We start from the raw sequence: 144,179 nt of genomic DNA, 5'->3' as shown, positions 1-144,179 counted from the left end.
AAAATGCGAACTAATTCACACCAGCCTGCATATATCTGCGGTATTGCTTACTGGACACTACAGGGACTTCTCTGCAGCACAGAAACCGCAAGAGGACAGCGGCTCACTCTTCCAGAGCGGACCTACTTCCTCCGCTACGTCCCACTCACTTCAGATCACTCCGCCTCAGGCGCCGTTGTTAACCCTGAAAAGCCTTTAGTGGCGTATATACATGGAAAAATAAATATATACTCGGCGTTCAGTGTTCCAGTTATATGTGGTAAAGCCTTTAGTGGCGTATATCAGTAAAAAAAGAAAAAAAATATTAGGCGTTCAACGTGGCAGTTATATGCGGTAAAGTATTTTTTAAAATTATTTGGGTGGACAAAAAATCTTGTATTCTGCATTTAGCGCTGCACTTATATGCGTTAAAATATTTTTTTAATTATTTCGGTGGAAATACAAATTTCCACCTCCTCCATTAACTTCCTCATCTCTTCATTAGCATCGGACACACTAAAGCCTCATGCAGACGTCCGTGGAACACGCTCAGTGAGATACCGGACTGGCATTGCAGGAGCACACGGCGTCATTGGTTGGTATGACGCCGTGTGCTCCAGCAATGCCAGTTCGGTATCTCATGGATCATGTTCCACGGACATCTGCATGAGGCTTAACTTGACCACCCCACCAGCTATATATATATATATATATATATATATGTGGTGCAAGCAAAACCTAGGGGCGAATAAAGGTAAATGACACTGCCAGCCTGTAAAAGGGAATTATAGCATGATACCACAATACATTTGATATAACATTTAGCAATAGTTTAAAGTTCCCACATATAGCACATAATGGGACACTGCATCAAGATGAATCAGGCGTGGATCAGCCAGGATTTCCACACACCAATGCCTGATGCATCAGACTAGATCATCCATTGTGCCACACCAACAATTTGACAAAAGAGACCGGTTTCTTCTGGCTACCTGCCTCAGCTACTATTCTGATGCTGTTACCTGCCTGATGCCACACATCTGATGCCAAGGGCTCCTTCTTTCACCCACCATCTTCAGCAGGTACTGGTATTGCCACCCACCTCCACAGTATGTCACTCTGTGGCCTCCTGATGCTGCCGCCACCTCCAGACTTTGCCACTTTGCAGCTCTGTGGTCTCTTCATGCTGCTGCCACCTCCAGACTCTGTCATTGTGCCGCTCTGTGGTCTCTTTCATGCAGGGCCGGCGCTTTAATAAGGCAGACCAAGCGGCTGCCTTAGGGCGCAGAGATGGGGGGGCGGAAAAATGTAACTTTTTTTTTTAAATACCCTGTATTTTTTGCCCCTGGGTCTTATGGGGCGATTGCTGAGCTGACCTGAGGTGCAATGGAAAATATTTTTTTCTTATTATCCTCCTCTAAATCCTAGGTGCGTCTTATGGGTGAAAAATATGGTCCTCAAACCAGCGATTGTCTGAAGCAGAGAGAAGATACCTAGACCACACAGAGGAGAAGCCAGCTGCTGCAGCCAGGAACAGGGCCAGGTGAGATGCGAGGGGAGCGGGCAAAATGTAGCTTCGCTTGTGTTGACAAAAATCCTTGCACCAGCCCTGCTTTCATGCTGCTGCCAATTCCATACCCTGTCATTGGGCCACTGTGTGGTCTCCTCATGCTGCTTTCACCTCACCACTATATCATAGATCCACTCTGTGGACTTCTCATGCTGTTCCCACCCTCCCCACTTCATGACTGGTCTACTATTTTGGCTTTCGGTTTGGCTGACATCATCATTTATTTGACACTTCTTCTGATCTGTCAGAAGGAAGGAAGTGTAGCAGCTTTAAGGACTGTATGGTCTCAACAGTATTGGTTTATGATTTGGTAGCCAAAAGCAGGAGTGGAATATTTGGTCAGTTTTGGCCCTGTGACGGCCCAAATAAGTGAAGTATGCTATGATTCTAAGAGCAACACCTGTCATCTGCATGTCATATGAACTCACAGTATTATTTCACTACCAAAGCAGACTCCCTATACGTGTTACTGCAAGGCACAGTGTTCTACACCACTATAAAGGCTCTCAGCAGCCAGGAAATAGCCGTTTTTTAACCAAAATTTGCTGTAAATTTTTTCGGACCAAATCAAATTTTTCCTGAAAAATGCGGTGAACGGGCAAATCAATTTTTTGAAAAATTTGCTCATCTCTACTAATAAGCAGAAGATTTTAGGGTTGTTGTCCTTGTGAAAGTGGTGGCTTCTATGCAGTAAACGGAGGAGTCACCACCGCCATTGCTCCTGTGGGAAAAGGAAAGCTGGAAAGCTTCAGATACGCACTCACAAGGACCATTTTTGGAGCTGCTTAAAATATATAAAAAGCTTAAAAGATATTTTATCCATACAAAAGTCTTTTTATTGTGACTTTCATCTAAAAACTTGAAAATCACTATGTTAAGGGCAGAGAAAGTGAAAACCAGCCTGACACCTGTCAAGCCATGATAGCAATAGAGCATGGTTCACTGGTAGACCTCTTAGTGGAGTATTTGATCTTGATACTAGCTTGCCAGACTGTTCATTTGCTGGTTTATAAGCAGAAGTTTGAAAACTCAGTATGTAGGTAAGTGTAAGTCTCCACCAGTGCATTTTGCTGCTGTGGGCCTCACACACTCTGATGGTTAATATGTATATAAAATAGCTCAGAGCATGGCAAAAAGAAGGTGCCACACGGTTATGTCTAAAGAAAGAATGGCTGTGGAGCAAGTTCAGTGGGTAACTAACAGTGACTGCAAAAATTGTATGAGCATGACTAGAGCATCTGAAAAAGAGGAATAAAAAATTGCCATAGTGGTCACTGTAGGCCTCGTATACCTGTCCCTGGTCTACAAGTAGATCACCTACTTCCCATACCCAAAAAAGTAGACTGCTTCAATAATAAAAAAATAATAAAAAGATTGTTCAAAGTAGATAATCTGAAAATTAGAAAACTAAAAACTGTCCAGGCAGGTAATGAAATGTGAGTGAGACGTCATCCTGGTGTGAAATCAGTGATTTGACAGCCAATGAGAAGAAGCAACTCTAAGTCTGAGGTTGTGCAAGTGAAATCAGCTCTCAAAACATAATTCTGGAAACTGCAAAGAAGATGAATCTTCCACTTAAACTAGCAACAAAATCAGATGTTATTGCTGATTTCCATCAGCTGCTCACGGCCTGACATCAACACTGCATGAGCAAGTAGATGTTTTATCGGCAAAGGATAAAGTGGTGGATATTTTACAAGGGGAGCTGGGAAATAAACATGATCAGTTAGTTGAGGTGAAAGATAAGTGTAATCTTCTCCTACTACACAAAGGCAGATTGCCATCCCAGGAAGGAAAATTAGATATCAGCAACAGATAAAGACTGTCTTCAGCCATCACATAATGACACTAGGCCCCTTCTGAAAATTGTAGAACTTATTCTAATATTTAATTCAGGAATTTCTTATTAAAAAAAAAATATATATATATATATATATATATATATATATATATATATATTTATATTTTATGCACCTAAACATATCCAAATAATAATCCCTCTCCATTGACTAAAAGGAGCATATACATACCACAAGCTGACATTTCTGTTTTCTGCAGGTCATTTCTCAGCTTTGCTGTGCAGACTGAGACAGGGTGAGCAGAGTCATCTCATTATGATTATTGATGGCCTTGTGGTTCGCCCGGCGGTCGGTTTGCGGCAAACTTTGCTCGTTCGCAATTCGCTGAACATGGTGATATTCGCGCCCACCATATTCTTTTACATTGTTAAGAACTTTGACCCATGACACATCCATCAGGTGGTACAGGACAGCCAATTGAAAAGTTTCAGCACATGGACATACCCCCTACCTTATAAATAGACCTGATCTGGCTGCCATTTTACATTCAGTCTTTTGTCAGTGTAGGGAGAGGTTGCTGTGTGGAGCAGGGAGAGACTGTTAGGGACAAAAACACTATCAAATAGGTCCACAAAAGTCCTTTTAACCTCTTAAGGACATAGGGCGTACAGGTACGCCCTTGTGCCCTGGTACTTAAGGACACAGGGCGTACATGTACGCCCTGTGTATTTCTGATCACTGCCGTGCGGCTGGCAGTGATCGGAACCCGGTGCCTGCTCAAATCATTGAGCAGGCACCTAGGCTAAATGCGCGGGGGGGGGTCCCGTGACCCCCCCATGTCGGCGATCGCGGCAAACCGCAGGTCAATTCAGACCTGCGGTTTGCTGCGATTTCTGCAGTTTCTGATCCCCGCGGTCCCTGACCGCGGGGATCAGAAACTTTAGTATTCCTGAAATGCATCTGTATCCCCCCCCCTGCACCCCTTAGTGATTTTTGCCCGGTGGGAGGTGCAGGGGGAGGGTTGCGGGCGGTGCGGGAGGCGGGCGGTGCGGCAGGCGGGATCGCGATCCCCCGCCCGCCTCCCATTGCGTAATCGTTGGCGTCTAGTGGGTATACCAGGGTGCCAGCACATTGCTGGCACCCTGGTATAAACGGCTGACATCTGTGCTGCGATGTCAGCCGTTTAACCCTTTCCATACCGCGGTCCGTACGGACCGCTGTATGGAAAAGGTTAACAGCGCAGGGAGCTCCCTCCCTCTCCCATCGGGGGGCTGCTGTACCTTTGCAGCCCCCCCGAATGGAGAGGGAGAGAGCTCCCAGGCAGCCCCCCAAGCCCCGTCCTTACCCTTCCCCGTCTGCGCAGTTCTGACCATAACTGAGCAGACGGGGAAGGTTCCCATGGCAACAGGACGCCTCTCAGGCGTCCTGCTGTCCATGGTGCTGAACAGATCTGTGCTGAAAGCATAGATCTGTTCAGTGTAAGTAAAATATAGTACAGTGCAATATATATTGTACTGTACTGTATTATACAGACATCAGACCCACTGGATCTTCAAGAACCAAGTGGGTCTGGGTCAAAAAGAAAGTGAAAAAAAGTGAAAATAAAGTAAAAATCAAAAAACACATTTATCACTGATTAAAAATAAAAAAAATGAAATTCCCTACACATGTTTGGTATCGCCGCGTCCGTAACGACCTGATCTATAAAACGGTCATGTTACTTTACCCAAACGGTGAACGCCATAAAAATAAAAAATTAAAAACTATGATGAAATAGAAATTTTGCCCACCTTACTTCCCAAAAAAGTTAATAAAAGTGATCAAAAAAGTTGTATGTACTCCAAAATTGTAACAATCAAACCGTCATCTCATCCCGCAAAAATCATACCCTACCCAAGATAATTGCCCCAAAACTGAAAAAACTATGGCTCTTAGACTATGGAAACACTAAAACATGATTTTTTTTGTTTCAAAAATGAAATCATTGTGTAAAACTTACATAAATAAAAAAAAGTATACATATTAGGTATCGCCGCGTCCGTATCGACCGGCTCTATAAAAATATCACATGACCTAACCCCTCAGGTGACTACCGTAAAAAAAAAAAAAAAGAAACGGTGTAAAAAAAGCAATTTTTTGTCATCTTACTTCACAAAAAGTGTAATAGCAAGCGATCAAAAAGTCATATGCACCCCAAAATAGTGCCAATAAAACCGTAATCTCATCCCGCAAAAAATTAGACCCTACTTGAGATAATCGCCCAAAAACTGAAAAAACTATGGCTCTTAGACTATGGAGACACAAACTTTTTTTTGTTTTAAAAATTAATTCATTGTGTAAAACTTACATAAATAAAAAAAATTGTATACATATTAGGTATCGCCGCGTCCGTGACAACCTGCTCTATAAAATTACCACATGATCTAACCTGTCAGATGAATGTTGTAAATAACAAAAAAAAAAACGGTGCCAAAAAAGCTATTTCTTGTTACCTTGCCGCACAAAAAGTGTAATATAGAGCAACCAAAAATCATATGTACCCTAAACTAGTACCAAGAAAACTGCCACCTTATCCCGTAGTTTCTAAAATGGGGTCACTTTTTTGGAGTTTCTACTCTAGGGGTGCATCAGGGGGGCTTCAAATGGGACATGGTGTCAATAAAAACAGTCCAGCAAAATCTGCCTTCCAAAAACCGTATGGCATTCCTTTCCTTCTGCGCCCTGTCGTGTGCCCGTACAGCAGTTTACGACCACATATGGGGTGTTTCTGTAAACTACAGAATCAGGGCCATAAATAATGAGTTTTGTTTGGCTGTTAACCCTTGCTTTGTAACTGGAAAAAAAATATTAAAATGGAAAATCTGCCAAAAAAGTGAAATTTTGAAATTGTATCTCTATTTTCCATTAAATCTTGTGCAACACCTAAAGGGTTAACAAACTTTGTAAAATCAGTTTTGAATACCTTGAGGGGTGTAGTTTCTTAGATGGGGTCACTTTTATGGAGTTTCTACTCTAGGGGTGCATCAGGGGGGCTTCAAATGGGACATGGTGTCAAAAAAACTGTCCAGCAAAACCTGCCTTCCAAAAACCATATGGCGCACCTTTCACTCTACGCCCCGCTGTGTGGCCGTACAGTAGTTTACGGCCACATATGGGGTGTTTCTGTAAACGGCAGAGTCAGGGCAATAAAGATACAGTCTTGTTTGGCTGTTAACCCTTGCTTTGTTAGTGGAAAAAATGGGTTAAAATGGAAAATTAGGCAAAAAAATGAAATTCTCAAATTTCATCCCCATTTGCCAATAACTCTTGTGCAACACCTAAAGGGTTAATGAAGTTAGTAAAATCAGTTTTGAATACCTTGAGGGGTGTAGTTTCTTAGATAGGGTCACTTTTATGGAGTTTCTACTCTAGGGGTGCATCAGGGGGCTTCAAATGGGACATGGTGTCAAAAAAACTGTCCAGCAAAACCTGCCTTCCAAAAACCATATGGCGCACCTTTCACTCTACGCCCCGCTGTGTGGCCGTACAGTAGTTTACGGCCACATATGGGGTGTTTCTGTAAACGGCAGAGTCAGGGCAATAAAGATACCAGTCTTGTTTGGCTGTTAACCCTTGCTTTGTTAGTGGAAAAAATGGGTTAAAATGGAAAATTAGCCAAAAAAATGAAATTCTCAAATTTCATCCCCATTTGCCAATAACTCTTGTGCAACACCTAAAGGGTTAACGAAGTTTGTAAAATCAGTTTTGAATACCTTGAGGGGTGTAGTTTATAGAATGGGGTCATTTTTGGGTGGTTTCTTTTATGTAAGCCTCGCAAAGTGACTTCAGAGCTGTAGTGGTCCCTAAAAATTTGGTTTTTGTAAATTTCTGAAAAATTTCAAGATTTGCTTCTAAACTTCTAAGCCTTGTAACATCCCCAAAAAATAAAATATCATTCCCAAAATAATTCAAACATGAAGTAGACATATGGGGAATGTAAAGGCATCACAATTTTTAGGGGTATTACTATGTATTACAGAAGTAGAGAAACTGAAACTTTGAAATTTGCAAATTTTTCAAAATCTTTGTTAAATTAGGTATTTTTTGGTGCAAAAAAAATATTTTTTTTAACTTTATTTTACCAGTGTCATGAAGTACAATATGTGACGAAAAAAAAAATCTCAGAACGGCCTGGATAAGTCAAAGCGTTTTAAAGTTATCAGCACTTAAAGTGACTCTGGTCAGATTTGCAAAAAATGGCCTGGTCCTAAGGTGTAAAAAGGCTGTGTCCTTAAGGGGTTAAGGACTCGTATAGGTGTACTATTGATAGGTGTGCAGTACAGAGGGGTGTAATACACTTATAATATACTTTCAAACATAGAAAGCATATTATAGTGGATTTGTATTGTGCAGCAGTGGTGAGTGGTTCTGCAGCTACACAGAGTGCCAAACGCAATTAGAAAAAATAATTATAACTGGTGGGATATACCAGTCTCCCCCCAAAAAACGGATAGAAGCGGGGTGTTATACACCAATAATATACTTTCTATATAGTGCATTTGGGTAGAGCAGCATTTGTTTGCGGTTTTTCTGCGTTCCCTCTGCTACACACAGTGACAAACGGTATTGGGAAAAATAATAATAACAGGTGTGTGCATGCGCATACGCGAAAATTACATTGCCGATATTTCTCATTGAAAAAAATAATGAATGGAGATCGCAAATTCGAATAATACATCTGGTATGTCACTGTCCATATTGTGGGACTATTTGTGCACTTCTAGTAATTATTTCTTGTCTGCAAATGTGAGCTGAAGGTTTTTCAGGTTCGCCTGCCATTAAAATGAATGGGACCCGCCACGAACTTGCGGTTCGCTAACACTTGATCGCATTCGCAAACCATCCCGGCAGATGTTCGTCCAGCACTAATTATGATTAGAGGGCAGAAGATTTAAAGGGAGTCTGTCACCAACCAGTGCTGTTTGTAACAGTTGGGATGTCTGTATAGCTCTCCAAATGTCATTTAAAGATATGAAATAGTAAATATTACAGTGGCTCAACCTACTGTGACCTCTGGGGTAGGTGCACTCTTCACGACACACCCTTTGTCGTTTGATGAGATAATGGTAATAATAAACTAATAAAGAGCAGAGGGCACTCGATTATCTGTTGTTGCACAGATTACCAGTACATGTTTTATTTATTATAAACACAAAAAGAAAATATTTTTTTTTGTATTTTATAATTATGCAAATGAGTTGAAAAGACCCCCAAGGGGCTGGAGTTATCTATGCTGGAGCCCAGCTGCAGCCATTCTAACCGAGCCCGGCTCCTCTTTCTACCTCCCTGTCTCTGGTATAGCACCACTGTATTTACGGGTCTGTTCTTCTCATTATGTGTCCCTGTAAGCTCACATTGGTCTGCAGCTATGAATGGGCTGTAGTTCTAGTTGACTCGTTGCCACCTTAATATACTGTACTCTCTAGCCTGACTCACTAACACATGAATCTAAATATTGATATGTCAATAATACTATATAAATATTTCATGTGGAAATTCATGTAATAATGATCCATGGTGCCCTGAGATTTCCCAAAAGTCTTTGGGATAAAGATAAGGACATAAATATCTACCCTGATTGCTAACGGTTTCCATGTACCAACAATTAGCCAAAAGTAGGAGCAAAATGATAAATCACAAAAATGCTACATTTTATACTTGTTGACTGCAGTGTTAATTAAAGGTTGAGCTTCACGTTAACACTTGAAGCTTAAGCTGCAGCTTCAGCTCGCAGCAATGTAACACCAAACAGGATATAACAAGAAAAAATTATTTGAGAAGCTAAATCTGATAATCTCTCTATGTACAGATCCTGCCAATAATTTTCATTGTTGCCAAGTAGTCTTGATTCTTAAGATGAAGAATTCTATAGCATAGAATTCTGCATATTTAAAGTGAAGGTGCACCCCTGAGAAGGTTCAAAGCTCAGTCATTGCTAATTAAAGGGGTTGTCTCTCGAGAAATATTCAACATTTTTTAAACCAGCACCTGAATCTGAATACTTTTTTAATTACATGTAATTAAAAATTTAGTATAGCCACTGAGTTATTCTCTGAAATCAATCTGTATAGCATCACCTGCTGTTTGTTATTTTTCTAATTTCTGTGTCCTCGTTTCTGAGGTGGACACACAGGCTCAGTTGCATCCTTCAACTGCCACTACCTGCAGCAGAACAAACACAATTCCTAAGAAAGGACATGCTCTCTGAGCTGCCATCAGAGCAATTAATTGAGATCTCAGGATTCTTGTGAATCAGGGATGGTTCTAGCTTTGTTACAAATAGGTTTCACAAAGAAATTTGCTTTGTGACAAAATATTTCATCACAAAGATAATTTCTTTGTAATTAGCGGGTGCAATCATGGGAAACGGTGATTGCCCCACCCCCTGTCATTGAACCTCTCAGATGCTGCATTCATTGCTGATCACGGCATCTGAGATGAACATTGAGGGATTTCAGGGGTTAATCCAGTGGTAGTGGGGAAATACTCACCTTATCCACTTGATCAGGTAAAGGCTGCCGCGGCCAACTTGATTGAAATCGCTGCACAAAATCTTGTGTGGTGACGTGTTGCCGTCATGATGCCAGCCGGCATGGTGATGTTATACGTCACAGGCGTGAGATTTTCGCACAGGATCTTCAATCAAGATGACCGTGGTAAACTCTTCGTGCTCCAATGGATGAGGTGAGTATGATTCCGACCCTCTACCCATTTCAGGGAAAATGGATTTGTTACCATGAAGCATGAAGAAATGCGGCTTTGCAGCAAATCAAATTTTCCCTGAAATTCGGATCGAAGTCCACTTCGGATACTTTGATTCGCTCAACCCTACTTGTGGTGTACTATATGATGTTTGACTTACATTTTTTTTTTTTTTACATTACTAAATGGCTAGCCCCTTTCATTTCTTCATATATCTTTACAGCAATCAGAACTTTGATATTCTGCAAATTCTCTACAATCACATAAGAGTTAAAGGCCATGGACATCTTTGGGAATGTTTTATTTATTTATTTTTTTAAATCATTTCATCATTGTACTCATTTTGGGTTAAAAATCCTTCTTAAGTTGGTCTTCAGTTGGGCACAGAGGTTGTCAAGGGAAACCAGGTGCAAGAACATTGTACCTTTTGTGGTGAATAACAATATGGTGGTTTTAGATTACATTATCACTACTTATACTGTTCTTTTAATTTTCTTACACTTGGTAGTGGCGCCCCATCTTAATTTACTATGGGGCCCTACGAATTATAGTTACACTCCTAATTACATTCATTTAACCTAAATTCTTATAAAACTGATAAGAATGTAGCTTTAATGAGAGTATAATGAGGGTTTATTAGGAAGGTACACAAAAGAAACACAGACCAAGCTGCTAGATCATCTCTGACTGATTCACTGTGAAGAAATATGCAACTGGAAGTGAAAGTTACACTTTCACAAGATACACTGGAAGTGAAAGTTGAAGAGGAAAAACTGTTTTTAAATAAAAAATATTAAGAAGAAATTATGCTGCATATTATTTATACATTGAAATCAATGATAACCTAGTATGCAGGAAGCTCTCATGCTCCCTCTAGTGGTAGCTGTAGGTAGCCAGAATATAATTTTTCTGAATGTCCCAACAAGTGCAAATACAGCTCTAGGTGATTAATAAGCTGCAATTCTGTTGATATGTTCTCTTATTCTTCTACAGATTAGGCTCAGTTTAAATCTGCATTAGCAGCCTCCATCGCAGATACTCTCATATTTGCTGAAAGAAAGGGAGCAGCAATGACGGACACCAAAACAGAAGCCCAATTGAACCCCAGTCAGTGGGGTCAGTTGGGCTCCATTGTGTAATATGTGACAACCTTGGCATTGCCATCATATACATTCTTTAAATAAAAATGTAAATGAAGATGCAACATGAACCTACCCTTACAGGCATATTGTATTCAGGCCTATAGGTTAGTACTTAGTTGTTATACATAATTTTTATTTTTTTTAGCCTATTACCATATAATTCAGTTAAGACACTATGGTTCTCTGACCCTCAAAAATACAGTGTCATTAAAACTGTCCAATATACAGCTCCACGTGTTTAAATTCCACGTCACTGGACAAAGTAGCGTGCACCTCTAGTTATAAATAAGTTTTCATAAATTAATAATACAGGTGAGTACAAGAAACTTTCCTGGTAAAAACCTTTCCTTTTTACCAGGAAAGGTTAAAAGACCTTAATATGTATAGCTTGGAAGAAAGAAGAGACCGAGGGGATATGATAGAAACTTTTAAATACATAAAGGGAATCAACTCGGTAAAGGAGGAGAGCATATTTAAAAGAAGAAAAACTACCACAAGAGGACACAGTTTTAAATTAGAGGGGCAAAGGTTTAAAAGTAATATAAGGAAGTATTACTTTACTGAGAGGGTAGTGGATGCATGGAATAGCCTTCCTGCAGAAGTGGTAGCTGCAAATACAGTGAAGGAGTTTAAGCATGCATGGGATAGGCATAAGGCCATCCTTCATATAAGATAGGGCCGGGGCTATTCATAGGATTCAGATATATTGGGCAGACTAGATGGGCCAAATGGTTCTTATCTGCCGACACATTCTATGTTTCTATGTTTCTATGTTTCTATGTAATATGTCTTATTAAAGAATTATGCTTCCTCATAGACTTTCCAGGCTGCTTTCTTCTTCTTTCCCTTCACTTAGCCTCTTATCTCATTCAGCACCCATCTCCATCTCCAGCCTCACACATAAAAGTCTACAGAGAGAGGAGGATGGATGAGGACGCTGCTGAATTATTTATTCTCTCTCTTTGAAAAGTGGTAGACCCTTATCCTACTAAACATAGTAGAGTCAAAAGTGGTAGGTGTAGCAGAGCTAAGAAACTGCTCTCATTTCATAGAGGTCAAAGTTAAAAGCAAAGAAGCCTCATGAAAGCAGATAGAATCATTTTTATTTTAATAAGATATATTACAAAGTTTCTTATATTCACATGCATTTATGAAAAGTAGTCTTATAACGGGAGGTATGCTTTAAGCACCATCCACAAAGACCCTAAAACACACAGAAACAATACTCTCCACACTTCCTGCAGTTCAGTTGGCAAGACAGTCCTGTGTAGCACAACCGGGCTGTCATGAATAGCGTGTACCAATTTCAGAAAACAAATGTTATCCTAAAAAAAATATACAATTTTCAAGCACACTTTCTGCAGCAATTGTTCATGCCTTTTAAGATCTCTGCTGACTTTTATTCAACAGGGACCTTCGATGTTCACTTCCATGGATACAAATCTGTGCTGGTCATGTGATTGATGCGCAAATGCACAGTTTGTCACAGCTGCATTACAGATCTGTCTTCTAATGAGCCATGCACCTGTGTGCTCCTCACATGGACGGGACAGATTTGCAGACAGATTTTCCATGTTTCTAAACAACACAAATTTTGTGTGATTTGATTCACGAGAATGAGAGAGAGAGAGAGAGAGAGAAAGAGAGAGTGAGAAAGAAAAGGAGAGAAAGGAAAGAAAAGGAGAGAGAAAGAAAAGTAGAGAGATAGAGAGAAAGAAAAGGAGAGAGAGAGAGAGAGAAAAAGGAGAAAGATAGAATGAGAGAAAGAAAGAGTGAGAGAGATAAAATGTGAAAAAGTAAGAGAGAGAGAGAGAGAAAAATTGAAAGAGAGAGTGAGAGAGAGAGAAAGAAAAGGAGAGACACAGAGAGAGAGTGAGAGCGGGAGTAAGAGAGAGAGAGAAAAAGAGTGAGAGAAAGAGAGAGTGAGAGAGAGAAAGAGAGAGAGAGTGAGAGAGAGTAAGAGAGAGAGAGAGAGAGAGAGAGAGGGTGAGAGAAGAAATAGAGAGGGACAGAGAGAGAGAGTAAGAGAGAGAGAGAGAGAGAGAGAGGGTGAGAGAAGAAATAGAGAGGGACAGAGAGAGAGAGAGAAAAGGAGAGAAAAAGATTTTGGAGTGACTGTCATGGGTGGTTAAATGTTGCACGTCAATTGTCTATTTTGTCACACAAAGGGCACATTGATTAAGACAAGTGTTTTAGACGCTGGTCTTAATAAGCCTCTGTGCTGGCGGTGGATCGTAGATGTTGTGAAGAGGCGCTGGCCTCTACATAACTTCGGTGTGTCCACCGCTGAATATAAATGTAAGACAGCTTCCTAGGAGTCTTACATTTATATCATTTTCTACAACTAAACCAGGCATAGAAAATTATGAATGAGATGGGCCTGCCTACCCGTCCCCTTCTGCGCCCACAACAAGCCCCCTTTTTTTAGACCTAGCGTGAGTGGGGAAGAAGTCACAGATTCTACCACAACATGGAGTGCGACATAATCTGCCCAGGCTATATGACACAAAAGTGGTGTATATTCGTTTGTAAAATGAACCCCAAAATTCCTATGGATTTTTCAGTCTAAAGTTAAATTCTATTTATTACAAGGGTCCCATCAGTTTGTATTTTACTAGGGGACAGTAATACACTTGTAGCTTTTTGCATCTTTTTGAAAAAAAAAAATATAATAAATTATAAATCTGGCTAAAAATTTACACAACATGTGTGCCCAACCTTATTAATTGCAGACTGCCAGGCATGGTGCAAACCTCCCTAAAAATGTTACAAATACGAACTAAATCTGGCTCGAATACCTACTCGACTGACAAAACAGGCAAAATCGCTCCTCTTTTCTAGTGCATCGGATTTGATACATGATCCCCTTCTGACAAACAAACCTCAAAAATTCCCCTTATGATAAATGATAACATGTGGCTTTCTGCAGCCATCACTAGAGGAAATAGGATTGGTGAGTTTATGGTGAGCCAATTCCTGTACTACTTATGCCACTATAATTTGGATCAGATTTGTACCTATGATCCCTGCTGACCTGTTACATGTGCGCTTGGCAGTTAAAGGCATCTGTGTTGGTCCCATGTTTATATGTGCCCGCATTACTGAGAAAAATTAGATTAATTAGATATTCAAATTAGCTTCTAGGAGCAATGGGGGCGTTGTCATTACACCTAGAGGCTCTGCTCTCTCTGCAACTGCTGCAACCTCTGCACTTTGATTGACATGGTATCACGACCGGTGTGCCTATCACATACGTGACACAAAGGGAGGGAAAAGGGAAGGCTCTGTCCAAGGGAGAGGGAAAGGTGGTGACCCCTATCTCACCTTGAGGCTGGCACCTGACTGCCCTGACATCCCCAGACGGGTTCCTCACCCGTACGCCGATCACGTGCCTAAAACCCTGGCTTTACCTAAGATGAGCCCTAGATAGTGAATAGGGCGGTGGGAACACTAGTCCGCACCACTAACACTAAAGGAAAACACCAAGGGGAGGACAGACAATACAGACAACATATAATCCCAGGTGGGCGACAACAGAAGACAACAAAAAGCCCAACAGGGATCCGGAGGGTAACACTCTGGAACAACAACCAGGATTCACAGCTCCAGTGGGTCAGTATAGAAGTCCAGGCAGGAAGCTCTATATCTGGCAACCAGAGAAGTGAGAGAGGAGAATATAAGGAGATTGGGAGTGACAGACAAGAAACAGCTGAGGAGGAGAAGCTACGGATCCCTGAGTGAGACAAAAAGGATAGTAAGGCAAACACAGAAAACTATCATTAAGAAACAGCGTGATCTTTAGACATAGAGCGCGCAGCCACCTGCTGCGACTTCCTGACCCCGGGTATAACGGAGTCAGACGTGGCTCTTGACACCCTCGTGACACATGGACTGGCAGAGTAAACATTATCATGTCTTGCCCTGTCAATCAAAGTGCAGAGAGTGCAGCAGTTGTACAGAAATCAGAGCCTCTAGGTGAAATTGCATCGCCCCCGTTGCTCCTAGAGGGTGATCTTCATATATTAACACATATAAACGTGGGACCAACACAGATGCCTTCAGCTGCCAAGGGCACATGTAACAGGTCAGCCAGTGTCATAGGTACAAATCTGCTAACAGATACCCTTTGAGTCCCGACCCAGGACCAAATCTGAAACTCACACAAACCACCTACTTTGGGGTAAATTTGCAGAAACCCCACTTTCCCTTTAGCCTTGCTCCCAACTACGTTATACACAACAGCCAATAAGAAGATGCTGTGAAAACTCTCTAAAGGATAACCGCCTACAGGAAGCCAGGAATAATTTCTAAGGTATTCAGATGACAGAGAGGTAAAGTAAGTAGTAATTTGCTTATATTTCCCCAAAACAGCGCCACACCTGTCTACAGGCTGGTATTGCATCTCTGCTTCATTCAGTACCTATCCTTCTATCAGAGCCATATGATGATTGGAAATTAAATCCCTCTCCTTCTCGGCGGGACAAAGCCTTTTTTGTATTTTTATTTTTTTTAGAGGTTTTTTTAATATAATAACTGGACTTTTTTTTTTAAGTGTTTTGTCTTTTTCCAACAAAGGCTCCGTCACTAAGGTACGAAAAGTTAAATGTCCCTTCAGGAAAGATCCTTTGGTTTTTGCCATTTAATTTTTTTAATACTAGGAACATTTCAGGTAACAGGTAGGGATGAGCGAACTCGAACTGTATAGTTCGGGTTCGTACCGAATTTTGGGGTGTCCGTGACACGGACCCGAACCCGGACATTTTCGTAAAAGTCCGGGTTCGGGTTCGGTGTTCGTCGCTTTCTTCGCGCTTTTGTGACGCTTTCTTGGCGCTTTTTGAAAGGCTGCAAAGCAGCCAATCAACAAGCGTCATACTACTTGCCCCAAGAGGCCATCACAGCCATGCCTACTATTGGCATGGCTGTGATTGGCCAGAGCACCATGTGACCCAGCCTCTATTTAAGCTGGAGTCACATAGCGCCGCCCGTCACTCTGCTCTGATTAGCGTAGGGAGAGGTTGCGGCTGCGACAGTAGGGCGAGATTAGGCAGATTAACTCCTCCAAAGGACTTGATTAACTGATCGATCTGCAGCTGTGGACCATTGAGCTGCTGATCCTCAATTGCTCACTGTTTTTAGGCTGCACAGACCGTTTGTCAGTCTCATTTTTCTGGGGTGATCGGCGGCCATTTTGTGTCTTGTGGTGCGCCAGCACAAGCTGCGACCAAGTGCATTTAACCCTCAATGGTGTGGTTGTTTTTTGGCTAAAGCCTACATCAGGGTGAAGCTGTCACACCAAGTGCATTTAACCAGCAATAGTCTGTTCATTTTTTGGCCATATACAAAATCAGGGGCAAGCTGCGCCTGTCACCAAGTGCATTTAACCCTCAATGGTGTGGTTGTTTTTTGGCTAAAGCCTACATCAGGGTGAAGCTGTCACACCAAGTGCATTTAACCAGCAATAGTCTGTTCATTTTTTGGCCATATACAAAATCAGGGGCAAGCTGCGCCTGTCACCAAGTGCATTTAACCCTCAATGGTGTGGTTGTTTTTTGGCTAAAGCCTACATCAGGGTGAAGCTGTCACACCAAGTGCATTTAACCAGCAATAGTCTGTTCATTTTTTGGCCATATACAAAATCAGGGGCAAGCTGCGCCTGTCACCAAGTGCATTTAACCCTCAATGGTGTGGTTGTTTTTTGGCTAAAGCCTACATCAGGGTGAAGCTGTCACACCAAGTGCATTTAACCAGCAATAGTCTGTTCATTTTTTGGCCATATCCCAGTCTAATTCTGTCACTAAATCCATACCGGTCACCCAGCGCCTAAATACTAGGCCTCAAATTTATATCCAGCTAAATCTGTCCCTAGTGCTGTAGCTGGGCGAGTTATTTAGTGTCCGTTCAAGCACATTTCTTGTTCTGGGTTGAAATACAATTCCCAATTTAGCAATTTCATAATTTAGTGGTTCCTGCTATATCAGAGCTATTTGAAATCTAACCCAAAAAGGGTATATAATATTGAAGGTGCACATAGGGTCATTCAGAATAACTTCACACACACCCGCTACTGTGTATTTCCAAGTCTAATTCTGTCACTAAACCCATACCTGTCACCCAGCGCCTAAATACTAGGCCTCAAATTTAAATCCCTCTAAATCTCTCGTTACCGTTGTCCTGTTGTAGCTGGGAAAGTTATTTAGTGCCCGTCAAAGCACATTTTTTGTTCTGGGTTGAAGTACAATTCCCAATTTAGCAATTTCATAATTTAGTGGTTCCTGCTATATCAGAGCTATTTGAAATCTATCCCAAAAAGGGTATATAATATTGAAGGTGCACATAGGGTCATTCAGAATAACTTCACACACACCCGCTACTGTGTATTTCCAAGTCTAATTCTGTCACTAAACCCATACCTGTCACCCAGCGCCTAAATACTAGGCCTCAAATTTAAATCCCTCTAAATCTCTCGTTACCGTTGTCCTGTTGTAGCTGGGAAAGTTATTTAGTGCCCGTCAAAGCACATTTTTTGTTCTGGGTTGAAGTACAATTCCCAATTTAGCAATTTCATAATTTAGTGGTTCCTGCTATATCAGAGCTATTTGAAATCTATCCCAAAAAGGGTATATAATATTGAAGGTGCACATAGGGTCATTCAGAATAACTTCACACACACCCGCTACTGTGTATTTCCAAGTCTAATTCTGTCACTAAATCCATACCGGTGACCCAGCGCCTAAATACTAGGCCTCAAATTTAATTCCCTCTAAATCTCTCGTTACCCACCGCTGTACTGTTGTTGCTGGGCAAGATATTTAGTGTCCGTCAAAGCACATTTTTTGTTCTGGGTTGAAGTACAATTCCCAATTTAGCAATTTCATAATTTAGTGGTTTCTGCTATATCAGAGCTATTTGAAATCTATCCCTAAAAGGGTATATAATATTGAAGGTGCACATAGGGTCATTCAGAATAACTTCACACACACCCGCTACTGTGTATTTCCAAGTCTAATTCTGTCACTAAACCCATACCTGTCACCCAGCGCCTAAATACTAGGCCTCAAATTTAAATCCCTCTAAATCTCTCGTTACCGTTGTCCTGTTGTAGCTGGGAAAGTTATTTAGTGCCCGTCAAAGCACATTTTTTGTTCTGGGTTGAAGTACAATTCCCAATTTAGCAATTTCATAATTTAGTGGTTTCTGCTATATCAGAGCTATTTGAAATCTATCCCTAAAAGGGTATATAATATTGAAGGTGCACATAGGGTCATTCAGAATAACTTCACACACACCCGCTACTGTGTATTTCCAAGTCTAATTCTGTCACTAAACCCATACCTGTCACCCAGCGCCTAAATACTAGGCCTCAAATTTAAATCCCTCTAAATCTCTCGTTACCGTTGTCCTGTTGTAGCTGGGAAAGTTATTTAGTGCCCGTCAAAGCACATTTTTGTTCTGGGTTGAAGTACAATTCCCAATTTAGCAATTTCATAATTTAGTGGTTTCTGCTATATCAGAGCTATTTGAAATCTATCCCTAAAAGGGTATATAATATTGAAGGTGCACATAGGGTCATTCAGAATAACTTCACACACACCCGCTACTGTGTATTTCCAAGTCTAATTCTGTCACTAAACCCATACCTGTCACCCAGCGCCTAAATACTAGGCCTCAAATTTAAATCCCTCTAAATCTCTCGTTACCGTTGTCCTGTTGTAGCTGGGAAAGTTATTTAGTGCCCGTCAAAGCACATTTTTTGTTCTGGGTTGAAGTACAATTCCCAATTTAGCAATTTCATAATTTAGTGGTTTCTGCTATATCAGAGCTATTTGAAATCTATCCCTAAAAGGGTATATAATATTGAAGGTGCACATAGGGTCATTCAGAATAACTTCACACACACCCGCTACTGTGTATTTCCAAGTCTAATTCTGTCACTAAACCCATACCTGTCACCCAGCGCCTAAATACTAGGCCTCAAATTTAAATCCCTCTAAATCTCTCGTTACCGTTGTCCTGTTGTAGCTGGGAAAGTTATTTAGTGCCCGTCAAAGCACATTTTTTGTTCTGGGTTGAAGTACAATTCCCAATTTAGCAATTTCATAATTTAGTGGTTTCTGCTATATCAGAGCTATTTGAAATCTATCCCTAAAAGGGTATATAATATTGAAGGTGCACATAGGGTCATTCAGAATAACTTCACACACACCCGCTACTGTGTATTTCCAAGTCTAATTCTGTCACTAAACCCATACCTGTCACCCAGCGCCTAAATACTAGGCCTCAAATTTAAATCCCTCTAAATCTCTCGTTACCGTTGTCCTGTTGTAGCTGGGAAAGTTATTTAGTGCCCGTCAAAGCACATTTTTTGTTCTGGGTTGAAGTACAATTCCCAATTTAGCAATTTCATAATTTAGTGGTTTCTGCTATATCAGAGCTATTTGAAATCTATCCCTAAAAGGGTATATAATATTGAAGGTGCACATAGGGTCATTCAGAATAACTTCACACACACCCGCTACTGTGTATTTCCAAGTCTAATTCTGTCACTAAACCCATACCTGTCACCCAGCGCCTAAATACTAGGCCTCAAATTTAAATCCCTCTAAATCTCTCGTTACCGTTGTCCTGTTGTAGCTGGGAAAGTTATTTAGTGCCCGTCAAAGCACATTTTTTGTTCTGGGTTGAAGTACAATTCCCAATTTAGCAATTTCATAATTTAGTGGTTTCTGCTATATCAGAGCTATTTGAAATCTATCCCTAAAAGGGTATATAATATTGAAGGTGCACATAGGGTCATTCAGAATAACTTCACACACACCCGCTACTGTGTATTTCCAAGTCTAATTCTGTCACTAAACCCATACCTGTCACCCAGCGCCTAAATACTAGGCCTCAAATTTAAATCCCTCTAAATCTCTCGTTACCGTTGTCCTGTTGTAGCTGGGAAAGTTATTTAGTGCCCGTCAAAGCACATTTTTTGTTCTGGGTTGAAGTACAATTCCCAATTTAGCAATTTCATAATTTAGTGGTTTCTGCTATATCAGAGCTATTTGAAATCTATCCCTAAAAGGGTATATAATATTGAAGGTGCACATAGGGTCATTCAGAATAACTTCACACACACCCGCTACTGTGTATTTCCAAGTCTAATTCTGTCACTAAACCCATACCTGTCACCCAGCGCCTAAATACTAGGCCTCAAATTTAAATCCCTCTAAATCTCTCGTTACCGTTGTCCTGTTGTAGCTGGGAAAGTTATTTAGTGCCCGTCAAAGCACATTTTTTGTTCTGGGTTGAAGTACAATTCCCAATTTAGCAATTTCATAATTTAGTGGTTTCTGCTATATCAGAGCTATTTGAAATCTATCCCTAAAAGGGTATATAATATTGAAGGTGCACATAGGGTCATTCAGAATAACTTCACACACACCCGCTACTGTGTATTTCCAAGTCTAATTCTGTCACTAAACCCATACCTGTCACCCAGCGCCTAAATACTAGGCCTCAAATTTAAATCCCTCTAAATCTCTCGTTACCGTTGTCCTGTTGTAGCTGGGAAAGTTATTTAGTGCCCGTCAAAGCACATTTTTTGTTCTGGGTTGAAGTACAATTCCCAATTTAGCAATTTCATAATTTAGTGGTTTCTGCTATATCAGAGCTATTTGAAATCTATCCCTAAAAGGGTATATAATATTGAAGGTGCACATAGGGTCATTCAGAATAACTTCACACACACCCGCTACTGTGTATTTCCAAGTCTAATTCTGTCACTAAACCCATACCTGTCACCCAGCGCCTAAATACTAGGCCTCAAATTTAAATCCCTCTAAATCTCTCGTTACCGTTGTCCTGTTGTAGCTGGGAAAGTTATTTAGTGCCCGTCAAAGCACATTTTTTGTTCTGGGTTGAAGTACAATTCCCAATTTAGCAATTTCATAATTTAGTGGTTTCTGCTATATCAGAGCTATTTGAAATCTATCCCTAAAAGGGTATATAATATTGAAGGTGCACATAGGGTCATTCAGAATAACTTCACACACACCCGCTACTGTGTATTTCCAAGTCTAATTCTGTCACTAAACCCATACCTGTCACCCAGCGCCTAAATACTAGGCCTCAAATTTAAATCCCTCTAAATCTCTCGTTACCGTTGTCCTGTTGTAGCTGGGAAAGTTATTTAGTGCCCGTCAAAGCACATTTTTTGTTCTGGGTTGAAGTACAATTCCCAATTTAGCAATTTCATAATTTAGTGGTTTCTGCTATATCAGAGCTATTTGAAATCTATCCCTAAAAGGGTATATAATATTGAAGGTGCACATAGGGTCATTCAGAATAACTTCACACACACCCGCTACTGTGTATTTCCAAGTCTAATTCTGTCACTAAACCCATACCTGTCACCCAGCGCCTAAATACTAGGCCTCAAATTTAAATCCCTCTAAATCTCTCGTTACCGTTGTCCTGTTGTAGCTGGGAAAGTTATTTAGTGCCCGTCAAAGCACATTTTTTGTTCTGGGTTGAAGTACAATTCCCAATTTAGCAATTTCATAATTTAGTGGTTCCTGCTATATCAGAGCTATTTGAAATCTATCCCAAAAAGGGTATATAATATTGAAGGTGCACATAGGGTCATTCAGAATAACTTCACACACACCCGCTACTGTGTATTTCCAAGTCTAATTCTGTCACTAAATCCATACCGGTGACCCAGCGCCTAAATACTAGGCCTCAAATTTAAATCCCTCTAAATCTCTCGTTACCGTTGTCCTGTTGTAGCTGGGAAAGTTATTTAGTGCCCGTCAAAGCACATTTTTTGTTCTGGGTTGAAGTACAATTCCCAATTTAGCAATTTCATAATTTAGTGGTTTCTGCTATATCAGAGCTATTTGAAATCTATCCCTAAAAGGGTATATAATATTGAAGGTGCACATAGGGTCATTCAGAATAACTTCACACACACCCGCTACTGTGTATTTCCAAGTCTAATTCTGTCACTAAACCCATACCTGTCACCCAGCGCCTAAATACTAGGCCTCAAATTTAAATCCCTCTAAATCTCTCGTTACCGTTGTCCTGTTGTAGCTGGGAAAGTTATTTAGTGCCCGTCAAAGCACATTTTTTGTTCTGGGTTGAAGTACAATTCCCAATTTAGCAATTTCATAATTTAGTGGTTTCTGCTATATCAGAGCTATTTGAAATCTATCCCTAAAAGGGTATATAATATTGAAGGTGCACATAGGGTCATTCAGAATAACTTCACACACACCCGCTACTGTGTATTTCCAAGTCTAATTCTGTCACTAAACCCATACCTGTCACCCAGCGCCTAAATACTAGGCCTCAAATTTAAATCCCTCTAAATCTCTCGTTACCGTTGTCCTGTTGTAGCTGGGAAAGTTATTTAGTGCCCGTCAAAGCACATTTTTTGTTCTGGGTTGAAGTACAATTCCCAATTTAGCAATTTCATAATTTAGTGGTTCCTGCTATATCAGAGCTATTTGAAATCTATCCCAAAAAGGGTATATAATATTGAAGGTGCACATAGGGTCATTCAGAATAACTTCACACACACCCGCTACTGTGTATTTCCAAGTCTAATTCTGTCACTAAATCCATACCGGTGACCCAGCGCCTAAATACTAGGCCTCAAATTTAAATCCCTCTAAATCTCTCGTTACCGTTGTCCTGTTGTAGCTGGGAAAGTTATTTAGTGCCCGTCAAAGCACATTTTTTGTTCTGGGTTGAAGTACAATTCCCAATTTAGCAATTTCATAATTTAGTGGTTTCTGCTATATCAGAGCTATTTGAAATCTATCCCTAAAAGGGTATATAATATTGAAGGTGCACATAGGGTCATTCAGAATAACTTCACACACACCCGCTACTGTGTATTTCCAAGTCTAATTCTGTCACTAAACCCATACCTGTCACCCAGCGCCTAAATACTAGGCCTCAAATTTAAATCCCTCTAAATCTCTCGTTACCGTTGTCCTGTTGTAGCTGGGAAAGTTATTTAGTGCCCGTCAAAGCACATTTTTTGTTCTGGGTTGAAGTACAATTCCCAATTTAGCAATTTCATAATTTAGTGGTTTCTGCTATATCAGAGCTATTTGAAATCTATCCCAAAAAGGGTATATAATATTCAAGGTGCACATTGGGTCATTCAGAATAACTTCACACACACGCTTCTGTGCATTTCCAAGTCTAATTCTGTCACTAAATCCATACCGGTCACCCAGCGCCTAAATACTAGGCCTCAAATTTATATCCCGCTGAATTTGAATACAATACATTGGGCCAAATAATATATTTGTTGTTGTGGTGAACCATAACAATGAGAAAAACATCTAGTAAGGGACGCGGACGTGGACATGGTCGTGGTGGTGTTAGTGGACCCTCTGGTGCTGGGAGAGGACGTGGCCGTTCTGCCACATCCACACGTCCTAGTGTACCAACTACCTCAGGTCCCAGTAGCCGCCAGAATTTACAGCGATATATGGTGGGGCCCAATGCCGTTCTAAGGATGGTAAGGCCTGAGCAGGTACAGGCATTAGTCAATTGGGTGGCCGACAGTGGATCCAGCACGTTCACATTATCTCCCACCCAGTCTTCTGCAGAAAGCGCACAGATGGCGCCTAAAAACCAACCCCATCAGTCTGTCACATCACCCCCATGCATACCAGGGAAACTGTCTCAGCCTCAAGTTATGCAGCAGTCTCTTATGCTGTTTGAAGACTCCGCTGGCAGGGTTTCCCAAGGGCATCCACCTAGCCCTTCCCCAGCGGTGAAAGACATAGAATGCACTGACGCACAACCACTTATGTTTCCTGATGATGAGGACATGGGAATACCACCTCAGCATGTCTCTGATGATGACGAAACACAGGTGCCAACTGCTGCGTCTTTCTGCAGTGTGCAGACTGAACAGGAGGTCAGGGATCAAGACTGGGTGGAAGACGATGCAGGGGACGATGAGGTCCTAGACCCCACATGGAATGAAGGTCGTGCCACTGACTTTCACAGTTCGGAGGAAGAGGCAGTGGTGAGACCGAGCCAACAGCGTAGCAAAAGAGGGAGCAGTGGGCAAAAGCAGAACACCCGCCGCCAAGAGACTCCGCCTGCTACTGACCGCCGCCATCTGGGACCGAGCACCCCAAAGGCAGCTTCAAGGAGTTCCCTGGCATGGCACTTCTTCAAACAATGTGCTGACGACAAGACCCGAGTGGTTTGCACGCTGTGCCATCAGAGCCTGAAGCGAGGCATTAACGTTCTGAACCTGAGCACAACCTGCATGACCAGGCACCTGCATGCAAAGCATGAACTGCAGTGGAGGAAACACCTTAAAACCAAGGAAGTCACTCAGGCTCCCCCTGCTACCTCTTCTGCTGCTGCCGCCTCGGCCTATTCTGCTGCTGCCGCCTCGGCCTCTTCCTCCGCCTCCGGAGGAACGTTGGCACCTGCCGCCCAGCAAACAGGGGATGTACCACCAACACCACCACCACCACCTCCGTCACCAAGCGTCTCAACCATGTCACACGCCAGCGTTCAGCTCTCCATCTCACAAACATTTGATAGAAAGCGTAAATTCCCACCTAGCCACCCTCGATCCCTGGCCCTGAATGCCAGCATTTCTAAACTACTGGCCTATGAAATGCTGTCATTTAGGCTGGTGGACACAGACAGCTTCAAACAGCTCATGTCGCTTGCTGTCCCACAGTATGTTGTTCCCAGCCGCCACTACTTCTCCAAGAGAGCCGTGCCTTCCCTGCACAACCAAGTATCCGATAAAATCAAGTGTGCACTGCGCAACGCCATCTGTAGCAAGGTCCACCTAACCACAGATACGTGGACCAGTAAGCACGGCCAGGGACGCTATATCTCCCTAACTGCACACTGGGTAAATGTAGTGGCAGCTGGGCCCCAGGCGGAGAGCTGTTTGGCGCACGTCCTGCCGCCGCCAAGGATCGCAGGGCAACATTCTTTGCCTCCTGTTGCCACCTCCTCCTTCTCGGCTTCCTCCTCCTCTTCTTCCACCTGCTCATCCAGTCAGCCACACACCTTCACCACCAACTTCAGCACAGCCCGGGGTAAACGTCAGCAGGCCATTCTGAAACTCATATGTTTGGGGGACAGGCCCCACACCGCACAGGAGTTGTGGCGGGGTATTGAACAACAGACCGACGAGTGGTTGCTGCCGGTGAGCCTCAAGCCCGGCCTGGTGGTGTGTGATAATGGGCGAAATCTCGTTGCAGCTCTGGGACTAGCCGGTTTGACGCACATCCCTTGCTTGGCGCATGTGCTGAATTTGGTGGTGCAGAAGTTCATTCACAACTACCCCGACATGTCAGAGCTGCTGCATAAAGTGCGGGCCGTCTGTTCGCGCTTCCGGCGTTCACATCCTGCCGCTGCTCGCCTGTCTGCGCTACAGCGTAACTTCGGCCTTCCCGCTCACCGCCTCATATGCGACGTGCCCACCAGGTGGAACTCCACCTTGCACATGCTGGACAGACTGTGCGAGCAGCAGCAGGCCATAGTGGAGTTTCAGCTGCAGCACGCACGGGTCAGTCGCACTACAGAACAGCACCACTTCACCACCAATGACTGGGCCTCCATGCGAGACCTGTGTGCCCTGTTGCGCTGTTTCGAGTACTCCACCAACATGGCCAGTGGCGATGACACCGTTATCAGCGTTACAATACCACTTCTATGTCTCCTTGAGAAAACACTTAGGGCGATGATGGAACAGGAGGTGGCCCAGGAGGAGGAGGAGGAGGATGAGGAAGAGGGGTCATTTTTAGCACTTTCAGGCCAGTCTCTTCGAAGTGACTCAGAGGGAGGTTTTTTGCAACAGCAGAGGCCAGGTACAAATGTGGCCAGCCAGGGCCCACTACTGGAGGACGAGGAGGACGAGGATGAGGAGGAGGTGGAGGAGGATGAGGATGAAGCATGGTCACAGCGGGGTGGCACCCAACGCAGCTCGGGTCCATCACTGGTGCGTGGCTGGGGGGAAAGGCAGGACGATGACGATACGCCTCCCACAGAGGACAGCTTGTCCTTATCCCTGGGCAGCCTGGCACACATGAGCGACTACATGCTGCAGTGCCTGCGCAACGACAGCAGAGTTGCCCACATTTTAACCTGTGCGGACTACTGGGTTGCCACCCTGCTGGATCCACGCTACAAAGACAATGTGCCCACCTTACTTCCTGCACTGGAGCGTGATAGGAAGATGCGCGAGTACAAGCGCACGTTGGTAGACGCGCTACTGAGAGCATTCCCAAATGTCACAGGGGAACAAGTGGAAGCCCAAGGCCAAGGCAGAGGAGGAGCAAGAGGTCGCCAAGGCAGCTGTGTCACGGCCAGCTCCTCTGAGGGCAGGGTTAGCATGGCAGAGATGTGGAAAACTTTTGTCAACACGCCACAGCTAACTGCACCACCACCTGATACGCAACGTGTTAGCAGGAGGCAACATTTCACTAACATGGTGGAACAGTACGTGTGCACACCCCTCCACGTACTGACTGATGGTTCGGCCCCATTCAACTTCTGGGTCTCTAAATTGTCCACGTGGCCAGAGCTAGCCTTTTATGCCTTGGAGGTGCTGGCCTGCCCGGCAGCCAGCGTTTTGTCTGAACGTGTATTCAGCACGGCAGGGGGCGTCATTACAGACAAACGCAGCCGCCTGTCTACAGCCAATGTGGACAAGCTGACGTTCATAAAAATGAACCAGGCATGGATCCCACAGGACCTGTCCGTCCCTTGTCCAGATTAGACATTAACTACCTCCCCATAACCATATATTATTGGACTCCAGGGCACTTCCTCATTCAATCCTATTTTTATTTTCATTTTACCATTATATTGCGATGCTACCCAAAGTTGAATGAACCTCTCCTCTGCCTGTGTGCTAGGCCTAAATATATGCCAATGGACTGTTGCAGTGGTGGCTGACATGAAGCCTGATTCTCTGCTATGACATGCAGACTAATTCTCTGCTGACATGAAGCCAGATTGTCTGTTACGGGACCTTTCTCCTCTGCCTGGGTTCTGGGCCTAAATTTATGAAAATTGACTCTTACAGTGGTGGGTGACGTGAAGCCTGATTCTCTGCTATGATATGAAGACTGATTCTCTGCTGTCATGAAGCCAGATTGTCTGTTACGGGACCTCTCTGCTCTGCCTGTGTGCTAGGCCTAAATATATGCCAATGGACTGTTGCAGTGGTGGGTGACGTGAAGCCTGATTCTCTGCTATGATATGAAGACTGATTCTCTGCTGACATGAAGCCAGATTGTCTGTTACGGGACCTCCCTCCTCTGCCTGGGTGCTGGGCCTAAATATATGCCAATGGACTGTTGCAGTGGTGGCTGACGTGAAGCCTCATTCTCTGCTATGACATGCAGACTAATTCTCTGCTGACATGAAGACAGATTCTCTGTTACGGGACCTCCCTCCTCTGCCTGGGTGCTGGGCCTAAATATATGCCAATGGACTGTTGCAGTGGTGGCTGACGTGAAGCCTCATTCTCTGCTATGACATGCAGACTAATTCTCTGCTGACATGAAGACAGATTCTCTGTTACGGGACCTCCCTCCTCTGCCTGGGTGCTGGGCCTAAATATATGCCAATGGACTGTTGCAGTGGTGGCTGACGTGAAGCCTCATTCTCTGCTATGACATGCAGACTGATTCTCTGCTGTCATGAAGCCAGATTGTCTGTTACGGGACCTCTCTGCTCTGCCTGTGTGCTAGGCCTAAATATATGCCAATGGACTGTTGCAGTGGTGGGTGACGTGAAGCCTGATTCTCTGCTATGATATGAAGACTGATTCTCTGCTGACATGAAGCCAGATTGTCTGTTACGGGACCTTTCTCCTCTGCCTGGGTTCTGGGCCTAAATTTATGAAAATTGACTCTTACAGTGGTGGGTGACGTGAAGCCTGATTCTCTGCTATGATATGAAGACTGATTCTCTGCTGACATGAAGCCAGATTGTCTGTTACGGGACCTTTCTCCTCTGCCTGGGTTCTGGGCCTAAATTTTTGAAAATTGACTCTTACAGTGGTGGGTGACGTGAAGCCTGATTCTCTGCTATGATATGAAGACTGATTCTCTGCTGACATGAAGCCAGATTCTCTGTTACGGGACCTCCCTCCTCTGCCTGGGTGCTGGGCCTAAATATATGCCAATGGACTGTTGCAGTGGTGGCTGACGTGAAGCCTCATTCTCTGCTATGATATGCAGACTAATTCTCTGCTGACATGAAGACAGATTCTCTGTTACGGGACCTCCCTCCTCTGCCTGGGTGCTGGGCCTAAATATATGCCAATGGACTGTTGCAGTGGTGGCTGACGTGAAGCCTCATTCTCTGCTATGACATGCAGACTGATTCTCTGCTGTCATGAAGCCAGATTGTCTGTTACGGGACCTCTCTGCTCTGCCTGTGTGCTAGGCCTAAATATATGCCAATGGACTGTTGCAGTGGTGGGTGACGTGAAGCCTGATTCTCTGCTATGATATGAAGACTGATTCTCTGCTGACATGAAGCCAGATTGTCTGTTACGGGACCTTTCTCCTCTGCCTGGGTTCTGGGCCTAAATTTATGAAAATTGACTCTTACAGTGGTGGGTGACGTGAAGCCTGATTCTCTGCTATGATATGAAGACTGATTCTCTGCTGACATGAAGCCAGATTGTCTGTTACGGGACCTTTCTCCTCTGCCTGGGTTCTGGGCCTAAATTTAAGAAAATTGACTCTTACAGTGGTGGGTGACGTGAAGCCTGATTCTCTGCTATGATATGAAGACTGATTCTCTGCTGACATGAAGCCAGATTCTCTGTTACGGGACCTCCCTCCTCTGCCTGGGTGCTGGGCCTAAATATATGCCAATGGACTGTTGCAGTGGTGGCTGACGTGAAGCCTCATTCTCTGCTATGACATGCAGACTGATTCTCTGCTGACATGAAGCCAGATTCTCTGTTACGGGACCTCTCTCCTCTGCCTGTGTGTGTGCTGGGCCTAAATATATGCCAATGGACTGTTGCAGTGGTGGCTGACGTGAAGCCTCATTCTCTGCTATGACATGCAGACTAATTCTCTGCTGACATGAAGACAGATTCTCTGTTACGGGACCTCCCTCCTCTGCCTGGGTGCTGGGCCTAAATATATGCCAATGGACTGTTGCAGTGGTGGCTGACGTGAAGCCTCATTCTCTGCTATGACATGCAGACTAATTCTCTGCTGACATGAAGACAGATTCTCTGTTACGGGACCTCCCTCCTCTGCCTGGGTGCTGGGCCTAAATATATGCCAATGGACTGTTGCAGTGGTGGCTGACGTGAAGCCTCATTCTCTGCTATGACATGCAGACTGATTCTCTGCTGTCATGAAGCCAGATTGTCTGTTACGGGACCTCTCTGCTCTGCCTGTGTGCTAGGCCTAAATATATGCCAATGGACTGTTGCAGTGGTGGGTGACGTGAAGCCTGATTCTCTGCTATGATATGAAGACTGATTCTCTGCTGACATGAAGCCAGATTGTCTGTTACGGGACCTTTCTCCTCTGCCTGGGTTCTGGGCCTAAATTTATGAAAATTGACTCTTGCAGTGGTGGGTGACGTGAAGCCTGATTCTCTGCTATGATATGAAGACTGATTCTCTGCTGACATGAAGCCAGATTGTCTGTTACGGGACCTTTCTCCTCTGCCTGGGTTCTGGGCCTAAATTTATGAAAATTGACTCTTACAGTGGTGGGTGACGTGAAGCCTGATTCTCTGCTATGATATGAAGACTGATTCTCTGCTGACATGAAGCCAGATTCTCTGTTACGGGACCTCTCTCCTCTGCCTGTGTGTGTGCTGGGCCTAAATATATGCCAATGGACTGTTGCAGTGGTGGCTGACGTGAAGCCTCATTCTCTGCTATGACATGCAGACTGATTCTCTGCTGTCATGAAGCCAGATTGTCTGTTACGGGACCTCTCTGCTCTGCCTGTGTGCTAGGCCTAAATATATGCCAATGGACTGTTGCAGTGGTGGGTGACGTGAAGCCTCATTCTCTGCTATGGAACCTCTCTCCAATTGATTTTGGTTAATTTTTATTTATTTAATTTTTATTTTAATTCATTTCCCTATCCACATTTGTTTGCAGGGGATTTACCTACATGTTGCTGCCTTTTGCAGCCCTCTAGCTCTTTCCTGGGCTGTTTTACAGCCTTTTTAGTGCCGAAAAGTTCGGGTCCCCATTGACTTCAATGGGGTTCGGGTTCGGGACGAAGTTCGGATCGGGTTCGGATCCCGAACCCGAACATTTCCGGGATGTTCGGCCGAACTTCTCGAACCCGAACATCCAGGTGTTCGCTCAACTCTAGTAACAGGAAATCCCAGGTGTTGCGGTGAAACGCTTAAGCTGTTATTTTCTGGAGCACAAGCGGTGAACTTGGCTCCTTGTGAATATATGAATTTACCGAGTGATAGAACGCCGAACAAAGCCCTTGTCTAGAGCAAAGTAAACAGACAAATTGTACTCGCCTCAAGCCAACGCTGCCGTCAAAGCTTAAGCAGAATCCCGAGACACAAGGCGCATTCCCATGCAGTCAGCTCGGAAGGCAAAAGGTATATGCTGTGCACTATTATCTCTGCTAAACTACTGAATCATTAATGCACCACAGATGCAGCAGTGCCGAGATTGGTATTTGACACAGCTTGTCATGAGGCTATGGCCTCTTTCACAAGGCAGGATTTTCTATCTCTATTTGGAAGGCAAGATTAGAAATGCAAATTATTCCATTAGACTTGTTTTTTTCTATGTACAGATTTAGCTGCCGCCAAAAGAACGTTTAGCAGCCTACGTTAAGAGTGTAGTGTGATTAATGTTTGCATGTTATTTACATAATGCTGCCATTCTAATACAAAGGAATTGGACTGTTGCACTACGCAAACAGTGTAGACCTGAGCGCGAGTTTAATGATCCAAACTCACAGCATTGTAGGGATCTATAATGCAACGCGGTCTGGTGATTGACAAACGTCTGGAATACGGACTCCGGAATATGGACACGTGTTGCCGGCCCAAAAAGAGTTGGGCCAAGTTTGAAAGTTTTACAATATCCATAAGATAGGGGGTAACTAGCTGATCAGTGGGGGTCTGACCGCTGGGACCCCCCACTGATCCAGAGAATGGGGGTCCCATTCTTCCATCTGAATGCTGCTCTGCTGATCTATTCATTTTCTATGGATAGCCAAGAGTAGATCCCATAGAGAATTACTTGAGTGGCGCAACGGGCTTGACCAGCTGCATCATATAGACAAGAGAATGGAACAACCCCTCTTCTCAATATAGTGGACGGGGTCCAACCACAGGGACCACTACCACCCATTCACCAGTCATCCCTTATCCTGTGAATAGATGCACAACCCCTTTAACCTACTTGATTATCTTAAAGGGGTTATAACCAACTTTAAAGCTCTTATTAGGAAACTAGAGTCAGCAGAGCCTTACCAACCCTTGTCCGGGATCCTCATGTATAAGCCAGCAAAATGTATGAAGATTAGTTAGAGAAGTGGACAGAAGAGGGCTAGGAGTGACCCATGATCTCAGGATCAGACCACATTGAAGGTTTGTTTGTAGTGCGTTACTATGGAGATGCACAGGCCTGCAAAGGAGCTGCATGCACACAATGGTAAGAGGAGACTTTCTGGCAAGATACTTGATGCCTTTTTTTTTTTTTTTAGATTCTTTTGAGCAATAAAAACTTGGCTGCTCATACCCATTAATAAACCGTGTTCCTCCATATTATGCGATTCTACCCTAATTATTTTAATTGACATAACACAGTGGTTTTATTCAGTACAAGTATACAATCTATACTATCACAGCTCAGTAATAATAAGCTGAAAGCAATTTCATGATTTACAAGGCAGCAGTGGTTAATTACTGTTTTACTGTACTATAAATTTGCTGCATGGACGATTTTCTATTTCAGTCTTTTGCTGCCCTGCGTTTATTATATCCAAGGGTTCGTATCATAGTTCAAAATATTACAGTACAAGTGTAAATTAAAAGCAACCATTGTCAAGGACTCCAGACTGAGAATTATGGAATAATTAAAGGACTTGTTTGTACACATATTACTGAAGTTTTCAATTAAAGGAGATGTGTACCCAGGGAGATACAATATGTTGAAGGCGTTGTCCAGGATGATAAAAAAAATGGGGTCAACTTTGTGTCTAGAAGGAGCACCATACTTGTCTGGTATTGCAACCCTTACCTCTTACTCAGGAAGAAATTGACAGATGTGGTCCTGTTTAAAAAAAAAAAAAACAGACAGTTTTTCGTAATCCTTTGTTTTTGTCAAGGGTGAACTTAGAATAATCTAGACACTTGGGTGCATTTTATTTGTTAAATTTGCATATATTTACACCTAACATTGTTGTCTAGAAATGCTGCTCAAGCCTTTTTATGCAACCTTCCTACTGGAATGAGTTTTTTGTGTCCACAAGCACTTTCCCACCCACTTTTCCATACTGGAGTGAACGGTGCAAAAGGGCAAAAAGTTACAAGTTTTTTTAAAACAGCAAATCATAAAACCCTTTTTGAGGCCATAATTCAGGAGTGCGGATTGTGATAAATTCCACCTGTGTTTCTATTTTTCAAAAAGATCTGGAAAAGTGAAGATGAAATGTGATTGGCTGATTTGAGAACCAAGTCTACTTCTTCCATTGTTTTCAGAATCTGGCCAAAGTGGCTTGCATTAATGTAACACCGTATGTGATATGTTAATCAGCACATAAGCAGCTAAAATGCTGGCAACTTCTCTAAATATACAAATACAACAAATCTCTGTAGAGTAAAACGATTCAGCTCCTTTCCTCTGAGGAGCAGACATTCAGCTTTAGGCTCGGTTCACACCACGTTTTTGTCTTACCTTTAAGGTATACAAAAAACATATATGTTAAATGTATGCCAAAGACAGATCTCATACATTGGAATCCGTCACCATTGAGTTCCATTGTAAAAAAAAAAAAAGTTATACAATGCCTTGCAAAAGTATTACCGCCCCCCTGACTTTTTCGTATTTTGGTGCCCCACAACCTGGAATTAACATAGATTGTTTGAGGATTGGCATCATTTAATTTAGAGAAAATGCCCACAACTTTGAAGATTTATTATTTTTTTTACTGTAAAGCAAACAACAAATAGGAAAAAATAACAGAAAAAGTCAATGTGCATAACTATTCACCCCCTAAAGTCAATACTTTGTAGAGCCACCTTTTGTGGCAATCACAGCCCCAAGTCGCTTTGGATACGTCTCTATGAGCTTGCCACATCTTACCACTGGGATTTTTGCCCATTACTCCTTGCAAAACTGCTCCAGCTCCTTCCAATTGGATGGCTTGCGTTTGTGAACAGCAATCTTTAAGTCTGACCACAGATTTTTTATTGGATTGAGTACTGGGCTTTGACTAGGCCCTCTTAAACCACTCAAGTGTTGCTGTAGCAGTGTGTTTGGGGTCATTGTCCTGCTGGAAGGTAAATCTCCATCCTAGCCTCAAATCACACACAGAAGTGGTGCAGGTTTTGCTCAAGAATATCCCTGTATTTAGCACCATCCATATTTCCCTCAACTCTGACCAATTTCTCAGTCCCGGCTGCTGAAAAACATCCCCACAGCATGATGCTGCCACCACCATGTTTCACTATGGGGATGGTGTTCTTTGGGTGACGTGATGTGTTGGGTTTGCGTCAGACATAGCGTTTTCTTTGATGGCCGAAAAGTTCAATTTTAGTCTCATCAGACCAGAGCACCTTCCTCCATACATTCTGGGAGTCTCCCACATGCCTTTTTGCAAACTCACAACGTGCCTTTTTGTTTTTAGCTGAAAGTAATGTCTTTCTTCAGGCAACTCGGCCAGAAAGCCCAACTCTATGGAGTGTACGGCTTATTGTCGTCCTATGTACAGATATTCAAGTCTCTGCTGTGGAACTCTGCAGCTCCTCCAGGGTTACTTTAGGTCTCTGTGCTGCCTCTCTGATTAATGCCCTCCTTGCATGGTCCGTGAGTTTTGGTGGGCGGCCGTCTCTTGACAGGTTTGCTTTTGTGCCATGTTCTTTCCATTTGGTTATGATAGATTTGATGGTGCTCCTGGGGACTTGTACTTCTCAACAACATTGTCCCTTACTTGTCTGGAGAGTTCCTTGGTCTTCATGGCAGTGTTTGGTTAGTGATGCCTCTTGTTTAGGTGTTGTAGCCTCTGGGGCCTTTCAAAAAAAGGTGTGTATATGTAATGACAGATCATGTGAGACTTAGATTGCACACAGGTGGACATCATTTCACTAATTTATGACTTCTGAAGGCAATTGGTTGCACCAGAGCTTTTTATGGGCTTCCTAACAAATGCCAATTTTATGTTTTCTATTTGTAAACAATAGTTTTTTTTTATATATATTTTTCTCATTTCACTTCACCAACTTAGACTATTGTGTTCTGATCCATCACATAAAACAGATTAACAGAACATTGAACTTAAGGCTGTAATGTGATAAAATATGAAAAAGGTCAAGGTGGTGAATACTTTTGCAAGGCTCTGTATGGACAGCAGAGAAACAGTAATTCCTATCACACTACCTAACACCCTGCACTAGAACCTATCAGCTACATTATATCACTATCTAACCTACACTGACTATCTCCCACTAACTATCTGTATTATATATAAAGATAACTATCTAATGTAATTGGATAAGGAATAGGATCCAGATGAAAGCACAGAGCACAGCAATGTCGCTGCTCTCTCTCAGAACTGCAAAAAAAAACTTCAGAAAATGGCTGCTGTGGAGGTTCTTATATAGTAAGGGGTAGGCAACTTTCCTATTGGTTGCTATGGATGTTGCATCCTTCTCATTGGCCCACAAGCAAGAAGGGAGGTTACTGCTGAAGAAAAATCTAGAATATACGCGATTAATAATATATAGCACTATATTCTACATCTTCGTGAAATCTTGAAGTGCCGATATTTTCAATAAAAATTGGAGATCAACACTACTCAGCCCAGTTCACTTGAATGAGACTAAGCTGCATCTATATACGATGTACGATAACTGATGAACATAATGTCACTGGCCTAGGGAAGGCTGCGAGAAGGCTGTGACACTCATAGATACACTGCAGCCTTCTCAAACAGCTGATCCATGGAGTACCCGGGTGACGGTCTCCTACTGATCAGATACTGATGACCTATCTAGAGAATGTAGACCTATGCCTCTTCAAGGTTACAGACCTGGAATCTTCTTTCAATGCAGATTTCTACGTGCCAGAGAAACATTTTATTTATTATAAGGTAGTTCAATACTATTGTAGTTTTCTTCCTTTTTTAGCTACTTATATGAATAAACATCAGGATGATTTCTATATACGGCTTATATCTGAATAGACAAATTTGTATTAAAATTCAATGAGTTTAGAAAAATTTGCATCTCTGCATCATAACATAATTACGGTATATCACCGCAAGCTAAAAAAAGGCTGATATTGTGTATATGCCACATGACTGAGCAGAATCAATAATTAATTAGTATAAATACATATGATTAACCTGATTCATCCATTGTGATCCAGAGGGGCTTTATGGCTTTATGTAGGCTTGCAATGTGCTCATCCTATTGAGTTTTGAACACGTTAATATAGAAACTATTACGAAAATAAAAATTTCGGAGAAAATTAAATGACAAATAAAAAATAATTTTAAATCATTTTGTGCACTTTCTAAATAAGTAATAATAAAATAAAATTCATATCTTTTTTTAAATTCCTATTTACTGTGAATGCCAAGGCCAGTTTCATTTTGCCATAATACAGCCACATTTGCATGTTCTACTAAACAAAACTTAGACCACCATAGACATTCATTCCATTAGATATGATAGGATCTGGGGGTTACAGATGGCAAAATGTGGCATCATAATGGCCATATGAACCTTGCCTAAAACTGCAGTGGTAATATTAATTACCTAACGTAGTGATAAGTAAGTCAAAAGACTCTCTAAACCCAATGTATACCTCTGAAAGAAGGCTCCAAAGCATCCTGTTGGATAGGCATACAATTCAGTATATTGCACATAGGATCCTACTACAACAAAAAAGCCCCATATACTACACAAAGTGCGATAACAGGATGCTGATGCTGTTTATTTCAATGTTCACCAAAACCAAAGTTAACAGTAGCTCACCAAATCTATTAATCCTATGCAAGACTCCAAAGTTAGTAACCTTGACCCCTCCAGCTCAATAAACCACCGAGGAAGGTTAATATGTAATATTTTTATTTTCAGCTGTATAAACCTTTGGTGTGTCTTATAGTCAGATGTATCTTATGGTCCATAAAATTTGGTAAAAAAAAATATCTATAAATTATATGTAATGGTGCTAACAGAAAGTGCAATTGGTCCTTCAAAAAAAAAAAAAAACTCTCAAACGGCTTGTTAAATGAATAATAAAAAGCTATAGCATTTGGAATACAATGATAGAAAAAAAATTCTCAGCCCTGTAGGCCTAAAGTTGGCCAGTCCTTAAGGAGTTAAATAATGTGTGGTGATTTATCAAAGGACTGCCTACTTAGAATTGCCACTTTTTGATTCAGCGATCTACATCAGAGGGTAAATTCATTATAAAACGCAACCTTTTATGCCTTCATTTAGCAGGAATATTGCACTGAATTTGCATGAATATTTATCAAAATATGCAACAGATTAAAAGTAAGATCAAGAAAAATCATGAAAGTCACCAGAAGTTACTGAATCTTTAAAATACAATTTGCTGGCTCTGTGAACCACAGTTCACTTTTAATATTTTTACATAATATATCAATGACATGATATTTTCACACAAAAAAGGGCATTAATAAGCCTGTAAATCGGTTTAAACCTGAAGCTGATCTGAACGAGCTGCATATATAAAAATAATTCTAAAATAATTTTTGTTGTAACCTCTAAAATTAACAGCCTGAAGCTAAAACTACAATAATAAATGTTGGTTGATCATCAAGATTAAAATTAAACACCAGTAAAAAAAAAAGAAGAATATAATTAATAGCAATGCAAGAAATAAGCGTTCCAACCACCGAGGATGTGGAGATACCTGGGGTATTGCAAAAGTTGATCCACATAAGTAAAGAGGTCCACATGGTCGGTGACTAAGCCTGAACTCTGCCATAGTCTAAAAATCTGGCACATTTTTGGAGCAATTAGTTGCATTTAATTCTAAACATCACTATGATGCAAGTAAGGCTGGGTTAACATCACTACTATGTTTTCTTTTGATCCGTCAGAAGACAAGAAAAATGTAAAAATAATAATTTATGTTGAGTATCTGTTGTGCTCATTTTGTATCTGTTTGAATCGGTCTTTTTCAGTTCCATTAGAGATTCATTATTTTATTATAATAACAGTGTAGAGTGAGCATGTTCGGTCAAATACCAGTTCGGCTTGAGCATCGGCATGCTCGACACATGGCGGTACTCGGCCGAGTACCACATGTGCTCGAGCACAGTGCTCGAGTCAGCTTCCCGCACTTTTTGCGGCTGCTAAGCAGCCAATAACGTGCATGTAAGTACTGCCCTCACTGTAACGTCAGTAGCCATGTTGGCTACTGGCATTACAGTGATTGGCTTGCCGGAACGCGTCATTGGGTGCTATATAGCACCCGATGAACCGTGTTCGGCTCATTCTAAGTCAGGGAGAGCTGAGCATAGAAAGGGACAGAGAGTGTAGGGAGTGCAAATCAATTTCATTTTTCTACAAAAACGTTTCATAGACCCAAAAGTCTTTATAAGGACTATTGTGTGTGACAGCAGCAATATATGTTTGCAGCGCAACCTGCACTAAATTGCTCAGTGTTAGGGAGATGTAATGACCGGCGTCACGCAAAGGGAGGGAAAAGGGAAGGCCCTGCCCAAGGGACAGGGAAAGGTGGTGACCCCTGACTCACCTTGCGGCTGGCACCTGACTGCCCTGACGTCCCTAGACGGGTTCCTCACCCGTACGCTGATCACGTGCCTAAACCCTGGCTTTCCCTAAGATGAGCCCTAGGTAGTGAACGGGGCGGTGGGATCACTAGTCCGCACCACTGACACTAAGAGGAAAACACCAAGGAGAGGACAGACAATACAGACAAACATATAATCCCAGGTGGGCGACAACAGCAGACCACAAAGGCCCAACAGGGATCCGGAGGGTAACGTTCTGGAACAACAACCAGGGAACGCAGCAACACAGCTCCAGTGGGTCAGTATAGAAGTCCAGGCAGGAAGCTCTATATCTGGCAACCAGAGAAGTGGGAGAGGGGAATATAAGGAGGTTGGGAGTGCTGGACAAGGAACAGCTGAGGAGAAGGAGCTACGGATCCCTGAGTGAGCCAAAAGGGTTGCAAAGCAAACCCAGAAAGCTACCATAAAGAAACAGCCCTATCTTACTACATAGAGCGCGCAGCCAACTGCTGCGACATCCTGACCCCGGGTATAACGGAGTCAGGCGTGGTTCTTGATACCCTCGTGACAGGAGAGCTGTGCATAGGAAGGGACAGACAGTGTAGGGAGTGTAATAGGAAGATTTTTATACAAAAAACTTTTCAGAGACCTAAAAGACCTTTTAAGAAATATTGTGTGTGACAGCAGCAATATATATTTTGAGCGCATCCTGCGCAAAATACCGTGTAATAGGCTGCTCCAGACAGCTAAATTATTTGCGCTACATCTCCTGTGTAAATTGTGCGCATCCCTAAAATATCAGTGACATCTAGTGCACTTTTTCTGTAGACGGTGTCCGCTGCGGACAGTTAAACTATCCACGCCACATCTCCTGTTTAAAGTGTGCACATCCCTAAAATATCAGTGACATCCATCCAGTGCACTTTTTCCGTAGATGTTGTCCCCTGCGGACAGTTCAATTATCCACATCACATCTCCTGTTTAAAGTGTGTGCATCCCTAAAATATCAGTGACATCGAGTGTACTTTTTCCATAGACAGTGTCCCCTGCAGACAGTTATATTATCTGCGCCATATCTCCTGTTTAAAGTATGTGCATCCCTAAAATATTAGTGACATCCAGTGCACTTTTTCCGTAGAAGTATCCCTGCAGACAGTTAAATTATCCGCGTCACATCTCCTGTTTAAAGTGTGCGCATCCCTAAAATATCAGTGACATCTAGTACACTTTTTCCATAGACACTGCGAACTGTGACATTACCTGTGTTACCTGTCCTCTACAATGTTTCCTTATCGCAAATACCTTTGTACATTTTTTTGCACATACACTTCCAAATCCTACGCTACTGTACATGTGACATACTTTCAAGCATATATCACATTTAAAATGAAGAAGGCGAGCAGTAAGGGACGGGGCAGAGGCTGTGGCCCTGGGAGCGGAGAAACAGTACCTTCTGCCAGAGCACAAGAAAAATAATCATCCAAGGTACCTAGCTTCGTGTCCCAGTTTGCCGGGGCGGCCAAGACACTACCAAGTCAGACCAGTACGACCAGGTGGTCGGTTAACTTGCAGCAGATAATGCTTCCAGTCAGTTAAGCACCACCCTGTCTGAGTCCAGTCTCAGTAGCCAGGAATCTGGTCAACACAATCCTCACCCTGATCCTCCTCCCTCCCACCATTTACAGTCTGGCCAAACAAGTTATCCCACACATAGATATTCCGAGGACCTTTTTTCATCGCCATTACTTGATTTGGCCCTCTCGCCAAGCTTGCTTGTAGAGGGACATGACATCTTGTGCCCTGATTGCCAACCTCTTGAACATCCACAGTCACAAGAACATGACAGTGGGGAACGGCAATTAGTGTTTAATGAGGTGGATGATGATGAGACACAGTTGCCAATGAGTCAACTGCAATTACTATCTCGAGAGGTTGATGAAAAGGATGAGACACAGTTATCTGTCACTGAGGTTGTGGTTAGGTCAACAAATCAGGAGTATGATCAGAGTGAGGAAGTGGAAGAGGAGGTGGTGGACGATGAGGTCACAGCAATACAGAGGGGGTTGGATATGCAGAACCGCAACAGGCTGGAAGAGGCAGTGGGGTGGCAAAAGGGAGAAGGCGGGCCACACCACGGAGGCCCGCAATTGTTCCATGGAGCACCCCCTGGCGGAAATCACCCTTGCCAAGGGGTAGAGGTTCTGCAGTATGGCGCTTTTTTGAGGAAAGTGCAGACGACAAAACAATAGTAGTTTGCAACCTGTGCCATAGGAAAATGAACCGGGGTGTCAATTCTAGCAACCTCACCTTAACCAGCATGATCCACCACATGGCATCCAAGCACCGTAATAAGTGGGACGAACACCTGGGTCCACAATCTGTGTCTGCGGGTCACACCACTGCCTCCTCTTCCCCGTGTTACGTGCTGGCCAATCCCCTGTCAAAGGCATCCTGCCCTGCACCTGGACCTTCGCAAGCGCCATCAGTGACCACATCCACTTCTGTGTCCCACGCAGTGTACAAATGTCCTTACCCCAGGCATTTGAACGCAAACGCAAATACTCAGATACCCACCCACAGGCCATAGGTTTCCAGATTACTGGTCTTGGAAATGTTGTTGCCATTTAGGCTTGTGGACACTGAGGCCTTCCACAGCCTTATGTCGGCGGCCACTATTTTTCACGGTATGCCATGCCCGCCTTACACCAACATGTGTCCCGTAACATAACATGTGCCCTGACCAACGCAGTTACTGGGAAGGTCGACCTAACCACGGACACATGACGGCACACTGGGTAAATGTTGTGGAGGCTGGTAGAAAGTTGTTCCCTGGGATGGCACAGGTGTTACAAACGCAAAGGATTGCGGGCCCTATGTCGATCAGGGTTTCCGCCAGCACCTACGTTAGTGGCGCAAACCCCCACTTATCCTCCTCCGCCTCCTCCTCCACTTCCACCTCTGAGATATCCGCGTGCAGCACCAGTCAGTCATTAGTTGGTCGCTGGAAGCAGTGTAGCACTGCAGTGGGGAAGCAGCAACAGGCCGTACTGAAGCTGATATGCTTAGAGGACAAACAGCACAGTGCCGCAGAGCTGTGGCAGGGGATAAGAGACCATATTGAGCTGTGGCTCTCGCCACTCAACCTAGAACTAGGCATGGTTGTGTCTGATAATGGCCGTAACTTGGTGGTGGCTTTGAAGCTCAACAAGCTCAGACACACCCTATGCTTAGCCCACGTGTTCAACCTTGTGGTTCAGCGTTTTCTCAAAACCTACCCCAATTTGCTTGAGCTACATGTGAAGGTGTGCCGTGTGTTTGCACATTTCCGCAAGTCACTGACAGCTTCCGCCAGTCTGTCAACGCTACAGCAGCGGTTGAAATTGCCACGTCACTGACTGTTGTGCAATGTGAGCATGCGCTGGAACTCCACATTCCACATGTTGGCCAGGCTTTGCAAGCAGCAGAGAGCAGTAGTGGAATACCAGCTGCAACATGGTCGTCGCCTTTCCAGTCAGCTACCGCTATTCACAAGTGAGGAGTGGGCATGGATGTCTAACCTCTGTAAGGTTTTAAGAAACTTTGAAGAATTAACACAGATGGTGAGCAGTGATAACGTTATTATCAGCATAACCATCCCACTTCTGTGTCTACTCAAAAGCTTGCTGCTCACAATTAAGGACAACGATTTGCATGTGGAAGAGGTGGAAATGGGGGAAGACATTACACAGGGTGATAGCCAGACCACTCTTAGTTTGTCTTCTCAGCGCAAATTGGACGATGAAGAGGAGAAGGAGGAGGAGCAGGAGACGGTTGCCTCCGCTACAGAGGGTAGTACCCATGAAAGTTTAATTCCATCTGTTCAGCGTGGGTGGGCAGAAGAGGAGGAAGAGGATGAGGAGATTGAGAGTGATCCTCTTGATGATGACAGCAAAGTCTTAGCCGTTGGTCTCTGTCACACATGGATGACTTCATGTAGGCTGCCTTTCCGCACCCCTTGCTTATACTCATTTTAGACAACACCGATTATGGTTATTCTCCCTTATCGACCCCCTCTACACAGAGAATTCTCATATCTCAATCCCTCTGGTGGAGAAGACAAGCAAAATGGTGCAATCCCAGAAGATCCTTGTTGAAAAATTACTCAAAAATTTCCATCGACACACTGGCGGCAGAGTCAGTAGTTCCCTGGCCAACGGAGGAGGGGAGACAAGGGAACAACAGCAAGTTCAACAGAGACAGGGCAACACTCTCCAAAGCCTGGGACAGTTTCATGACACCTGCAGCACCCTCCCCAGATGCGTGGCCTAGTGTCACAAGAGGGAAACATTTTGGAAGCTGGTGAAGGAGACATCGCCCAGGTACCGGTCAGCATCCTCAATGATCCGTCAATGCCTTAAACTACTGGGGTCCAAGTGGCACGAATTGGCGCTCTACGCCTTGGAGGTGCTGGCCTGCCCTGCCGCCAGCGTTTTGTCTGAGCGGGTATTTAGTGCTGCTTGTGGCCTTATAACAGATAAGTGAATCCGCCTGTCAACTTAAAATGCTGACAGGTTGACTTATAAAAATGAACAAGGCCTGGATTTACCATGACTTCTCGACTCCACCACAGGAAAGCGGCTGAACATAAAGGCACTTTAAATGTGTTGTTTATAATATACTGAATACACTGTATTCCCATGCATCCCTTCCACCACAAACAAGGGTATATGGTTGAATCTTCCTTTTCTCATACTCTTCCTCCTCTTCCATCATATAAACATGCTTATTTGTCACATATAATGCCCTCACATATATGCCCTTCACATATAATGTTTTACAGGGTCAGCTCACATGCAGGCCCTCGTATATAATTTTTTTGAGGGTTAGCTCAGCTGCAGGCCCTCACATATAATTATTTAGAGGGTCAGCTCAGCTTCAGGCCATCACAAATAATTTTTTATAGGGTCAGCTCACCAGCAGGCCCTCACCTACAATCTTTTACAGGGTCAGCTCAAATGCAGGCCCTCACATATAATTTTTTAGAGGGTCAGCTCACCAGCAGGCCTTAACCTACAATCTTTTACTGGGTCAGTTCACCAGCAGGCCCGCACATAAAATTTTTTACAGGGTCATCTCACCAGCAGGCCCGCACATAAAATCTTTTACAGGGTCAGATCACCTGAAGGCCATCACATTTAATTTTTTAGAGGGTCATCTCACCTGCATCCCCCCGCATATAATGTTTTACAGGGTCAGATCACCTGAAGGCCCTCAGATATAATGTTTTAGACGGTCAGCTCACCAGCAGGCCCGCACCTAAAATGTTTTACAGGGTCAGCTCACCAGTAGGCCCTCGCATATAATTTTTTACAGGGTCAGCTTACCAGCAGGCCTTCAGTTACAATCTTTTACAGGGTCAGCTCACCAGCAGGCCCGAAACTAAAATCTTTTACATGGTCAGCTCACCTGCAGGCCTGCACCTAAAATCTTCTACAGGGTCAGCTCACCTGCAGGCCCGCACCTAAAATCTTTTACAGGGTCAGCTCACCTGTAGATCCTCACCTAATTGTACATAATAGGTAATTTGCGCACATGATGCCTTTCTTGGGTGTGGTAGCCATAGCTTTTTCTCAGGCTTTCTCTCAGTAATCGAACCCTGATTCCCCCGTTACCCATGGTCTACATGGTTTGGGCTGAAAATAACATTGAAAGTTGATAGGACAGACATCTGAAATGATTGTCGCCGTCACAGGGACGTGCGATCGTCCTCAGGTTATCTAGAGTCACCAAAGCGGCAGCAGGCCCTCACCCCTAATGTTTTAGAGGGTCAGATTAACAGCAGGCCCTTGCTCCTAGTGTTTTTTGAGGGTCACCAGCAGGCCATCAATCATTTATCAAGGCTGTGTATGATGCCCTCCTTTATGTGTAACAAATGGTGTATTGGAGTGCAGGTTCCTTGTAATTTTTGCAGCCCTTTCACTTAGTGCATAGACTTTATGAGTGTAGGAGTCCTACTACCTGAACTATTGTACCACAAAGTGAATAAGGCCCTCCTTTATGTGATATACAGGTTGTATTGGAGTGCCTCTTCCTTGTAAATTTTGGAAGCAATTGCACTTTATATAAAAGTAAATATACAGGAAAGAATGTTTCCTATCAATTTTTCCTCTAAAATTGTTTTTTTTTCCCTTCGGTTTTGTGCGTATTATTTTCAGTCTGTAAAAGCGGCGTACTATTTGGACAACATCGTTCCCAGCAGCGACCTGCAAATACAAGATGCAGCCACACATCCACCCCATGCTGTTCCCGAATCATTTCAGTGGTGTTTTCATCAATTTCTGACATTTTCCTATGAACCAGGCACCCTCCCCTCTTCAGAGCAGGGGGTACCTGGTTTAATGCTTGGGTTCTTCTATTGTCTTCCATTATACTAGGTTGCTCCCGATGTGTTCGGCCCGAGCCCCCGAGCACTACAGTGCTCGATCGACACTAATGGATAATAATGGAACTCACAATAATGGCTGCAAACAGATGAAGAATGAGCACAGCATATGCTCAAAATAAGGTCCTTTATTTATTTTTTTCTGTTTTTCTGATAAACCAGAAGAACGGAAAACAAAATGGTGATGTGAACCAGGCCTAAACCAAAAAGAATAGCTCACGGAGTCTTACGTTATCTGCTTAGGGGTTTGACTTCACGGGAAAGGGGTATGAGCGGAAAAGGGTGCGTAGCTTCACATGCAGCCATTTTATGCCAAAATTGTGAAACAAAATTCTGCCAGAAAGCTAACTAAAAGATGGTATAAGATTAATCAAAAGTGTCTAGGCAGGCATCATCTAGAGTAAGCCACTATGATTTTTAGGCTTTATCCATTATTAAACCTCTTGTTGTACAAGTTTTGTTTTGTGCAAAAAATTGTAACGTCTTGCTCTTTTTTTATACACTGGCCTCTTCTGTAAAAAGTGGGTGTGAGGTAGTCCAGAGTGCATTGGGGACTATGTTGCTGAACACAATTATTATTATTTACACTAGTTTGCTGGAGCAAGAGAAGAAGAAATAGAACATCTAATGTCTACATCAGAGAAGACGTCACATGTGAGGCACTGAATGTAGTAGCATCTAGTGCTGCATACCTCTGCATGTCAGGTGGTCTCTCCAGCAAGTAAAATATGTATTTTGTGCTATGGTATGGGTTTTGGAGATTGGAGGGTCTACATCAAGAATTTGGCACATGTGCATTTTTTTGAGACCCTAACAACTCTCCTGCTCATAATACATTACCCCTTTAGACAGGCTGTCTAGACATGAACCAAATTTATCACAGATGCTCAGGCTGGATGACAAATTTTAATGCAAGAGCAGAAACATTTGTCTAATTTCATACCAACTATTGGTTGGGAACCAGTTGGAAACAGTGACTTCGCTTGGCTATATCTTTGTAAGCTCTTGGTAATGCCCAAGATGGTGGGTAGCAGAAAGACATGGTAGCATGTTCCTTCTGTCATAAACAGTGATTATTTATATTGTTTTATATTTATAGCCCCAATCTAAATGAAACTTTTAGAAGTGTTTGAAACACAAATATCAAAAATGAACCCTTCCATACACATTCTGAATGTGTACTACAAATTTCTCAAATGATGTCAGAATTCACTTGCAGCTACAACTGTAAATGTGGGCCACTGTCTACATCAGGGCTCAGCAACCTCTGCCAGACTACAGCTCCCAGCATGCACACTTGCTCCTCTGTTCTCAGAACCCCTATAGAAGTGACTGGAGACTGGTGGGAGTTGTAGTTTCTCTATGCCTGGAATGCCTCAGGTTACTGACCACTGGTCTACATTTTATACTGGATTAGCAAATTTGTTGCAGTGTTTTGATGGATCCTGTTATCAGCAAAGCAATTTATAATTAATGAGCCTAACTAACTCACTTGAATATGACTTAGCTGCAATCCAGACTATAGACAAAGCTGCCACTGTTTCTGTAAGAAATCAACCATACTCCATTTATCAAATCTCTCTCCTGTACGTCTTAGACAGGGTAGGAGATCCTCTGTAATCACAGCATCAGTGGGTGGAATTCAAATGGAGACTCATTTCTTTCATCGGGTGAAGTATTTGACAAATGAACATCGGTAATAGTTACCTGCGCAGCCCATGGGCAGAGGTCCTACTGTGCCCCAAAAAAGGCAAACCTACAGCGAAACAAAAGAGTCCTTAAACAGCAGTATATATGAAAATAGAAATAAATGTTATAAGATACATAAATATAAAAACATAGAGATAACAAAACACACACAAAATGTGAGGTGTCTCCTGTCCGCTGGGAGGCACCACACATTTTGTGCATTTTGTTATCTCTATGTTTCTATATTTATGTATTTAATAAAATGTATTTCTATTTTCATACATACTGCCATTTAAGGACTCTTGTTTCGCTGTACGTTTGCCTGTTTCCAGTGAGTCAGCATTTTTTGAGGGGTTACTATAGGTTGCTTTGCACTTAGTTTGGGAATTTTCACAGCAATGTTGTAACCTATATAATCTAATTGTGCCCCAAAAAATATCTGAAGGAGGCATTGCACTATACCAGTGATGGCGTCACTTCATTTTAATTGTTGGCTTACAGTAATGACAGTTGGACTTCAGGTTCTGCTGATGTCATTATTTTGAGGGATTGGAACACCTTTTTAAGCAGTCATCACTGAAGACATACAATAGATGCATTCCAAAGTTGAGGGAACATGGAAATGGAAAGGTAGGTGAATGTTACAGGGGTTCTTTGGGATTTTAATACTGATAATATATCTTTAGGATAGATAATCAATATGAGATCTTTGGGGCTCTGATGCACACTGTGGCCTCCTCACAGCTTACCAAGTGCAGCACTGTCCATTGGATGGCGGCTGTGCTTGGTATTGCAGCCCAGCCTCATTCACTTGAATGGGACTTTTCTGTGTCTAGGTCATGTGACTGATGAACATGATGTCAAATGGCCTAGAGAGAGCTTGCATAGCGCCAAGATCTCTTCACACAACTGATCGGTGGAGGTGTCGGGAGCCAGACCCCCACCGATCTGAAACTGACTTATCCTGAAGATAGGTCATTAGTGTTAAACTTCCAGAAAACCCTTTTCCCTCATAAAAAAAGTTTCTAATTGTTGGGCATATAGAAAAGACATGACTCAGTTCAGAAAAGCTTCAAGGGGTTCAGCCAGAACAACAGGCAGGGACAATAGCTGAACATAATCCGAGGTAATATGCATACCGTGTCCTTTATCACATGTTGAGTTGGATTATATGCAGCAAAATATATCCAAGCAAGGAATATCCAAACCTTTAAGGACCCGCTTCATTTGGCAGAGAGTCAACAAAGGTTAATGTTTCATATGGAATCACATTAAGAAGAACATAGTGTATCTGCATGCAGAAACATAATAGAATATTGCAAAGCACTGTCCAATCTGGTCACCATTCGTGTGTGTGTGTGTGGGGGTTATTGATGAATACTTGAGAATTGAATTATCCCTAATTTCCGTAATATGGTTCTATTAATGACAGCACTCCCTGGAGTAATAGTAGTATTATATATAATATTATCTGAGTGCACAAGGTATTAGTTTTGCCTAGTGTGGTGCTAATCTATTGTAATTTACACCATGACATTGTGTAAGCTATAATGTCTACAGATTGAGCAAATTTTTTACCGCACAACTCACATTATAGCTTCTTATAGCTAAAGGGGTGCAGTAGCAGCCCCCCCGGGCATTTGTGCTTGATGGGACGTAAAGACTTTTCAGTTACATAAGAAGACACCAAAATTATAGCACAGTCAGTGTGAGCCCTGTTACAATGATAATTGCTTTAATATTGCCTCCTATGTACAATAATATAACTACTATAATACTATTACACTAGCTCATCCATAGTCACAGGTGCACATCCATAAAGCTGGCATGCAGACAGCAAACAAAAATATGTATGGCAGCACAACATTGCACATACAAACAATGCAACTGGGGAGTAGGGATTATTCTGAATTAAAATGGCAATATACCTACGATACATGAAAAAATAGAAGCTCTTTGCGCACATTTTTGATTAAAGGTGGCTTCTGCAGATGTGGATACCTAACACTAACAGAACTGCCTCTCCTGGGCTTGACCTAAGCCTACGATGTTCAGGGCGGTGGAGAAACCATCTATATTTATACTCTGCTCAGAAGCCTTGGGCAGATGGGTGGGGAGTGCTCAATCTAAAAGAGGGAGCTACCCTCAATTGATCTGAAGCCATCTCCTGATTGGGCTGCCATCAAGTATCTACCATTCTACAGGGTGGGCCATTTATATGGATACACCTTAATAAAATGGGAATGGTTGGTGATATTATTCCTGTTTGTGGCACATTAGTATATGTGAGGGTGGAAACTTTTTAAGATTGAAGTCAGTCATTTTGAATCCAACTTTTGTTTTTTCAATAGGAAGAGGGTCATGTGACACATCAAACTTATTGGGAATTTCACAAGAAAAACAATGGTGTGCTTGGTTGTAACTTTATTCTTTCATGAGTTATTTACAAGTTTCTGACCACTTATAAAATGTGTTCAATGTGCTGCCCATTGTGTTGGATTGTCAATGCAACCCTCTTCTCCCACTCTTCACACACTGATAGCAACAGCGCAGGAGAAATGCTAGCACAGGCTTCCAGTATCCGTAGTTTCAGGTCCTGGTGATTCTGGCCAGGGGGGTTTTAGGATCTGTAAGTGTCTTGAGTAGGGATGAGCGAACTCGAACTGTATAGTTCGGGTTCGTACCGAATTTTGGGGTGTCCGTGACACGGACCCGAACCCGGACATTTTCGTAAAAGTCCGGGTTCGGGTTCGGTGTTCGTCGCTTTCTTCGCGCTTTTGTGACGCTTTCTTGGCGCTTTTTGAAAGGCTGCAAAGCAGCCAATCAACAAGCGTCATACTACTTGCCCCAAGAGGCCATCACAGCCATGCCTACTATTGGCATGGCTGTGATTGGCCAGAGCACCATGTGACCCAGCCTCTATTTAAGCTGGAGTCACATAGCGCCGCCCGTCACTCTGCTCTGATTAGCGTAGGGAGAGGTTGCGGCTGCGACAGTAGGGCGAGATTAGGCAGATTAACTCCTCCAAAGGACTTGATTAACTGATCGATCTGCAGCTGTGGATCATTGAGCTGCTGATCCTCAATTGCTCACTGTTTTTAGGCTGCCCAGACCGTTTGTCAGTCACATTTTTCTGGGGTGATCGGCGGCCATTTTGTGTCTTGTGGTGCGCCAGCACAAGCTGCGACCAAGTGCATTTAACCCTCAATGGTGTGGTTGTTTTTTGGCTAAAGCCTACATCAGGGTGAAGCTGTCACACCAAGTGCATTTAACCAGCAATAGTCTGTTCATTTTTTGGCCATATACAAAATCAGGGGCAAGCTGCGCCTGTCACCAAGTGCATTTAACCCTCAATGGTGTGGTTGTTTTTTGGCTAAAGCCTACATCAGGGTGAAGCTGTCACACCAAGTGCATTTAACCAGCAATAGTCTGTTCATTTTTTGGCCATATACTAAATCAGGGGCAAGCTGCGCCTGTCACCAAGTGCATTTAACCCTCAATGGTGTGGTTGTTTTTTGGCTAAAGCCTACATCAGGGTGAAGCTGTCACACCAAGTGCATTTAACCAGCAATAGTCTGTTTATTTTTTGGCCATATCCCAGTCTAATTCTGTCACTAAATCCATACCGGTCACCCAGCGCCTAAATACTAGGCCTCAAATTTATATCCCGCTAAATCTGTCCTTAGTGCTGTAGCTGGGCGAGTTATTTAGTGTCCGTTCAAGCACATTTCTTGTTCTGGGTTGAAATACAATTCCCAATTTAGCAATTTCATAATTTAGTGGTTTCTGCTATATCAGAGCTATTTGAAATCTATCCCTAAAAGGGTATATAATATTCAAGGTGCACATTGGGTCATTCAGAATAACTTCACACACACCCGCTACTGTGTATTTCCAAGTCTAATTCTGGCACTAAACCCATACCTGTCACCCAGCGCCTAAATACTAGGCCTCAAATTTATATCCAGCTAAATCTGTCCCTAGTGCTGTAGCTGGGCGAGTTATTTAGTGTCCGTTCAAGCACATTTCTTGTTCTGGGTTGAAATACAATTCCCAATTTAGCAATTTCATAATTTAGTGGTTTCTGCTATATCAGAGCTATTTGAAATCTATCCCTAAAAGGGTATATAATATTCAAGGTGCACATTGGGTCATTCAGAATAACTTCACACACACCCGCTACTGTGTATTTCCAAGTCTAATTCTGGCACTAAACCCATACCTGTCACCCAGCGCCTAAATACTAGGCCTCAAATTTATATCCCGCTAAATCTGTCCTTAGTGCTGTAGCTGGGCGAGTTATTTAGTGTCCGTTCAAGCACATTTCTTGTTCTGGGTTGAAATACAATTCCCAATTTAGCAATTTCATAATTTAGTGGTTTCTGCTATATCAGAGCTATTTGAAATCTATCCCTAAAAGGGTATATAATATTCAAGGTGCACATTGGGTCATTCAGAATAACTTCACACACACCCGCTACTGTGTATTTCCAAGTCTAATTCTGGCACTAAACCCATACCTGTCACCCAGCGCCTAAATACTAGGCCTCAAATTTATATCCCGCTAAATCTGTCCTTAGTGCTGTAGCTGGGCGAGTTATTTAGTGTCCGTTCAAGCACATTTCTTGTTCTGGGTTGAAATACAATTCCCAATTTAGCAATTTCATAATTTAGTGGTTTCTGCTATATCAGAGCTATTTGAAATCTATCCCTAAAAGGGTATATAATATTCAAGGTGCACATTGGGTCATTCAGAATAACTTCACACACACCCGCTACTGTGTATTTCCAAGTCTAATTCTGGCACTAAACCCATACCTGTCACCCAGCGCCTAAATACTAGGCCTCAAATTTATATCCCGCTAAATCTGTCCTTAGTGCTGTAGCTGGGCGAGTTATTTAGTGTCCGTTCAAGCACATTTCTTGTTCTGGGTTGAAATACAATTCCCAATTTAGCAATTTCATAATTTAGTGGTTTCTGCTATATCAGAGCTATTTGAAATCTATCCCTAAAAGGGTATATAATATTCAAGGTGCACATTGGGTCATTCAGAATAACTTCACACACACCCGCTACTGTGTATTTCCAAGTCTAATTCTGGCACTAAACCCATACCTGTCACCCAGCGCCTAAATACTAGGCCTCAAATTTATATCCCGCTAAATCTGTCCCTAGTGCTGTAGCTGGGCGAGTTATTTAGTGTCCGTTCAAGCACATTTCTTGTTCTGGGTTGAAATACAATTCCCAATTTAGCAATTTCATAATTTAGTGGTTTCTGCTATATCAGAGCTATTTGAAATCTATCCCTAAAAGGGTATATAATATTCAAGGTGCACATTGGGTCATTCAGAATAACTTCACACACACCCGCTACTGTGTATTTCCAAGTCTAATTCTGGCACTAAACCCATACCTGTCACCCAGCGCCTAAATACTAGGCCTCAAATTTATATCCCGCTAAATCTGTCCTTAGTGCTGTAGCTGGGCGAGTTATTTAGTGTCCGTTCAAGCACATTTCTTGTTCTGGGTTGAAATACAATTCCCAATTTAGCAATTTCATAATTTAGTGGTTTCTGCTATATCAGAGCTATTTGAAATCTATCCCTAAAAGGGTATATAATATTCAAGGTGCACATTGGGTCATTCAGAATAACTTCACACACACCCGCTACTGTGTATTTCCAAGTCTAATTCTGGCACTAAACCCATACCTGTCACCCAGCGCCTAAATACTAGGCCTCAAATTTATATCCCGCTAAATCTGTCCCTAGTGCTGTAGCTGGGCGAGTTATTTAGTGTCCGTTCAAGCACATTTCTTGTTCTGGGTTGAAATACAATTCCCAATTTAGCAATTTCATAATTTAGTGGTTTCTGCTATATCAGAGCTATTTGAAATCTATCCCTAAAAGGGTATATAATATTCAAGGTGCACATTGGGTCATTCAGAATAACTTCACACACACCCGCTACTGTGTATTTCCAAGTCTAATTCTGGCACTAAACCCATACCTGTCATCCAGCGCCTAAATACTAGGCCTCAAATTTATATCCCGCTAAATCTGTCCCTAGTGCTGTAGCTGGGCGAGTTATTTAGTGTCCGTTCAAGCACATTTCTTGTTCTGGGTTGAAATACAATTCCCAATTTAGCAATTTCATAATTTAGTGGTTTCTGCTATATCAGAGCTATTTGAAATCTATCCCTAAAAGGGTATATAATATCCAAGGTGCACATTGGGTCATTCAGAATAACTTCACACACACCCGCTACTGTGTATTTCCAAGTCTAATTCTGGCACTAAACCCATACCTGTCACCCAGCGCCTAAATACTAGGCCTCAAATTTATATCCCGCTAAATCTGTCCTTAGTGCTGTAGCTGGGCGAGTTATTTAGTGTCCGTTCAAGCACATTTCTTGTTCTGGGTTGAAATACAATTCCCAATTTAGCAATTTCATAATTTAGTGGTTTCTGCTATATCAGAGCTATTTGAAATCTATCCCTAAAAGGGTATATAATATTCAAGGTGCACATTGGGTCATTCAGAATAACTTCACACACACCCGCTACTGTGTATTTCCAAGTCTAATTCTGGCACTAAACCCATACCTGTCACCCAGCGCCTAAATACTAGGCCTCAAATTTATATCCCGCTAAATCTGTCCTTAGTGCTGTAGCTGGGCGAGTTATTTAGTGTCCGTTCAAGCACATTTCTTGTTCTGGGTTGAAATACAATTCCCAATTTAGCAATTTCATAATTTAGTGGTTTCTGCTATATCAGAGCTATTTGAAATCTATCCCTAAAAGGGTATATAATATTCAAGGTGCACATTGGGTCATTCAGAATAACTTCACACACACCCGCTACTGTGTATTTCCAAGTCTAATTCTGGCACTAAACCCATACCTGTCACCCAGCGCCTAAATACTAGGCCTCAAATTTATATCCCGCTAAATCTGTCCCTAGTGCTGTAGCTGGGCGAGTTATTTAGTGTCCGTTCAAGCACATTTCTTGTTCTGGGTTGAAATACAATTCCCAATTTAGCAATTTCATAATTTAGTGGTTTCTGCTATATCAGAGCTATTTGAAATCTATCCCTAAAAGGGTATATAATATTCAAGGTGCACATAGGGTCATTCAGAATAACTTCACACACCCGCTACTGTGCATTTCCAAATCTAATTCTGTCACTAAACCCATACCTGTCACCCAGCGCCTAAATACTAGGCCTCAAATTTATATCTTGCTAAATCTCTCGTTACCGCTGTCCTGTTGTGGCTGGGAAAGTTATTTAGTGTCCGTCAAAGCACATTTTTTGTTCTGGGTTGAAATACAATTCCCAATTTAGCAATTTCATAATTTAGTCGTTTCTGCTATATCAGAGCTATTTGAAATCTATCCCTAAAAGGGTAGATCATATTGAAGGTGCACATAGGGTCATTCAGAATAACTTCACACACACGCTTCTGTGCATTTCCAAGTCTAATTCTGTCACTAAATCCATACCGGTCACCCAGCGCCTAAATACTAGGCCTCAAATTTATATCCCGCTGAATTTGAATACAATACATTGGGCCAAATAATATATTTGTTGTTGTGGTGAACCATAACAATGAGAAAAACATCTAGTAAGGGACGCGGACGTGGACATGGTCGTGGTGGTGTTAGTGGACCCTCTGGTGCTGGGAGAGGACGTGGCCGTTCTGCCACATCCACACGTCCTAGTGTACCAACTACCTCAGGTCCCAGTAGCCGCCAGAATTTACAGCGATATATGGTGGGGCCCAATGCCGTTCTAAGGATGGTAAGGCCTGAGCAGGTACAGGCATTAGTCAATTGGGTGGCCGACAGTGGATCCAGCACGTTCACATTATCTCCCACCCAGTCTTCTGCAGAAAGCGCACAGATGGCGCCTGAAAACCAACCCCATCAGTCTGTCACATCACCCCCATGCATACCAGGGAAACTGTCTCAGCCTCAAGTTATGCAGCAGTCTCTTATGCTGTTTGAAGACTCCGCTGGCAGGGTTTCCCAAGGGCATCCACCTAGCCCTTCCCCAGCGGTGAAAGACATAGAATGCACTGACGCACAACCACTTATGTTTCCTGATGATGAGGACATGGGAATACCACCTCAGCATGTCTCTGATGATGACGAAACACAGGTGCCAACTGCTGCGTCTTTCTGCAGTGTGCAGACTGAACAGGAGGTCAGGGATCAAGACTGGGTGGAAGACGATGCAGGGGACGATGAGGTCCTAGACCCCACATGGAATGAAGGTCGTGCCACTGACTTTCACAGTTCGGAGGAAGAGGCAGTGGTGAGACCGAGCCAACAGCGTAGCAAAAGAGGGAGCAGTGGGCAAAAGCAGAACACCCGCCGCCAAGAGACTCCGCCTGCTACTGACCGCCGCCATCTGGGACCGAGCACCCCAAAGGCAGCTTCAAGGAGTTCCCTGGCATGGCACTTCTTCAAACAATGTGCTGACGACAAGACCCGAGTGGTTTGCACGCTGTGCCATCAGAGCCTGAAGCGAGGCATTAACGTTCTGAACCTGAGCACAACCTGCATGACCAGGCACCTGCATGCAAAGCATGAACTGCAGTGGAGTAAACACCTTAAAACCAAGGAAGTCACTCAGGCTCCCCCTGCTACCTCTTCTGCTGCTGCCGCCTCGGCCTATTCTGCTGCTGCCGCCTCGGCCTCTTCCTCCGCCTCTGGAGGAACGTTGGCACCTGCCGCCCAGCAAACAGGGGATGTACCACCAACACCACCACCACCACCTCCGTCACCAAGCGTCTCAACCATGTCACACGCCAGCGTTCAGCTCTCCATCTCACAAACATTTGATAGAAAGCGTAAATTCCCACCTAGCCACCCTCGATCCCTGGCCCTGAATGCCAGCATTTCTAAACTACTGGCCTATGAAATGCTGTCATTTAGGCTGGTGGACACAGACAGCTTCAAACAGCTCATGTCGCTTGCTGTCCCACAGTATGTTGTTCCCAGCCGGCACTACTTCTCCAAGAGAGCCGTGCCTTCCCTGCACAACCAAGTATCCGATAAAATCAAGTGTGCACTGCGCAACGCCATCTGTGGCAAGGTCCACCTAACCACAGATACGTGGACCAGTAAGCACGGCCAGGGACGCTATATCTCCCTAACTGCACACTGGGTAAATGTAGTGGCAGCTGGGCCCCAGGCGGAGAGCTGTTTGGCGCACGTCCTTCCGCCGCCAAGGATCGCAGGGCAACATTCTTTGCCTCCTGTTGCCACCTCCTCCTTCTCGGCTTCCTCCTCCTCTTCTTCCACCTGCTCATCCAGTCAGCCACACACCTTCACCACCAACTTCAGCACAGCCCGGGGTAAACGTCAGCAGGCCATTCTGAAACTCATATGTTTGGGGGACAGGCCCCACACCGCACAGGAGTTGTGGCGGGGTATAGAACAACAGACCGACGAGTGGTTGCTGCCGGTGAGCCTCAAGCCCGGCCTGGTGGTGTGTGATAATGGGCGAAATCTCGTTGCAGCTCTGGGACTAGCCAATTTGACGCACATCCCTTGCTTGGCGCATGTGCTGAATTTGGTGGTGCAGAAGTTCATTCACAACTACCCCGACATGTCAGAGCTGCTGCATAAAGTGCGGGCCGTCTGTTCGCGCTTCCGGCGTTCACATCCTGCTGCTGCTCGCCTGTCTGCGCTACAGCGTAACTTCGGCCTTCCCGCTCACCGCCTCATATGCGACGTGCCCACCAGGTGGAACTCCACCTTGCACATGCTGGACAGACTGTGCGAGCAGCAGCAGGCCATAGTGGAGTTTCAGCTGCAGCACGCACGGGTCAGTCGCACTACAGAACAGCACCACTTCACCACCAATGACTGGGCCTCCATGCGAGACCTGTGTGCCCTGTTGCGCTGTTTCGAGTACTCCACCAACATGGCCAGTGGCGATGACACCGTTATCAGCGTTACAATACCACTTCTATGTCTCCTTGAGAAAACACTTAGGGCGATGATGGAAGAGGAGGTGGCCCAGGAGGAGGAGGAGGAGGAGGAAGAGGGGTCATTTTTAGCACTTTCAGGCCAGTCTCTTCGAAGTGACTCAGAGGGAGGTTTTTGGCAACAGCAGAGGCCAGGTACAAATGTGGCCAGCCAGGGCCCACTACTGGAGGACGAGGAGGACGAGGATGAGGAGGAGGTGGAGGAGGATGAGGATGAAGCATGGTCACAGCGGGGTGGCACCCAACGCAGCTCGGGTCCATCACTGGTGCGTGGCTGGGGGGAAAGGCAGGACGATGACGATACGCCTCCCACAGAGGACAGCTTGTCCTTACCCCTGGGCAGCCTGGCACACATGAGCGACTACATGCTGCAGTGCCTGCGCAACGACAGCAGAGTTGCCCACATTTTAACCTGTGCGGACTACTGGGTTGCCACCCTGCTGGATCCACGCTACAAAGACAATGTGCCCACCTTACTTCCTGCACTGGAGCGTGATAGGAAGATGCGCGAGTACAAGCGCACGTTGGTAGACGCGCTACTGAGAGCATTCCCAAATGTCACAGGGGAACAAGTGGAAGCCCAAGGCCAAGGCAGAGGAGGAGCAAGAGGTCGCCAAGGCAGCTGTGTCACGGCCAGCTCCTCTGAGGGCAGGGTTAGCATGGCAGAGATGTGGAAAACTTTTGTCAACACGCCACAGCTAACTGCACCACCACCTGATACGCAACGTGTTAGCAGGAGGCAACATTTCACTAACATGGTGGAACAGTACGTGTGCACACCCCTCCACGTACTGACTGATGGTTCGGCCCCATTCAACTTCTGGGTCTCTAAATTGTCCACGTGGCCAGAGCTAGCCTTTTATGCCTTGGAGGTGCTGGCCTGCCCGGCAGCCAGCGTTTTGTCTGAACGTGTATTCAGCACGGCAGGGGGCGTCATTACAGACAAACGCAGCCGCCTGTCTACAGCCAATGTGGACAAGCTGACGTTCATAAAAATGAACCAGGCATGGATCCCACAGGACCTGTCCGTCCCTTGTCCAGATTAGACATTAACTACCTCCCCATAACCATATATTATTGGACTCCAGGGCACTTCCTCATTCAATCCTATTTTTATTTTCATTTTACCATTATATTGCGAGGCTACCCAAAGTTGAATGAACCTCTCCTCTGCCTGTGTGCTAGGCCTAAATATATGCCAATGGACTGTTGCAGTGGTGGGTGACGTGAAGCCTCATTCTCTGCTATGACATGCAGACTAATTCTCTGCTGACATGAAGACAGATTCTCTGTTACGGGACCTCCCTCCTCTGCCTGGGTGCTGGGCCTAAATATATGCCAATGGACTGTTGCAGTGGTGGGTGACGTGAAGCCTGATTCTCTGCTATGACATGCAGACTAATTCTCTGCTGACATGAAGACAGATTCTCTGTTACGGGACCTCTCTCCTCTGCCTGTGTGTGTGCTGGGCCTAAATATATGCCAATGGACTGTTGCAGTGGTGGCTGACGTGAAGCCTCATTCTCTGCTATGACATGCAGACTAATTCTCTGCTGACATGAAGCCAGATTGTCTGTTACGGGACCTCTCTCCTCTGCCTGTGTGTGTGCTGGGCCTAAATATATGCCAATGGACTGTTGCAGTGGTGGCTGACGTGAAGCCTCATTCTCTGCTATGACATGCAGACTAATTCTCTGCTGACATGAAGACAGATTCTCTGTTACGGGACCTCTCTCCTCTGCCTGTGTGTGTGCTGGGCCTAAATATATGCCAATGGACTGTTGCAGTGGTGGCTGACGTGAAGCCTCATTCTCTGCTATGACATGCAGACTGATTCTCTGCTGACATGAAGCCAGATTGTCTGTTACGGGACCTCTCTCCTCTGCCTGTGTGCTAGGCCTAAATATATGCCAATGGACTGTTGCAGTGGTGGCTGACGTGAAGCCTCATTCTCTGCTATGACATGCAGACTGATTCTCTGCTGACATGAAGCCAGATCGTCTGTTACGGGACCTCTCTGCTCTGCCTGTGTGCTAGGCCTAAATATATGCCAATGGACTGTTGCAGTGGTGGGTGACGTGAAGCCTCATTCTCTGCTATGACATGCAGACTGATTCTCTGCTGTCATGAAGCCAGATTGTCTGTTACGGGACCTCTCTGCTCTGCCTGTGTGCTAGGCCTAAATATATGCCAATGGACTGTTGCAGTGGTGGGTGACGTGAAGCCTCATTCTCTGCTATGACATGCAGACTGATTCTCTGCTGACATGAAGCCAGATCGTCTGTTACGGGACCTCTCTGCTCTGCCTGTGTGCTAGGCCTAAATATATGCCAATGGACTGTTGCAGTGGTGGGTGACGTGAAGCCTCATTCTCTGCTATGACATGCAGACTGATTCTCTGCTGTCATGAAGCCAGATTGTCTGTTACGGGACCTCTCTGCTCTGCCTGTGTGCTAGGCCTAAATATATGCCAATGGACTGTTGCAGTGGTGGGTGACGTGAAGCCTCATTCTCTGCTATGACATGCAGACTGATTCTCTGCTGACATGAAGCCAGATTGTCTGTTACGGGACCTCTCTCCTCTGCCTGTGTGCTAGGCCTAAATATATGCCAATGGACTGTTGCAGTGGTGGCTGACGTGAAGCCTCATTCTCTGCTATGACATGCAGACTAATTCTCTGCTGACATGAAGCCAGATTGTCTGTTACGGGACCTCTCTCCTCTGCCTGGGTGCTGGGCCTAAATTTATGACAATGGACTGTTGCAGTGGTGGCTGACGTGAAGCCTGATTCTCTGCTATGACATGCAGACTGATTCTCTGCTGACATGAAGCCAGATCCTCTGTTACGGGACCTCTCTCCTCTGCCTGTGTGTGTGCTGGGCCTAAATATATGCCAATGGACTGTTGCAGTGGTGGCTGACGTGAAGCCTTATTCTCTGCTATGACATGCAGACTGATTCTCTGCTGACATGAAGCCAGATTCTCTGTTACGGGACCTCTCTCCTCTGCCTGTGTGTGTGCTGGGCCTAAATATATGCCAATGGACTGTTGCAGTGGTGGCTGACGTGAAGCCTCATTCTCTGCTATGACATGCAGACTAATTCTCTGCTGACATGAAGACAGATTCTCTGTTACGGGACCTCCCTCCTCTGCCTGGGTGCTGGGCCTAAATATATGCCAATGGACTGTTGCAGTGGTGGCTGACGTGAAGCCTCATTCTCTGCTATGACATGCAGACTGATTCTCTGCTGACATGAAGCCAGATTCTCTGTTACGGGACCTCTCTCCTCTGCCTGTGTGTGTGCTGGGCCTAAATATATGCCAATGGACTGTTGCAGTGGTGGCTGACGTGAAGCCTCATTCTCTGCTATGACATGCAGACTAATTCTCTGCTGACATGAAGACAGATTCTCTGTTACGGGACCTCCCTCCTCTGCCTGGGTGCTGGGCCTAAATATATGCCAATGGACTGTTGCAGTGGTGGCTGACGTGAAGCCTCATTCTCTGCTATGACATGCAGACTAATTCTCTGCTGACATGAAGACAGATTCTCTGTTACGGGACCTCTCTCCTCTGCCTGGGTGCCGGGGCCTAAATATCTGAGAATGGACTGTTCCAGTGGTGGGTGACGGGAAGCCAGATTCTCTGCTATGGAACCTCTCTCCAATTGATTTTGGTTAATTTTTATTTATTTAATTTTTATTTTAATTCATTTCCCTATCCACATTTGTTTGCAGGGGATTTACCTACATGTTGCTGCCTTTTGCAGCCCTCTAGCTCTTTCCTGGGCTGTTTTACAGCCTTTTTAGTGCCGAAAAGTTCGGGTCCCCATTGACTTCAATGGGGTTCGGGTTCGGGACGAAGTTCGGATCGGGTTCGGATCCCGAACCCGAACATTTCCGGGATGTTCGGCCGAACTTCTCGAACCCGAACATCCAGGTGTTCGCTCAACTCTAGTCTTGAGGTTATCCTACAGACAGCTCCCCAGTGAAGTAAGTCAATACTATATACTTTGGATACATATTTTGGTTTTATATGGTTTTATTAGGTTTTATATAACCAACATCTGCATATTATATTACTTATACAGGGAGTGCAGAATTATTAGGCAAGTTGTATTTTTGAGGATTAATTTTATTATTGAACAACAACCATGTTCTCAATGAACCCAAAAAACTCATTAATATCAAAGCTGAATATTTTTGGAAGTAGTTTTTAGTTTGTTTTTAGTTTTAGCTATTTTAGGGGGATATCTGTGTGTGCAGGTGACTATTACTGTACATAATTATTAGGCAACTTAACAAAAAACAAATATATACCCATTTCAATTATTTATTTTTACCAGTGAAACCAATATAACATCTCAACATTCACAAATATACATTTCTGACATTCAAAAACAAAACAAAAACAAATCAGTGACCAATATAGCCACCTTTCTTTGCAAGGACACTCAAAAGCCTGCCATCCATGGATTCTGTCAGTGTTTTGATCTGTTCACCATCAACATTGCGTGCAGCAGCAACCACAGCCTCCCAGACACTGTTCAGAGAGGTGTACTGTTTTCCCTCCTTGTAAATCTCACATTTGATGATGGACCACAGGTTCTCAATGGGGTTCAGATCAGGTGAACAAGGAGGCCATGTCATTAGATTTTCTTCTTTTATACCCTTTCTTGCCAGCCACGTTGTGGAGTACTTGGACGCGTGTGATGGAGCATTGTCCTGCATGAAAATCATGTTTTTCTTACCTTGCAGACTTCTTCCTGTACCACTGCTTGAAGAAGGTGTCTTCCAGAAACTGGCAGTAGGACTGGGAGTTGAGCTTGACTCCATCCTCAACCCAAAAAGGCCCCACAAGCTCATCTTTGATGATACCAGCCCAAACCAGTACTCCACCTCCACCTTGCTGGCGTCTGAGTCGGACTGGAGCTCTCTGCCCTTTACCAATCCAGCCATCTGGCCCATCAAGACTCACTCTCATTTCATCAGTCCATAAAACCTTAAAAAAAATCAGTCTTGAGATATTTCTTGGCCCAGTCTTGACGTTCAGCTTGTGTGTCTTGTTCAGTGGTGGTCGTCTTTCAGCCTTTCTTACCTTGGCCATGTCTCTGAGTATTGCACACCTTGTGCTTTTGGGCACTCCAGTGATGTTGCAGCTCTGAAATATGGCCAAACTGGTGGCAAGTGGCATCTTGGCAGCTGCACGCTTGACTTTTCTCAGTTCATGGGCAGTTATTTTGCGCCTTGGTTTTTCCACACGCTTCTTGCGACCCTGTTGACTATTTTGAATGAAACGCTTGATTGTTCGATGATCACGCTTCAGAAGCTTTGCAATTTTAAGAGTGCTGCATCCCTCTGCAAGATATCTCACTATTTTTGACTTTTCTGAGCCTGTCAAGTCCTTCTTTTGACCCATTTTGCCAAAGGAAAGGAAGTTGCCTAATAATTATGCACACCTGATATAGGGTGTTGATGTCATTAGACCACACCCCTTCTCATTACAGAGATGCACATCACCTAATATGCTTAATTGGTAGTAGGCTTTCGAGCCTATACAGCTTGGAGTAAGACAACATGCATAAAGAGGATGATGTGGTCAAAATACTCATTTGCCTAATAATTCTGCACGTAATGTATATTCAGATACTTTTTATTTTTTTTAAGTACCATTGAATCTGAAATGTTTGGCTTTTTTTCATTGTGGCTAATCTCCATCACTTTCTGGGGGATACCATCCATATGATATAGATTGACACCATCACTGTGCCACAAATAACAAAAAGACACGGTGTCATAATATAATTTTTCTTTTTTCCCCAATCCTTGCTCACTTTACTATAGAGGATCTACATATCTCTATTTTCTATCAAGTGAGAGGTTCAATTTGACCATCCAATTCCCTATGCCTAACTATCTATTTTACTTTGCTGAATAATCTATTCCTTTTATGGTTATAATCCACTTGTTGTACTGTGTATTATCCTCAGCAGCGATTCATACTGAGATTGGCGCTACACTCGGGGATCGACTAGGAACCGGTAAGATTTTTGGACACCGTTAATCCCTAACGGGTTCACTCTCACCGCTTTCCCACTCTCTCACTTGTCTGCTTTACATGTAGACCATTTGTCCATGTTGTCATCCCAACAGCAGCCTCTCTCTATTCACTATACCTTTTCCACCATGGGGATTCCTCCTCCACTGGCGCCTCTAGTTTCTCTTATCTTTTGGAAATTATTTTCCTTAACATTTGATTAACCTTAGTTTTTATTATTTTCACGGTACGTATGTAGTAGAGTTAACACACATGCTTTATGAGACGTGTTATCTAAAGTAATGCGTTAAGCAAACACCTTCAATTGCTTTTCAATGGCTTTTGTCTCAAGATAACGCGATGGGTTAAGAAATTAGAGTTAAGAGCTGGAGTGCTAACCCTGCTCCATCTGTATATAAGCATTTTATTGCTTCATCCAAGAAGATGACATCATGGCTGTATTGGTGGGGAGGATTGAATTGGCTGTGCGGGATGTGGAATGAGACTAAACATGTTGCATTTACATTCCTTCAGTACTTTATCATATTTGCTGTCTTGGGTAACATTTTTTTTAAATAGCTTGGACAACCCCTTTAAACAACAGCTGTCTCCACATAGAAAAATGCAGGAAAGCCACATATTATGCCTCCTTTGCATCTCAGCCATGTTTTCTGAAGAAGGAATTTCAATCGTTACAGTACAATATATTGGGCAGAGATGTGTCTATAGGGGATGATGAGGTAACAGCTGGACCCAGGTTGTGGAGCACAAAGGGACCAAGGACAACTATATTATGAATAGACTATGGAGAGTGTGGGTGGTGGTTGGGGGAAAGGGATCAATATACACATTTTACATTGTGGCACAGGAACTTCAAATTTTATCTGTAATCATGGATTGCCATGGAAATTAATGAGTTTTGTGGCGTCTTGATCAAGTTAAAAGGAACAAGATATCTGACAAGGCCTTTTAACACCAGCCGTTTTTATTTGTTCATTTTTTAAATTATCGTAACAATAATTGCAGGGGGGCAAATGCGTGAAAAGCCACTGCCATCATCATTGCCGTGGAATTGGCGCAGTCACTTGTGGAAACATTTGGATATACAATAGTATTGCCAATCACACAGCTCCCTCTAGTGGTGGCTGCAGGCAGAAAATATTTTCATCATTTTAAGTCTTTGTCTATGTAGTGAATTCGGATCTCTCTATTACAGAAACAGGGATTTGGCTGCTTTAAAAGTGGAATTAATCTCTGCAGAATGTTTAAACTAATTAGATAAATAAAATAAAAAAACACATAAGGGAGTTCAAGTATGGACATGCCCTTTAAGATCACATTGCCTGTCAAACGTAACACAACTATACTTTCTATGTAGAGCGTATAATGCATGGTGATTATCGAATTATAAAAATAAAACATTTCTATCGTTTATGCTGTTCACACCTGCAGTCATATGAATGAAGCAGTGGCGAGATCAAATCTACCTAATGGTCTGTAAAAGTATTTTCCCTCCATAACAGCTTCCATTATGCAAAGCTGCACAAAGAGCATTTCCCTGTTCTATCCCTAGGCGAGTAACCCACTTAGTAAATAAACGTTGCATATGCTATATGTATAATATATTAGTGTTTATCTATAGCATCTACAGTACATGCCAGGAGACTTTGCTATTCAGAAGCGCTTTATACAAAGTCTAAACCAAACATGGATCCGGTAGACGGTGGATGAGTAGAGTAACATGAACATATGTTGATGGCTTCCCTGATTTAATGTTCTGATGGGAGCTTTGTCATGATATCCATGGAAACCAACTTAGGCTCTGTTCATACTACTGTTGTGTATGTCATTGATATTGACAGTTATGTGAGATTCTGAGCAATCCCAGCAAACCCTATTGACTTTTATGGTTCTGGATTCCATTGTGGTTTGACTGTAGACTATTGTCTTCTTGCCATCAGTGATGGGATGATGGAACCCTGAATGCACCAAGCTAGACCATATTTGATTTTGTAAAGGCTATCCCACTTGGAAAATAAAATTTCCCCCAGAGACCTAAGGCTACACCAGAATTTCGAAGTCGCACTGCTACATTGTGAGTAATGACTGTGAATGAAACTGTGACACAAATGTTGTCACTCAACCCACTGGTCAAAATTTTGATCTGTTTGATCATGGTGACAATTTTACTCGTCGGGATCGAAGATCTAAGGTGTCCTTCAATATCAGCAGTCTCTTCTTCTGCTGATGGCATCAGTTATAGGAACACTTGGTAGTTTCTATACAGTCACATTGGTTTTTGGAAAGACACCACGGGAGTTTTTTATGCAGTTTTTGATCCTACTGTAGGTTAATCTTCACTTTATATTTCCCCTTCCTTTTGAACCCGTGTCTCAAAAATCTACACGGAACAAGGCAGGAAAAGCTTTCTTCAAAAACGCCAGGGGACATTTACTAAGACTCCTTATGCCAGGTTTTGGCTTTTAACAGTCGCCTGACCCTGTTTTGTGACTTTTTCAAAGTCCCTTTGCAACAAAATTTTGACTCACAGGGTGTCCTTATGCTACCCTCGATATTGGGACGTGGTGAGGGCGTGCAAGGGGCCAAATACACAAACATTTACACCTGTTTCTAGACATAAATGACAAAATCTACTCAAGTCAGGGACTAGAGTAGGTTTTAATCTAGAGGCATGGACTGCCGGAGGATGCACCTATGCTATGACCAGATGTGTGCCTTGCCATAAATTAGGCACATCCTCCGGCAGTGCAAAAGCTATTAAAGACTGGCATAAAATGGTTGTCTTTGATAAACGACACTCACTGTGTGTTATTACTGCCTAAAGCTGGCCATACACCTTAGATAAATGTCAGCCGAACCTTTGTTTTGGCCACACATGCTCACTACACCTATGTAGTGTTGGGGCACGAATATTCGAATAGTGAATATTATTTGCGAATATCAGCACTTTGAGAATTTGCTAATATTTACAAACCGGATTCCCAAAAAGTTGGGACACTATACAAATCGTGAATGCAATGATGTGGAGGTGCCAACTTCTAATATTTTATTCAGAATAGAACATAAATCACGGATCAAAAGTTTAAACTGAGAAAATGTACCATTTTAAGGGAAAAATATGTTGAATCAGAATTTCATGGTGTCAACAAATCCCCAAAAAGTTGGGACAAGGCCATTTTCACCACTGTGTGGCATCTCCCCTTCTTCTTACAACACTCAACAGACGTCTGGGGACCGAGGAGACCAGTTTCTCAAGTTTAGAAATAGGAATGCTCTCCCATTCTTGTCTAATACAGGCCTCTAACTGTTCAATCGTCTTGGGCCTTCTTTGTTGCACCTTCCTCTTTATGATGCGCCAAATGTTCTCTATAGGTGAAAGATCTGGACTGCAGACTGGCCATTTCAGTACCCGGATCCTTCTCCTACGCAGCCATGATGTTGTGATTGATGCAGAATGTGGTCTGGCATTATCTTGTTGAAAAATGCAGGGTCTTCCCTGAAAGAGATGACGTCTGGATGGGAGCATATGTTGTTCAAGAACCTGAATATATTTTTCTGCATTGATGGTGCCTTTCCAGACATGCAAGCTGCCCATGCCACACGCACTCATGCAACCCCATACCATCAGAGATGCAGGCTTCTGAACTGAGCGTTGATAACAACTTGGGTTGTCCTTGTCCTCTTTGGTCCGGATGACATGGCGTCCTAGATTTCCAAAAAGAACTTCGAATCGTGACTCGTCTGACCACAGAACAGTCTTCCATTTTGCCACACTCCATTTTAAATGATCCCTGGCCCAGTGAAAACGCCTGAGCTTGTGGATCTTGCTTAGAAATGGCTTCTTCTTTGCACTGTAGAGTTTCAGCTGGCAACGGCGGATGGCACAGTGGATTGTGTTCACTGACAATGGTTTCTGGAAGTATTCCTGAGCCCATTCTGTGATTTCCTTTCCAGTAGCATTCCTGTTTGTGGTGCAGTGTCGTTTAAGGGCCCGGAGATCACGGGCATCCAGTATGGTTTTACAGCCTTGACCCTTACGCACAGAGATTGTTTCAGATTCTCTGAATCTTCGGATGATGTTATGCACAGTTGATGATGATGGATGCAAAGTCTTTGCAATTTTTCTCTGGGTAACACCTTTCTGATATTGCTCCACTATCTTTCTGCGCAACATTGTGGGAATTGGTGAACCTCTACCCATCTTGGCTTCTCAGAGACACTGCCACTCTGAGAAGCTCTTTTTATACCCAATCATGTTGCCAATTGACCTAATTAGTGTTAATTGGTCTTCCAGCTCTTCGTTATGCTCATATTTACTTTTTCCAGCCTCTTATTGCTATTTGTCCCAACTTTTTGGGGATTTGTTGACACTGTGAAAATTTGAATCAATGTATTTTTCCTTTAAAATGATACATTTACTCGGATTAAATGTTTGATCTGTCATCTACGTTCTATTACAAATAAAATATTGACATTTGCCATCTCCACATCATTGCATTCAGTTTTTATTCACAATTTGTTTAGTGTCCCAACTTTTTGGGAATCCGGTTTGTAGAATATAGTGATATAGATTTATATTTTCGAATAATCTAGATTTTTTTAAATCTAAGCCTATGATCCCTCCCTGCCTCTTGCTTGTAGGCCAATAAGAAGGCTGCAATGTCTTTGTGTGAGCTTAGCAACATCCCTAGCAACCAATAGTTGACTACCCCCTTACTATATAAGAACCTCCCCAGCAGCCATTTTCTACAGTTTTTTAAAGTTCTAAGAGAGACAGCAGTGTCATTGCTGTGCTCTGTGCTTTCCTGTGTCATTACATTAGATAGATTGTTAGCTAGCTTATATATATAATACAGATAGTCAGTGTAGGTTATATCCTGATATAGTGTAGCTGTTGCAGTGCAGTGTGTTAGGTAGTGTCATAGGTAGTGATGGCCGAACATCGGCCGGGACGGTTCGCGAACGTGATCGCACGAACGCGATCAAATGTTCACGAACCACAAGTTCACGGCGGGCCCCATTCACTTTAAAGGCAGGAGAACCTGGAAAACCTTCAAGTCATATATGCAGCCACCAAACACTCACTAGAAGTGCACAAACAGTCCCACAACATGATCAGTGTCATACCAGATGTATTATTCGAATTTGCGATCTCCATTCATTATTTTTTTTTATGCGAAATATAGGCAATGTAATATTCGCATATGCGCATAAGCAAAATAGGTGCGTCCTACTACAGCAACTGGTTTCCACCAGACCGAAGTTGGATGCGATCAGAAAAGATGGTTGGCAGCAATTTTCACGACGTCGAATTTCTGATCACTGTAATTTGACATTAAAGCAGTGTATTTGATTACATTTCACATGCATGTTAGAACAATTGCTGTATATGCAGATTGAGTGTTTAAAAAAAAAGCGCCATTGCAAAAATCCCTTTTTTTTTTGCGGTACACACAACTTCACATTTTATAAGGTCTCATGAGATATTAGTGATTGGTGCACTAAGTATTGTTGTGAGAACTTGTGACATCACAGCAATTTTTTCGGGGGGCAACTGGTAAATCACACCAGTAGAAATTATTTGTTCCAATAGCGTTTGTCATCATTTTTTTTTTGGGGGGGGGGGGCAACTGGTAAATCACACCAGTAGAAATTACGTTTGTCACTCTGTGTAGCTGCGGTAATGCAGCAAAACCGCAAACAAATGCTGCACAACCTAAATGCACTATATAGAAATTGGTATATAACACCCCTGCTTTAATCAGTTTTTTGGGGGGCAACTGGTAAATCACACCATAAGAAATTATTTGTTCCAATAGCGTTTGGAACTCTGTAGCTGCGGTATCGCAGCAGAACAGCACAACTGCTGCACAATACAATTGCACAATAATATACTTTCTAGAAAGTATATTATAAGTATATTACACCCCTCAGTAAGTCACACCTATTGATAGCACACTTATACCAGTCCTGAAAATGATTTTTGTGGCCCTATTAGCTAGCGTTTTGTGTCCCTAACATTCTGTCCCTGCTCCACACAACAACCTCTCCCTACACAGGCAAAAGACTGAATGTAAAATGTCTGCCAGCTAGTTATTTTTTTTTAGAGGGTGGGGGTGTGTTCATTTGCTGAGACATCTCAATGGGCTGTCCTGTTGTCACGGCTGTGTCATGGTCTGGTGTACTGGACCATGACCCTTTTGCCATGCATGCTTGTTGCTGGTGGCAACATGTGGTTGTTTTGCATGTTTTGACACATCCCCTTTAAGTTGTGTGTCCCTTGCCATCCTGGTGTGTTCGGGGTTAAGATTTGTCTTCCTTGGTGTGGAACTGGGTGTGGTCTCTAGGCTCTATTTATCCTTGTGTTTTGAGCCTGAGTTCTAGTTTTGTCTCCAGCCTTGGTGTGTGTTGGAGTGTGGATGTTCCTGGATTCCATCTGTCCAATCTTAGGGTCATCCTAGTTGAATATCTATGTCACCCCCTTATTTCTATGTTCTATCCCCTACCCTTACCTGTTGTGTTTGGTATGGGTTTATGTTATGGGTGTGTGGTGATGTCTTGTTTGGTGTTATGCCTGGCATGTTTGGTGTTATGCCTGGCATGGTTGCTAGACATCCCCTTGTCTGTCTATGCCCCCGGAAGGAGGCCCCAGTGGTTTCCCGGAGGGGTGAACCTAAAGCTTAGGAGCAGCCTTGCCTGGAGCAAGCTTGCATCCGGTGTTGGCAGGAGGTTCCAGGTTGTTTGGTTGTCGTTGTTCCATCTTTGCTGCGGCAGGTAAGTGTTTGTTGTTTTCCCTGGTGCTTACCTGCCGTTCAGTTGCAGCTCTATCTTTACCCTTCTGATACCAGGCCACTGGAGACTCCGGCTCGTCTGTGTCCTTGAGGAACCTGTTGTCTCCTATTCCTGACCCCTATGCAAGGGACCTTTAGGGTCAGCAGTATCTAGGTCCCAGTGTATAAGCCCTCCCACCTTTAGGGGGCGCTCATACGGTCAGGAGATCAGGGTAAGGATTAGGACAACTGTAGGAGGTGACCTGCGCCTTTTACTTGTGTACAGGCTTAGTATTAGCTCTCTTAATACGGTGGGGCGTTTCCCCCACTCCCCACAGTGACACCTGTACCACCTGATGGATGTGTCATGGGTCAAAGTTCTTCACAAGGTAAAAGAATATGGAGGGCGCGAATATCGCCATATGTTCGCATGTTCGGCCAATCGCGAACACGCAAAGTTCACGGCGAAACTACCTCCGGGTGAACCGCAAGGCCATCTCTTGTGATTGTTCTGATGTCCATACATACATGCTACAGACATAGTGCTGTGATGTCACAACAATACATAGTACTCCAATCAGTAATATGTAGTCAGACTTGCTAAAATGTGAAGTTTCACATATTGCACCAAAATTTGCGCATCATTAATTGCCAATTAGCGCAATATATTGGAGCACTCTATCTGCATATAAAGCCATTTTTAATGTTCTGCCGTGCCAACCATTTTCTGCAGTCTCAGAGAACTTCTAGCAGCTTGGAAAATGTAGCAAAAGTAAGTGATCTACGTCTGTTTTGCGCGCGCTTTACGCAAATATTACATTGCTGAATTTTGATCAAGAAAATAATAGCGAATTCATGCTGATCAAGAAAATAATAGCGAATTCATGAATATATTACGAATATTCTACAAAATATTCGCTAAATATCACAAATTTGAATATTGCCCCTGCCGCTCATCACTACACCTATGTAGGTCCACACTGGATTCGGCTTAGCCGAGTGGAGAGAGGGAGCGTGTGCTATGCGCCTGAGGGACCAAATGGATCAGATATGCTGAAATCCATCATACCCTGCCCTATTTCCCCCTGACACCTGCCTTTAGGGAAAACTAAAACACCCCCAAACACATTAGATGGTGGCTGGTCCTGCAAAATCGTCCACCATACATCTACTGCATATGCACTAGTTTTGATGTGGTTGATCATGCTGACAATTTTACTGGTCAGCATCTTCAGGGATGTCAAATATTTGTTAGCATAATCACATTAGAAGGCACATCCATCGAAGATCTAAGTTGTCCCTCAAAATCAGGTTTTTGGAAAGCCTAACCACTATGTTTCAATAAAGAGCAGCTTGTTCTCAAATAGTCACTAAGGACATTGCTAGGAGCCAAGTGGTCAGATCTTCAGAAAATATCTTAAATACATAGTGATGGAGTTGAATTTGTCACTGAAATGTGTTATACGGGGTTGGTTCTAGTCTTATGGAAAGCCAGAAGTTTGACATCCTGACATCATGATGAGCTGAGTGACTTGACAAATTTGACTCGTTATGGGGGGATTTCAATTCACAGTTATTTTTCCATTCTGATCCGTCAGAAGAACAATATAATAAAGATGTACATAGCTCAAACTGATGGCAAATATGCATTCAGTTCTTCTGAAGTTCTGATGGATCAGAAGTATGGAAAATTAACTGTGATGTTAACTCCCCCTTAGTCTGTCAGACTTATGACAGCAGAGTCCTTTCTGAGCGTGTTGTAGGATGTTATAGACAAAGTTTTGTGGCTATTTTGAAAGATATATTATTTTATGTCCAGTTCTCAGTAGCACGCTGTGGTCATGATGGCCACGGTCAGGCCACTGTTACTTTAAAGCTAAACCATGTCTTCTATTGATGTATTGATTGCAGGGTTTCAATAATTCAGGCTCTAGACCTAATCTGTTGAGTACATAACAAACCCGATAATCATGTAGAGAACTGAGGACGGCGAGCCAGTGTGGCTTGTGAATAGCATTCTCTCTACAAGTTCAGACACTACATGGCCTCAAGCAGAATAAAATCAAAAGCCTCCCCCAAAGGACACCCAGCATATAAAACATACATACATGTACAGATTATAGGGTGGTAAATAAACACTGATGTAGCAGAGCTGAGATTGTCAAAATCTGCCCTAAAATGTGCAAGTCAGGTACATCAGCAGCAATATCCGCTTGGGCAGGTATTAAATTAATGAGTTTTTTTTTTTTTTTTTTCCTTTAGAAAATATGTAGAAGAATAAAATCCTCAGTGAGAATTTGTCTTGTAGATTTTTCATTCAGATTTCTGCAGATTTGCTGCACAGATAATGTGGATTTTTTAATATTACAGAGCGCAACAATGCAGTACAATAAAGGTAAATTTAGCTCTGCTACATCTACCACAGTAATACGCTTGGACTATAGATTTACATATATATGAGTCCCCAGGTTAATATGTTTAATTAGGAATGACCAGTATTCTCTTCCAAGACACATGTTCCTTTAGGGATGGAGTATAATCAATGTGTTAACACAAATAAGCAATCATTCTTAGAGTTACTCACTGTGTGTTATTTCATAGAAGAATAAATGTATAATACAAATTGAAAGAGTGTTCCCCTTTTTTAGGTCATTCTTGCTACTCAAAGTGGAAATCATTCTTGGAATGGCTCATATCTTTGTTTTACACTTTATATTTATCAGATCTAGATATCAATTGGCAAAACAGAACATTAATAATTATTCCCCTTTAAATTGTATGGGAAAATTAAACTATTTCCTTGTTTTCCCATTTTTAGGTCATTCTTGCCACTCAAAGTGCAAATCTCATAATTCTGTTTTATTCTTTACATTTATCAGATTTTAATGTAAAGAATGCTAATGAGTATTCTCATTTAACTCTTAAAGGGGAGGTAACAATTTACTTTTTATTATTTCATTCCAGCCAGTGTTTCTTTTGCAGAAATGATCACTGAATGATCTCCTATCTTCCATTAAAGCACAACGCAAAAAAAGAGCACTCGACTAAATGGCTGCTGTAATAGAGCACTTATCAGAATCTTCAGAGGCAATAACACAGAACCGTCCTGCATCTTTAGCAATTATAAATGTCTCTACCTTATCGTCTTATGCCAGTCAGCAGTGACCTAAGGCATGTATCCTACGGACACTGTGACATGTGATGACATATTGTCAGGACTAAGCAGGAGATGGGAGGCATCACAGCCGGGGCTTCTGCTGAATCTGCAGCTTCCACCATGCTACAAGATGATGTTGAAGATTGAAAAAAATAATAATATGCAGTTTTTGTAACTTTATTAAAGGACACAGAATGTTCTGCTCAGCAGATTGTTTATATGCTATAATAGCATTTGAGGGACCAGGAATCCCACTGGCTTGGAAGACTCCTTGATGGTCAGAAGCAAAAAAAATACTGCTCCATAGACACAGCCTATGGACAGGGGTGGCACAGTTTGCTGTGTGAGGTTGCATTATTATATTTTTTTTTTTAACTAGAGGAGTTAGAAGAGGAAATATCATGGGACATCACAGGCTAGGACATAGCGCTGCATCAAGGATAGGAACATTGTTAGAAGCTTTTGAGATTACCACCTATATCTACTAAACCAATGGAATCACATGGGAATTCTCAGTACTATTCTAGTTAGGCTTCTGTTCCGTTCAGTTCACACTTCAGTTATTTGATCAGTTATTTCCATCAGTTATTGTGAGCTAAAACCAGCAGTGAAGCCTCCACAGAGAGAAGGTATAAGGGAAAGATCTGCACCTGTTCTGTGTTTTTGACCCGCACTTGAATTTGGTTCATAATAAGGCTTCTTTCACACGATTGTATTGGTTCCGTTCCGGGCATTGGGGACCGCAATTTGAATGGGTCTGTGAACCATCCATTCCGTAAAAAGATAGAAGAAGTTCTATTTTTTTGCAGAACGGAAGTACGGATTGGAACACCACAGAAGCACTCCGTAGAGCTTCCATAGGGTTCTGTTCCGTGTTTCCATTCCACACCGCATCTCTGGATTTGCAGACCCATTCAAGTGAATGGGTCTGCATCCGTGACGCGGAATGCACACGTCCGGTGCCCCATGTATTGCGGGAGCACTACAGCTGTCTGACATAACTGGTCAAATAACTGAAGTCATGGAATGATACTGCTTCCCACAATGGTCATCACAGTGCGCATGCAGTACACTGGATGACGTAAGAGGCTTACAGGGCAGGCCAAGCAACAGGCTGGGGAGGGTTATGTGAGAAGAACGAAGAGCAGCCTGGGTACTTACAGCCCGACTGCCGCCCCTGGGCACTTGCAAGCCCTCATTTACATATGAATAAAACTCCGTTTTTGCCCCTGGTGAACATCCAAAGACAAAGGTGCCATTTGACTGATCTATAGTTATGCTACACTGCTATGTAAGTGGTCTATAAGGGCAAATTGTGGTGACAGACTCCCTTTAATAGGAAGTGTTGGAATAATCTTGATGTCCAGTGGGCCTGACATGATCTGTGTTGTAGTGTCAGGGAGGACTTATGAAAAATAATTTAGGTGGGCTATGGCTCTGGCTTCCTCTATAATAGGTAAATCGTGAAGGAGAAGAAATTGAACAAGAAGAAGATAAAAGAGAATGAAAGAGAAAGGGAAGAAACAAAAACCAAAAAATGTTGGAATCTTAAAGCAGTTGTCTCCCTTCAGCAAATGTCACTTATCATGTAGTGAAAGTTAATACCAGGCACTTACTAATGTATTGTGATTGTCCATATTGCCTCCTTTGCTGGCTTAATTCATTTTTGAGTTGCATTATACCACCACTACAGCAGAGCAGATATGGGGCGGCTGAGAAGGGAGCCGCTACGCATACGTGCCTCCCACGGTCCGTGTGCAAGCATGACCACAGCTGTTGGATTGCAGGGTGATCATAACTAGAGATGGCCTTGCGGTTCGCCCGGCGGTCTTTTTGCTGCGAACTTTAAGCATTCGCGATTCGCCGAACATGCGAACATATGGCAATGTCCGCTGGCGCCATATTCTTTTGCATTGCGCCAAACTTTGACCCATTAAACATCCATCAGGTGGGACAGGACAGCCAATTGAGACATTTCAGCACATGGACACCCCCCAACCCCCAGTGTAGGGAGAGGTTGCTTTGTGGAGCAGAGACAGGCTATTAGGGACACCAAACGCTAGCTAATAGGGCCACAAAAGTCCTTTTAAAGACTGGAATAGGCGTGCTATCAATAGGTGTAATATACTGAAGGGTGTGATATACTTATAATATAATTTCTAACATAGAAAGTATATTAGTGCATTTGTATTGTGCAGCATATGTGTGCGGTTCTGCTGCTGATGAGCTTCAAGAGGTAGTCACCTGAAATGGTTTTCCAACAGTCTTGAAGGAGTTCCCAGAGATGCTTAGCACTTGTTGGCCCTTTTGCCTTCACTCTGCGGTCCAGCTCACCGCAAACCATCTCGATTGGGTTCAGGTCCGGTGACTGTGGAGGCCAGGTCATCTGGCGCAGCACCCCATCACTCTCCTTCATGGTCAAATGGCCCTTACACAGCCTGGAGGTGTGTTTGGGGTCATTCTCCTGTTGAAAAATAAATGATGGTCCAACTAAACGCAAACCGGATGGAATAGCATGCCGCTGGAAGATGCTGTGGTAGCCATACTGGTTAAGTATGCCTTCAATTTTGAATAAATCCCCAAAAGTGTCACCAGCAAAGCACCCCCACACCATCACACCTCCTCCTCCATGCTTCACGGTGGGAACCAGGCATGTAGAGTCCATCGGTTCACCTTTTCTGCGTCGCACAAAGACACGGTGGTTGGAACCAAAGATCTCAAATTTGGACTCATCCGACCAAAGCACAGATTTCCACTGGTCTAATGTCTATTCATTGTGTTCTTTAGCCCAAACAAGTCTCTTCTGCTTGTTGCCTGTCCTTAGAAGTGGTTTCCTAGCAGATATTCTACCATGAAGGCCTGGTACACAGTCTCCTCTTAACAGTTGTTCTAGAGATGTGTCTGCTGCTAGAACTCTGTGTGGCATTGACCTGGTCTCTAATCTGAGCTGCTGTTAACCTGCGATTTCTGAGGCTGGTGACTCGGATGAACTTATCCTCCGCAGCAGAGGTGACTCTTGGTCTTCCTTTCCTGGGGCAGTCCGCATGTGAGCCAGTTTCTTTGTAGCGCTTAATGGTTTTTGTGACTGCACTTGGGGACACTTTCAAAGTTTTCCCAATTTTTCGGACTGACTGACCTTCATTTCTTAAAGTAATGATGTCCACTCGTTTTTCTTTACTTAGCTGCTTTTTTCTTGCCATAATACAAATTCTAACAGTTTGTTCAGTATGACTGTGTATCCACCTGACTTCTCCTCAACGCAACTGATGGTCCCAACCCCATTTATAAGACAAAAAATCCCACTTATTAAACCTGACAGGGCACACCTGTGAAGTGAAAACCATTTCAGGTGACTACCTCTTGAAGCTCATCAAGAGAATACCAAGAGTGTGCAAAGCAGTAATCAAAGCAAAAGGGGGCTACTTTGAAGAACCTAGAATATGACATATTTTCAGTTGTTTCACACTTTTTCGTTATGTATATAATTCCACATGTGTTAATTCATAGTTTTGATGCCTTCAGTGTGAATCCACAATTTTCATAGTCATGAAAAAAAAGAAAACTCTATGAATGGTATATAGAGGGACAAATGCTATTGGAACAACTAACTGCAATGGGTGTGATATACCTGTTGCCCCCAAAAAACTGATTGAGGTGCGTGATGTACCTTCTTCCACAAAATACTGATTGAGGACTGCGATATACCTGTCGCCCCAAAAAAACAGGGTGGTGTGATATAACTGTTGTGGCAAAAAAAAAAAAATTGAGGTGTGATATACCTGCTTCCATAAAATACTGATTAAGGGGTTCGATATACCTACTTCCACCACTATACCTGTTTCCACAAAATACTTATTATGGGGTTCGATATACCTGTTTCCACCAAATATTGATTGAGGCCTGCGATATACCTGTTTCCACCAAATATTGATTGAGGCCTACGATATTCCTGCTTCCACAAAATACTGATTAAGGGGTTTGATATACCTGCTTTCACAAAATACTGATTATGGGCTGCAACATGCCTGCTTCCCCAAACTACTGATTAAGGGGTTTGATATACCTGCTTTCACAAATTACTGTTGGAGGTCTGTGATATACCTGCTTCCACAAAATACTGATTAAGGGATTTGATATACCTGCTTCCATAAAATATTGATTGAGGGCTGCAATATACCTGCTTCCACAAATACTGCTCTTCTCTAGGGACTTAGGTACAGGGTCATTTTGAAAATGACAGTCAGAGGAAGAGGCAAGCCGTTCTGCTGGGGTGGTAGGGGTCGGGCAGGTGCACCATGCCGGAGCCTAAGTGGGAACTTGGAGAAGGCGCGTGCAATTACTTCAAAGGGCCCACCAGAGTTGGTTAAATGGCTAACTCACTCTTCCGATTCTGCACCCTCCTCATCCTCTGTATCTGCACCCTCCTCACTCTCTGCTGTGTGCACCCCGAAGTACACCACCACCACCATAGCCCCTCCACTCGAGTCAGAGGAATTATTTTCTCATGCATTCCCAGACCTTACCGATGCGAAGCCATTCTTGACATCGAATGAGGAAGAGGAGGTAACAACGGCCACCATTCTGGCAACAGTACGGCCATTCGCATTCTGGCAACAGTACCCAGATCAGCCCAAGGAGGGAGGACCCCGCTGTTGCTGCCTACTCCGAGATCTCAAATGTCAGTGGTGGTGAAGGTGACGATGATGACGTGTCGATGGATGTCATGTGGATGCCCACAAGAGAGGAAGAAGAGGGGAGTTCAGAGGGAGAGACGGAGCAGCTGAGAGGGAGGAGAAGGAGGAAAAGCAGGCAGAGCTTGCAGGGCACAGGAGGCAAAAAGCAGACTACAAATGTATCTGGAGCGAGCCATCCAACCCACAAGGCCACACTCTCGGAGCTCCACGTCCGGTCTCTTCTCCATCTCCTCTCTCGTTCCATTTGTCCTCCACTCCACCGTCCACTGTGTCGTTGTCACGTTTATCTGGCAGAATGCAGGCTTCCATGGCCCAAAAGCATAAAAAGTTGATGACGCCGGATAACCCTTTTGCCCAACGACTGACCGCTGGCTTATTGGAACTGCTAGCCCAACTACTGCCATATAAACTGATGGACTCGGAGGCCTTTAGAAAATTTGTGGCCATTGGCACACTGCAATGGAAGGTCCCCGGAAGGAAATATTTCTCCCAGAAGGGCATCCCAAAGCTATATGGCCATGTTCAGCAGCAAATGAATATATCTCAGTGCCAAGATACATCTGACCAAAGACATGTGGTCTAGCAAACACAGGCACTGGGTGAACCTTCTGATGGCCATCAAGCATGTAACCCGTGGCACCCGTGTGGATTTGGTGTTACCCCCAAGGCTTGCATGCAGGCCTGCCTCCTCTTCTCCTCCTCCAACTCCATCCTTCGTCTCCTCCTCGGCTGACTCCTCCTTTTCCACTGCTACCGCCTCTTCTGCTGTGCCCCCCAAGCACCCCAGAACCTTTTCAACGTCCCAGGTGAGACGTTGCCATGCTCTGCTGTCTCAGGCCGATCAGTGACTAACCCCGCTCCATTTGAAAGTTGGTAAAGTGGTGTGCGATAATGGTGCCAATCTGCTGAGCGCCCTGAAACAGGGCAAAATGACACATTACATGTGACCATGGCACACGTCCTGAACTCAGTTGTGCAGGGATTTGTTGCCAAATACCCTTGGACATTTTGTGGCAGGCCAGGAGAATCTATGGCCATTTTAGAAGATCTAACATGGCCATGGCTCGCCTTGCTGACATTTTTATCGGTGACACCACTTGCCCGTCAGACGTCTGATTTGTGAAAGCCTCCACCTTGTATATGCTTGATAGACTGCTCCAGCAGCAACATGCCGTTAACGACTACCTGTACGAACTCTGCAGCATGAAAGGTTCTGGGGAGCTTGGTTTCTTTTCACTGCGCCAGTGGCTTCTCATGGGCGATGCATGCCGACTTCTGCGGCCATTTGATAAGATCACCAAACTGGTCAGTCGCAGCCAGGGCGCCATCAGTGACATCGTACCTTATGCTTTCTTTCTGGAGCATGCATTGTGTTGTGTCATTGATCAAGCCATTGAGGAGCAGGAGCTGGAAGATTAGGAAGTTGCAATGCTGAAGTATTTCCCAGGGGGGCTACTCTATCTGAGACAAGTCAGCAGGAGTCTGAAGAGGAGTCAAAAGAAGATGGTGCCTGGGAAGAGGAGGAGGAGCAAGAAGAACAGGCTTTTAGCTTTTCAAGGATCCCTGGTGTTGTCCGTGGATGGGGGATGCCTGGGAAGAGGAGGAGGAGCAAGAAGAACAGGCTTTTAGCTTTTCAAGGATCCCTGGTGTTGCCCGAGGATGACATTCTCCTTGGCGATGAGCAGAAGCCAGGGCACTCCACCACTTTCAATTTAATGCAAATGGGGGCCTTCATGCTCCAGTGTTTGAAGAGGGATGCCTGTATAAAAAGCATAAAGGGCAAGGACCAGTACTGGGTGACAACATACTTAGACCCCCGGTACAAACACAAAATGGCGGACATGTTACCAGCTTCACAGAGGTCCTTGCTGCAAAGGATGCTGCATTCTGCTGTTGTGGGCGCTGGCAGAAGAATTTCCACCCACAGAGAATCAGTTATGGGTACCAATTCTACCGCGCATGCAAGAAGAGGGCGGTTTGAAGATGTGTTGGTCACTTCGTATATGAGATCATTCTTCCAGCCAACCCATCGACAGTCGCTCTCAGGATCCAGCCTTAAGGAATGCCTAGACCGACAAGTGTCCGACTACATCGGGTTAACGGGTAATGTGGACGCTCTGAGAAACGAGGAACTCCTGAACTATTGGGTGTGCAGGCTTGACCTGTGGCCAGAGCTGGCACAATTTGCCATGAAACTCTTGGCTTGCCCCTCGTCGAGTGTCCTGTCCGAAAGGACGTTCAGCGCAGCAGGGGGGATCGTGACAGTTAAGCGCACTCGCCTAGCTCACTACGGGTGTGGACTACCTCATATTTCTAAAAATGAATGTGGTATGGATCTCGGAGGAATTCAACACCTGTGACGACCACGTGTAATTGAATTTCCTCATACCAGCCCACACATATCTGCCACCACCCAGAATAAAGAATGGTCCTTGTCTTATGTATATATAATATATATAATGGCATAAAAGGCCTTTTCTATCAGGTGAATGCCAAATTATTTGGGCGTGTACTCCACTGGCCTACAGTAAAATTGTTATTCAGTGACCTCCTAATGTACCTCCAGCCACATCATCACAAGTTATTTTCTGTCAGGTAAATGCCTAATTTTGGGACCTGCACTCCCGTCGCCTAAAATCAAAAATTTCTAAGATCCAGCAGGGCACATTTTTGAGAGTTTCCCTTTAAGACGCATAAAAATGGCCCCTGATTAAAATACATATTTTTTTTGTGGGAATTTTTGCCAATGATCCCCCTCTGGTATGTCACTGTCCATGTTGTGGGACTATTTGTGCACTTCTAGTAAGTATTTGGTGGCTGCAAATATGAGCTGAAGGTTTTTCAAGTTTACTTGCTATTAAAGTCAATGGGGCCCACCGCGAACGCGCGGTTCGCGAACATTTGATCGTGAACTGTCCCGACCAATGTTCGTCCATGACTAGTCGTAACCCCTGTATACGAGCAGTGTATAATGTGATGGAAAAATGAATCAAGCTAGCAAAGGAGGCAATATGGACAATCACAATACATCAGTAAGTGGCTTGTATCAACTTTCTCTACATGGTAAATGTCATTTGCTGAAGTGACACAACCCCTTTAAAGAGAGGAATTCCATTTTCAGAAGGAGTTGCTGGTCCTATGTCTCTGGCCACAACTAAGCTCTTCTAGACATTCACTTGCAGGCAAAAAATATTTTGTGCTCAGTGTTATATCTTTACCGTCATGATCAGAGATATGAACTATTATTCTATGTCTATGGATAAAGGTTACATTTAGCCATACTCTGTAGACCCTTATTCTTCTGCTGCAGTTCTGATCTTCGGCTATGGGAATGGTTATCATTGGCTGCCTTCTTGTTTAAGTATTGACTGAAGATCAATTTTTATTGTGCTAAAGTAGGATTTGGGAAATTTATGCTTCCAACCCGTATACAATGACGATGTGAAGGTGTGAGATAAACCTTAATGACACATATTTAGAGGGTTTATAGGACGTGTTAAGGAAGCCATGCTAGAGGATCTGTCTATAATCATCATTGACCTGTAATATGGATTTCCTCTGTGAAGTTATGATCAAATGCTCCTCACACACTATAAAATTGTGAATGGCAGCCCTCTTCTTCTACTGTACGTGCTATAAAGCTATTTCATAAGTAGGATAAACTAACAAGAAGCTTGAACTTCTTCTGCCTACACTTAAGTCTTCAATTCCAGAATTATGGTCTAGAGTCAGGGTTATTACTATCTCAAAATGGGACATAAATCTTTGAGATGGGAATATTATCCCTTTAACTTACAGGAATTGACTTATCTCAAAATCCCAGTTTAAAATAGTGTATTACAATATTCTGGACTGATAGAGGGAAGTTCACCTCTCAGGAGCTTTATTTATCCTCAGGGGACATTATTTACAACAGGAGTCTCTTGTTCTGAAGGAAATAGTCAAAGGATTCCAATGGGAATTGTGTAATGCTTCATTTATTCTGTGGGGGCACTGTGTGGGAATGAAACACTTGCTGCCAACTTCCTTCTGGCTGACAGCTGGTCCTCTAGGGGTACCAGTAGTGGGCTATGCTGAGGGAATTCAGACTGTGAGTCTACCCACCAGTTCTAGCTCACCAAGGTGACTGCCCTGGATCAACATGCTCTTCTGGTGATCAGTGTGGTCCCCATTAATACTTTATAGGCCCTAATGGATCAGTGCCACTCCAACAGCTCTTCCACCATAGTAATTATTCATGGAGACACTGTAGCCATGACTCCCTACTTCTGGAGAGGGATGGACGAGAATAGTTTTTTGTAAAACTGGTGCTGTATGTTAGGGGAGAGAAAAAGAAAGTATCTGTTTCTATGCTGATTGTTATTATTTTTTTTTTTTCGTGTATATTCCATGATTTTTTTTCTAATATGACTTTAGAATTCACATATCAGAAAGGAAGATTACTAGGTACCAGATTAACTCAACCCCTCTCACTGCCCGATTTCCAACCTATTATTCTCTGTATCACCAAACTCCCAATAACATGTAGCCCCAACACACAGAAGTCCACATGCATTCATACCCAGTGTACAGCCCTTCACAGATCTTTACGTCTTTGAAATAGATGGCTAGTTCATGATGTGAAATTTCAGGAGCCCAGGAGTAGAAAGGGATGACATGATTGGGAAGATAAAGCCATTTAAGAAATTGAGCAATCCTAAATATAAGGATAATCTAGCACCTACCAGGTCCAGATTAGAGGAAATATCTATACCTGTCCAGTAATCCGGATATTCCGATACTAAGGCACTTGTTGCTATCTCAGAACTACAATGTCAACTTGAATTTCACAGACAAAATGCATAATCCCGATGTATGAGAATGTGAGAGCAGCATGTCAGAATTTACTTTTAGCTTACTTCCTGGAGTAAATCTGAGATGTTTTTCTAAGAAAATCCAAATTGATCAGCACCTGTCAGATTGTATTAATGACAGATAAAAAAAAAAAAAATACTGAATTTGCAATTGCACTGTTGGCATGATCACATAAATCTATGTGATAAACAGGCAGGTCCCTTTAAATTCTGGCCAAAAATATACATGGCAGGATAGCTAAATGATGAGAGAGAGAGAGAGAGAGAACGAGAAAGAAAGTGTGAAAGACAGAAAAATATATGAAATAGATAGATAGATAGATAGATATGGGATGATGGATAGATAGATAGATAGATAGATGTGAGATGATGGATAGATAGATAGATGTGAGATGATGGATAGATCGATAGATATGGGATGATGGATAGATAGATAGATAGATAGATAGATAGATAGATAGATAGATAGATAGATATGAGATAGATAGATATGAGATGATAGATAGATAGATATGAGATGATAGATAGATAGATAGATAGATATGAGAGATAGATAGATAGATAGATAGATATGAGATGATAGATAGATAGATAGATAGTAGATAGATAGATATGAGATGATAGATAGATATGAGATAGATAGATAGATAGATAGATAGATAGACAGATATGAGATAGATAGATAGATAGATAGATAGATAGATAGATAGATAGACAGATATGAGATAGATAGATAGATAGATAGATAATACATAGAGATTAGATAGATAGATAGATAGATAGATAATACATAGAGATTAGATAGATAGATAGATAGATAGATAGATAGATATGAGATGATAGATAGATATGAGATGATAGATAGATAGATATGAGATAGAGAGATAGATAAGATAGATAGATAGATATATAGATAGATATCTGATGAATAAACATACATATTTTTTTTTCTTTTGGAAGTGCCGTAGGGTTCGTTTTTTTTATTTAGATAGATATCTCTTGTGATATAAGCAAACAACTCTCCCCAGGTCCCTTTAATGGCTGATCTTTCTCTACCAGGGAGACATTGAAAAAAATGACTCTTTAAATAACAGACAAGTGAATAATTGTCTTGTGGAGCTTTACAGGTTAATTCACATCCCTTCTTCTTATGTTAAGGTTGAGATGAGTATTTTTATATTCAATGTCAAATCACTAAAACTGAACACATTTGTAATATTGATGCAAATATCACTTTAATTCCTATAAAGCAGGAAACCTGTCCAAAGGGTTTGCCCAGCTCTTCTGTACCTGAACCCCCCCCCCCCCCCCCCCAATGCCTTATGTCTGTTGTCCACTCTGATCGCCTCAGTTCACTGAATCCAGTGATGTTTAGAGGATAGCAGTCATTTGCTTTGGCAGTTGCACTTTTGGTAAGAGCATTTGTCCCCCCTATTAGGCGGTGCACAAACTGAAATGGTTTCCCATGAACATATACCTATACAGAGGGGGGGAACTCAACACAACAGACATGTTGATTCTGTGGTGGACTATTTTCCTGGAGTCTGGCGCACCCTAGTGGCAGCTGGTGGAATGACACCTCGTTTTAACTGAAAACACAGTATCAAAAAGACATACGTAGCCTGCCTTACCTATTATTAACCTGGACAGATTGCAAAGATCTCACTCACCTGGTTTAGAGAATACTTCTCTATTACCAATGCATGAGCAATAATAGCATAGCAACTCCTCAAGGCATCATGGGCACAGGGGTAGGTCAAACTTAACTGCCAGATGGCAATGCGCAACCTATGGCAACAACTAGGCACTTCTCTATACAAAATGGTCCTCCATAAACCTAATGTGGCTCCTCAATAGGGATGCAAGGTAGATGCAAAGCCCAAGGAACATCCTACTGAATGGATAGTAAAAACAGGTCTACGTCAAAAATATCTGCTTACTGTAGAACTGTTACTTATGTCTCTATATACAGTAGGACATGCAGACAGGGGACACATCATGTATGCCACAGGTACTCCCAGTCCTGAGTGTTTCTTCATAGCTCATGTGACCTTGACAGATCATTGAAAGAAATGTATAATCAACAGTTACAATGTTGTAGCACAGAACAATGCTTCTCAATAATACTACATTGTGTCCAAGTTCTCTCTAAGACAGAGGTCAAGGCAACTTAGCCCAATGCAAGTAATGTACACTACTATACTACTAACATTTCACAGCCAAATGACAACAAGTAGAAGCCCTGGGGGAGGCAACTTGCATTCAGCTCTGAAAAGGTTAATCAATCATCACCCATTAACATTGTATTTGCACCAACGTTGACTATAGAGGAATCCGCGCCTCATTCATCCCTTTGCAAGAGCCTACAACCCCCACTTTCTGCCTATAATGTAGAATCATTGGCAAAGATTCTTCTTACCTGATCCCTAAAAGCTGTTTAATCCACATGGTCACGTTTAAATGGATCAGATCTTCATGCACTTATCCATCTGTGCTGCTTCCAGAACAGGATGGGATTGTAGAAGACACAACAAAAATAGGACAATTCACTTCTCTATCTATGTAGGATATGTACCAAAAACAGCTGATATTCCTTAGAGATGTGGTAGACAGGAGCTTGCTCTAGCTCTCGGTATACAGAGAAGTAGCAGCTCCTTCCATAAAGGACATTCCTGCATAGATTGCTTATGGGGACATGATCAAAATCCTGCTTAGAGGAGGGCAGGGTGGAGGTGGTGAGGAGAAATTTGGGCAGCAGGCATGAGAGAGGAAACCTTCTCGTGTTCTTTAAATGTCCACATCTAGAGAGGCAGCTCCTTTGCTTTTTAATGCCACACAGATGCAAGGGGAAGAAGGGTGAGGAGCTGAGTTCCAGGAGCAGCAAGTTCTGGAGATGAACAGCAGCCTGGTCCTGATGATGATGAGGGTGATGATGGTTGTGGCTGTGTACAGCTCTTGCATCCACTTCCTTACACGAGTCTCATAGTTGGGGCTGTAAAAGAGAAGAGGAGAGAATGGGTGACACAAGCTTTGTACTGAGCCACACAGAGAAAGCTCTGAGAGCAGGCTGCCAGCTTCACCAGGGGTAGGCGCTGGCTGGTGTTGGTCCTTTTCAAGGTAAGTAGTTGAAGAGTCCATGCAAGGTCCCAGTCTATTATCCTACAAGCAGCAGGCAGGGACCCAGCACTGTGCTGGCTTCTGCCTAGCAAATCTCTATGCCACTGAATTGCAATTTGGTCTCTGCTGTCTGTAACAGGCAATGCATGCACAGTTAACCCTTTTCCTTCCAAAATGGATTATGTTGCATTCTTCTTACTGTACTGCATGAAGAGCTTGCACCCTCTTTTTAATGTCCCTGTGAGGTCCTACTGTCCTCACCTGATCACCCTGCCTGCCAGTCTACAGTCACAGTGACCTCCCTCCTCTCACCTGATTGCTACACTGTCCCCCCCCCCCCAACTCTGGCCCTTATCTCCTCCCTGACTTCTGTGGCCAATCTCTTATCTCTGTAATCTCCTAAAGCCCCCCTTATCTCTGTAATCTCCTAAAGCCCCCCAGCCAAGGTTCCAGTAGCACCTGTCCCTGCTCTCTTGAATGTTTTGACATTTGGTTCCTATCCCCCTAGTTACCCCCTCTAGTTAATATATTCAGAAAACTCGCACAGACTTATCCCACATCAGCCCCCAGCTTCCCCACTATAGACCAGTGCTGGCTGTACTGGTGTTAAAGGGGGGAGTCTAAAACAGCAACTTTGATGGCAGAACTGTGTCTGATGGTGTTTGTACAGCAACCAGAAGGCTTCTCCTCTTTTTGCTGCCTGTGTCAGAAAGGGAAATGCCCCCCCACCCACCAAATTCTTTAGGAACCTTTATGTCTGCCAAACTGCTGCAACCTACAATAAGGAGAAATTCTCTCCTTGCCTCATGGGTGGTGGATCCTGCATCTCACACAACCCAGTATGATGGATGCCCTCATATCTTCCCTGTCCCAAATGAGCCTCACATCCTAATTTCGCCATCTCAAGCTCTCACACTGATTTGAGGGCCAATTTCAGTGCAAGCCAACAGACCAAAGTCGTGTTTTTCCGACAATAAGAAGGGACCTGAGTTAACAGATGAGATCACTATTAAGTAGTAGTGGTATAATGATAATTACATGCTCATATAATAATCACATACAAGTCATGAAATAATAGTAGCAATAATATTGTAATAGGCTTTGCATAACAGTAATAATAATAATAATATACTGCCACTAAAATGATTACATAATCATACAGTATAATAATAATGATAATAATAATAAAAAATATGATCATATAACAGTATAGTAGTAATATACTATTATTATACTAATTCCATAATTATCTACTAATCATGCAGTAGAATAATAATGATAACAATAATACAAATATAATCATATAACAGTATAATATTAATATACTACATACTAATGTGCTAATCATAACAATACAATAATAATATAATCATATAACTGTGTCATAGTAATAATATACTACTAATACAATATTATAGATTACATATTCATAGACTAACAATATTACTACTAATAATAATAATAATAATAATTTCGCTTCCAGCCCTTGCTATTTATGATTCACTGAATAAATAGATTTGATGTGTTTGTGTTAACTTTCAGCAAATAATTGGCGACTCGGTTCAGTCACTGCATTTTATAGGCTGGCGGATCAGACGAATGAGCAAGACGAGCAGATCTGCTCTTCTCCAGGAATAATGTTGTCTGAAGCAGCAACATACTCTGTAATCTGAAAATAAAAGGGATCTATTAAAAGCTCTAAAACATTGATTTGCCATAAAAGCACAATAAAGAGGACCCTGGACGTAAGAGCTTATAATCTAATGAAGATGAGGATATTAATTCAGTAAGTAGGAGAGATGACACCGTAAAGTGGAGCAGTTTAATGAGGATAGGAAACTACTCTATAGCACTGCCAGATGCCGGCGCTGTGACCAGTTACAGACAGTGGGGGAGATTTATCAAACTGGTGTAAAGTAGAACTGGCTTAGTTGCTAATAGCAACCAATCCGATTCCACCTTAACATTTTTCACAGCTCCTTTGGAAAATTAAATGTGGTATCTGATTGGTTGCTATGGGCAACTAAGCCAGTTCTACTTTACACCAGTTTGATAAATAGTGAAGCTATGTAACTGCTCATTATATTACATACAATGAGTGGTAGTACTAATACTAATAAATGCAGTCAGTACCAATATTACGCCAATCCCATGTCACTCTCAATAGAGTCCATGCAGATGAGATCCTAGTGTGACAGGGTCTTCAGACTTTTCTAGAGCAACAGATAACATAATAGTAATACAATGATAAAATGGGTTTCCCTGGGAGATAAAACTTTTTTATTTTTTATTTTTTATTGGGCCAGGATGGAGTGAAGTAAAAATTAGGCATTGCTCACCCCCACCAGTCCCCCTCTGCTGCCTCCACTTCCTGTCCTGGCTAGGCACACAGGAAGTGGCTGCAGGAAAGACTTCTGAACAACAACGTCGAGGTGTCGGTGGATGTTTTTGTAACCCTTTATGAACCATAGATAAAAAAAATGTGTCTCCCTGTAGAAGCCTTTTAATAAAGCTGATAGGCTTTATTAAGCAAATATAGCTGATGTACAACTGAGAAAATCCTGTCAAACAGCTCCCCATATCTCAGCTCTCTGGATCTTAAAGGTGTCGGGGTTTGAATTTGCAAGGTCTGATAAGAGTTAGGTTTTCATGTAACATATCTCTCTCTCTATATATATATATATATACAGACGTGGACAAAATTGTTGGTACCCTTTGGTCAATGAAAGAAAAAGTCACAATGGTCACAGAAATAACTTTAATCTGACAAAAGTAATAATAAATTAAAATTCTATAAATGTTAACCAATGAAAGTCAGACATTGTTTTTCAACCATGCTTCAACAGAATTATGTAAAAAAATAAACTCATGAAACAGGCATGGACAAAAATGATGGTACCCCTAACTTAATATTTTGTTGCGCAACCTTTTGAGGCAATCACTGCAATCAAACGCTTCCTGTAACTGTCAATGAGACATCTGCACCTCTCAGCAGGTATTTTGGCCCACTCCTCATGAGCAAACTGCTCCAGTTGTGTCCGGTTTGAAGGGTGCCTTTTCCAGACTGCATGTTTCAGCTCCTTCCAAAGATGCTCAATAGGATTGAGGTCAGGGCTCATAGAAGGCCACTTTAGAATAGTCCAATTTTTTCCTCTTAGCCATTCTTGGGTGTTTTTAGCGGTGTGTTTTGGGTCATTGTCCTGTTGCAAGACCCATGACCTGCGACTGAGACCAAGCTTTCTGACACTGGCTAGTACATTTCTCTCTAGAATTCCTTGATAGTCTTGAGATTTCATTGTACCCTGCACAGATTCAAGACACCCTGTGCCAGACGCAGCAAAGCAGCCCCAGAACATAACAGAGCCTCCTCCATGTTTCACAGTAGGGACAGTGTTCTTTTCTTGATATGCTTCATTTTTTCGTCTGTGAACATACAGCTGATGTGCCTTGGCAAAAACTTCGATTTTTGTCTCATCTGTCCACAGGACATTCTCCCAGAAGCTTTGTGGCTTGTCAACATGTAGTTTGGCATATTCCAGTCTTGCTTTTTTATGATTCGTTTTCAACAATGGTGTCCTCCTTGGTCGTCTCCCATGTAGTCCACTTTGGCTCAAACAACGACGGATGGTGCGATCTGACACTGATGTTCCTTGAGCATGAAGTTCACCTTGAATCTCTTTAGAAGTCTTTCTAGGCTCTTTTGTTACCATTCGGATTATCCGTCTCTTAGATTTGTCATCAATTTTCCTCCTGCGGCCACGTCCAGGGAGGTTGGCTACAGTCCCATGGATCTTAAACTTATGAATAATATGTGCAACTGTACTCACAGGAACATCTAGTTGCTTGGAGATGGTCTTATAGCCTTTACCTTTAACATGCTTGTCTATAATTTTCTTTCTGATCTCTTGAGACAGCTCTTTCCTTTGCTTCCTCTGGTCCATGTCGAGTGTGGTACACACCATATCACCAAACAACACAGTGATTACCTGGAGCCATATATATAGGCCCAATGGCTGATTACAAGGTTGTAGACACCTGTGATGCTAATTAGTGGACACACCTTGAATTAACATGTCCCTTTGGTCACATTATGTTCTGTGTTTTCTAGGGGTACCATCATTTTTGTCCATGCCTGTTTCATGAGTTTATTTTTTTACATAATTCTGTTGAAGCATGGTTGAAAAACAATGTCTGACTTTCATTGGTTAACATTTATAGAATTTTAATTTATTATTACTTTTGTCAGATTAAAGTTATTTCTGTGACCATTGTGACTTTTTCTTTCATTGACCAAAGGGTACCAACAATTTTGTCCACGTCTGTATATATATATACACTGTGTTCTCCTCAGCCTCATTCACAGACCCAGTATTCCTATTATCATCACCCCTCCCCCTCCTCCTCAGCTTCATCTTTCTCCTGTATTAAAGTTTTAACTGTGTGGATTATATAATATCATCCGTCTATCAAATGCGAAATGTTTGAAGCGACAGTAGATTGTAGTCTCTGTACTATTTCGAAAATAAAATAAAATAAAAATGAAAGGGGTATTCCAGGTCAAAAAAAAAAAAAAAACTCTTTAGGAACCTTTATGTCTGCCAAACTGGCACATGTTGTCAGAAATGAACTGAACTTGATTTCAGCACGCTGCGGGCTTCCCTCCCGTTATGGCGCGGCAGGAAATGGCTCAGCCAATCGTTGTTCTGAGGATCACTGCTGCAGCCAGTGATTGTCATTTACTGCCGTGTCTGGACAAGGAGCAGGAAGTAGAGCAAAGTTGGGACCCTGGCACCATCAGAATGGCAGCAGCTGGAGATTGGTGAAGTGGGTATAAGTTCTTTTTTTTCCTTAGAGCATGTGCAGGCGATGGGAACCCTTTTTTGTGTGCTGGAATATCATTTAGGGGCAGGGATGATCTTCTTTATTTTGGGGTACCGACACATAGCAAGGAGACAATTGACACTGTAAGCCCCACCTGCTCTATCCACCCCTTTGGGCACGCCTCTTTTTTATGAACATTTTAATAAGCCACTCCCTTTTAGGTTTCAATTTGCTGGATAATCACCTATTATAAATGTTGGCGTGAAGTTCCTGATGCATCTTGGACTCTGTATAACTATAGGTTTGAATGCCTTTTTTTTGGTCACCCCTTAAAGGGCATCTGTCAGCAGATTTGTACCTATCAACTGGTTGACCTGTTCCATCTGCGCTTGGCATCTGAAGGCATCTGTGTTGGTCTCATGTTCATATGTGCCTGCATTGAGAAAAAAGCCTCTAGGAGCAACAGGAGCATTGTCATTACTCCTAGAGGCCTGGCTTGCTCTGCAACAGCCGCATCCTCTCCACTTTGATTGAAAGGGCCAGTCATCACACCAGAGTTGGTGGCAGACAACCACCTTAGCCTGCTGGAACACTTGAGGTGCCTGAAAGAGTTCCTCTTTAAGAAATCCCTGAAATGTTGGATAGTCTATTGTTGACAATGTACTATATAATGGGGAATATATCCTCTGCTTGTGATTCATGTAAAGTATTCATCTGTAGAGAAGGCAGAGCTGGTTACAACTCTGTTAGTGATATCACAGTTTTACATGGTATTTGTCGTAAACCTATAGCATAGTATAGACACGCTGAATTTTAAAAAAGCTAATTTCCCTGGGTTGAGGGTAGCATTTCAGGGCATAGACTGGGAGCAGCTACTGTTACAAAATAATACTGAGGATAAATGGGAGAGCTTTAAATCCACATAGAGTAATTGAATTAAAAAATATATTCCTTTAGGTAACAAGTATAAACAGCTAAAGTTAAACCCCCCGTGGCTTACAGCTACTGCAAAAAGGGCAATAAAAGAAAAAAAAAGGGAATAAAAAAAATTGCTTAATACAAGGGACTTAATAAAATCTGTAAAAAGGAGATACAATTAGAAAAAATACAAAACAAACAGCAGGTGGCAGAAGAGAGCGAAACAAATCCCCAAAATTTCTTTAAATATATAAATGCTAAAAAACCAAGGTCCGAGCAGGTAGGACCCCTAAATAATGGTAAGGGGGGGGGGGGAGTCACTGAAGATAAGGAAAAGGCAGAGTTACTAAATTGGTTACTAAATCGTTTTTTCCTAGCTCTGAATATATAAAAGAATAGGAAGGAGCTGATATCTGTGGTGCTGGGGCTGTTAGTACATCCAGTAATATACTTAATTGGCTAACTGTAGATATGGTCCAAGACAAATGATAAGATAAATGTGAACAAGGCTCCGGGTCCAGATGGATTACACCCAAGAGTTCTTAAAGAGCTCAGTTCAGTCATTGCTGTGCCCCTGTTTATAATTTTTAAAGGGAACCTGTTATGTGGATATTTGATTATAATCTAACTAATTATATACAATCATTAACTACTAAAAAGTGCCTTAGATGTATTCACTTACTGGTGTGACAGATGGTTACCTCATAATATACATACAAAGATGCCGCATGCTGCATGCTAATGAGCTGATTCGAGTCCGGCGTGATGTCAGTGAGTCCAGCGTATATTTAATTCAGAGCTATAGCCACTCCCCTGCCCACCTGCTGCTGATTCCTATGGAAACAAACTGTCATTCAGCAGCAGGTGGGCGGGGAGAGTCAGGAGCTCATGAATATTCATGACTCATCATTATCAGCTGGAGCTTTTCAATGCAAGATGTTGGGAGATTGACTGGGTCAATTAAAGAAAGTGACCCAGCATTTTGCTAAGAGAATCAGACACTTATTTATGTTACCCTTAGTTAGGACACCATTAAACTGGCGACAGGTTCCCTTTAAACATTCTCTAGGTACTGGTACAGTGCCAAGTGATCGGAGCAAGGCGAACGTGGTGCCTATATTCAAAAAGGGATCAAGGTGCTTCACAGGTAATTATAGACCTATTGGCTTGGAAAGTATAGTCTGTAATTGGATTGAAAACTGCCTGAAGGACCATGTCCAGAGAGTTGTGGTCAATAATTCCTATTCAGAATGGTCCCGGGTTATAAGTGGTGCACCCCAAGGTTCAGTGCTGGGCCATCTATTATTTAATTTTTTTATTAATGATATCGAGGACAGGATTAATAGCACCATTTCTACTTTTGCAGATGATACTAAGCTATGTAGTACTGTACAGTCTATGGAGGATGTCCGTATACTACAAGCTGACCTGAACACTCTGACTGATTGGACATCAGCTTGGCAAATGAGGTTCAATGTGGATAAATGTAAAGTTATGCACCTTGGTAGTAATAATCTCTGTGCATCATATCTCCTAGAAGATGTAACACTGGCGGAGTCACTTATAGAGAAGGATTTGAGTGTCCTTAAATTATAGTATACAATGTCAGTCAGCTGCTTCTAAGGCCACCAGGATATTGTCATGCATTAAACGAGGGATGGACTCGCGGGGCAGGGATGTAATATTACCACTTTACAAAGCGTTGGTGCGGCCTCATCTGGAATATGCGGTTCAGTTCTGGGCACCAGTCCATCAAAAGGACTCACTGCAGCTAGAAAAAGTACAGAGGAGAGCGACTAAAATGATAAGGGGCATGGAGGGTCTTAGTTATGAAGAAAGATTAAAGAAATTGAATTTATTTAGTCTTGAGAAGAGACGTCTAAGGGGGGACATGATTAACCTGTACAAGTATATAAATGGGCCATACAAAAAATACGGTGAAAAACTGTTCCATGTAAAATGCGCTCAAAAGACAAGGGGACACTGCTCCGACTGGAGAAGAAAAAGTTCAGTCTCCGGAAGCGCCAAAGCTTCTTTACTATAAGAACTGTGAAGCTGTGGAATAGACTTCCTCAGGACGTGGTCACAGCAGGAACAGTGGACACTTTTACAAAGAGTTTAGATTAATTTTTAAAAGTAAACAACATTAATGCTTATGAAAATGTGTAGAAATCTGATTCTCACTTCCTTCTGGGATTCGCATCCCCACCTATCCCTTGGTTGAACTTGATGGACTTATGTCTTTTTTCAACCATATCAACTATGTAATGCCTAACATGTTCAGCTCTGCTACATCTGTCTGAGAAATATTTTACAGCCTTAAAACCATTAGCTGCTACAAACAGGTCTCAGCGTTCAGGGAGTTTTAGTGCCTCAATAGCTGCGGGGCTACAGGTTCTTCACCTCTGCTCTATGCGGATTATTATTAACCCTTTGTTCAGCCTTCTCTCTATGATCTGTGGCAGTGCCTGCAACTCGTCCATGTAGGATTCACGTGTAACGGGTCGTTACATGTATTGTAATGGGTGCCCCGGGAGCATGGGAGCCCTCAGCAATTAGGTAAGGGAAGCATTGAGGTTGGGGTTATATTCAGTCACTTGGTTGCTAGGTCTTCAGTTTAGCCAATAGTGCCGCGATGCTGCCTGCGATTAGGTTTCTAGGCAAATCTACATAACAGGGATTCGTTGGTTGCTCGGTGCTGATTTTAGGAAGCTGGATTTCATCTCAGTTTGAGTATTATTATTCATTACTGTACATTATACGCATTGTAAAAGCAGCAGAGTTATTGTAAGCAATATTTCTGCTCTTGTATTAAAAAAATGTTTTCAATCGTCCATGAGAAAAGTATAATCTGGGGTAGAATAAAAAGTTCTGCAACTTTCTAATATGATTAATGTTTCAGTGTGTCATCATTTTGGAGATCTCTGCTTGCTGCTAGTGAATTGAAAACTCTGTACTCATCTAGAAGATGCAGTGTAGGATAGAGCTCCAAGATAGAAGAGAGTTTTAAACTTATTTGACACGAGCGAGTTTATCGTCTTGTGAACGGACAGCCTCCAGACTGAACCCTGACCCATTCATTTCAATAGCCATGTGCACATCAGCATGTTTTTCACTGACCGTCTGTCCGTTCAGGAAAAATCTCAGTACGTTCTATCTTTATCTGTTTTTTAATGCATGATGTATCCCTTCAAGTCAATGGGTCAGTGAAAAAATAAAAAATAAATCAGCACACAATAGGCATCCGAATGCAGTCAGTTTTTAACTGACTTTGGCTAGATGATGGTAGCCTTTCTGCTGCCTGAGGCGAAAACTGAAACGGCGCCCTCCAATGCCAATTTTTTTACCTAACCCCTTTGCCACAATGAAAGCGCTGATTCCCCATGGCCCTTCCGCTGCCCCCCTCTTGCCCCTACCTGGTGCTGCCTGTGGCGATCGCCTCACCTGGCCTCATTGGTGGTGCACCCATGACTGCCACTGTTGTTTACCTTTGATGGGTGCTAAGACACATGCGGCCGAATGGAGCTAAAATGAAAGGGGACAGCCACCATAGAATCTGTCTGGGCACTGGTTCAACCAAGGACATGTCCCTTCTTGGCGCGGTCATGGATTTTTTTTGTTTTTTTCTTCAGTGTCCATGTGAAAGTCCCCTATGCTTTAGTTGTGTTTAGCTCACAGGGGATTGCTTACGTTGTTACTTGATAACTAAATGAAGGCAGATATTGTGGATGAGATTGGGGGTCTGGGTCCCAATAGCAGGGATGAATGGGGACTCTGTCTGACCTGAATCTGCCATTATCTGTAAAGAATAAATCAAGGCAACTGGACGTACTGTAGATTTCCTGAAAACATTCTACTCGTTCTTCCAACGAGCTTTCTCAATTCTGAGTGACTGTACAAGAATTCTGGGAATAAATATGTAACTGAATAAACATCTGGTAATTATACCCAGCATGGGGCCAGAGGTCATTATACCCAGCATGGGGTCAAAGGTGTTGATTCCATTATCCTAATTGGAGTCAGTAGGTGATAAAGACTTCCCAGAAAAAGGTGTCAAGACAGCATTGTATGTGGCAGACAATAGATGTCTAACCCCCCCACCTCTATTCAAGCTTGGCTTCTCCATTTTTCAATCTGCCATTGACTTGAAATTGCACAGGTAGAAAGAATTTCCCAAAATTCTTTTGGATCCAATTTGGTTGAGTCAGATTCAATTTGGTCCAAATATATCAGTCCAAATTGAAAGTTCCCCAGTTGCCTATAAAAGTCATGCATGAGTGCTGGATATTTTTTTTAAAGGGGTTAAATGTTTTTTTTGTTTTTTTTTAAAGGAGTTAAAGGGGTTATTCGAGAGAATAAAAATGCCCTGCAATATGCCGGCCCCTTACATTGAATATACTTACCCGGATCACCGCTCCCTACGCCGCTCCTGGTCCCTGCACCGCTGCTGCTGCTTCTCCCCGTACACGGATGAAAACATCCACAATTGGGCTGCTCCCCCCTGGCATATTGGGGGACATTTTTATACTCTCGGATACCCCTTTAAATCAAAAGTGGGCTAAAATTATTCCATTTTGGTTTTAAATGCTTTCATCCTTGTCTTCTGATGTTTAAAATGGTGGCTGACAGTTTCGTGTGGGAAGAGGCACAAAAGTTTCAGATTTGCTTAAACAGATTAGGCTACTTTCACACTTGCGTTCGGGGCTCCGCTTGTGAGTTCCGTTTGAAGGCTCTCACAACAGTCTGGCACCGTTTGTCCTCCGCTCCGCTCAGAAGACGGATCTGTCCAGACTTACAATGCAAGTCAATGGGGACGGATCCGTTTGAAGTTGACACAATATGGCTCAATTTTCAAACGGATCCGTCCCCCATTGATTTTCAATGTAAAGTCAAAACGGATCCATTTGCATTATCATGAACTGATTTTTTGTTCATGGTAATGCAAACGGATCCGTTCTGAACGGATCTAAGGCTACTTTCACACTTGCGTTCAGAGCGGATCCGTCTGAGATGGATCCGCTCATATAATGCAGACGGTGGCTCCGTTCAGAACGGATCCGTCTGCATTATATTGTTAAAAAAAATTCTAAGTGTGAAAGTAGCCTCAGACGGATCCGTCCAGACTTTCAATGTAAAGTCAATGGGGGACGGATCCGTTTGAAGATTGAGCCATATTGTGTCATCTTCAAACGGATCCATCCCCATTGAGTTACATTGTAAGTCTGGACGGATCCGCACGCCTCCGCACGGCCAGGCGGACACCCGAACGCTGCAAGCAGCGTTCAGGTGTCCGCCTGCTGAGCGGAGCGGAGGCTGAACGCTGCCAGACTGATGCATTCTGAGCGGATACGCGTCCACTCAGAATGCATTAGGGCGGCAGGACGGATGCGTTCGGGGCTGCTTGTGAGCCCCTTCAAACGGAGCTCACGAGCGGACACCCGAACGCTAGTGTGAAAGTAGCCTAAGCGTTTGGGTGCGGATCCGTCTGTGCAGATACCAGACGGATCCTCACCTAAACGCAAGTGTGAAAGTAGCCTAAAATTCGTGTAGAATCGATTCACTCATCTCTATGCATAGCACTTCCCACTCTTCCGAATTACTGCAAAATTACCAAACTGCTGAGGGCAAAATGGCCAGATCTTCTCTCGGAAGGAATGAGGTAGGAAGCACCAGGCTGTCCTGCTCGGGGATAGTGTTGTATGTTAAGGAAACCCCTATTTGATTTTTGCTACTGGCCCTCTCCAATCCCTGAATCTAAGTACATAAAAAGCAATAATTCAGAAACTGGAGACTTTGAAGGTCGTCTTGATCCGTCAGAGTGAACATCACGTCCTCTCTTGATGCCAATCACCGGTGAGGATCATGAATCATGCCAAGCACATTCTGACACTGTCATTTTCTTAAAGTGCTCTTTGAATAGACAGAAATACTAAATTCAATCTCCACATAATCCTTAATTCCTATTTTGTTTACTTGATGTATGTCCAGCGATGGATTTCCGAAGGTAAATGCTTGTTAATTTAGATTAGTAATACGCACCAGACAGGCAAAATCATATTTTAAAAGCCTTTTCTGCTGACGCAGCGTTCATGCAGATATTCAGACTGAACCATCCAATAATATCAACGTGGACATGACATTTTGTGAAGAAATATTTACATCCACCATGAAAATGCATAGACAATGTTATATTACTTGATCCTGGCACAAGAGCTGCAATGAATACAGGGCTGTCTTTAGCGGGGGCAAAAGGGGCAGCTGCCCCGGGCCCAGTTGCTCCTGGGGGGCCCAAGGCGATTGCCACTTTAGCCCCGCTGGCCACTGGAGGACCTTTCATGGGCCCATACTTTATTATCTAAGTAGCAGGAAATGTAGGGCACACATGGGGGATGTCCCTGCACTTACTATTATTTCTGGGCGCCGCTCCGTTGCGCCGCTGGGGCACCTGTTACATTCTCCCTCGCTGTATGCTAAGCAACAGAATCAAAACACCAGGGAGGAGACATCACTTTTCTCCCTGGGCGTTTCTTCTCCCTGGCTGTAGCGCTGCCCAAACGCAGCGCAGAGCGTTAACTGGAGAAGGTGAGTTTTTTCTCCCTGGCTGCGACGCTCTGCGCTGCGATTGGACAGCGCTACAGCCAGGGAGAAGAAATGCCCAGGGAGAAAAGCTGATGTCTCCTCCCTAGTGTTCTGATGCTGTTACTTAGCATACAGCGCGGGAGAATGTAACGAGGGCCACAGCGGCACAACGGAGCGGCGCCCAGAAATAATAGTAAGCGCAGGGACATCCATCATGTATGCCCTACATGTCCTGCTACTTAGTGAATAAAGTATGGACCCATGAATGTGGCAGCGGCACTTGTGCTCTCCCTCCTGCCCAGGGTCCAATCAATATTAAAGAAGGCCCTGAATGGATGCCTTCATATTGGATCAGAATTTGGCCTATAACATAATGTTGTGATAGGAAGTTGTAGAGTTTATTCTCATGCAGGAAGTTTGCTTCACAGCTGTGCATTTTATTTTAACTTTTACTAGGATTCAATGGCAGTGGGCGATAGGCAATAGTGTGGTGTGGGCACTGCCAAGTCTCCATAACCATTCTCTGCCTTCTGCTAAGTTCCAGCTCTCATTTGAAGACCTGTGCTAGAGATTTGCTGTCTCCATAAAACTGACTCGGCACTGTGCTGGCAAGAGCAAAACAGAAGAGCAAAGCTGCAGCTGTCGAGATATGCCATACCCCAGGGTTGGCTCCATGGATATGTGTGCTTTTGAGCAACAGAATCACAGCATCTCGTCTCTACTCAACCCTCTACTAGATAAACAAAGAAGATGTTTACCCAAATTTCCGGATGGCTTGTTAACACCAAACCTGCCATACCCCTCCTTTCTATGTTATACTTGCAAAGGTTCCCAGATGAGATCTGAATGCTGTATGGAGGGCTTTTATACTGAAGAACTATGAAGCTGCAACTGTGACAGCTGAGCTGGCATATAGGGGGTCATTTACTCTTAAGAAATACACCTATATTAGCCGTATTTCTGGCACAGATTGTGGTACAAAGGTTATTTGCGCCACGATCGGCGACTTTTTCCAGCTCACGACAGGTCTAAAAAAGTGGGCATGGTAGGGGACATGCCGGTAGGCCTTCTCATTTATCATTTTCTACACCTGTTTTAGATGTAGAAAATTGTCTAAGTGTAAGCCAGCAAGGAAGCTGGCTAACATTTAGACTGGTGGTGGAGGTGCCGAAGTTATGTAGAGGCTGCACCTATTCATAACTTTGACGGATCCAGCGCCAGCTGTAAGAGTTGTTAAGACCGGACCCTAAAATGCTGATCTTAATAAATAACCCTCTTAGTGATAAAGGGGCAAATTTCTGACACTAATACAAATTGTGGCACTGCTTGGTAAAAACAAAAATGTAATCCTTAAAAGCGTTGTCCGAGATTTTGATATTAATGGCCTGTCCTCAGGATAGGTCATCAATATCTAATTGAAGGGGGGCTGACTACTGGCAACCACGCCAGACAGCTGTTTGAAGAGGCCACAAGCACTTCAGTGAGCTCCACTTCCTCTTCTTAGGCCAGTGACATCATGTTCATCAGTCACATGACCTAGGCACAACTCAGTCCCATTCAAGGGAATGGGCCTTAGCTGCAATACCAAGCACAGCCACTATCCAATGGACGGCACTGTGCTTAGTAAGCTGAGAGGAGGCCTTGAGACTCACTGGAGCTCCATTGCCACCTCAAACAGCTGATCAGCAGGAGAGTTGAGTGTTGGACAACCACCTATCTGATATTGTTGGCCAATCCTAACGATAGATCCTCAATAATAAACACATGGATATCCCCTTTAAAATACTATTCTTGTCTCCTTAGCTACTGTATGTAGTAAAAGAAAATTACTATTGGCTTGCTTTTACAATAAAAAATAAAAAAAAATTCTACTATGAGGACCTGCTAAATGACATTTGTTGACATTGTGGGAGAAATGTTGCTTTTCAAAGATGAACTCAAAGTACTTTGATGTGGCAATTTCAGGCAGTCAGATTAATGCAGTTTATTGTATCTTATTATTTCGGTTAGGGTGCTGCCACAAGTTTTTATGGTGCAGTTTTTGCAGCCAAAACCAAGAATGATTTAATGACAAAAATATGTGGTTGCAAAACGCAGGAAATGCTCAACCCCAAAGTGCCACAGAGACATCCTACACCAGATGGTAAAGTGTGTGGATGTAGAATAATACATAGAATAAATAGTTATACGATTAGTTGCACTACTGTGGTGGATGCAAACAGTAACATCTGACTAACCCTCACACTGACGTTAAAAATGAGACATTCGCCAGAATATCCTTATATTAAGGACACACCTGAGCCTGCACACCACACCAAGGTTGCTCAAGTGGCACGGGACCTAATGATAAACCTACCTGTACCATAAGGGTAGTACCAGGAGTCATTGGGCAAATTACAGCAGCGTAAGGTCCGACTCACAGCACAGCTCCCAGTTCCCTCCAGTGCGACTAACCACACATGCAATAGGAGGAGGCTTAGAGTCCCACCCATGGCTGGCTGATATGCTGCAGGCCTCACAGGTGCATACACCTCCAAATGTAAAGAGTGGGGTAAAAAAACTGAGGAGAAGTTAAATCTGTCCTTTATACTTTCTCTCCTTTCATGATCAACTCCTGAAATTGGCTTAAAAAAGCTGTATAAAACACATGAACGTGCAGCTGTACCCTTAGCAAGTTTAACTTAGTAATATTGATCTACCCTGGATAGGTGATTAAAGATTGAAGAATTTCCTCCATTCACTTACTACATATCCCTCCATATCCTCTTAGGACCCTAAAACAATAAAAAATGTCCCCTGAGTGCCACCTCGCAAAAATGTGACGACCAATTAGTGCCCCTCAGACAGTATGATGCCAATTTAGTGCCCCCCACACAATATGATGCCCTCTTAAATGACCCCTCACAGAGAGGTCCCCTCAAGTTTCCTCCAAATACTTAAGAGTGTGATGCCCTGCATTGCCTCCACTTCAAATACTCACCTTTCCCACATCTGCCCGCCATCAGCTACCTGTTTCTCCATTAGCAATTCACGGCTGGCAGGCACAATGTGATGACATCATCGTGTCTATAGGGCAGAGCCACAGACAGCACAGAGCAGAGTAGACCTCCACACTGAGCTGTCATTGGCTCGGCATGGCAGATGCAATTACATCTATGCATCGCGTCTGTCAGTGCTTAATCACCAGCGGCAGGGGAACAATGAAGCCGAGGGCTTCCTGCTTCACTACTGTATTCAACTGTATCTGTGTTCTGAAGATGAAGATACAGTTGAGAAGAGGGGTCCGGACAACTAGCCGCATATTTGTGCTGTACTGCACCAGTTGAGTACCCCTGCAATAGACCCCTCCACGTAGACCAGACTCCATTATCAGTCATCTTGATACATGAGCAATTATGGTACAAATTATAATCTTTTATATATGAGTTTCTAATAAATACACATCCAACTAATTTACATGATCAAATGTGGTGCTCCTTAATGAATTACTGACTGTAAAAAGTGCAAAGCCAAGAAAAACAAAGAAAAGACTTTAGTTGTAGATCTAATTGATTAATACCTCCTAGGAGATAGAATATAATTAAACAGTGCATGCAAACATAACTTTGGGTGTTGATAAGCAAGTATTTAGACTTATCTGTAGAGGATCCTGTAGCATAGTCTGATCATTTGCCTCGTCCATACAAAAGACATTGGGGAACATATGTCAAGCACAACTTTAATAAGTGTGAGGTGTGATTAAAAAGACTAATCCTGAAGCAATATGGAAGAAAAGCTGAGCCAGAAAATTAGCAGTCATTAGGTTCATGCCTATAAAGTATATCATCGAGGGTAATGGTGAAAGAAACTGTCATGTTAAATGACAATCAGCTGCCTTAAGATCTTGTCCTACAATTCTTTATACTGCCTCGGAAAAAAAAGAAAGCAAAACTCCATATTATTCGCAAGTGCACAATGGACATAATAGAAGAAAAACATGAAAGATTCTCTATAAAGTTTTGAAACCCGAATTGATCTCACAGAGTAATTTGCCAGCAAGGACATCCTTATCATAAAGGTGGCTTCTGCGTGGTCCCATGAGTCCAGAGGAGACAGTAGACCACATGGTATGAGACAGTAGACAACATGGTCTAGCACTCCTGTCCAGATGATAGCATTCTACTTTGGGTTGAAATTCCCAAACAATTGTTCCGTTATGAGGGAGAAATATTATTATTCTCCTCCATGTAAGGGACTCCCTTTATTGCACTCCAAACCATGTACTTTTACCTATCTGTTCCTGCGTACATTTACACCTGTACCCAATCACGAAACCGTTCGATGTGATTATATATACCCCAACAGTTTTTTTTTTTCATTTTTTATCTTTTTAGATCTAGAATCAATTTTATCTATATCCTTCAGCCATCTTTTATCTATTTTTTACTTCTATTGTGTATTTAATCATTTGTCTAATCAATCATCCAGCCAAAACACTGAACCAACCAATTACTTATGGATATATATTATGTTTTTGTCTCCATTCATTGATCTAGCAATGCATCCAAACAATTTTATATATACAAATATAAGTGTACGTGTGCATGTACGCACATATGTATACACACTGTTTTAGCTATTTTCCTCCAACTACTATGAATTTTTGATTATTTACATTGCTCAGACTACTGTAACAACTATATGTTTTTATATGATTATATGTGATTTGCGCCTTATGTCCTTCGGCTCGCCGCACGAATCCAGTGCAGACGAGACCTTTTTATATATTCAAATACCCACCCAAGTGGCGGTTTGGCCCCCGCCCAGGGTCGTCTCGGACACCATCCGGCAGCACCAACCCAGACAACCTCCACCCTTCAAACCTCCCTCCACTAAGGTTGCACCACAACCAGTGCAAACCAAACCAGGGGAGTAATTTCACTCATCCTGGTTAGGGGGAAGGGACATCAATTTGTTTACCCTCCCCTATGAGCGCCTTCTCTCCTCTCTTGGCCATTTGATTGCTATAGATAGAGAGACAGAGAGAGAAAGGGGATCACGCAGTAAAAGTCCTGTGGAGTGAGAGTGAGAACCACACAATATAACAAATACTGTGGAAATAATAAATGACAAGTTAGAAGTGACCAGACATTAAGCTCGTTAAAATAACAGGTGCTAGAACATTAGTAGCAACAGTCTATATTGAATGGCACTGGCACTGACTGGTGGCTGAGACTGCTGGCACTGACTGGTGGCTGAGACTGCTGGCACTGACTGGTGGCTGTGGCTGGTGGCCAAGACTGTTGGCTGTGGCTGAGACTGCTAGCACTGTGACTGGTGGCTAGTGGCACTGACTAATGGCTGAGACAGCTGGCACTGACTGGTGGTGCTGAGACTGCTGGCAGCGACTGGTGGCTGAGACTGCTGGCACTGACTGATAGCTGAGACTGCTGGCACTGTGACTGGTGGTTAGTGGCTCTGACTGATGGCTGAGACGGCTGGCACTGACTGGTGGCTGAGACTGCTGGAACTGTGACTGGTTGCTGTGGCTAGTGGCACTGACTGATGGCTGAGATGGCTGGCACTGATTGGTAGTGCTGAGACTGCTGCCAGCGACTGGTGGCTGAGACTGCTGGCAACTGCTGCTGTCTGTGGCTGAAAGTGCTGGGACTGTGCGGCTGTGTGATGCATGAACAGTAATTGCGGCGCTTTAACGTGGAGAGCATACCATAACCTACGAGCGATGGTGGTGATTGGCCGGCGCACAGGTGTGGGCAGTGCGGGCGGCGTGCAGAGCGCCATGTGATGATTGGTCGGTGCGCCATGCAGGCTGGTGTGGACGGCGTGGTTGCATGTGGGGAGGTGGTGATTGGGCGTCGCGCTGGAGTGGGCGGTGCGGGCATTGTGTGGAGCGCAGTGTGTTGACTGTATGGCGCGCCGCGCATGCGCAGTTCAGTTTTCGGCACACATGCACGGACACGCAGCCCTGAGCATGCACACAGGGCTTTTATTATAGTAGTTATATATCCTCTATAATGAAATCAGCGTATCCTTCTCTGGACACCCTTACACACCTGCGCACGTGGCAGAGAGTGGCTCTGTACCTGCTGCAGCATCACATCCTGGAGTTCATAGAATTCCCAAAGAGCCAGGGAGGACAAAGCTGGGAGCACTGGAGACCTCTGATTCTGGACCCCGGGTATCTGGCAGCACAGGGGGCACATGTTAGTCCCTACAGCGGCCGCATCCTCCTCGTTCCTATTTTGCCCTAACCCCACCAAAGTCAGGAAGGGGCCTCACAGTAGCAAGTGAGGGAAGCTATCACAGGCAGGGAGCATTACACACGTATTAGACTCCAACCCGCATCATTGCATACATGTCACACAGGAATTTTATTATGTAGGATTACACTCCAGCCCCCATCATGATCCTACATAAATAAAAAAAAACTGTGTGAGTGCCCTGTGTCCATGTGTGTGTGCCGTTTGTTATACTGGGCATGTATATCAGCACAGAGATCTCCACATGCCGCCTGCACCTGCGCGCCGGCCCGCTGCTGTGCCCAGCTCCGCCGTGCCTCCTCCTCCCCCTCCAGCTTCCTCTGCAGCCCCCTCACACCCCGGGATCCCCATCATTATACACATATTACACTCCAACCCCCATCATTATACACATATTACACTCTAACCCCCTTCATTACACACATATTACACTCCAATCCAGTGGCGTACATATAGGGGTCGCAGGGGTCGCAGTTGCGACCGGGCCCGGCACCCCAGGGGGGCCCGGCCGCCTGCGGACCCCTGGGGCCCCTGCTGCAGCTGTGTCTCAGACTCAGACGGACCGTCACATACGTTGCCCCCCCGGCCCGGGCCCGCCCTCCTCCTCCTTCCTCCTCCTTCCTCCTCCTTCCTCCTCCTTCCTCCTCCTTCCTCCTCCTTCCAAGTTCCACCTCCTTCACCTCCTTCTTCCTCCTCCCTCCTCCAGTCCTCCCTCCTCCTCCTCCCAGTCCTCCCTCCTCCCTGCGGTCACTCACGTCAGCGCCGGCGCCGGGCCCGTGAACTCCCGCGAGACCTGTGCGAACTCTTGTGCAGGTCTCGCGGGAACACGCGCCTGTTCTCAGACGGGATCCGGACGTGACGACGAGAGGACGTGTCTTGTGAGAAGAGGACCCGCCGAGGCGCCGACCGGAAGAACACAAGAAGAAGAACCGAAGTTCCTCTGCCCTGCCCGCGACGGTCGGTAAGTAAAAGCCGGGGGGGGGGGGGCGCGCGGGACCGGACCCCGACCCAACCGGACCCTGGGGCCGCCAGCAGATGACGACGGGGGTAGCAGCTGCAGGAGGGCACACTAGGCCCACAGCCCCCCAGGCAAATGACCGGGGGGGGGGGGCAGCAGCAGGCCCACAGCCCCCCAGGCAAATGACGGGGGGGCAGCAGCAGGCCCACAGCCCCCCAGGCAAATGACCGGGAGGGGGCGGCAGCAGCAGGCCCACAGCCCCCCAGGCAAATGACCGGGGGGGGGGGCAGCAGCAGGCCCACAGCCCCCCAGGCAAATGACCGGGAGGGGGCGGCAGCAGCAGGCCCACAGCCCCCCAGGCAAATGACCGGGGGGGGGGGCAGCAGCAGGCCCACAGCCCCCCAGGCAAATGACCGGGGGGGGCAGCAACAGCCCCCCAGGCAAATGACCAGGGGGGGGGCAGCAGCAGGCCCACAGCCCCCCAGGCAAATGACCGGGGGGGGGGGCAGCAGCAGGCCCACAGCCCCCCAGGCAAATGACCGGGGGGGGGGCAGCAACAGCCCCCCAGGCAAATGACCGGGGGGGGCAGCAGCAGGCCCACAGCCCCCCAGGCAAATGACCGGGGGGGGGGCAGCAGCAGGCCCACAGCCCCCCAGGCAAATGACCGGGGGGGGGCCCATGGATCAATTTCGCACCGGGGCCCCATGGAATGTGTGTACGCCACTGCTCCAATCCCCATCATTACACACACATTACACTCTAATGAAGTATGTAGTGTAATGATAGTGGTTGGAGTGTAATATGTGTACAATGATGGCGGTTGGAGTGTAATATGATGGAGGTTGGAGTGTAATATGTATACAATGATGGGGGTTGGAGTGTAATACGTGTGTAATGCTCCCTGCCTGTAATAGCTTCCCTCGCTTGCTACTGTGCGGCCATTTCCTCACTTTGGTGGGCGGGGTTAGGGCAAAATAGGAGCAAGGAGGATGCGACCGCTGCGGGGACGCATGTGCCCCCTGTGCTGCCAGATACCCGGGGTCTAAAATCAGAGGTCCCTAGTGCTCCCAGCTTTGTCCTCCCAGGCTTCTATGAACTCCAGGATGCAATGCTGCAGCAGGTATGGGGCCACTCTTTGCCTGGTGCGCAGGTGTGTAAGGGAGTCCGGTGAAAGATACACTATGGCAGGCAGCGGTTGCAGGGCCCAGATCCTGAGGTGTGGGGAGGAGGAGGCACGGTGGAGCTGGTCACAGCAGCGGGCAGGCGCGCAAGTGTGGGCGGTGCGTGTGGAGCGCTGTGTCTTGATTGGCCAGCGAACCGCGCATGCGCACTTCACTAATCAGCACACATGCACGGATGCGCACGCACACAGGGATTTTATTATATGTACATGTGCAGAGAGAGGATCATAAGATATGAGTCCTGTGAAGAAAATAGACCTCATAGTATAACTTCTAGAGAGAGGGGATCTAAGCTAATGGGGTTGTGTAGTGGGTTAATATTGATAAACTATCCAGAGGATAGGTCATCAATATCAGATCGGCAGGGGTACAACTCCCAGCCAAAATAATCAGCTGTTTGAAGGGTATGGGTGCATATGTGAGCGCTGCTTCCTCTTCAAAATTACCTAAATTTCATCTCCTTTGTACAGGAGCAGAGTTTAATTACAAATGCTGCTACCTTTCTCTTGAATAGGCCGGATCACTTATAATTACAATGCGTCTCCTCTACAAAGGTTCTGAAGAGCAGGTCATTTTGAAGATGAAGTAGTGCTCACATGAATGTCGCTACCCCTTCAAACAGCTGATAGCTGGAGGTCCTGGGAGTCGGGTCCTGGCTGATCTGATATTGATGACCTATCCTGAGGACAGGGCATCAATAACCACTATGCAACCACTATAGCTTGGCAAGTCCCATTCTACATCCCATACTATACATGGTGGAAATCCACACAGGAGTATTGAAGTTTACAACAAAATTAGCAAACAACTATAAGATATGAAAAATAAGGAAATAAAAGCCCCACCTGGCGGATCCCTGTCTTGTGAGGGATGGGTGAGATACAGCATGGTGTTCTGAACCACATCCATGAGGGAGGCTCTAGTTTCTGTACAGTAGGCCTCCTCTGCTCCTTTCTCTTCAAAATGTGAATAATGGGCAATCTGATTCAAATACACAAACATGGATGCGATTTGTGGCTATCATATTGTTGTTACTCTTTTCTTATTGTTTCTTATCTATTGGTTCTCAAGGATGAAATCTGTAAAAGGGTTATAGAAGAAAGAAGTGGTTTTGAGGAAAAAATCTAAATGTGCCTCTATCTCCTCCTCCTTTCTGTGATGAATGATACTACAGGGTTAATTAGGCACCAGGCTCACATTAAATGGTGAAGAATGAGGTCGCCAACCAGTGCTAGGACAGATGCTTGCTGATATTTGGGCAACCCAACTAGGCCTGTATACACATCATCATACATGGATTTATGTAGATATCTTCTTGTAAGTGGGGCACCATATTGAATTTCTTCTCTAGGAAAAGAAAGCCTTGTTGTCCTCCCATGACTGAAGCAGGGGTGTAGCTAAAGGCTCATGGGCCCTGGAGCAAGAGTTAGGCTTGGGCCCCCCTTCCCTCAGTGCTTTGTGTGTCTTCTTATGCAGCACAAGGGTCTTTGGGCCCCCTCAGGCTCCTGGGCCCGGTAGCGACTGCTACCTCTGCACCCCCTATAGCTACGCCCTGGACTGAAGCATGTCAACCTGGGACAGACGGGTTTAGTGACATCAAACAAGGGAGCAGGGAGCAATTATAAGGGCGCAGTAGTAGAAAAGGCCTCTCTGTGCCACAAGTAGTGGGTGTCCTTTACAGATATTAAATTGGGCTGTGGGAATTTGAAGCTACACATGAGCAAGAAAGGATCAGAAACCAGTCAAATGGTATGGTGAAAAAAACATACCATTTGACTGGTTTCCGATCCTTCCTTGCTCATGTGTAGCTTCAAATTCCCACGGCCCAATTTAATATCTGTAAAGGACACCCACTACTTGTGGCACAGAGAGGCCTTTTCTACTACTGCACCCTTATTTTTCTGCTCCCTGCTCCCTTGTTTGATGTTTAAAAGTGGGGGAACCCTCGCATGTCATGAGGAGCGAGTATTGGGCCAGTGGGTACGGCAGCCGATGCACTGCATTGTTACATGTGCCCATAATAAAGTATCCACAATGAAAACTGTATCTTGTACAATTAAGGAAAATCTTTGAAATGGATCCGCTATATATTATTTAATCTTTTGACTAAGAAAAGAACAGACATTTACAGCAAAGCGTGACGCTGTAAAACACAAAGTGGAATGAAGCGCTTCAAGAATCTGCTGGTTAGCATCTGCTGTTAGTGGCAGAACGGGGAGATATCTCTCGGTAGCAGATGATTTATCAGGCATGCAGAAAAACAGCTTGTCTTCCGTACAGCAGGGTAATACTACATATCAGACAGAAAAGTTCTACCGTCACATGTTTTTTAAGTCTGGTTTTTATGATGTTGATAGTTTCTCTTTCAAAGACTGATTCTCTTTTTTCCTAGCTTGCAACTAATCAGACAGGATTTCCATGCTGTGACTATGCACCATCTGTAATATTCTTCTGTGGCTCAGGTCTCATTATACAGTATAGGAAATAATGTAACCCCCCCCCCATTAATAATGGGGTCCGTTAGGTTTCCGCTCAGAGGAAGAGTTTTTGAAGCGGAGACTAAAGTCCTGCAAACTACTTTTGTCTCCACTTCAAAAATCTTCCTCTGAGCGAAAACCTAACGGACCCCATTAGAGTCTATGGAGTCCGTAGGCTCAGTTCGGCTCCGTTATGTGCCAAATCCATGCCTAAAATGGAGCAGAAGAACGGAAAGGCTTAATGCTGATATGAACTCAGACTAAAGGGTGGTCTGGCCATTTTACGGGGTGATCTCAAGCTTTCGAATCTAATATTCAGAGCAGGGCTTGATCAGTTTGATTTGATTAAATAGGGCCAACATTCTTTAAAGGGGTCAGAGCCCTGTTTTTTTTGACCCTGAGATCCAAATCTTTTTCAGATGCTGAGATTTTTTGTTTTTCTTTACAGCAACATAAAACGACATCATATAATTCTGTTTTCTGAAACCACCACTGGGGAGAGTTCATGGGGAAATGGTTTCTATTAGTGCCCTAAAGTTATATTAAATCTTACCCAAAGAGCTCTACTTAGTGGAGGCAGAAAAAAAAAAGTCTCTATGAGCTACATGATGTGTTCACGAATAGAAGCAAGAAAAAAAATGCCACCTAATGAAGAAAAAAAAAAAAAAAAAAAAGCTTGTAAGTCTTAGGCTTCATATTTCCCATAGACCTTCAGCTGGTGTTTTTCACAGCAAGAAACTCAGAAGAACTACACCACTAAAAAACGGCACTTCTTCTGTTCTATTGAGCCAAAGCCCTCTAAACCTACCATATATTTAGACCACGCAGCTGCTATGGGGCCCGTGAGGAAGGGGGCCCCACAGTGGAGGAGAGTCCCCTCCCCCTTATTGCTCCCGTCTATCTTCCTAACTGCCTCCCGTCTGCTAGCCCCACCTCCCGCCTCTTAGCCCCACCCCCTGATTTTTAGCTCCACCTTCCATCTCCATAGGCGCATAAAACATGCTGAATCTGACCAATGACCATGTGTCCCCAGAAGATTCTTGTCTTCTGAGCTCTTAAGGCCTGATTCCTCTAGCTTGATGCAACCCGGCCATTATTGAAGTGACAGCTTGTAGGTGAGGACGGTGCAGAGGTGTGTGTGGAGGGCATGGGGGTCACTAAGCTTTCCCAGACTTTTCCTCTGCACATAGGCCATTCAGAACAGGAGGAAAGCTGGTTGTCACTACATTATGTCCTGATGTCCTGCATGGCACAAGTGCAGAGACACGAGAAGATATGAGGATAGGTGGGAGTTGTGTTACTCAGCTTTCTCATGTCTCTCCACATGTGCCATGCAGGACAGCAGAAAAACTGGGTGCTATTACATCATGTAATGTCACTCAGAATTCCTGCAAGACATAAATGCAGATAATAAGAACATGGAAAGGCAGGGGGGAGGGTTTCACCCAGCTTTCCCAGAGACTCATGTCTCTGCACATGTGTCAAGCAGGATAGCGAGTAATGTCAGTGCCTCCCAGAGGATGGGGGAAGGGGGGCAATTACTTCCTCAAACTTTTCTCATGTCTCTGCGCATGTGCCATGCTGGACAGCAGGAAAGTTGGGTGGTATTACATCATGTAATGCCCCAGATTCTTGTCAAAATATGCTGAACACCGCCAGAACCTACCAGATCCCATTCACTATAATGGGTCTGTTGGGTTCCGGAGTGAGTACTGCCATGCTGTAGAACAAAATACTGGGGTGGGGCAGGTGAGAAGTTAGGGAGGGTAGTGAGAGGAGCCAGGGCATATAGTGGGAGGGACTAGGAACGGGCATGGGGGCCCAATGATTTCTATGTACGCCCCTGATACCCATCTGCTCTACAACTTATTTGAAGATGTTTACATATGACATCTGATCTGCCCATGAAGTGAGATCTGATCCCTCCACTAATAAGCTCCATTGGGCCATTCTATGCAATAAAGTTATCCTGATTCTTCTATATTTGTATATTTATATATATATATTTCTATGCAATATGTCTTTTTTCCGCAAAGCTTCATCTCTGCAGCCACAGGAGCTTGGCCAGAATTTACAATGCTACATAAGAAGCAAGATACGGCATCCAGTCTACCACAGCATGCATTAAAGTCAAATGTTGCAAAGGCACTAAAGGCAATTTAGTTTCCTATATAGACAAGAATTCATAGCGTATCTTGAAAGCAATGTCATATGGGTGACAATAAAAAAAGAACAGTTTTTTTCCCTGCTTTGTCCACACAATGCATCAATGTAGGGTTTGAAGTCGGAGAAAAAAAAAGTGAAAAATGATAAAACTGAAATAGGAAGAAATAAAGGGATAAAGCAATGTATAAATAATGGATATAAAAATTCTCTGCTGCTTTAAAATATAATAAATATGTTTTATTTGAATTTGTGACATGATCGACAGTGCAGGGGATTGCAGTGTGTTGATGGCATCATATAAAATATGCAAACGTACAAAGCAAATAGAACAAAGCTTTTTTTCTACCAAACTGAAAATATTGCATAGATAGACATATAGATAGAGAGAAATATAGATGGATAGATAGATATGAGATAGATAGATAGATAGATAGATAGATAGATATGAGATTGCTAGATAGATTAAGTAAAAGAAGGCAGCACTCCAACAGTTCAGTAAAAAAAAGCGGATGGTTTATTAACCCATCTGGCAGCAACGTTTCAGTTCTACTCAATGGAGAACCTGTGTCAAGCTGTAGTGACATGTGCAAAGTGCAATACATATATAGCAAACCCAATAGAAATTGTGATTACATGATTGATCCAAAATTCATGATTAGGCAAAAAATCTTCCAATATAAAAGTGTACAATTTCATCTTTTCCCTGACATAATTCATCATCTTCATTCCGTGATTTGTAAAAGTGTCTATAATAAAAATATCCACATAAAATCCATATTGTATCCATGATTGGTGAAGGGACGTGATTATAATATAAAAAGAAAATCAGGTGTACATGATGTGTTTAATAAAAACTAATAAAAAACCTTTGAGCAGTCTCACATGGTGCCGGTGATACACAGGACCCAGTCGGCGTCAGGAAATGCGGTCTGCGCAAGCGCCGTAAGTCCGTCCTCACACTAGAGACTGAATTAACATTATAAGTATATGAGACCACAACAGAGATGGGCACGGCTTCAGAGAAGCCCAGAGCTCATGCACCTGCCCAAAACGTACAGGTACGCCCCCTGGCAGAACCTATAGCCATGAATACATTATATATAAACCAGATCAGCCCAAAATTCTCAGTGCCTGTATATGTACTGCACAGAGGCGTAATAAGGAAATAAGGTGTACATATGGGCCACCAAAGTGACCTGTATTCCAGGTTCAGGAAGAAATCGCGGTCCGTATAAATATGCCAGCGGCGACACCACCATCACCAGTCACATTGGATGCTGGCTTACAGGACCATACAGGCTATTTGTTAAGAGTTTGCCATATGTCTATGTATCATGTTACTATATAGGAGACCACAAAAATTGCAATTTTTTGTTTAATATTTTGGGGACATGATTTCCCGACTTGGTCCTCACATGCCCCCGATGGGACATGGGAGGATCCGACTTCTTTATTCCGTGCCCGACATTTGCCATATGTTATTATATACATGTGTTTTTTTCCAGGACTTGGATCTGGGACTCTGGGTCCCACAAATGTGACACCAGATTCCCTCACCTAATTGGGTGTTGTGCCCTCCCTTTGGGGACGGGAGATCCCTGAGAGGACACTCTACCCCCTGGTTTTAATATAGACAGTTTCCCTTGAGGCCGCCTATGGTTGTCATGGTGATGGTGGCGTCACCGCTGGCATATTTATTGGATCAATCATGTAATCAATTTTCTTTTATTGGGTTTGCTATATATGTATTGCACTTTGCACATGTCACTACAGCTTGACACAGGTTCTCCATTGAGTAGAGCTGAAACGTTGCTGCTATAGATGGGTTAATAAACCATCCACTTTTTTCACTGAACTGTTGGAGTGCTGCCTTCTTTTACTTAAATATATTCAAGTGGACCTTGGTCATCGGTCTTTGACGGGATTGCACCTGCTGGTTTCTGTGTGCTGCTCTGTATTTTTTCATTTTTGTTTTTAGATAGATAGATAGATAGACAGCACAGGGGAAGATATTACTCTGTAAATGAAGGCACCCAGAATTTAATAATTAACTTTACGGCTATGGGAAGTTAAGCAGTGGATTTGGTGTTCAGTACTGAAAATATAATCTCTCACCTACTATAAACTGTGTATTATGAATGCAATAGCTAATTATTATATATTCTTTTCTTTACCCGCTTCTGCTCCCTATCTCACCTTTCTAATTCACCTCTCCCCCTATCCGACCACAACCTACTTACCTTCTCTTCACTGGTCTCTGCTGCTGCTTCCCCGGTCCACATACTAACACACCCCCGCAGGAACCTTAAACATCTGAACTTTTGCTTGCTTTCTGACTCTCTTCTGCCACTCTCTACCATTTGTTCCCTCATGCTGTCACCACCCTGTATAATACCACAATAAGTACAACTATGGACATTGTTGCCCTCTCACACACAACAAAATCCAAAAAATCAACAGACAACCCTGGCACACCAACCTGACCAAAAAACTCAGACAAGCTTACAGGGCTCCTGAGCAGTGATGGAAGAAATCCCATTCTAAGGATCACTTCACCACATGTAAGCAATCCCTCCTCATTTTCAAATCCTTACTTACTGATGCAAAACAGGCCTACTTCTCATATATTCCCTGTCCCACAGCCCTAAACAACTTTTTAACACTTTCAACTCCCTTCTATGACCCCCAGCGCTCCCACCCTCACCTCTCATTTCAGCTAAGGACTTAAATACTTACTTTAAACAAAAGATCGTCAATATCAGAGAATGCTTCAGTGCACAGTCCCCACAGCTCCCTTACACTTACACAACTACTCAGTCCTCTTCTCCCAAAACCTGCTTCTCCGCCATTACAGAAGAAAAACTTTCCACCCTACTGTCCTGATCACATTTCACCCCTTGCGCACTTGACCCAATCCCATCCCACCTCACCCCTAACCTCACCACAGTGTTTATCCCAGCCCTAACTCATCTCTTCAACCTATCACTAACATCTGGTGTGTTTCCCTCTGGTTTTAAACATGCTACCATTACATCCTCAAAAAGCCTTCAATTGACCCATCTTCTTTGTCCAGTTATTGCCCCATATCACTATTTCCATATGCCTCAAAGCTACTTGAGCAACATGTCCATTCTGAACTGTCCTCTCACCTTTCTTCCTGCTCCCTCTTTGACCGACTACAATCTGGCTTCCGACCCCACCACTAGACTGAAACTGCCAAAACCAAAAACCATTACTTGGTTCTCCTTCTCTTTGACCTGTCCTCTGCCTTTGACACTGTCGAACACTCCCTTATGTTACAAACTCTCTCAACTCTTTGCATCACTGACTTGGCCGTCTCCTGGATCACATCATACCTCACAGACCGGACATTTTGTGTCTCCCACTCTCATACCACCTCCTCATCTCATTCCCTCTCTGTTGGTGTCCCACAAGGCTCTGTCCTACGAAACCTGCTCTTCTCTATCTACATTTTCAGCCTGGGACAGATCATAGAGTACCATGGCTTTCAGGATCACTTTTATGCTGACAACACACTTATCTAGCTCTTTGGTTCAGACACCACCACCTTACTATCCAGAATCCCACAATGCCTATCTTCCATATCCTCCTTCTTCTACTCTCGCTTTCTAAAACTTAACATGGATAAAACAGAATTTATCATCCTCCATCTTGCTCAACCCCCCCAACGGATCTATCTATCATGATCAATGGCTGCACACTATCCCCGGTCAACCAAGTCTGCTGCCTTGGAGTGACCTTGGATTCTGCACTCTCTTTCCGACGACACATCCAAGCCCTTTCCACCACCTGCCACCTCCAACTGAAAAACATCTCCTGCATCCACGCTTTCCTCAACTTTAAGTCTGCGAAAATGCTTGTACATGACCTCATTACCTCCCGCCTAGACTACTGCAACATTCTCCTCTGTGGCCTTCCATCTAGCACTCTCGCACCCCTCCAGTCTATCCTCAACTCTGCTGCCCGACTAATCCACCTCTCACCCTGTTACTCTTTTGCCTCTACCCTCTGCCAATCCCTTCACTGGCTCCCTATTGCCTAGCGAATTCAGTTCAAAGTACTAACAAATACATTAGGATGTTTTATTTGTAATGGAAAAAAAAATTTATGTAAAATATTTGCAGACTTTGCCTGCATCTCAGTGATGTAAAAGATTCATATGCCAAATTTAAGAAGGATTGGATAATATTTAGAGGTTGCACACTTTGATAAAAAAAAATTAAAGTAGGCAAAAAATAAGATTTTTCAATGTTAATTACTTTTTTGGGGAAAACTAGAAATCACAAACTTAAAAAAATATTAAAACTAGACACTAAGATTAATAGGTAGTATGATAGGCAAAACGAGTTATATTAATCAACTTTGAACTATGCAATCCCTTCTTTTGTTAGCTTGGTGACGACTTTTCTGTGATGCTCGACTACCCTCAACAAGAATTGTTTTTGTTGTTCGTCCCTGACCGATTCGTTAAACTTTTTTATCAGAGCAATTTTATCATTGACCACCTTAAGAGCATTCACATGGCTTCTTAGAGAATCACTGCAGTAATCTGTCACATTGTGGATACCAAATGATTCAAAGAACGTCTCTGTTTTATTAGTAACAAAATGGCTCAGGTCTTTTCCTTCAAAAACTAGGTTTTTACCCTTTAATCGTTTCATTTCCTTTTTCTTTGCAGATTTGGTTTCTAAACTTTTAGTCAAATTTTCCTTAACAGCCTGAGTAGTATGTTCATCCAAAAAAGTCAATCCTATGTTTGCTCAGAAGCTGTAGCATATCCAAATCATTCTTTGGAGCCCATCAACTTACAATTGCCTCGTGCAAAAAGCAAACATATATGAGGATGACAAAATGTGCAACCCGTTTTACTCCTTTCAATTCTCGTTGAGGAATATTCAACTGTTTAGTGAAGGGGACAATTGTAAGTGCATATATTGCCTTTGCCATCCACCTTGCTTGATGCAGAGCCCCTGGGATCCTGAAACTGAAGTCATTTTTAGACCAACCTCCTAGGTACAGGAGTGAGAGTAGTAATCAAAGTGATCAATGTGTGCAAGCCCTAAATATTATCCAATCTTCTTGAAATTTGGCATATATATCTTTTATATCACTGAGACTAATGGCGTAAGCAAAATCATATGAAAATCACATCTTTTGAAAAATGAAACACCCTAAAATACATACAAGGCTGTCGACAACCTGTCCCCTCCCTACATCTCTGAACTACTTTCCCGATACATCCCCACACATAATCTCACAAGACCGCCTTCTCTCCTCTCCTCTTATCACCTCTTCTCACAATCGCCTCCAAGAATTCTCCCATGCATCCCCCACACTATGGAACTCGCTACCCCAACATACCAGACTCTCACCAACAGTGGAATCCTTCAAAAGAAACCTAAAAACACACCTCTTCAGATCAGCCTACAACCAGTGACCCTGCTACCTCTATACCGCCATGACCAGCTTTACCCTCTCCTTGTGTCCTTCTCCCATACCAAGAATGGGCAAACTCGGCCCTCCAGCTGTTTTAAAACTACAAATCCCATCATGCCCTGCTGTAGGCTGTACAGCTGGAGGGCCGAGTTTGCCCATCCATGGGCCATACCATGTAGATTGTAAGCCCTCACGGGCAGGACCCTCTCTCCTTCTGTACCAGTTTGTAACTAGTCTTGTTCATTCTTAGTGCATTTGTCTGTATTATGTATGTATACGCCTTTTCATATGTACAGCGCTATGGAATGAATGGTGCTTTAATAATAATAATAAATAATAATATTATATATATACATATATATATATATATATATATATATATATATACAAACACAGTGGATATGAAAAGTCTACACACCCCTGTTAAAATGTCCGGTTTCTGTGATGTAAAGAAATGAGACAAAGATAAATCATTTCAGAACTTTTTCCAGCTTTAATGTGACCTCTAAACTGTACAACTCAATTAAAAAGCAAACTAAAATCTTTTAGGTAAAGGGAAGAAAAACATTTAAAAATAGAAATAATATGGTTGCACACGACCGTATGTGTTTTGCGGTCTGCAAATTGCGGATCCGCAAAAAAAGGATGACAATCCTTTTTTTTTAGCGGATCCGTTATTTTTGCGGATCCATTGTAATAATGCCTATCCTTGTCCGCCAACTAGAAAAAAAAAGGACATGCACAATTTTTTGTGCGGGACTACGGAATGGACATACTGATGCAGACAAGGAAACAAAATACGGTCTTGTGCATGAGGCCTTAAACTAATACTTTGTGGAAGCAATTTTTGATTTTTTTACAGCACTCTTTTTGGGTATGAGTCTATCACAGCATGGCACATTTTGACTTGCCAAGATTTGTCCACTTTTCTTTGCAAAAACACTCCAAGGTATTAAAAACTGATTTTACAAATGTTGCTAACCCTTTAGGTGTTCCACAAGAATTAATGGAAAATTTAGATGAAATTTCAGAATTTCCCTTTTTTGGCAGATTTTCCATTTTAATCATTTTTTTCCCGCTCACAAAGCAAAGGTTAACAGCCAAACAAAACTCAATATTTATTGCCCTGATTCTGTAGTTTACTAAAACACCCCATATGTTGTCATAAACTGCTGTAGGGGCACACGGCAGGGCGCAGAAGGAAAAGGCACGCCATATGGTTTTTGGAGGGCAGATTTCACTGGGATTATTTTGACTTGCAATGTCACATTTGAAGACCCCTTGTTGCACACCTAGATTAGAAACTACAAAAAATTTACCCCATTTTAGAAACTATGGGATAAGGTGGCAGTTTTGTTGGTACTATTTTACGGTACAGATAATTTTTGGTTGCTCTATATTACACTTTTTGTGAGGCAAGGTAACAACAAATTGATGTTTTTGCATTGTTATCTTTTATTATTTACAACGTGCATCTGACAAGTTAGATTATGAGCTATTTTTATAGAGCAGGTTGTTACGGATGTGACAATACCAAATAAGGTTGTTTGTTTAAGTATTACATATTAAAACATATTTGAAAAAAATAATTTTTTTAGTGTCTCCATATTCTGAAAGCCATATATATATATTTTTTTTTGGGGACTGTCTTATGTAGGGGGTCATTTTTTTCAGTATGAGATGACGATTTGATTGGTACTATTTTGGGGTGAGTATAACTGTTTGATCGCTTGCTATTAAACTTTTTGTGATGTAAAGTGACAAAATGGCTTTTTGATACCATTTTTATTAGATTTTGTTTACGGTGTTCACTTGAGGGGTTAAATCATGTGATATTTTTATAGAGAAGGTTGTTATGGACGCAGCAATACCTAATATGTATATATTTTTATTTTATTTAATACACTAATATCATTTTTTAAACAAAAAAAATCATGTTTTAGTGTCACCATAGTCTGAGAGCCATAGTTTTTTTTTTTTTTTGGGCGATTCTCTTAGGTTTTTGCGGGATGAGATGTTTTATTGGTACAAATTTGGGGTGCATATGACTTTTTGATCACTTGCTATTACACTTTTTGCGATGTAAGGTGACAAAATGTATTTTTGACACCGTTTTATTTTTTATTTTTTTATGGTGTTCACCTGAGAAGTTAAATTATGTGATATTTTTATAGGGAAAGTTGTTATGGACGTGACGTTACCTAATATGTATACTTTTCTTTACCTATTTAAGTTTTATACACTAATATCATTTTTAAAACAAAATAATCATGTTTTAGTGTCACCATAGTCTGAGAGCCATAGTTTTTTAAATATTTTGGGTGATTCTCTTAGGTAGGGTATCATTTTTGCGGGATGAGATGACGGTTTGATTGGTACAATTTTGGGGTGCATATGACTTTTTGATCACTTGCTATTACACTTTTTGTGATGTGAGGTGACAATATGGCCTTTTGACATCGTTTTATTTTACGGTGTTCACCTGAGGGGTTAAATCATGTGATATTTTTATAGAGAAGGTTGTTACAGTTGCGGTGATACCTAATTTGTATACTTTATTTTATTTATTTAAGTTTTATACACTAATATCATTTTTGACACAAAAAAAATATCATGTTTTAGTGTCACCATAGTCTGAGAGCCATAGCTTTTTTTTTTTGGGCGATTCTTGTAGGTAGGGTATCATTTTTGCGGGATGAGATGATGGTGTGATTGGGGGGCGGGCCCCAAAATTTTGGGGCGGATATGACTTTTTGATCCCTTACTATTACACTTTTTGTGATGTAAGGTGACAAAATGGCTTTTTGGCACCGTTTTTTTTTTTTTTTTTTTTACGATGTTCACCTGAGGGGTTTAATAATGTGATATTTTTAAAAAGAAGGTTGTTACGGATGCGGCAAAACCTAATATGTATACTTTTCTTTATTTATTTAAGTTTTATACACATATCTTTTTTCAAACAAAAAGAAAATCATCTTTTAGTGTCACCATAGTCTGAGAGCCATATTTTTTTTTTAGTTTTTGGGTGATTCTCTTAGGCAGGGTATCATTTTTGTGGCATGAGATGACGGTTTGATTGGTACATTTTTGGGGTGCATATGACTTTTTGATCACTTGCTATTACACTTTTTGTGATGTAAGGTGACAAAAAAATTGCTTTAGTTCATGTGGTATTTTTATAGAGCAGGTTGTTACGGACGCGGTGATACCTAATATGTATAGTTTAAATTTTCTTTTTTTACATTTAACACAATAAAAGCATGTTTGAAAGAAACAAAATAATGTTTAAATGTGTCCATAGTCTGAGAGACATAGTTTATTTGGGGGGGGGGGGGGCAATTGTCCTATGTAGGGGGTTATTTTTTATGGGATGAGGTTACGGTTAGCCTGATACTATTTTGGGAGCATACGTCTTTTTGATCGCTTGGTGTTGCACTTTTAGTGATGTAAGGTGACAAAAATTGCTTTTTTTGACACAGTTTTTATTTTTCAAGGTGTCTATCAACGGGATGGATCATGTGATATATTTATAGAGCCAGTCATTACGGACGCGTCAAATACCTAATATGTGTTTTTTCCTTTTTTTTCTTTTTTTCTTACAAAATCAGGAGAAAGGGCGTTTTTTCATTTTTTTTTTTCTTGAAACTTTTTTTTATTGAAAACAGTTTTTTTACTTTTTTTTTAAACTTTATTTCTGTCCCACTCTGGTACTTCAACTTTTAGGGGTCTGATCCCCTCACCTCTCACCTCCTGGTGGGGCACAGATAATCAGACCTGGACTCAGTCTGGAGCAAAATGTGAAAATAACACGGATTCCAGCTCTTCACAATAAAAGGCTCTTTTATTCGACTTCCTTAAAATCAGACATCAGAAGTAGGACAGTATGCTGTGACGCGTTGCGGGCTGTTACATCTTAGCCCTTCATCAAGACAAACAAACAAACTTAAAGTCTCCATTTTATACACAGTCAGGATAAACCTCTCCCACTTGATTGGATGACTTCCATCCCCTGGAGCTAATGCCAGGTGTCCATTAGAATGCTGGTCATGAGGGAAATAATTCCAATCAGGTGGGATGGAATCCTTAAACCGAGAAAACCACATCATTTGTATTGTAAGGTTAAATCATGTTTCCTATTCAATCCCTTAGGTATACATGTTCCAAGATTGAACATCCAATATGTTTCTCGACTATATAATTTTTGTCTACGATCTCCCCCTCTGACTAGAATGGTGACTCTTTCCACACCTTGTACATGAAACGCAGAAGTATCGCCCTTGTGTACTATTGCAAAGTGTGATGTGGCTGCTGAAACATTGCGCGATGAAATATGCGGGATGTCGCTCAGATGTTTTCGAATTCTCACTTTGAGCTGATTAATCGTACATCCAACATATTGCAACGCGCAGGCTTGACACGTGATGACATAAACTACATATTCTGTGTTGCAATTAATATATTATTGCAATTTATGTATGCTACCATTGAACGTGGATATGATATCTTTGCTAACTGACATATGCATGCAACATATACATTTTTTACTTCCACATTTAAAGTTTCCCTTGGTAGTTAGCCACACTGGTTCACACAGTGCGTTTTCCACAAATAGGCTAGGGCTGGATCTCCTGGGCACCCGTGGAAGGCAGGTCCCAATGCCGTGCAAGGCATTGGGCAGCCTCTGCACGGCATCCGGTTGCCTTCTGACACATCGAGTCCCCGCCACAGCAGCGTGGGAACTCGATGCGCTCCTTCATCCGCCGCAAACCAATTCTATGTAGCGGTCAGCACAGACCGCGACATAGAAGGGGTTAATCCTCCGGCATCGGCTTGTACAGTGATGACGGCGGATACAGCAGGGGCCCGGCTACCAGGGACTGCCGGGCCCCTGCAGTGATCGGGCGAGCACTGCTCCGGAGCCCGCCTGATCAGCCCGCCGTGCATGTACAGCGGAATGCATTCTGCCAATGCATCTCCCACCGTAAATGCACAGCATTTTGCGTTAAGGGGTTATATGATGGCGGGTATATGCTGACTCCTATTTAACATGATTTTGAATATGATTGCTTAATTCTGAACACAGCTGCATCCCCAGTTATAAAAAAAACAAAAATACTACACAAATGGCGCTTCATTGACGACATGTTATGGGTCTGGCAGGGTGATGTAAAAGATTTGATGCCATTTGTTGAGTATTTAAATTTTTTTTTTTGTTTACGTCCCTCCACCTAAAATATTTCAGATTGTTTTTCAATTGAGTGGTACAGTTTATAGGTCACATTAAAGGTGGAAAAAGTTCTGAAATGATTTATCTTTGTCTCATTTTTTTTCCAGCACAGAAACCTGACATTTTAACAGGGGTGTGTAGACTGTTTATATCCACTGTATATATGTATATACACACACTTTTTGACCAAAATAACCTACCCAGATAAACTTCTATTAGGAAACTGTGTTAAATGTGTTGATATGTTGGATTGCTGCATAAATTGTCATGCATTTATGTCTCAGGCAGATATTACAGATGTGATCTGATAAGACATTGGGTCTTGCCACAGGAGAGCAAAAAAGTGCCCTATGAAAAGGCTCACAGAGGCTTTTTTTGGGTAGTGTACCTCTTGGTGAGATATCGTTGATTACTAGACATGACTCTACAACAAACTTGAAGAAATTTTGCCCAGTTGACAGGCTTTTAGAGAAGGAACGTCACTAGACTGAGAGAAGCAAGGTGGTCATTTTAATGAATTGCTCCCACCATCTAGGCTCTTCTGACCTAGCTGTTAGGAAGTATTTGCAGCAGTGTTTACGTGAGGGCAAGGACAGACAGCGAACAGGCTCTGGACAGCCGGGACAGACCACCAGGAAAGTGGAACGTTAGATCTACCAAACACGAGCAGCTCCCATAGTTATCCACCATCCAGACACATGAGGTATTTTCATGAGGGTATGGCCACATGGTCAGGTTTCTTCATGCTGTTTTGGAAGCCAAAATCAAGAGTCAATCATAAAAGGAGTATAAAGAGAAGTATAAAGAACAGATGTTACTTTTTTTTTTAAATGAACTCCTGATATTGGCTCCCAAAACTGTGTGCATACACCTGAGCATGTGGCCATACCCTTACCCATCCCCATCTTTATATAGACCACTGTCACCATCATTTCCAGTGGTGCTGTGAAAGAAAAAAATAGAATGTTATAGATTGTGGACTGTTACAGATATCTTCTTTAGCGATTAATCCATGTTCTGTTTGGGATCCAATGAGTATGGAGGCCTTGTGGTGGGGGCTTCAGTCCTGCCTTTGCTGAGAAGCGGCACACTGCCCCAACTGCTGGTGTGATGATCTGGGGAGCCATCACATATGACAGTCAGTCACCCATAGTAGTGATACGAGGGACACTAACAGCTTAGTGTAAATGTAAAGGACATCCTGGGCCACATGTATTGCATTTAATGGCAGGGCTTCCAACTGGCATTTTCAACAGGATAAGGCTACATGCACACGGACGTTTTTTTTGGGCCGTATCCGAGCCGCGTACCCATTCCCTTCAATGGGGCTGCAAAAGAACGTGTCCTATTCTTGTCCGAAAAATACAGTTTGCGGACCCATTGAAGTCAATGGGTCCGCATAAACTGTGGATGCACAACGGAAGGCATCCGTATGTCACTCGCATCCGCATTTTCTGTGGATCTATTGTCCGGCAACCTGTGTCCAAGGCCTTTAAGCTTTGAATAAAAATTTAAATAAATTACAGTAAGTTGGAACTCGTATTTTGCAGAGTTTTGAGTCTCCAGGAGACATATTTTGATATATAAAAAAGCACTTAGCAAATCATAGCCTGTTGGGACGTTGACAAGCTAAAACGTTTGGTCCAGGAATGCCTAGAGTTGTGGGACACCAGGACCAATCTTTACCATGACCGGCTAAAGAAAGATGCGTCCTGGGAAGAAGTGGCCAGACACATTAGGCCTGTGCATGTGTTGTCATAGATTTTGTATTGCAATTTCACCATCACCACCATGTTTTAACACGTCAAATAATTTTGCTCCCACACGCAGTAGTAATGTCTACACAGCCTGCGCCCTTTGGGCCCCTTGCAGATGAGCGTTCCTCCCGCAGGGAGTCCGCATTGCAGCACCCGGCCTGACCTCCCAGCACTGATGGGATTCACATAGCATTATTTATATAAATTTATTTTTAATGCTATGTTAACCCTTGCATTTCTGGAATGTATTGGAGAACACTGGCAGCATTATGGCACTGTTATCCACTAAATTCCAGAACTGCAAGGGTTTCATAGCATCATCAAAAACAATATAGAATGCAATGTGATTCCCAACATTTGCTGGGAGGTCAGGCTGAGTGCTGCAATGTGGACTCCCTGCGGGAGGAACGCTCGTCTGCAAGGGGTACACAGTTTTGGACACATGTGGGCCAGTTCTAATGGATCTGGCGACATTTGTCCCCTTCCCCTAAAATATTATTGTTTTAAAAAGGCTAGGCCAAATCTTTTTTCCTTCTTCATGCAATTCTCTAACATTAGTATCCAGTGCTCCACATCCGTAACACAATGTACTGTCCGACATTGCCCTGGTGTGTATTTTGTGGTGCGTTTGCTGATCATGTCCTTTTAAAAAACGCTGCAGATACCCACACCTGGCATGTTGGTCAGGACATTGTTTTGATTTTGTGGAGTTTGGCCTGGTGAGGTGACAGTGTAAGCGACAACCACTGTAATCCCTGCTAGACAATGTATAAACGCATTTTAGATATAAATACAGAGCTAACTCACACTTGGCAATGACTCTGCCATTTTCTTAATGTGGGCGGGCCATGGATCTGTGTGACTAATCTGTAGGCTGTGGGCTGTTTTATTGATCAATGCCCTACGGTACAATGTGGTGGCCATTTCCCCCTGTTAGCCTGTTAAGAAAGCTATTTTATTTTTGCCATCTTTTGCTGTTACTTGTACTGTATTATTGTTGTTGATGTGACTAATATATTTATTGTCATGTTTTATGTTTTGACAGTGAAGAAGACTAAGACACCATGGAATAGCTGTAGGGATCAGTTCCGTCGTGAGCTGACCGAGATGGGGCACAGTTGCAGTTGCGGTTTCTTTGGCCCGTGATGGATTTTAGGCCGTAAGTGATTATTTCAAATAAAATCATGTTTGGAACTGTATATATACAGTGGATATAAAAAGTCTACACACCCCTGTTAAAATGTCAGGTTTCTGTGCTGTAAAAAAATGTAGACAAAGATAAATAACTTCAGAAATTTTTCCACCTTTAGTGTGACCTATAAACTGTATCACTCAATTTAAAAACAAACTGAAATCTGTGAAGAAAATAGTGACATTACCAAGAACTGCACGTCCCTCCAAAATTGATGAAAAGACGAGAAGAAAACTGGTCTGGAGGCTACCAAGAGGCTTACAGCAGCATTAAAGGGTTTCTACCACTTAGGTGTCACATATTTGGCTGTCAGACACTAGCGATCCGCTAGTGTCTGCTCTGGCCAACCGTCCTAATATAATTGCTTTTGGGACGGTGGTTTGGCTAAAAAAACTACTTTTATTAATATGCTAATGAGCCTCTAGGTGCTATGGGGGCGTCATTAGCACCTAGAGGCTCCGTCTACCTTTAGAAACTGCCGCCCCCAGCGCGTCCCTCCAGCCCGCCCATCTCCTCCTGAATGCGATCCTCGTATGTATTATGCGCATGCGCAGTAAATGTCTGACAGCTTCCCTGTTCAGACATCTCCACTGCGCCTGTTCCTCGGAGCACTATGGCGTCATCGCGCAGGCGCAGTGGAGATGTCTGACGAGGAAGCGGTCAGACATTCACTGCGCATGCGCAGAATACATACGAGGATCGCATTCAGGAGGAGATGGGCGGGCTGGAGGGACGCGCTCGGCGGCGGCAGTTTCTAAAGGTAGACGGAGCCTCTAGGTGCTAATGACGCCCCCATAGCACCTAGAGGCTCATTAGCATAATAATAAAAGTAGTTTTTTTAGCCAAACCACCGCCCCAAAAGCAATTATATTAGGATGGTTGGCCAGAGCAGACACTAGCGGATCGCTAGTGTCTGACAGCCAAATATGTGACGCCAAAGTGGTAGAAACCCTTTAAAGGAGCTGCAGGAATATCTGGGAAGTACTGGCTGTGTGGTGCATGTGACAACAATCTCCCGTATTCTTCATATGTCTGGGTTATAGGGTAGAGTGGCAAGACGAAAACCTTTTGTTACTAAGAAAAACATCCAAGCCAGGCTACATTTTGCAAAAACACATCTAAAGTGTCCCAAAAGCATGTGGGAAAAGGTGTTATGGTCTGATGAAACCAAGGTTGAACTTTTTGGCCATAATTCCAAAAGATATGTTTGGCACAAAAACAACACTGCACATCACCAAAAGAACACCATACCCACAGTGAAGCATGGTGGTGGCAGCATCATGCCAAGGGGCTGTTTTTCTTCAGCTGGAACTGGGGCCTTAGTTAAGCTAGAGGGAATTATGAACAGTTTCAAATACCAGTCAATATTGGCACAAAACCTTCAGGCTTCGGCTAGAAAGCTGAACAAGAAGAGGAACTTCATCTTTCAGCATGACAACGACCCAAAGCATACATCCAAATCAATAAACGAATGGCTTCACCAGAAGAAGATTAAAGTTTTAGAATGGCCCAGCCAGAGCCCAGACCTGAATCCGATTGAAAATCTGTGGGGTGATCTGAAGAGGGCTGTTCACAGGAGATGCCCTCGCAATCTGACAGATTTGGAATGTTTTTGCAAAGAAGAGTGGGCAAATCTTGGCAAGTCAAAATGTGCCATGCTGATAGACTCATACCCAAAAAGACTGAGTGCTGTAATAAAATCAAAAGGTGCTTCAACAAAGTATTAGTTTAAGGGTGTGAACACTTATGCAACCATTATGCTACTTAAAAGATGTCAGTTTGTTTTTCAATTGAGTTGTACAGTTTATAGGTCACATTAAAGGTGGAAAAAGTTCTGAAATGATTTATCTTTGTCTCATTTTTTTTACAGCACAGAAACCTGACGTTTTAACAGGGGTGTGTAGACTTTTTATATCTACTGTATGTCATTGGCCATTATGAGAATATTGCAGACCTTTCTTCCAGGTTTGGCCTGCAATATATGATGGTGGTCGTCTATCCATCAGAGTATCAGATTCTAACATGTGATTTGTCCTCTCCCATTATATACACAGGCATAATTTCAGAACTTGGTTAGCTCCTGAATGTGTACAAAACAACAGTCCTACAATTGTTTATTATATAATGTGGGCACCAAGGTTTTAAGGCCAAACATTCCTATTGCAAACCCTTGTGGGATCTGTGCCAGCTACCTTTTTTATTATGGGCAGGCAGCACTATGTTTGCCATCATCGCTTCTGATTTTTTCTTTAATGTATTATGTTTTTATGTATTGTGTTTTTGCCCTACAGTACTGTAGACAGTCTGAAGGACCCTGACCTGGAGGCATCTCCTCAATCTGATATTGAAGGTGCAGAGACCCCTGCAGTGTTCTCACCTGAACCAAGTCCAACACATGGGGGTGCAGAAGAACAAGAACTCCAGGGAAGGGAACCTTCCAGGCCTGCTGATGTACACCCTGATAACAGTCAAAGGCCCCAGATGAGGCGAATGAGGGCTGCCCCTCAGGCTTTTTCTGGGCTAGCTACCAAAGAAATTATTGACTCGCAAGTAATTCAGTACCTAGCCCAGAAGAAGACATGCATTGCTTCGTTGGCCTTAGTTTTGGAAATGTATGGCCACCCATATCAGGGGGACATACATTCCCTTATACAGCGAGTGAGGCAGCAAGTAGTGTTAGGGCCAAATCTCCAACCATGCAACTTACCACCTTGGCCGCCAACACGTCAAGGTCCATCTTGCCCCCCCCCCCAAAAAAAAAATATGCCTCAGTCCCAAGATCCTAACCCCCATTTTGGCCAGGCCAATTATCCTGGAACATATTCAACAGGGGCCCAGGATCCTTGACAGGTTCGGCCAGGACCCTCATATATGTTTTAATTTATGTTAATTTATTATTGTTATTTTATTGAGAAATTATTATTGACATGGCTTGTCTGTATTTTTTTTTATTTGTTGGGCTAGGGTTCAAGTAAATATTTTGTGGAAAACTCACATGCCTTATTGAAAGTATCCTTTCCTTCTAAATGCACCCTGATTCCTTCTCCGTCGACAGGCCTGGAGAACTATCAATGACACATACAGTATGATGTCAGAAACAGCTCTGTTTTAATCTTGACCATACAGGCCTTTTATACATCCATACATACATACAAGAAACAGCTCAGTCGGGTGGACTCAACCTGTCCACTCCCTGAGGCAATAAAAATTGAATCAAATTAACTGGGCACTCTCCGGATATCTGACCCAATTGAAATTTATTAGCATATATTACAATAGCAATGAGCAACAGTATGTATTGGCGGTGATGATAAACACTAAAAATCAATATATATAAAACACACAACATGCAGTAAAATCATGTAAAACACCTGGAAAATAGAGATCTAAAATGTAATAAAATTTGAGGAATAAAATTGGAATACTCGATAGTAAAATGTTTGTATAAATATTCAGCCAAATATTTGTATGGAAAAGTCACCTTGGATAATGGTGGCAATAAACAGTGTCCTCTAATATTGTCCTATTCAATTTAATCACAGGGGTATCAAAAACTACAGTCCCAATACGCGGTCCACTGAAACAACTTTAAGCGGCGTCCTGCTTATAACATCCACCAGCAGCGTCCCACTGGACTAAGAGTCATATGAATAAAAGTGCTGGATAAAATCGCTGGATAAAATCAAACGGTCTTACCATCTCCCTTGATAGGTCAATGAAGGAAATAATATGGTCCTCTGAGTCTGTGGACCGATAGTTTGTCTATAAGTTTGCACACTGGCAATTGTTTGGCACATGTATTCAGGCCTTCCCCATGGACTCAGGCCTTACAGGTTATATTCCAAGTGAGCCATTCGTGTGACAGACGATTCCTTCTTAGCGACAATCCAGTCAGTTCTCCAGCTTCCCAAGTGGTAGCTACTGAGTAAGGGGTAATGTGATACCCCGAAACGCGTCTAGCCTAGACAGGACCCAAGAAATTTGGACCACTTGGGAAGCTGGAGAACTGACTGGATTGTCGCTAAGAAGGAATTGTCTGTCACACGAATGGCTCACTTGGAATATAACCTGGAAGGCCTGAGTCCATGGGGAAGGCCTGAATACATGTGCCAAACAACTTATAGACGAACTATCGGTCTACAGACTCAGAGGACCATATTATTTCCTTCATTGACCTATCAAAGGAGACGGTAAGACCGTTTGATTTTATCCAGCACTTTTATTCATAGGACTCTTAGTCTAGTGGGACGCTGCTGGTGGATGTTATAAGCGAGACGCCGCTTAAAGTTGTTTCAGTGGACCGCGTATTGGGACTGTAGTTTTGGATACCCCTGTGATTAAATCGAATAGGACAATATCAGAGGACACTGTTTATTGCCACCATTATCCGAGGTGACTTTTCCATACATATATTCGGCTGAATATTTATACGAACATTTTATCGAGTATTCCAATTTTATTCCTCGAATTTTATTACATTTTAGATCTCTATTTCCCAAGTGTTTTACATGATTTTACTGCATGTTGTGTGTTTTATATATATTGATATTTAGTGTTTATCATCACCGCCAATATATACTGTTGCTCATTGCTATTGTAATATATGCTAATAAATTTCAATTGGGTCAGATATCCTGAGAGAGCCCAGTAAATTTTATACTATAAACCGGTAGTTACTGTCAGCAACAGCCAAAATAACTACAGAAAAATACTGTTGATAATTGAAGAATGGGGTCCCTGAGTTAGGCAGCTTCTTCAAACGAATGTGTTTGCCATCCATTTCCCGAATGCAGTTAAGAAACTGCTCTGAAAGATTGAAGCCCACAGCGATCCGAACTCAATCGTCCGCCTTGGGCTGTGGCATCAACGTCTCTCGGAGTCGATGCCAGATGACATGGCAAGTGTGATGCACTATCCGAGATATCGTTGAGGTTCCCAAAAGAAACTCAAAATGCAGGAATGCAAATGAGTTCCCAGTTGCCATGAATCTGTGGAAAAACAAAATAAAAATATTGACATGAGTAACTTCCCAAATAATTATTACACCATGAACATGCTTCCCATAATGGTTGGTAGAAAACATGTGTAAAACATTATATGTCCATTTTTACATACTCTAGTTTGCCCATGAAACGTTTAATAACTTCGGACCAAAAAAGTAAAAAAAAAATGGGGCTGTGGGCCCTACTCCTACAAGCTCTGTTACACCTACTGCAGTCACGCCATTTCCATGCAGAATGTATGAGCAATGCAGGATGATGTGACTACTCGATCAGCATGATGATGGCATGGCAAACACAACAGTACCTTTCAGCTTTGCATGTTATTTGGCAGTTTAAATAATAAAATAATACATGGAATACATGGAGCAAAGAAATAAGGAACAAAGACTGGTAACCTCAGCTGACATTAGCACGCCTTACATCATCCACTTTAAAACAAACATGTTACTAATGACATAAGCAGTGGACATTACTGTTAACAATAAATAACACATTGCTTACCTCAGCGTGATGAATAGCCTTTCCTCAGGAGTAATGCTGCGCCTCATGTTCGTGTCCTGAAAGGTGAGGACAGTACGGAGAGACGACAGCAGGATATCAAACGTTGATACTGACATCCGACAGTAGGCAAAAAACTTCTCAGGATGCTGACGAAGATCAGTGTACAGGGTATGGAAGTGGCCTTTTCTGCACCATTGGGAAACAATGGGATGGACACAAAATCTCCTCCTTCTCCTCCGTTCCTCGTACAACGGAAGGGACTGCTGTCCCCATTGCCTACAAATAAGTCAGTGCAGTAGGACCTCATCAGAGTCTTCCTCCATGGTGAAAACAAGATCCCAAACCGCAAACATATGCTGTGAGCAAAGCCAATAAATCCAACCAAACCCACTATACTGGAAAGACTGGAGAAAATGGCCACCAAATACTCAGATGACCAACATATATACCTGTATCCTGGGTGGGATAGTAAAATTACACAATTTCTTCCTTCTGTTTTTTTTGCCGTCCGCAAAACAACGGAAGACACACAGAAACACAACGAACATGATTTGTGGAAAGATGGAACGATGCGGAAGCACTATGGAAACTAACTACAAAACAACGGATCCGCGTTTTGCGGACCAAAAAAACATACGGCCGTGTGCATGTAGCCCAATGCTCATCTGCACACAGCAAGGGTTTCCAAGGAATGTCTCCTCCAGATTACAACACTTCCTTGCCCAATCTGCTTTCCAGATTTATCGCCAATTGAGCATTTATAGGACCAGCTTGATTACCAGCTTTGGCAACCTAAGAGTGTGCAGGATCTCCTGTAACATCTGTAGGCAAATGTGTCACTGTATACCATACTGAACCTGCATGCCTCCATGCCCACCATATCTCATCTTCTATGCAGTCTAGAGGTGGTTCAACAAGGTCCTGGAGCCAAAAATTAATGTACACAAAAATCTGTTGTCTAGAGATGTTACTCCAGTGTTTACACACCGCTCCTACTAGAATGAGAGTGTGCCAATTTCTAGAAAGTCACATCTGATAAATCCAACCACCGTAAATATAACCACATACACTTTCCCATTCACTTTGCAAAGGTCGCGATAGTAAAGTAAAATCATAAAGTTGCAAATGTTTGCGCAAAAATGGTGTGCAACAAAGTTTGCAAATTCCCTCATAGATTTAAATGCTAAAATTTTGGTTGTAGCGGCCACTAGAGGGAGCTTACTGCATATAGCTTTATCATTGAGTTCATTGTGTAAACAGGATTCAATAAGCCACGTAGCTCCCTCTAGTGGTGACTGTAATGTAAAGGAATATTGCGAAATTAGCACACAATTTTGAACTTACAGATGGATCCACCTCTAATGTCTCTCAAATTCAGTTAAGTAATCCAATTCTTACAATACAAATTCAATACAATATTGAAGCTTTCTCACAACACCCCAGACAAGCAGTAGGTCACATCACAACCATTGGCTTGCCATACACAGACAACTGTAGCTTATACATCTCCAGCCACACATGTAAGGAAGTATGCAAAGATAAAGAAAGACACATCAGTATGTAGAAAATAAACTAAAATTGTTCACGACTGGATTTTCCCCTTTAAAGGGGTTTTCCCATCTTGCTATTTTATCCTCACCTGCAGCCAGCTCTGCTGTTCACTTCCTGGTTTCCCTCTGCTTATGACATCACACTGAGAACTCAGTCCTTGCATGCTGGTTCATGTGAAGAGTATGACTCATCAGTCTGGCAGCCTGCAGTGTCTGTGAGGCCCCTCCCCCCTGCTGGGAAATCATGCTCAGAAAGCCATGTGAAGTGAGCTAAGACAGTAACATGTGGCTGTCCTGCAGTCTAATACAGTTTTACACACAAAACCCATTCTGAGCAGCAAAACAATAATTCACTACTATACATCAGCCCAAAAGCATGTTAGCTAGTAGCCAAATGACCTGTACTTTTGCCTCCCCTAAAATATTACCATCCCCCATCCACCAGCAAAGATGCAGATTTGTTTCCATTGCAGCTCTACTACGGTTGTATATACACCTTAGACCATGTATCTGGATAGATGCATATACAGCTCGGCCACATCTATCTTCGCCAGTACCCTCTAGCACTGTGGCAGAACCGCTTCCTATACAGCTCTGCTACATCTGTCTTCACCAGTACCCTCTAGCACTGTGGCAGAACAGCTTCAGATACAGCTCTGCTATATATATATATATATATATCGGAGATGCCAATTTTGGCCAGTATTCACATGGACAAGCGGTATTGTCGGACATAGTCAAACGCCCTTTTCTCTCAGTCTACGTGGTTGATGTTTTTAATGATTCATATATTATTTATTAATTTCACATCGATTAAATTCACTGTGGTTGCGTACATACGCACTTTGGTAAATACACTATTAAATGTAAAGGGTTTGGATGTAACACAAATATGTGCAATCTTATGTATCAAGTGTTAGGATATTTTGCATATATATTTGCTCACATGACTCAATTAGGTAAATGGTCTTCACATGTTATTTGGTCACATGTTTTTGATCTGTATGTTCATTGGTCACCTGATTATTTGAGTGCTATTTAAGGAAGGCACAAGCTTGTATTTCTTTGCTTTAGAAAGGCTCAGTTGTGAGCTGAAACGTCGCCACTGCTTCACATGGGTGAATAAAGACACAGTTTTTTCAAGTCTTGGAGTGCAGTCCTATTTGTGGTATATATTAAGGGTGAGAAGCTCATTCCCCTGGACGCTGCACCTGAGCCAGTTTACTGGTGCTGCCGAATCCTCTTTTTTCTACATATTCAGCTTATTTGGCAGAGCATAGCGATCATTATTTTGTTCAACCATTCACCATGGAATTAGATTCAACATGTGGACCCACCTACACACAGGAGGAGGCCGGCAGCATCATACGTGGAATTGAGGGAGATGCCACTTTTTTAAACACTCCTTCCATTAAAGAGTTGAAGAAAAGGTACGATTTTCTATCAAAGAAGTCCGCTGCATTACGTCTCCATATGACTACATTGGGAGAATATTATAAGGCCAAACGCATACCTCGGGACATGAGGTCTCATCTGCACCCCAATCTGTTCATGAATGACTCCACCTTTTGTAAAAAATTTGAAGCACTCTCCACCAGATATTCTTTGGACTTTATTTTGCTTAATATACAGTTTTGTGCAAATGGAACTTTCGGCTTTGACGGTCGAGATAACTGAGACAGAGGATCGCCTTAAATCGCTTTTAACATCTGAGGAAACCACTACATTCCTTGAAAGATCAGCTGCATGGCTAGCAAAGACCCAAGTTGACGCTGAGGAAATTAGGCGATCCAAATGGAATAGAGATTTAGATGACTACAAGAAAGGGAATATTTACACCTGGCAGACCGACACAAGGAATCTGAATGTGAACCATAATGATAATAAAAGGAAGAGAAGAGCCTCACAGATGCCTACTTCATCTCGCACCCCTTTTTTAGGGAAGGAACCAGAACTCACAAACGAAATCGCACCCGAAGAGGGGGACGTAGACACAGACGTCAAAAGAACCCGGAACAGCAAGGTGCGCTCTCAGAACAAACCGCACACAAAGAAAAAATGACATTAACCTGTCCTCAAAGTTAACAACTCCATTTCAAGTGAGTTTACTTTCTAAGGGATTGTCATATTGTCCAAATACACATGTTAATTGGTTTAATCTTGAGACAGATTTATATGCTTTTTTTAGGTCCATAAAATTGAAAATTTGGTTCCACAATAAGCTGCAGACTGATTCCCCTCAGGCGAGTGAATTTTGTATGAGGAGACTCAGTCTGCCGGGTAAAAGCACCTTCACACCAGTGGTTAACAACCCAGCGTTGGAGGCATATATGAATGTTGTCAAAAAAGAGTTGTCTGTTCTTAAATCATCTGTTGCAAATACATTCATACGTCCTAACATGACTAAATTTGAAATAGCCGCATTGGAACAATTAAGGAATGATCCCCTTTTGGTAACTAAACCTGCTGACAAGGGTGAGAGGGTGGTCATCTTAGATAAACACAAATACATTGCGGAAATAGAGCGACAACTTGATGATACAAAAGTGTATATGGCGATTAATGGTGACCCTAAATTTAAGATCGCTAGGATCATCAGACAATGCCTTACCGATGCATTGGCGGCGGGGGTGATTGACCAGGACCTCTGTGAGTACCTTGTGGTGGCACATCCAGTCACACCTGTGATATATGTGGTCCCCAAGGTCCACAAGTCTCTGGTGGATCCCCCTGGCCGGTCGATAGTATCCGGCTCTGAGTCGATATTCAGTAACATTGCGTTTTTTTGGGATGGGATACTCCGCAATTTTGCGATAGGGGCAGTCTCATACATTCAAGACACGACTGATTTTCTGTGTAAACTTAATGCGGTTGAGATAGACAGTGAGCAAACATATATCCTTGCATCCTTCAATGTGGTCTCTCTTTACACCTCGATTGATCACACACTAGGTATAGCAGCAGTCGAATACATGTTCGAACTTTCCTCGATGACTGAATCTGCTAGGCATTTCGTTTTATCTCTTCTACACATTGTCCTGCATTGGAATTATTTCCTATTTCAGGATACCTTCTATAAACAATGAAGGAGTGTGGCGATAGGGTCCAATGTGGCCCCAACGTTCGCAAATAATTTTATGCGAAAATTTGAGGAAGACGTCATCTATGTTTCACACCACTTCAGACATGTTCTGCGGTGGTGGCGTTATATCGATGATGTCTTCCTCATCTGGACTGGTACTGAAAACGAATTGATTGATTTTCACACCTACCTGAATAGCAAAAACAGTGATCTTCAATTCACATTGGTCTCTTCATATACGGAGGTACAGTTCCTTGATACCACGGTCACTTTCTCTGGGGACAGATTCCATACAAAATTATATACTAAGCCTACTGACAAAAACACCATATTACGGTATGATAGTAATCATCCGAGAAATATGGTTAGACATTTACCGTACTCACAATTTTTGCGGGTACGAAGGATAACTTCACAGGACAGCAATTTGACGGAGGCCCTTGATAAAATGTCAAAGAAATTTGAAGACAGGGGCTATCCGCCAAAGTTGCTGTACAAACATAAACAGAGGGCTCATAACATGGATAGAGCAGAAACCCTAGCGGGTAAGAATACTGACAATCCCCCACATAGGATACCTTTATCTCTACACATATGGAGGAAAGTGCTGCTATTGGTAGGATCATTAAACGACATTGGAGCATATTGGGGAACACATTTAGTGACATTCAAGAATTCAGACTGCCTCCCTGTTATCATACCGGAGAGCTAGCAGTCCGAAGGACCAATTACTACGAGCAGACTGTGGCCCTAAACCGAGAACACATCAAATGAAATTTACAAAACATGGTTTGGGCAGTTTTCCCTGTCTGAGCTGCGTAAACTGCAAGTATATTGGCAAAGGACGCAGTTTCATACACCCTGCCACTGGAAGGACATACCCCATTAATTTTCATTTGACGTGCAACTCCAATTTTGTAGTTTATATTTTGATTTGCCCATGCAATCTAAAATATGTGGGAGAAACTTCCACTGATTTGAAAACCAGATTGAACAATCACAGATTTTCCATACGTCAGAAACAACGTGATTTACCGGTGCTGAATCATTTTACTGAACATAAACATGTGGAACGTGAATTAAAATGCTGGATTGTAGATAATGTACCTCCCCCCAGGAGAGGGGGTAACAGACTGAAAATATTGAAAAATAAAGAAATGTGGTGGACACCCTAGACAGCTTAAAACCTAAAGGATTAAATGTTGAATATAACCCTGGATGTGTTTAGATGGCTTCTTGCCTGACATTCCATGATTGATGCTTTTGAATACAATCCCTGTATTATAGGTGGAATATAGATTTACAAGCATATGAGTAACTTTCTCTTTTCCTTTTAGACACCATGTAGACTGATGCGAAGACGGCGAATAGAGAAGCTTGAACATATGTGACATTTTGCGGTGTTCCATGCGTATAGAATTAACTGGATGGTTTTTCCTGCGTTATTGTTTCCACTTTGTGTCAAATCAATCTCTGCTAGCAAGTGATATACATGGGAGATCCCCATTAGACTATCTATGGACCGTAATGGTGAGATGGTTCGGGGTATACCACATTTACGTGTGGTGTCCCCCTTACCTGACCACAACTTTGGAGGGGTTGATCCATCCGGAAGGTTGGATCCTTCTCCGATTGGCCCGGATAGTTAGGTTGACACATTGGTAATACTGGTACCCTTCCAGTAACAAAGATGGCACTTCTAAGTCGATGCCGCACTATTCGCATGCGCTGGCTTTCACATAGGAAATACAGCGGAGCCGGGCTACTGGTGATGTAGTGGAGCCGTGCTGCGTGCGCAACTTGGCGTGAGAGGTTTGTCTTTGACACTATGTGGTATCTGCAGTACTAGTTAAAAATGCCAATTTTGGCCAGTATTCACATGGACGCACGGTATTGTCGGACATAGTCAAACGCCCTTTTCTCTCAGTCTACGTGGTTGATGATTTTAATGATTTATATATTATTTATTAATTACACATCGATTAAATCCACTGTGGTTGCGTACATACGCACTTTGGTAAATACACTATTAAATGTAAAGTGTTTGGATGTAACACAAATATGTGCAATCTTATGTATCAAGTGTTAGGATATTTTGCATATATATTTGCTCACATGACTAAATTAGGTAAATGGTGTTCACATGTTATTTGGTCACATGTTTTTGATCTGTATGTTCATTGGTCACCTGATTATTTGAGTGCTATTTAAGGAAGGCACAAGCTTGTATTTCTTTGCTTGAGAAAGGCTCAACTGTGAGCTGAAACGTCGCTATTGCTTCACATGGGTGAATAAAGACACCGTTTTTTCAAGTCTTGGTGTGCTGTCCTATTTCTGGTATATATTAAAGGGGTTGTCCAGGTTCAGAGCTGAACCTGGACATCCCTCCATTTTCACCCCGGCAGCCCCCCTGACATGAGCATCGGAGCAGTTCATGCTCCGATGCTCTCCTTTGCCCTGCGCTAAATCGCGCAGGGCAAAGGCATTTTTCTGAGTTCCGGTGACGTACCGGGGCTCTCTATGGGGCTGACAGGAACCCCGGTGACGTCACCGGCACTGATGGGCGGGATTTGGCTCTGCCCTAGCCAGTAAAACGGCTAGGGCAGAGCTAAAGCCCGCCCCTCAGAGCCGGTGACGTCACCGAACACACTGCTGGGCGGAAGTTACCGCCCGGCAGTGTGTTATTGTAAACACAAGAGCCTGTGCCCTGCGCGATCTAGCGCAGGGCACGGGAGCGCATCGGAGCATGAGATGCTCCGATGCCAGGCTCAGGAGGGCTGCCGGGGTGAAAATAAGGGTATGTCCGGGTTCAGCTCTGAACCCGGACAACCCCTTTAAGGGTGAGAAGCTCATTCCCCTAGTCGCTGCACCTGAGCCAGTTTACTGGTGCCGCCGAATCCTCTTCTTTCTATATACAGTCATGTGAAAAAATTATGACACCCTTTGAAAGCATGTGGTTTTTTGTAACATTTTTAATAAAAGGTTATTTCATCTCCGTTTCAACAATACAGAGAGATTAAAGTAATCCGACTAAACAAAGAAAACTGAAGAAAAGTCTTTTCAAGATCTTCTGTAAATGTCATTCTACAAAAATGCCTATTCTAACTGAGGAAAAAGATAGGACACCCTTGCCCCTAATAGCGAGTGTTACCTCCTTTGGCTGAAATAACTGCAGTGAGACGGTTCTTGTAGCCATCTACCAGTCTTCGACATCGGTCTGAGGAAATTTTACCCCACTCCTCAATGCAGAACTTTTTCAGCTGTGAGATGTTTGAGGGGTTTCTTGCACGTACAGCCCTTTTCAAGTCACCCCACAGCATCTCAATGGGATTCAAATCTGGACTTTGACTTGGCCATTCCAGGACTCTCCATTTCTTCTTTTTCAGCCAATCTTTGGTTGATTTACTAGTATGTTTTGGGTCATTGTCATGTTGCATGGTCCAGTTCCGCTTCAGCTTTAATTTTCTAACTGATGGTCTCACATGTTCTTCAAGCACCTTCTGATACACAGTAGAATTCATCGTGGATTCTATGATGGTGAGCTGACCAGGTCCTGCTGCAGCAAAGCAGCCCCAAACCATGACACTTCCACCTCCATGCTTCACAGTTGGTATGAGGTTCTTTTCTTGGAATGCTGTGTTTGGTTTATGCCAAACATGTCCTCTGCTGTTGTGTCCAAATAATTCAATTTTGGACTCATCTGTCCAAAGAACATTATTCCAGAAGTCCTGGTCTTTGTCAACTTTATCTCTGGCAAATGTCAGTCTGGCCTCGATGTTTCTCTTGGAAAGCAAAGGTTTCCTCCTTGCACACCTCCCATGCAAGTTAAACTTGTACAGTCTCTTTCTGATTGTAGAGGCATGTACTTCTACATCAACAGTAGCCAGAGCCTGCTGTAGTTCTCGAGATGACACTTTAGGGTTTTTGGAGACCTCTTTTAGCATCTTGCGGTCTGCTCTTGGGGTGAACTTGCTGGGGCGACCAGTCCTGGGCATGTTGGCAGTTGTTTTGAAAGCCCTCCACTTGTAGACTATCTTCCGGACAGTGGAATGGCTGATTTCAAAATCTTTTGAGATCTTTTTAAATCCCTTCCCAGACTCATAGGCTGCTACAATCTTTTTTCTGAAGTCCTCTGACAGCTCTTTTGCTCTCACCATGGTGCTCACTCTCACTTCAACAGTCAGGAGCACACCAAACTAAATGTCTGAGGTTTAAATAGGGCAAGCCTCATTCAACATGCAGAGTAACGATCTACTAATTATGTGCACCTGGTGTGATATACCTGTGTGAGATCTGAGCCAATTTAAGAGGGAATACATGTGAGCGTGTCCTATCTTTTTCCTCAGTTAGAATAGGCATTTTTGTAGAATGACATTTACAGAAGATCTTGAAAAGACTTTTCTTCAGTTTTCTTTGTTTAGTTGGATTACTTTAATCTCTCTGTATTGTTGAAACGGAGATGAAATAACCTTTTATTAAAAATGTTACAAAAAACCACATGCTTTCAAAGGGTGTCCTAATTTTTTCACATGACTGTATATATAGTTCCGTATACGGGCGGAAAAAAAGAATGGAACGGACACGGACAAAAAATACTTTCTTGTGCATGAGCCCTAAGGGTAGGTTCACACTGAGGTTTTTTGAAGCAGGTTTTGAGGCAGACTTCCCTTTAGATTTTTCAGCCAGCGCCAGAAGTGAATCCAGAAGGAAGGTGACGTTGAGTCCTTCTTTTACATTTTCGATTCCTTTCAAACCCACTTCTGGTTTTGAGAGAAAAACCTGCGGGAAAATTTGCCTCAAAACCTCCTCCAAAAATCTCTGTGTGAACCTACCTTTCTTCATGTCCTTTTACGCAAGTAGCTGAAAAATAACGGGGCATATCTGTCAATTTTCTGGACTAATTGCTGTATTTATGAAGCGCTGCTCTGTACCATGCACTAGTGTTGATAAACCTGCGTCAGTCAGTGAACGCAGTTGGCGTATGTAGCTATAGGCCTTTATTCACCTGATGGAGGCCAAAAAAGCTTCCTCTTGGCTTCTATGGCAATTTATTACCTCATAAAACAGTGCATCAGGCTGCCTATTCCTATACAGTAGGTCATAGCTTTTTTTTTTTATTATTTAGTAGCCATAGCTTTTTTATTTTTTAACCAATTGTCTTAGGTAGGCGCTCATTTTTTGCAGATTGAGATAACGGTTTGATTGGTACTATTTTGGGGGGCATACACCATTTTGATCACTGATCATGGTAGGTGACAAAAAATAGCTTTCTAGGGGTTAGGTCATGTGGCATTTCTGTTATGGATGCAGCAATATGTAATATGTATACTTTGTATTATTTATTTTAGTTTTACACAATAATAACATTTTTGAAACAAACAAAATTATGTTTTCGTGTCCCCATAGCATTTAAATTTTTGGGCCAATTGTCTTAGGTAGGGGCTCATTTTTTGTGGGATGAGATGACGGTTAGATTGGTACTATTTTAGGAGGCATATGCCCTTTTGATCGCTTGGTGTTGCACTTTTTGCGATAGTAGGTATAGAGCTGGTCGTCATAGACGTGCCAATTTAAAACATGTTTATGGTATTTTCTTTTCTTTAATTTTACTTTATTTGAAGTTATGCGTGTTTGGGAAAATGTTAGATTTATTTATTTTTAAATTTTTAATTTTTTTTTTACACTTTTTTGACTTTTTACCCACTGCAGGGTATTTTCTATTACAGTTAGCCTGGTCAGGCTCCTACCGTTAGCAGGAGCCTGATAAGGCTTAGATATACAATGGCAAGCCGGATGCCTGTGAAGGCTTCTGGTTGCCATGGTAACAATTGGGGTTAACACAGCAGCGCCCGATGGGGGAGGGAGCTCCCTCCAATACAGCAGTCCCTAAGGACCGCGGGATAGAAGCAGTTAATGCCCGACATCAGTGCCAGCATGGGGGCATGGGTCCCGCTCGGCATCCTGAATTTGAAAGGGGTGGGGTCGGCACAGTTATACACAGCAGAGCAGCTCTGATCTCCTAACCACTCACTAAGGAGATCTGGGCTGCGCTGCTGAACGCTGCGATTGGTCACTCTGAGTGACCAATCACATCGATCAGAAAGCCTGGACAGCTCCTCTCCGCCTCCACTGATTCTCCACCATTTTCTTCCCCTATGGCCGCGCTGCATACAGAGCATGCGTGGCTCTGTATCAGACAGCCATGAAGAGAGATGAAATGCACATGCATGCATGCAGCTTGCGTGCACTCGTGCAAGTGACCGGCTGCCTGGGGGAAAAGTAAGTGCGGTCTGCGCAAGCGCGGCCCGTATCGATGGGTTGCCAAATGTAAACAATGGGGTAGGAGGAAAGGCAATTTATCTAAATGGGTGCATTATAAATAATAGAAGCTATTTAGAAAAATGAAGTATAGCACCAGTGTAAACTTTTGAAACATGATCATCAAGATGGGAATACCCCTTTAAGGTTTCAACACATTTAAAACACTTTCCTAATAGGAGTTCATATTTGTCAAAAATCTTGGCACATAAATAAGTTTCCAAGCCATAACTTTAGACTAAAGAACAAATTAGCTGAGCTCGTTGGATCTATAATTGGCTAACCGTGGCGCATGTGGTGTCCCCGGTGATACATATATACACAGAGTATAAGCATCTCAGACGAATATTTATTAACCTTTTTCGCACAAAATAATGATGTCCTAAGAGAAAGCCGTCTTCCAGTAAACTGCACTTTCTGAGTAATGTATCTCCTAATTTGCTGCTTTACAAATGACTGCAGTTAGTCTGACAATTTCCCCTCTTTTTTTTCCCTTTTCTCTGGTTTCACAAAAGGGCTGTACTAAGGAAGGAAACCAGGAACCCAGTGGTGATTGCTTTATCTCAATGATTGTTACTTCTGAACTTCTAATAACCAATTGTCACTCTAAAAGACATAATTACACTCAGGGATTTTTTTGTATGTGGCAGTGGTAAGAAGGAATCAACAGTTGGATTTCTCTTCCGCTGATTTCTCAGCATCAAGACTTTTTTTCCCCCTTTTTCTGCTAATTGTCACAACTGTGGCAAGTAAGTGATTTCCACATTTTCTGTGTGCCAGCTTCAATGGTAGTGGAAATCTGTTAGGACGGTATTGTCGCCAAGATTTTGCACTTTCTGTTTCAGTTTATTATTGAAATTTTTGAATTTCTTCATTTATTTTCTCCATTGTGGCACTTACAGTTAATGGATGGTACATAGGATGTAAGGAAGGAAGGAAGGAAGATTGATGGACAGAGACTGATAAGATGATAGATACGTAAATAGATAGATAAATAAAATAGATAGATAGATAAATATGAATAGATAGATAGATAGATAGATAATAGATAGATAATTAGATAGACAGAAAGACAGACAGATAGATAGATAGATAGATAGATAGGAGAGATAGATAGATAGATAGAGATTAGATAGATAGATAGATAGATAGATAGATAGATAGATAGAGATTAGATAGATGGATAGATGATAGTGACAATATGTAAACATTATAGTCAAAATATTTATTAAAATATTTATTTTATTTCATTTTTGAAAATGTGTAAATGTTTCTTTTTTTATTTTAACTTGGTTGACACTAACACCTTGCTCTTTGCCTTACTTTTTAAGGCTAAATTCTCTAAGGGACAATTAGCAATGTGAACACAGTCCTTATCAATATAGACAAGGCCTAAATTGCGTTGTAAATATACTTATAATTGTCACATCGATATTTTTTCTACATAGCACCTCCTTGTCTTGCTGTTCAGTTGTTGGTGTGACATCTGATAGTCTCACGAGATTCATTAGTCGTACAGTATCACCCAGAAAAGCATAGATCACGGTTGCGAGCAATTACATTTTGGATAGATTCTGGGGAGGAGAGCATGTAATGTATCAACTCCTTCATTTGGAGAGGTTGGAAATTGGATGGGAAATTACAGCATTAATTATTGATATGTGATATTTTTAGCTGAATATTTGATAGAATTCAATATTTGTTAGCATCGTTATGTGGAGGTGACTTAGTATAGGTTGTCTTTTGATGCTGGAACTATCCATGGTGCTGAATGACAATGCAGTTATGGTACCTCCAGCTGAAATGGGCGCTCTGGGACAGGCTGGGTCTATTGCAGGATATAGAGGGGATCTGTTATTCTGCAGCACTCTACAAGGATTGTCATCAAGCATAGCGGTCACCATCCCCAATTTCATAAGAAACCTATTAACCTGTCAGTAATAGGGATGAGCAAATTTCTCAAAATTTTAGTTTTGATTCAGTAAGCCATCAGATACAATTCTGTCTTAATATATTTGGTTCAATCCAAAAGTGCTCCATTTGCCCTAAAATATCATCTATCAGGGTATTGCAACACGGTGAGGACGTGCTGTGGTTGTGACGCGCTTGCATTGTAACTGAGTACAGCCCGGCTGTATGAGGTGCCAGGGCTGACAATAGGAATCTCATGGTCCCATACAGGCAAACAGTGTCATCCCCCCTCCTCTCTAACCCTTTCGAATTTATAGCCATAACAGCTATAATTTGTTTTGTATTAGGCCATTTTGCCATACAAATCAGTAAGATTTTAAAGGGGTTGTCTCACTTCAGCAAATGGCATTTATCATATAGAGAAAGTTAATACAAGGCACTTACTAATGTATTTTCATGATCCATATTGCCTCCTTTGCTGGCTTGGTTCATGTTTCCACCACATTATACACTGCTCATGTTCAGGGGTTATGGCCACCCTGCAATCCAACTGCTTGCACACTATATGAACAAATACCACCAGAGAGGCTGGCACCTTTTTGCATAAAAAAAAATTCACAGTAAAGCAAAATTGTGTACAATGTAGGAATATAAACTGTATATCACTGAATAATTATCCTACTTAAAACTTAACTTTTAGTCATTATTAATTAAAATAGGTCCCACAGAAAAAATATATGTATTTTAGATAGCTGCATAGGTCAGATATAATGGACTTATGTACTATAGGGCACAGGGTAAATGTACAAGGTCAAGTACTCAGATTTGGACCAAAGGTCCCACTCACGGTTTGATGATTTTTCCGTTATATGGAGGTGAATCGTGCCACAACAGGATAAACGTAGTGGGAGGGTCCACAAAGTCTTGATAGAAAAATGTTGGGATAGACAGCTATTCTGATGCAGGACAGGAAAAAGCAGATGCTGGGGAGATGATATCCCTATCAGACTATTAAGATTCTGCCTAAAAGCGTAGAGGTCTCCCGCCTAAATGCGGGAGAATCACCCCCAGAGGAAGCGACCCCACTTATCGACGGCTGTCCCTGTTGTCCTATCCCTAAAAAATAACTCCCAATATCAGTACAGCCAATAATAAATAGTTTTAGATTCCCAACGCGTTTCCTCCAATACAAATATGACCGGATTCATCAGGGGAAGAAAAAATAGATATGGATAAAAGAGATAATTAAGTGGCACAATAGCCGTCAGCACAATGGCTCTCTATCGATATATCCAACGGAATGATGCAGTCCAGTTCTGCATAAAGTACAAACATGGCCACCTCTGCTGATTGTAGGGTGGTCGTAACTCCTGTATACAAGTAGTGTATAATGTGATGGAAAAATGAATCCAGGCAGCAAATGAGACAATATGGACAATCACAATACTTTAGTAAGAGCCTTGTATTAACTTTCTCTACATGATAAATGCCACTTGCTGAGGCGAGAGAACCACTTTAATTTCTAGCAACTTTTATTATGGATGAAGATAATAAAATTGTGCCATTTTTATTTGCGCTGGTTACCGATCACCCTAAATAATGTGTTCACTAGTGTTGGGGCGAGCACGCTCGGCCAAACACTAATTTTACTCGAGCACATCACGGTGTTCGGCTGAATACGGCATGTGGTCGAGCGCGATGCTCGAGTCTGCTCCCCGCAGCCAATAAATGTGCAGGTGAGTACTGCCATTCACTGTAATGCCGTAGTGATTGCCTGGCCGGAACGTGTTCGGGTCAGGGAGAGCTGGAGAGCAGAAGGGAGAGATAGTGTAGGGAGTGACATAGGAATATTTTTAC

The sequence above is a fragment of the Bufo gargarizans genome, chromosome 2, assembly GCF_014858855.1.
Source record: "Bufo gargarizans isolate SCDJY-AF-19 chromosome 2, ASM1485885v1, whole genome shotgun sequence".
In the NCBI taxonomy this organism is placed as follows: Eukaryota; Metazoa; Chordata; class Amphibia; order Anura; family Bufonidae; genus Bufo; species Bufo gargarizans.
The sequence above is the reverse complement of the archived record's forward strand: the minus strand, read 5'-3'. Positions refer to the sequence as shown.